Consider the following 144179-nt stretch of genomic DNA (forward strand, 5'->3'; position numbering starts at 1 on the left):
TTAATTGTTGCTTGTTATATATTATGGTGGCTCCAAAATCTCTGCACTGTTTATTTTAAACTAAATTAACTCTAGGTAGTAACAAATTTTGCCAAATAATCCTTACAGTAGAGAATGAATAATTTATTCATGCTCAAATTGATGACCTTGGCAGCCAGCCCCTTCAAAACTGTTTTTCAAAACATGTAATAATATCGCTTTGTTTTTGCACAGGGTCCTGTGTTCACTATGCATTGTACAGCAGTGCAGAATGACTTCCATCTACAGATCTAAATGACTCAGATGACTGGGTTTTCATTTAGGTCCATTCTCACTTCTATGGCCTGTAACAAGACAGATCTGATTTCATTTTAAGAAATCAAATGGCTTAAGTTGCACATTACTAAAAAAAGATACGTACGATGCTTTGGGGCAGCACAACTGAGACAGTCACATAGCATCAAGGCTAAGATTAGGCTTGGTCAGAGGATGGAATTTTGGAAATTGATGAACTTCCAGATGACAGCAAAACAGCCTGAGTCCCGGCTGTATGCTGTGCTGGCAGCCAGACCTCGAAATCCCCACTGACTCACACTGGTTTAGGAGATGCATGTTTGGGTAGTCAAGGGCTGGTGATGCAAAATACGGGTGCCTATCCTGTCCGGAGGCAATAAACCCTATATCTGGTGTTGTCCTGACAGCTGGCTGTCTGTTTTGCCTTGTCTTTTCCTCTCCCAGTGCAAGCCTGTGGCTTTCAAAGTGTCAGAGTACTAATTTCTTTAGATGCTGATGACCCTGCACCTATCCTGGGGGAATTTATATGTGATCTGTAAATCTGTTGGCATTATTAGTTACAGGCAGGTAAAGTCCTATCTCACAAAAGAATCTTTTGACAGAATTTACTCTTGTTCCCACCTTCCCTTCAATCTCTTTGTCAGGCATTCCTTAAGTGAGCTCCTGTCTCTGCATCTCTTTGCTTTTGCCTCCCTCTCTCAGTCTGAGATCAACTGTTACTCCCTTGAAGAGAGCAGTAAAATCCTGTGCTCTCCATTGACATTCATAACATTAAGCATGGCCAGATTTATAGTGTGTCCTTGTACAATTTTGGAAGAAAAAGTATTGTTCAGAAACCTTCATTTTCCACCATTCTTTAAAGAGGGCTGATAGCTACATTCACTCCCAGTCCACTCCCGGACATATTTGGAAGTGAGGGTGAATGAAGAGAGGCTGTAGTAGATCCAGCCAGATGTGGAGTGGGACGGGAGAATGTGCTGCACCCATATGAAATATGTTATGTGAGTTTCCAAGAGGCCTGGGAAGAGTTCATCATTGCCCCTCCTGGAAAAACTAGCTTTTGTACAGCCCTTTGAACCAGAGAGCCCACACAGACTGATTTTCACAAACAGGCATTCCCTGCTTAAACCATTTGATGTGCATGATGCTACTAGCCAATAAATGTTTTCATCATAGCTGAATTTCCAGGTAAATTGTGAGAAAGGAATTGACTGTCTGAAAGGATCCTGCCAATGGGAAATCTCAGCTGACGCTCACCTCCTCCATGCACCCAAATACGTTGAACACCCTCCCTTAAAATAATGATGTGCTCTTGTCTGCACAAAAGTAGCTCTGTCGAATTTACCTCTGTGACAATCCAATGAAGGCAGAATCAAGCCCATGTAATCTGGATGTTTGGGCCCAGGAATACCTCACCTGCAGCTACTTATAGCATGGGACATCAAAATGAGGAGCAAAGTTACCTAGGCTCCCTCAACAGCTGATGGGCAGAGAAGCACACAAGTCCAAAAGAAAATGTTTCCTCACTTATTATCAACTAGCTCTCCACTGACTCATACATTAAACCAGATAAGGTGAATCCAGGCATAACTGGGCTAATTTTCAAAGCAGGTAGCTGGCAACAGATAGATATGCCATAAGGTATCTGTCTAGGCAGCTGGTCATAAAGGATACAGGTCTGTGCACAGAATCATGATCAGTCATAAGCTCTTTGGGACAGGAACCTTTGTATACCATATCCACACAGGATATTTTAATAAAAGACACCAAACTTGTCTGGCTGTTTGAAAATGAGATCTTTAGGTTATGAAACATACTTAAGAAACCAAGAAAAAATAGTAAAGTGAGCTGCATGGAAAGGTAAACCTGAAACTTATATGCTCTCCGGGGATTACGGAACATGGGTCTTCTGAAGCTGGTTGCAAACCTACTTACGGTCTTAGCTACAGGACGTTTTTCTACCTTCGTATTTGTCTTGAATAAAGGAGAATATTTCTCTCTATGCCATTAGCTAACAAGCTCCTTGCTCTGGGAACAGGTATTCTTGCTTCTTCCCAGCATCTTTAACTGTAAGTTACCAAAGGATTTCCCCACTGCAATGTGATAAATAGATGCAGCAGGGCCCCAGGACTCGAGATGTGGGAGTCTGCTTTTGCCACTGATGTTGCCAGATGCATTTCCTTGTGAGGTGACTTCGCCTTGCTGTGCTCCATTACTTCCACCTGTAACAAGGCTCAATTTCCTGAGATTTTCAGGTGAATGGAAGTAGAAGTCCTGTGTCACAGCAGATTTGCATTTACTGCTCATTGGCAATAGAATTCCGCCTATTATGCAAATTCATTGCAGAGACATTTTCCTTCCAGGTTTGAAAAGTAATCCACATGACACTTCCAGTAAATGGTTCTGTGTCCTCTTTCCTTTTCGACAGAGGAAGACTAACATTACGTGTTTACCTGATAAAAAACAACACGCTCTTCCTAGCAACTAGGCAAGGACCTGCTCCTACAGCAGCAGCATCATTGTGAATGACCTCATTCATTTGCAATCATGATCCCATTCTGACAACAAATCCCATCTGCATGTGTTTGTTTTCTAAAGAAAAGCGTTAGCCCAATGTGAGGTGTTTCGATTGAAGCAGCTCACCGATATCCACTGGTGTTATATTTACGGGACTGAAATTGTAGTACTTGATGACTCCACTGTTTGTTAGCTGGAGAGTGAGTTCATTACCTTCAGAAACCCAAATGTTTACAGCTGGTTGCTACTAGAAACTGTTTTGATTCTGTATTGGAAACCACAATCACGTAGACAACCATTAAGTCAGCTGCCCAGGGAGACCTGGACTTTCTGCTTCTCTCTTATAATCCCCCTATTCACCCTGCTTCAGTCTGGGGGGGGAGACGGGACTGTTTACTACTTTAACACTTCAAACCCTCCTTATTTTTTGCCCTCACCATGTAGAGGAGGTTAAGAAGTGCTAATTGTTGCTGGAGCTGAGGGATTTTTTCTCATATTAGGAGCTACTTTACAGGGGACACGGTGGATTACCTCAGCCTGGTTCACTATTGTGTGGGAGAGAGGCTCTCATCCATATATTTCTTCTGCCTCTAGACAGCCTTCATCCCTGTCACTTACAGAGCACATAGGAATGCATGGAATCACTTGTGTGTTTTACTACCTATAATCTATTTATCTTGGAGGTACTAAAGCTGTTATAAATTGCTGTAAACCTGGTGGTCTGAAGCCATGAAAGAGGATGAGCTTACTCTTAATACCCGACATTGAAGCAGGAGAAAAGCAGCCCAGAAAGCTTGGAGAGGTATGGAGGCTCCTGCCAAGCTGGTGAATGTTCTGCCTACATCTGCTTTTGAAAAAAGGGAATTAACGGGATGGATCAGGCCTCTGCTGGATGTCAGTTATGTAACAGTTTATAAATTTTCTGTTTAAAAATAAGCTGTGAAGTTTTACTGTTGAAATGAACATAATGTTGGCATTCATGTTTGAAAGTGAGCAGGCAGACATGCCCTGGGTGGGGGAGTCCCCCCTGCCCACTGCCTATGGCTTCTGGGAAATGCCAGCAGAAAATGAAAAGAAGATAAAAACTTGGAATAAAATTACATTTTACTACGGAAGTTGTTTCTCTTGTAGGCAGAGGGCTTACTAAAGGCCTTTAATTCTACTCTGAACTACATCTCAAACCCTGAAGGGGTGGGTGGGAGATGTGTTCAGCAGTTCAGGGTCTGAGCAATGACCTACGGGTGAGAGCACCAGCCGTTCAGAGCAAAGCAGCTGCAGTGCAGCCACTGTACCAGTGTGTATCTTTGAATTTGGGTCATTTCAGCTGAAATCACCCATGGAGCCCACTAAAATTATCCGTACCATGGGGGATCCTACCAACGTGGGCAATGAATTAAGTGTGAGTACAATGGCAAGGGAAAGCTAGCAGTTAGCTACCTCGGCTGTGGGGAGCAGACTGGGACACCAGGGCAGAAAATGGTAATCCTGCACGTTGTCATTTGGTTCTTTCCCTGAGCTGCTGCGTTATTGTGTTTTCCTTTTGTTCCCAATATACTGTGTTAGTTTAAACCACATTGGTCTTAGTGTTTAAACACGAGGAAATGTCAGTTGCTGAATTACTGGTATAAACCAGGCAAGTTCCTAACTAGGCATTCACGAGAGCACTGCTTAAATGTTTGTAGAAACCCTTATAAATTGAACACACCACCATGGCGCAAAATTTGCACCAGCTTTTCCATTGAGAATGACTCAGTCCTTTATTTTATTTAGGAGAGTTTGGCACTGAGGACCAGAAGCTCACTCACTTTGAATGCTGTTTTTTTCACTGGCTTTCCGGACAAGTTTTGGGATGACAAAATTATTTAATAATAATAATTTAAAAAAACTAAACAACCAAAAAACCCCCAAAAACGAAATAAAGAAAGAAAGAAAGAAAGAAAGAAAGAAAGAAAGAAAGAAAGAAAGAAAGAAAGAAAGAAAGAAAGAAAGAAAGAAAGAAAAAGGTGAAAAAAAGAAAGTTAGCTAGAAGGTAGAAGTACCACAAGCCATTAACCATGTTTTAGATTGAATATTGATTTCCTGATGAAAAGTTCCTTTTGTTTCTGAGAAGCATCATCACCACAATTATCAAAGGAATTGCTATGCAACCACATTAGGGACAGCACCAGCACCACACGCACCCTCCCTTTGGTCATGCCAGTAAAGCCTGCCATGTCAGCTCTGATGTCTCATCTGAACAGCATTGGAACTTGTTCTGCAAAATAATGGTTTTACAGCCTGTTAGGGGAGGCCTGGCTGGCAGCTGCTTCTTCCACTAACTTATCTTCTTCTCCCTATACTGGGAAAGGTATAACAGATTTCATTTTGCCAATAAAGATTGCTTTAAGAAGGATACGTATACAGCCAAAAAAGAAGTTGGTTTTCAGACAATATTCTGGAAAAAAAAAATATTCTTTTCCTAGGCATATTTGCAACATAAACCAACTAGTAGGAAAATGGTTGTTATCTTTGCCCTGTAATTTTTTTGTTGTAGGCAATTCTAATATGAGTGGGAGCATATTCACTACTCTCCATCTATCTCGTGACCTGTATCAGTCATCTAATTTCCATACTGAACTGTACGTTGTATTTGAGCTTGCTATTGTTCCAGCTGGTGTTGAAACATAAATCTTCTAGCTAAAGGTTTCCAATGTTAAAAATGCTCCCTTGGGGCCCAAAACAGATGTAAGATGTAGCTCACACAAATCCCTATTTGAAACTTGAACAGGCCAGAGGAATTATACTTTGCTGTTGTAAGTGAAATAAACATATTTTCTCTCACATTCTGTCTTTGATCCTCGAAGTATGTGTATCCATAGGAAGAACCTGCAAGGTACACTGTGAAAAAATGTAGAGCTGAATTACTGTCTCTCACGGAAAACCATATTGCAGGAAAGAGACTTGTGTATCGACATAGATTCCCAATATTTTCACACAGAGTGGAGTTTCCATCTTTTCATGGGAAATGAGTTTGCACACTCCCCGCCCTGGAACAAACCTTGTGATCCAGCCCACGTGGAGCAGGTCTCCATCTGAAGGGAGCTGAGACCTGGCAGTCCTCACTGGGTTTCTCAGTACACTGGTTTAGTTGTAATCCCATTAATAAGGACTCCAGAATTACAGAAAGAAATAGTGGGAGGTGAACTTGGTCTGCCTGTGTGAATGCCTGTTTGCTTGTTTCTGGTTTTTTACTGCCTGTTTGTCTTTTTTGACGCTGTTAATTGCTGGTCCCCCATTTCTGTCTGACAGTTTATTACTTTGACCTGTTTGCTTGGATTTGACGTGATTTTCCTATTCCTTTTTCAACTTTTATCTGTCTAATCTCCTTCAAGTCTCACTTCTCAGCTGAGTCCTCCTTTCCCAATGAGACACAGTATAAGCAAAACATCTTGAACTTTAAAAAGGCTCTGTTGCCTAAATACTTGTTTACTTCTGAATCCTCCCTCTCCTTCCACGTGTGCCATTGGTTAACATGGAGGATCACTGACGCCAATGCCACACTGAGTCATCCTAGCAGAGGATGAGCGAAGTGAAGGTCTGCTCAGGTTATGTGAGGTCAGTACTGCCATTCCTGCTCTTGAAGTCCCCTGCCCATGCTGCTGCGTGTTCCCATTCAGTTGTGCCATTCGAGGCTTGCACCTGGCAGTGTGTAGATATTGTCCCAGGTGGGACATGGGCTCACTTGGGATGCCGTACAACAATTAGTAATGGTGTGAAAAATACAGAGATGGATGGAGTCCAACCTATCTGTACCTGCAAGGCATGTCTACATGCCAGCAGCTGTAGGCGATGAACCTCCTCTACCCATTAGAGGGGAAAGCTGTATGTTCTTTCCCAAGGTGATATACAACACAGAAACAGAGTACATGTGTCTGTGCTTCCTGTTCTTTAAACTTTCTGCTGCAGTTAAGCCCTTTGAGATAAATTGTTTTCCTCTTGTCATTCTTGGACAGTAGCTCTTGTAGAACAAGACCTTCTTGTGTTTGTGTAGGGCATAATGTGGTGGGATCCTCTAGCCCTGGCTAGAATACCATAGATGTCATTCAATGCTCCTCCTACTAGTATCTTCAAAAGATTACCGGTTCGGGGGGCCTAGGTAGGAAGCTGCTAAAGCTTGTGCTTCAAGGCATCTGGGAGACATTGATGTGGGAGAAGAAGGATGTGTATTGACTTGATAAGGTTTTCTAAGCAGGTTTTTCTGCCTCTTGATTCAGTGGCTGGAAGAATGCCCACTCCGGAAAGTAAGGATAAAACTGAAGCTTTTCCAAATGGTTTTTAGTAGCTGGCACACACTTTAGATATAGCTTTTAACTTAATTAAATCAACCATTTAACCCTCTTTCTTAATTCTGTGCTTTGGAGAATTTAGAAGAAAAATTACCCTAGGCAGAATGTTAAAATGAACATCAGACAAATACCGCCCCAAACAGGAAACTGTGTGAACACCCGGGTGTACACCTACTCTCTCCCATTTCAGAACAACATACTGAGACTGTGCACTGTCTGCCACAAAAACACCAAGGACATTTTGTTCAGCTGCCTGGGTTTTGAGCACAATGATACGTTCTGAAGTAGAAGTATTCATCTGGGACATCTTTGCACATAAGAACAGGCATTCATTTAGGCCACTGTAGTTACAGTTGCAAAACAGTTTCCACTATGACCTCCTGCTTTCTCGTGCTCATAGCTTTCCAAAGCAGGAGAAATTTGGACCAATTTTTGCTATGATGAATCCTTTCTGGGCCAGAGTTTTTCTTAGGAAAGGCAACGAAATGAGACAACTTAGTTTTGCAAAGCCAAAAACCCCCGTATTTATTTTCCGTGATGAAACAATCTAAATATAGTTCTTGCTTCTCTTGTCAATATGTTATTAAACCTGCGCAATTAAAAACATAGTGTGTCAGAAAACAATAATTTCAAAAATCACATTGGACATGCATCTTTTTCTTTTTGTATTCTGGTTATGAGTACCATTTTGCTGTTTATCTGGAAACGTTTTTCCTTTCTCTGTAAGTCTCCAGAACACTATATTTATTATACTTAGAAGTAATTCCTTTATCAACGAGGACCATTCCCAGAAGAAACTGTATGAGCACATGTCAGTGTCTCCCCAGTCCTGATTAGGCCAGTATATTTTATTGCTTAATATTCTTGTATGACATTACCATTCCCTGTGATTGAAATGGGTTAACCTTGACTGGTGGCCAGACACTCACCCAGACATTCTCTTACTCCCCCTCTGCAACAGGGTTAGAGGAGAAAATAAGAAGAAAAGCTATGGGTCAAGGTAAGGACAGGAAGAACAGATGCCAATTACCATCATGAGCAAAACAAACTCAACCTATGGAAAATTAATTTAATTTATTCCCTATTAAATAGGTTTGGATAGTCAGAAACAAAGTAAAATAACACCTTCCTCCCACCACCCACATTTTCCCAGGCTTAGCTTCATTCCTTTATTTTTGACTTCTCTTAGAGGAGGAGATGACAAATCTCTTCTTGTCTCATCTCCTGTAGACAATCCAAGGGAAAGAAAGATCTTAATTCACTATTATCTGTCTAGCGTAATGCTCTCTAATCTCAGGTTTCCATCAGCCATGTTTACCACATCAGATATCTTTTGCATTGTCTTTTCATTTGGTCAGTATGTTCCTTCCCATAAACCCAGATTATTATTTTTTTTAGTATAGAAACAGAGGAATATGTCAGCTTTAGCTAGAGATGACAGAAAATCAGATGCCGAGTTTTATCTACAAACAAGGCTAACAGTGAAGATAAGCATCTTCTTGGATGTAAGTAAATATTCCATACTCTAATGATTGAGATAGTCACTAAGAACAGTCATACTAATATTTTCTAATTGTGAATTATTTGTAAAAAACCGCTTTTTTCAATTGGTTTTAAAATTGTTCATAAAAATGTTGTATACATTTATCCTTAATTATTTTATTATTAATTTGAATTTTCTCATTCATTGATCTTTCTTAATTAAAAGGGATATTTTACTTTTTTACTAGATGTCTCAAGCTGTAAAACTTGTTTCCCATATCAGTCAAAATCTTTCTTGTTAACTAAAGAACTGATTTGAATATCAGTGTCCTCAGCATCTGCTTTTTCTGACAGTATGTTCAAAAAGCTTTCGGGTATACAACATTTTTGAGAGACAAGTATAATGTTAGATACGTAAATAAATGAAACTCTGATTGAGAATTTTCTCAGCTCTACTTAAATATTATGGTAACAATCATGGTATAAATAATCTAATAATTATTTGCTCAAATAAACAAAAACACCTTTTCTTATAATCAAAGGAAATCAAGCTATTTTTAGCAGTCACATTTATCTCTATTTTACTGCTGGACTGGGCCATTTCCTAGAATTTGAGCCCCACAATCATGTTCTATACTTGTTGTATTTTAAGGGTCGCCATTCATTCATGTTTAAGTTTCATGCAAACTCTGTCCAGGAATATTTTTTGTTGTTGCTTCAGGTGTCTTTTTCTAAAGAGATAATAAAGCCACGGAAAGGGAATAAAAAAAAAGGAAACTCCCCAAAACCCACCTGACAAACCCCAAACCCTCAGCTGTTATTTGGGAGAGTATTTATTTCTGCGTTGCATCTACTATGGTACCCACTATTTCACCATCTTTATTTACTTAAGTTAAGGTGACATCCACGACAGAAGTGGAAGTTGTAATGTGTAGCATATTTTGTGTGTCCTGACTCCCTATCTTGATAAGAAGTAGATTATTAAAAATGTCACTTTTGAAGAGAGTTTTTTCTCCAGGCTTTTTCTGTGATCGCTAACCAAGCTGCATAACTTCTACTTTCTAGTCTGAAGGACATTCTGCACTTCAACATTGCATTTTGTGAAAACAACCTGACAAAACAAAATAACAAGGAACCCTTTATCTTATAACACTCCGTATTTGCAGTGGATCTTTTTTGGAAGGTTTTAAGCTCCTCGTTGTCCCTGGTGCTGAAGCAGGGAGCTACCTGGCAGCACCGCTCTCGTCTGATAGAAGGGACATAAGCTGTGGAGCAAACCTGAGATATGCAACGTGAAACAACACTGTCCATATGGCCATGAAAGGATGTCATATTCACAGAAAAATGTAAGTTGGCAAGGACCTCCGGAGGTTGTCTGGTCTAACCTTGAAAGACAGAAGAAGGACTAACGTCAAAACTAGCCCAGATTGTGCGGAACATTGTCCCACCAGCTCCTTCACCTTGAACTTGTATGCCATGCTCTGCCCACATAACTGTCTTGGTAAACCTCTACTGCGCTCTTTTCAATTTGTCCACATCTCTCTTCTAATAATAAGATGCTCTTAAGAAGGTATCAAGTAAAAGGCCATACACAGCATACATAATTCCCTCTATTCCAAAAACATATGCACAGCTTTTTGCCTTTCAGCTAGTCTTTGTGCACTGCTCTTTCAGATGTAAGCAATTCTGACTGAAGGTAAACATTATGTAAAATTACCTTTCACATTTCATATGAGAAGACAGAAGTGTTTACTTTGTGCCCTGCATTTTGTGCCCTTTAGGTGTTGTATAATTTGACATTCACACAGATAGAAATGTTAGATTTTTCACAGACAAGCTCTTGGTGGGATGGTAGGTCAGGAAGGCAGAATATAACCCCCAATATGTGGAAAACAGGTTGGTTTCCACATGATGATGGAGCAGTAGCTGCTATCCTTGTACATGGATTAGTATTCACAGCACCTATGTACAATGTGCTTTGGTCTTTTGGTCTTAAAGTTTTGGTATTCCTGCTTCCATGAATCCTCTATAAATACTCTCTGCTCTTACTCTGTATAGCAAATGGCTTCGTTTCTTTGGAATACAAAGGAGAGCACTATTTCTCATCTCTAATTCTTCTGGGGGGTGAGGAAACACTCGTAGAGACCGATTTAGGTTTTTGCACTGAGCTGAATACTCTCTCTGCTACACATCCCCAAATCAGCTTTTAAGCAAATCAGCAATAGATGAGAAATATCCAGGAAAACTTACTAAACAACTTGAAAGTTATTAAATTCAAGCCAAAGCGTGGCAGTGACAATGCATTTCCACTCTGTTGTATTCAGGCTCATACTTCATGAACACGCATTGCTCAAACTTCGTCTGTCTTTTGAACAACAGTGTTTTAATCCACTGGGTTGTCAGAGGGTGGCAATGTAAGAACACAAAATAAGCACACTGCCAATTAGTGAGAGCTTCTCCAGGCTGGGAGCAGCTGGTTTTCCTGACACAGCCACAGCCTTTCCTTTGTTTACTAACATCACACTCAGGTTTCTGTGAACACTGTGCAAAACAAGACAGGGTGGTCCTGGAGAAACACCGTGCTTCATGTAGGACTGTCTCGTACATGGAAAACCTTCCAGACAGAGACAAACACGCTTCTCTTATTTACAGTTCAGCCATGCTCATCCCAGGCTGAATTTCTTCCAGATCTGCCAGAGGCAATAGAGCAGGCAGCCTCATGATGTGCTGTCAGAAGCTGCTCCTCTGCCATGCCTTTCTGCATCCCGCAGAGCCCGCCTTGTCTGCATTAGTAGCCTCTTGATGGGTCTACACAGAGTTGCAGGATTTGCAAGGTAGATGTCTATTGCAGCAAAACAAGACAGAAACCGTCCGAGAGTGCTGGTGATTCCTCTTGATGTCACCTTCTCTTCCTCTGCTCATATCTAAAATCCTCTCTCTCTCTTTTAATTAACTCTTCACTCATGCGTGATCATGATACTTCCAGGCTCCAGGTGTCCCCAGGCAGTGGCTTCCTCCTGACTCTCACCATGGCAGTGGTTAGGTACTTCACTGAAATACTTTGCTTTGTACTAATTTGGCTTGAAGGATTAAAGGATCTGACTTCACCAAGACAAGGAACACCTAGCAAAAAAAGTGCTTTCCATTGTCCATATATACAGGTTTACAAGGTATTAATAGTGTACAGGTAGGACAGCCAAAACTGCCATTTTTCCTAGCAAATAATTGTTAAGTTTGGCTTTGAAATTAAAAATTATCTTTTCTTGTCCTGACTTGTGCTGGCAGGGGCTTAGACAAGTAGAATGTGCAGAGGAACTCGCATGGCTGAGGGGAGCTTACACAGGGAGCACCTCCAGGGCTGGAAGAGGTTTTTTGTCAGATCCCTGTGCCCTGGTGCAGAGTGGAGGCAAGATGCTCTTCTGCAGACTGAAGCAAGAGAAAATTTTGCTTGTGTTTTTGAAGTACCTGTAATTTTGTAAAAATGTTTGCTTCACACATGGGAGTATTATGACTGTCATCCTTCTCCCACCAGGATTGGGATTAAGGCTGCAGTTCAGTGCCTACTGAGATGAGTCATTATTCATTTTAATATCTCTTTTTGTGGCTAAGAATAAATTCTGTTGTCAGAGTGCTACACTATCTTCTTCAGAACAAGTGCTGTCCTCTGCACTTATAGAAGAGCTGAGCTTGCAAGAGGAATGGGTCTAGCCCCATTTTGAGCATATTCCCTTATCTTTTGGGTTTGAATTGTATGTCTTGGACAAACAAGATATGAACATAAAGGGAATTTTCAATAATTTCATATATTAAAATGTGTTCTTTCCCCAGTCATTTTACTGTCATCATTCAATGTGCCACATCTAATTTATAGGGTGAGATCTGTTGGAACAGTGACTCATCTTTTCCTTATAAAGCACCATGCACACAAAACTGTATTAATAAAGGAATAATAATGGGATCTGCTTGTCTCTTAGAGACTGGGGCAGAGATAACTGATTCTGTTGCAGGTGCCAGTAAGGATATAGCATAGTTTATGTCTTACCTTGGGTAAAGCTGGGGACTGGTAATGCAAGGATTGTAAAGTACAGAGGCCCATGGATGAAAGCTGAAAGCAATCAGATCTTAAAATAGAAATCAAGGACCCCAAAGAAAACGCACCATCAATGCAAACAGTTTGCACTATCTCCAGCTGAGAGTCTCAATACCACTGGCAAGCAACCATGATCCAAACCACAGTAGATCTCATGAGATAATGCAATAGTGCTATTCCACTGAAAAAGGACAGCACAGAGAAACAATTATTTGCCAAATAAATCAATTTCACTTCTGAATATGGAAATAAATCTATTTGTTTGCTATGGAGTGATTATTCCACATGAATAGTTAAACCTGGATAAAATGTGGGAAGTCTGCAATCCTTATTTCCTGAACCTTCTGCTGATTATCTGAGGCTATAAATTATAAATTTCTTGACAATGGTTTGGGAAAGACACAGAATTTGGTGCTTCTCAACAATAAAACAGAATTTCTATACTGAACTGTAAGCTGCTTAAACCAGTGTCTCTGCCCCCTATAGCAGATACACTACTACAGTATGGCATAGTATGTCAGTACTTAATGTTTGAAACATTAAATATAGAGTGCTTTTAAATAATCACTATGAACGGATTCCAGAGAAATGTTTTCACACTTCTTAATTCTCAAACAATATAACCCTCAGAAGATGCCCATAATTAGGGATATAGATCTAAGAATGCAGTAGAACATGCATGGAGTTTTCTTAGAAATTTGCTCTCTGACCTACCGTATTAACGTAATTATATGCCTTAGTTTAGGGCAAGCTTGACAAACTTCTTCATTTCTTCGGTTAATATCAGAAATCTATAGCTTAAGAAACACAGAAAATGACAGGAGAGTGGACAAGCTGTTTATATGAGCTAAAGAAACAATTATCAGATTATTCGTGGCACTGTAAAGAGTAGGAATGGTAAGCAGCCCAGTTATTGTAACGTGATTAGTTAATGTTAGTCAAGCATTGTGAAGACAGAAAGAACTCCACAAAGGTTAAACACTATTATTGTCACCGTTAATCCAGAGTGATGGAAGGCACAGTGAAACCTCTTACTATGTGCTGTGTAAAGCTTGCAGAAACTGAAATTTAGAAGTGAGAGATTTACAGATGGGATAAAGAGCATTACCAGCTGGTGAGCTCTTTCTGCTTGTTCCTTGCTGAGGTCTGAGTAGCTGGTCATTTGACAAGACATCTCATAGATAGTGGCAGAGATATAGAATATATCACAGTAGGAGGGACAGATGTGGGTCAAACTGTGCGCCAGGATGCCTCTCTCCAGCTTCCCTGTGGGTCCTCTAGTCACGCACGAGGAGCCGCAACCCTGAGAGCTGCAGGTTGCCACCCACAGCACTTCGTGGGCCTGGCAGCTCTTTGAACATAATCCATATGGGCATAACCATCCTGGAAACGCTAACTTTCTTTGGCTGCAGCCTTCTATTTCTGGGTGTCTCAGTATTTATGTCATGGATTGTTGCCTTAGGCAAAATTTCTTGTATGTACTGCACGAAACAAAAGGTGCTTCCCTAGGATGGTTTGTTCCACCAATGTATTGTTATGTGGAACTAGACAAAAATAAGCATTTGTAATTCTCAAGGGAATTCTGGTGTTTTAAAAGCATTACTGTTCCAGCCTGGAAACCAAAAAAGCCACAACCTCTTGCTGTATTAAATACTAATACTATTATTATTACTACTAATGAATCACTTCACAATATTTTTTGTTGTTCAGTTGGAAAAATTTTATTGAAATCCATAAATTTATTTGAAATATATGACCACTGGAAAAAAGCGTATTTTTATAAAAATATATTCTGTCAAGTATTTAATCTAGCTCTTCCATGCTATGTGTCTCTTATGAACAACACTGGACAAACACCCAGTCTTCCAGAAAAAAACTTGTAAGAAACCAAGGCTGGTGAAGGAAGACACAGTGAAGAGCCAGAGCTGATCTTGAAACGTGGGTTTAAGCTCAGGTGGCAATGCTGCATGACCAGGGCCTCCGTTTCTTTTCAACTTCTGGTAAACTTGTGTATTTTAAAGTTTCAAGGAAGTATTTTCGAAGAACATGAAGATACCTGCTCCAGCCAGGGTGAGATGTTGTCTTCACCTTTCAGACTTAGAGAATCATGGAACCATTTAGGTTGGAAAAGACCTGTAACATCATTGAGTCCCACCGTTTCATCTCTTTCTGACTACAAGCCCAGTTTCTCCACTTTGATATGGAAAAGAGAGGCAAACTGCCAATATCTGTGTAGGCTGGACATTGTTAGTATTTTGCGGATTTACTAACCAGAGAAATCCCCCATCCCAAAGCCTTATGAATCTGGCATACCGGGCAGGCAGGAGAAGCAAAGGATGAGGTCAGAGAGGGAGGAGAAAACAACAGAAAGAGGAGCGCTGGAAAGGTGATTTGCCATGTGATATTTGAAGCTTTTTCCAGCTGCTGCTGAGTCTTACCACTGAGTTCAGACCTTTCGGTTCATTGAGAGCTGACATTCAGAATAACAGTGTTATGAAGGCTCTTAAAAGAGCTCTGAGAGAAAATCTGAAGTGATTCAGCAAATGATTCACTCGTATTGATAGCAAAGTATCAGCAGTAGCTAAACATGACAGATACAGTGTGTACAGAGGCAGCCAAGCCAAGTCTAAATTGGAGTTTTGAGCGTGCATTTGTTATTTATTCATCTGGATAATAGGCTATGGGCTGTGAGAAACCAATATTAACTGAAGAGCATTGCATTATCTCCAGTGTGAGTATTCCCAAAGGTACAAAACATTTGTCCCCTTAAAAATGACTGCTGTTGGTTTTAGGGTGTTATTCAATCAAACAATTTAAAATATGATCTCTGTCATTATTCTCCAGCTAATTTGTATTATAAGACCTGAATTTAATTTAACTCAAGATTCCTCTGTGTTACAGAATCTGGCACCCGTACTTCTGCTGATTCATCATCTGTGATGACAGAATTAAGTTGCAAGAGCACCAGAGGTCAAAGCGTCTGTACCAGCACGGCATGTCCTCACTATTTGCACTTTTATTGGTAAAGACCATACAGGTCTTTTGGCATGTTTTGTTGCAATACACTATGGGATGTGGAAGAAGATATATCACAAGAGAAGCAGCTCACACCACAGACACAGTGGGTAGTTTTCAACTTGTCCAGGTAGCACAAACGAGGATTTTAGAACATAAAACAAGGGGAAACTCATGGGAAACAGACAATCTCCTTCTCACTGTGTCATTCTGACTGTTCCCTTACCTCTGCCACACCTGGGTGTCTGAGTGACTCCAGTCTCCGGTGATACCCATGTCAATGTGCATGCTACTAGCTTGGATTTCAAAGGGCCACTCAGTAAAACAACATCTTTCCTGGTGGTGAACTGTGCCATCAGTTTTCAGTCATGCCCCAGGCCTGCAAGAATGAGAAGCTATGACGAAAACTATGGATGAGGAATGGCCTGGCAAGGAAAGAGAAAGGGTGCTGCAACAGAGGTCTAGGACTTGAAAGCATTTGTGAAGTTATTAATTTACTACCTGAACATTGTTAAATGATTTTGCACACCTGAGGAAGCTTGGATGTACTTGTGGGTCTAAGGCAAACAACAGAGGTTGCAAAACCTTCATATATGAAAGGCATCTTTACGGACAAAAACATAAGAGGAACACTGCCAGTGAGCCACCAGGTATATTCCCCTTGCAGACCCTATAACTTTGGATAGTGGTTGAAATGGTGGTGGTGAGAGGGAGGAGCTGGGAGCTTGGGAAGGGACTAAAGACCCACAAAAGATCTGTAGAAGTAAAGGCTACATGTCTACCAGTAAAATGATAAATTCTGCTGTTGTTCATAGGCTCCACAGCCAACATGGCTCACAGCTATAACAATAAACAGAATAGGGTGTCCCCATCCAAACTGCCTACTTGGAAAGGCTCATCTCATGCCAGGGGAACCTCCTTTTTGGCAGAGGTCCCATCCCAGAGACAATGCTGGCAGTCAGAAGAGGAAGTTCCAGTACTTGGGAATATTCTCTGATACTGTTTATTCTACTGGAGAGATACAACCAAAGAGTACAGAAACCTCTGTGGGCTGTTTTGGCTGCTATTCCCTTGGTGTAGCTGAGGCATGATGAGCATAGCTATGAGTTTGGGTCCAAACATCTGTCTTGCCTAGCTTCGTTGCTCTGTAAGGTTGGGTCAAGCTCCTCTTCTCACATCAAACTTTTTTCCCTGAATCCTTTTCTCTGCTACGGTCTTTCCCTCTCTTTGTTGTACTGTACCCTCAACAAAAAGAACCTCTTTGTTACTAAAGAGAGCTGCTCTGTTCTTTGGTTTGGGGATTTTCCTTTTGTGTGTGTGTGTGTGTGTGTGTGTACTTCCCCAGAGATAAACAGGTTTTCCATTGGGTGTTCTTTTTAGTTCAACCACTCTTCATCCACTTGTTAATGACATTTTTGTTTGTGCTGTAACTTTTTCCAAAAGGGTGGGGAGAGGTTGGAAAATCTTCTGATGGCTAGCTATGCATTGGAGTCTTTAACAACACAGCAATTTCATAAAAAGAATCCGGATTATTTAAATTACCTCGTAGCCAAATTCCCCAAAGCACCAGACTGGACTCTCAGGGCCTAATCTTGGCCTAGAGAGCAACTCTTCATTCTCTGTTCCCCAAAATGATGTTTCATTGTTTAATTTGACAATTTTAGCTATCTTGTTTTAAATAAACATGTTCAGGTGGCATTTCTTCTGGGAAATATTAAGCCAGTATGTAACCGGGTTTGCATGGCAAGGTTTTGGTAGTGGGGGGCTACAGGGGCAGCTGCTGTGAGAAAGTGTCAGAAGCTTCTCCCATGTCCAATGGAGCCAATGCCAGCTGGCTCCAAGATGGACTGGCTGCTGGCCAAGGCTGAGCCCATCAGTGACAGTGGTAGCCCCAGCGGGTTTAACCCCAGCTGGCAACCAAGTACCATGCAGCTGCTTGCTCACTCCCTACCCCCTCCCCAAGGGATGGACATGTATTTTAGAAGGGGGGAAAACTGACTAGGGAAAAGCAGACAGAGGAAAGGAGTGAAAATATGTGAGAGGAACAGCCCTGCAGACCCCCAGGTCAGTGCAGAAGGAGGCAGGAGGTGCTGCAGGTGCTGGAGCAGAGATTCCCCTGCAGCCCATGGTGAAGCCTATGGTGAGGCAGGCTGTGCTACTGCAGCCCATGGAGGTTAACGGTGGAGCAGATATCCACCTGCAGCCCATGGAGGACCCCATGCCAGAGCATGTGGATGCCCGAAGGAAGTTGTGACCTTGTGGGCAGCCCATGCTGAAGCAGGTTCCTAGCAGGATCTGCGGCCCCATGGAGAGAGGAGTCCAGGCTGGAGCAGGTTTGCTGGCAGGGCTTGTGACCCCATGGGGGACCCATGCTGGAGCAGCTTGTTCCTGAAGGATGGCACCCCATGGAAGGGACCCATGTTGGAGCAGTTCATGGAGGACTGTCTCCTGTGGGAAGGACCCCACGCTGGAGCAGGGCAGCGTGTGGAGGAGCCTTTCCCTGAGGTGGAAGGAGCAGCAGAGACAGCGTCTGATGGACTGACCACAGCCCCATTCCCCCTCCCCTCACGCTGCTGGAGGGGAGGAGGTAGAGAAATCAGCAGTGAAAGGTGAGTCTGGGAAGAAGGGAGGGGTGGGGGGAAGCTGTTTAAAGGTTTGGTTTGTCATTATCCTACTCTGATCTGATTGGTAATAAATTAAACTAATTTCCCCAAGCTGACTCTGTTTCGCCTGTGAGGGCAATTGCTGAGTGATCTCCCTGTCCTTATCTCGACCCACGAGCCTTTCGTTGTATTTTCTCTCTCCTGTCCAGTTGAGGAGGGGAATGATAGAGCGGCTGTAGTGGGCACCTGGCATCCAGCCAGGGTCAACCCACAACACAGTGCTACAAAGAACTGCAGCAGATTTTTTGCTTTTACCTATTAAAAGAGAGTTCCTAGGAGTGCCAAAGATTTGTCTTCTTTAATATGATACAAGAAATTTCTTGGTAAATTGGTTTCCCATAAATGAGGATATATGACTCCGATCAGTAATCAGATAAACAAACATTTTCATTTAGTACAGACATGGTGCTATATCATTTGAATAATAGTCTTAATGAACGGGCGTGTGTAGTTTTGCAAAAAAAAGTCGTGAAAAGTCTCAAATATCACATTAAGCTATCATAAATCTAAATGATATTGTTAAATCCTGGGTCTTTATCTTCTGTGAAAAAAATATGAGTATTCAGGTTAAAAATACAAGCAAAAATACGGAATTTGGATTCTTGGATGGAATTTAAATGAATGTGGAGACAGATCCTGTGTCCATTTCCATGCTGCTAACATTCAAAGATGTATCACTGGTGTCATGAGACATGATGCCCCTTTAAAAAGTCAAGTTTGCATACTTAGATTTTCTTTATGGCCTCATGACTACAATGAACTTTGAAAACATGAGAGAGGCTTATTAATTTAGTTCCAAATTCAGAAAACAAACTGAAAATGCCATGTAAAGAAATCACTGGTTTTTTCCTCCAATACTGAGTGAATGCCACACTGCCTTTCTGCTCTCTTTGCATTTCCTTTAGCTTGAGAGTGCTTTTGCAGCAGCAGGATACAACTCTGATCCTCTGTGAGGTTCTGTGAGCTGGAGACACTGCTGTGCAGCATTGCAAGTGCAGTGAACTACTAGCGTGGGGTCTACAGACTCCAAAGTGAAAGCATGTATGGAACTCCTTGTATTGCTTACATGTGTTACATGTTAGAATAACCTGTAATGTTGAATTAGTTTTCTTCAAACATAGCAGTTTGTTTAAGGCCTTGGGTGTTTTTACCCCCTCCTTGAATGCTTTATTTTTGAAATCACTGGTTTATATTCAGTTTAAAAAAACGCAACGGAAAACAAAAGTCACAATTTCTTTTCCCCACAGTATCTGAATGGGTTCTTTCCACTCTATGGAAGGAAAATAGTCTGACTGTTCGTTTCCAGGAAGAAGGTGGATAATCTTTTGTCTCTTTACTTCCAGTCCAATCTGCATTTCTTCTATGAAAAACGTGATATGTGATAAATAACAAAGGCTAGCAAGCTGAGACATGTTTTTGCCTTCTCCAGACAGAAGAGTCAATGATTAATGCAAAATATTTTTAAACGCTGCTGGGTGTCCTGCCATAACAGACCTAATACCTCACAATTTTCTGCTCACCTATTAAAAAAAAAGAAAAAAAAAAAAAGAAAAAACCTTACAAAACCTCAGGTCAAATCCTTATCATGCAGTTGATGGATCTATGCTCATGTAAGCTATCAAAGAATCTAGTTCGGTCATAAATTCACAAGGCACATTTTGATGTACGCTTTCAGTGTAAACATATGAGGGACAGGTAAAATAATTATGTATTACACATGGATGATAGGATTGAAGTTTAAATCAATGGAGGCAAGGTAACTGAAGTACCATACTAATAATGTAATGGACTATAATGTTCAACATCTACAATTTTTCATTAATAAGAAATTTTACATGGTCTTGTGCCTTTCTGCATCTTTAATTCCAAAATATCTCCCAAAGGATCCATATTTAAAACTTAAGAGCAATAATAGAAATACTAAAATTAAGATTAAGGCAACACAGGTAAAATATTGCAAAGGTGACAGTTATTAAGATGCTTCACAGATTTATGTCATTGTCAGATCATCTTCTCCAGCACTTCAGAGAAGTAAAACAGAAGCCAAATGCAGTGACAAATAACAAATAACTGTAAGAGGGCCTTTTTGTACTTGCAAATCTGTTCTGCAATAGATCATCTCCAGGCTTACCTTTACACCATAAAATGGAAAATAAGAATAATAAATAGCATGCAACTTGATAAGAAAAACTACAGCATCTGGTCACTGCCCTGCATGGGTTTACCGTTTTCCTTGAAAGCCTGATCACTCTGCTTCCTGCAACCTCTTCCCATGCTCAGGAAATATTCCTCCCCTCTTCCCCGTGCAGTATGGCCCACAGCTGAGAGTCTCTGCAGCTGTATCAATCAGGACTTGTGGGTAGCAGGTTGTGCAAGGTGCTCATTCTCTGATGGATATAAATAGGTTTTTAGAAAGATCGCTGTTGACTTGTGGGGACTGAAATATCCCAGAGAACAGATCTTATTTGTTATAAAGCTTTTAAAGGAACCAGAAAAAGTCTTGAAAAGCTTGATAAGGCTCTAGTGGCACAAATTCAAATAATTTTACTGAAATTCAAGTAGCAAAACCTCTGCTTTGCTTTGAAACTGTACTGGGAGTACAGATAAATTCCTATCTAAGATATATGTGAACCTATGTTAAATACTGCTTCACTTCCTGGTTTTTCACATATTATTTTTCTCATTGATATGATGGCAAATTAAGCAAGGAGTTTTCATATTCCGTATGTCAATTAGCCTGCAAATGCAACATAATTTGCATTGAGGTGCTAAGATGAAGCTGCACACCACAAGAAGCAGCATGGTCATGGTCGATTAGTCTGGTGTGCCCGTTCCCCATGTGAAAAGCCTGACTCCCAAGGCATTCTGCTGGGGGAAGCAACCGCTGCGCTCAGAAAAATGATCGAGACTTGTAAGAACTCTAAAAGCTGCTGAAAAAAATCTGGATTTGTAATCAGTTGCTTCTTAAACTGTGGGTGGCAGCAGTGTCCAGGCAGAGGGAATTTTTGGAAGCTTCCCCCAGGGCCCTGACCTCCACTGAATGTTTCTGGAGGAGGCAGCATTAATTGCTGCCCCAAGACTAGGAGGCTGAGCTCACAATAGGCAAACACATTAGTTTGTAAATGAAGGATTAAGTCAGGAAACCTTGCTAATAACCTAGTTCAGTAGCTCCATAATCACCACAGTGTGATGGTGAGTAATTCTCAGTGTTTGTAAGCATGAGTTCAGCAGCCCTCTAATTGACTCAGTTTCCTATTCTGGATAGCTGTGCTGATACTTGGAATGGTTCTGTAAGATGATCTTTAAATAATGCTCCATGTGTCACGGCACATGTGGCATTCCTGACTTCCACTTCTAGCTTTCCTCATTTAGACGATTTATGGGCTTGCATAAATCAGTCTCCAACATAAGTGGGTGCCTGTTCTTTTGCTGATTCATACTCCCTCCATTGTAAGCAAAGTTATGCCCTCGGACAGTCTCCATTATTCACAGGCTTTGCCTGCCTTGAATATGAATTTGGAGGAAAGAGTGCAGCTTTGCAGAGATTTCCAGCTCTAACTGATTCTTTTATATTTTGCCTGCCTGAAAAGTGGTCTGAATATTTTCTGAATAAGCAGGTGTACAAAGCACAGCTTCTGGGGCACAATCAGCATTCCATTCCCCCTGTCCTCCCAATAAATAATTGCAGGACAACTGGGGAAAGCTGAAATGAGCTGGAAGTGAAGATGTCCCTGATTCGCCCACTCCAAGACAACATATGCAAAAAGACTTTAGGGTCACCTTTAAAATTTCAAGTTCCGTGTAACTATGCTTTCACATCCTGGTTTCTAATAATGATTAAAACACATTGACAATGACATTTTTGCAAGGGCACTACGAAAGGACAAGGCAGTATATGAAACAAGTGCTTCACACTGAACACCAAATTCCTGCACTTGTAATGAACACGGCATGCAATGAACAATCCACAAAGTATGCTATGCTTTCCAGATATAAAATGTAAATAGATACTTAAAAAGTGTTTGAGGTTTTCAAACTCAGTGAGGGGATTTCCCTCATTAGCTTTGGAAACAAGCTTAAATTAGGCAGTCTAATCCAAACAGTCATGCTTTTTTTTTCTCCCCAGACTTACAGTAGAGCTGGCTGTGACAGGAGGATGAGATGGTTTAGTCATGGTTTTTCATTGAATCAATTCCTCTCCTTTACTGGAACTTTGACCTTCCATTTCTAAGACTTGCTGGAACCACCAGACCTCGCAACCTTCTCAGAAGAGCACGAGAATGAGTAACAGTGTAAAATCAGCTTAATGAACTTGAGCAACAGGGCTAGTTTGCAAAAGCACCATTACTTAAAAATGAGAAACCTAAAGTCAACTGTAAACTAGATTGTGAAAGTTTCTTTCCTGCTGTGCTGAAAGCAGTTAAAGTGATCAGAACAGGGAAAAGGAGCAGACTAAACTGGACTTACTACTCCTCGTGCATGGAGGGCTGGGATTTTTCAGAAGTGCACTATATGACTCACAGTCTTCTCACGCAGAGTTCAATGTAAAATGTCCATTGACAGCAGTGGGAACAGTGTGAAATTCTACCCTACAATTTATTGATATGATCTCCCTGTAAGGAACAGAACAAAGACCCAGCTCCCACGCCAGATAATTCAAAGCGCCAGCACATCAAATGGAGAATGAGAGTTGCAAAGGAGAATGATGAGAGACAATGCAAAGACTGCAGCAATAAAATATAATAGTGTCTCACTTGTGGCATATTCACACCTTCTGAGGTTTTCAAGTGTTTTGATTTTAGTTTCACTTTGCTTGTTTGCCCTGATCAATGGATGGGTACAGTTGTTCATTGTTACTTTGAGAAGAACTATAGTTTCTACACAGTGAAGTAATTTCAATTAAAGTTTGGTCAATGTTAAATTCAGCACTGGATTGACAGTGGGCCTCAAATCCCACGTCCCTTCTCTAAGTACATCATATGGAAGAGTGAATTTTGAACCCTTGTACCTACACTCCATAATTTATCCAGAAGTCCTGGCTAAAGACTTGCAAAACGAAAGTGAATCATGCAACATCTCTTACCAGAGAGAAAACAAGTAAAGGAAAGCTAATAAAAGGTTTAAAGCTATCAAAGAACACAAAAATATTTTAGATCCCTTCCTATTTATATTGAACATGAGAATTTTAAAGGAGGCACTGGGAAAGTGTCGATCAGGAGCATTATACGAAGGTATATGGTAAATGTCTTGCCACTTGGGAGTCAGGCAGTGAGCATAAAACACCTCTCAAAAGGAGATGCTGCAATTCAGGACATCCTGTGACAGCCTATGCTACCCTGGCCTATCCTATCCTATCTATGCCAGGCCATATGTCACTTTAAGGTAGGCTGTGGACTGCTCTTTGAACACACAGAACTCTCTGTGAACATCTGTTTTAGCTCATTTACAAGTGATTTAGTTCAGCTCTTTAGCTGTGTGCTTTAAGGGTCAAATGTTTAATTGTGTATGGAGTTAGCTTCATTCATTTTCATGAATGTAAGGTGACTTGCATTAACTTAGAACTGGGCCTGACCATGGTGCTCCAAACTAAATCTAACTCCTTGGGTTGGTAGGTGGTCGTAAAAGTCTTACAAGAAAAGTCTTAAGAGCAATGCTATTGTCCAATCTACTAATGACAGCAGGTTTAGGTTTGTCATGGAGAGGCAGCTCAAGTCTTGACAATGGAGACTCTGTAGTAAACAGACTCTGATGGTTTACAAAACTACTTTGTTCCTAACTTCCTTTGAGGACAGCTGTTTTCACCTATATGCAGAAAAATCTGATAAATAACAAGTTAAGCTGGCATTTTGTATCAGTTACGAAGACAGGTGGATTAGTCTTAACCAACCCAACTCAAAACTTGAAAATGCATGATGGAAAAACTATGCATTTTTTTTCACTTGCTTTAAGAGCTTTGTAATGGCGATGGTGATAGAAAATCAGAGAAGAAAAGGCTGTTTATTTGATAGTTTTGTCAATGGGATGGTTAACACACTAACCAGTGAGCCAGATGTGAGATAACTAGGAGGAAAATTCTGAAAAATATCCTGCCTTTTTTATTTATTTCTGAAATGTCAAATGAAGAACATAATTATTGTATTTCTCTCTCCATTTCTTCTTTCTCATCACATTTAATTTTGTTATGGATAATTCTTATGGGCAGCTTAAGCAAAACTGTATTTGTCTTTTTTCATGTGTGTAAATGAAGCGTGTAATGTGTAAAAATACATATTTATTATGTTGTGCCTCCGGTCTGTGAAGGGTTACATGTCTGGGAGTGGAGTGCTTAAAGGGTTTGCCAACATCTCATCATTCCCAATTAGTCAGAAAAATTGGCATAACTGTGGCTTAATTAAATTTAGGAACCAAAGAAACTTCCTCATGCCTTTGCTTATGTTCCTTGTGGAAAGAAAGTGCCCTTTTAAGAATACCACTTAAAACATATTGTAAAAATCTGTTTTCTGTTTTGTATTTGTTTCATCACCTTTAAGTTAGTATCTAATCATAAACATTGAGAGATGTGGAAGAAGCTGTGTGCAGCAGCCTGCAGTCTGGGCATACTTACCTCACATCACCTGATACTGGTCATGGGGGCATGCCCACTTGATGGAGCAGATGATGCCTGACTCAGTGCGCCCAAGGAAGACAGCAAAAATACTTAAATCTCTTCCAGCATGTTGGGGTAGGTGGGGAAGAATGCCTTCCTGACCATAGATTTGGCAATCAGTTCTCTTTGTACATGTGAGTAAAGAATTGCTATATTTACAAGCGACTCATTTATACCCTGAGGTACCATTTGTCTCCTGGTAATCTTCCATTCCCATTTTCCCCTTTTTAGTTAATTTTAGTGATCCAATCCATTTACTTCTATGGGCAGAGAATTTGAAGCTTTCACCTAGTCTCTAAGGACTTGATATCCTCAAGCACTCAGGCAATAATAGCTGCAGTGTGGGCGGGACCTGGGTCACCTAAACACAGCCAGAAAAGCAGATCTTTTCACAAATTCAGATTATTGTCACTGGAGAAAGTCTGAGAAAAATAAATGCAGATGAATCCAAAGGGAAACTCACCCTTTTCTAAGATTTTAAGCGAGGCGTAACAGCTTGCCCCCTCAAGATACCTGTCTCTTGCTTCTGGCTGTATTGCAATTACTTATTCAGACCAGATGCTTGATTTTCTGATGGCTAGTGTTGACTGGATGAGTCCCATCCTCTCTCCTGTCTCCTTAGTGCTGGCAGAGTCAATGTGCCTAATCAGAACAACTGATGATCCACCCTGACTGAACAGTGAGTTAGCATATTTACTCACTTCTCTCTCATGCTACACAGAAATCATTAAACATTCAAGTGCCAGTCTATGGAAAGTAGGGCCAAATATTCAGAATGGACAGAAGCTGACCCAAAGATAAAACTGATCTCTGAATGGAGCAAATTCTGCTCCTTGGTAACACTAGTGTAGAGCCAGAATAATTCCATTAACAGTAATGTAAACCAGAAAGGACTTTGGATCAATTTTACATCACCAGAAGTGACCATGTTTTGCTGTTCTTTTGTTTGTTTGTTTGTCTTACAATAAAATTAATTTTGCCTCCTAACTTTCTGTGTTTCCCAATTTAGCTAAGGGAATGAAAGAACTATGTTTATTTGGAAGGATTTTAAGAAAACAAAAATAGGAAAAAATTCATCATTAGGGCTACAAACCAAGAAATACAGTGTATTTCTCATTAATGATTTAAAATATCCTTTCAATAAGAAAGTGGGAGTATTTACTTCTATCTAGTAATATAGTTAATTGCGTATGCTAAAATGCTGCTTACATTAATGAAACAAAGTTTTGAGTTTTTGTCACTATGTAACCTTCATTTCTTGTGTGTATTACTTTTAATGGGACTCACTGTGTTCTCAGGAAATTATGTGCTAAGCTTTTTACCTTCCAGAAAAAAGATAATTGAAAGTACTATCGATGTAAGAAAATTCTTCCACCCTCATCTGAGCAGACTTAAATTATGTATTTACAAAATATCTGTGGCAAGTACAGTGTGTCTGTGCTAAAGTCAATGAAGCATACAATGAACAGGACACAGTCACATGAGGCTTGAGTTCATTCCAGTTTGTACTCTGGAATTTTTATTTTTTTTTTTAAGCTCAGATGATTGCAGTGACCAACATGTGATTCGGAGGGAGGATCACTCGGGTCAGGCCTGCAGAAGCTAGCGGCAGAAGGCCTGAAAGCAGTTCAGACCAGGAGTGTTTGTGTGTGGTAGTTCAGAGAGCGTCACATGCAGATGGACACAATTTTTGAGAGAATGCCAGTGCAGCTGGGGCTGTTTCATGCTGACATACTAACAGGGTGTTCTGTTGAATGGTAAGCGCTTCTGAGATAATGCCTGAGATCTGGATACCCCTTGGCACTGAAGGGGGGGGGTAGCTGTTCCTTTCCCTTAGTTGTTTCCAGAGGTATCTTCCCAGGTGTGGGTCTCCTGAGCACCTCTCAGGGCAGAGCTCGGTTTCACAGACACTGACCAATCAGCCTGCAGAGAATTTCCTTGTACCGCTTAAATACATTACCAAAGTACATACATTATACTAATAAATACATGTATATGTAATATTACTAATACATAATGTCCATAACAATTTACATAAGCAACAAATTTTAAAACAAAATCACAAAAAATAGCACCGCTGCTAATCCACTGCTCTCTTATTCCCTGCGTTGCACAGACCACTGTAGCCTTAATACAGCTTTCCAGGGAAGAGAGCTGAAACATTTATCATAAAGAAGCCACCACTCGTCCCCAGACACATAGCAAGTGCAGAAACTGATACGGTAATCTGGGAGCAGCTTTGGTGTTTGGATGCCCCCAGCTGAATTTGCAATAGAGATGTCTTAAACTGCTTCTGTCTTTCTGACTCATCTTATCCAAACTATTCTGGGTGTTTCCTGAAAATAGCAGTTGAAAGCTATTGAAACCATTTCTCTAGCAACAGTGGCTTTTTTTCTGTTCCGAGGCAAACTCTGCCGTCCCATCAAATGTCAAGGGTGAAAAATCCTCACCCACAGAAAAAGCACTCAAGACTAGCATTTAATGTAATTGTTTAATAGCTCCCCCACATTAGTCAAATCTCAGGCTTAGGAAGATTGTTAGTATTTAAAATAAAGTTGCAGCGTCCTTCTCATTAAGCTGTCCTTCTGAAGGAAGCCACACTGTAAGTACGGAACATATAAATAAACACAATTTACACTGGAATATTTAAGGAAGTGGAACTAAAGCACAGAGGTATTGATGCTTTCACCTTTCTGTCAAATACTTGTGAAAAAGTAGTAGTCATAGGCAAACCCCACGGTGATATGAAGGTAAAGACAGATCCTCAAACCGTGCAATGGTGCTACATACAGCCACACTGCATGCCAGATGGTAAGCAGGCAGATTCCCTGGGAGGTGGGTTGCCTGCTCCTGCTGAGGCATCTGAGGGGACAGAGCCATGGCACCAGCAAGTAGCAGTATAAGCAGATGAACACTGGCTCCTACTGCTCATATGGGACTAAATTTATAGAAAAATAAAATCATTAGGAAAGTAATTACAGAGGCTGGCAGCCTGCCTTTGTATGAGGCTGTGACAGACGTGTCTCACACAGCCCATTCTACTGAAGTTATTGCTTACAATGAACCTTACTTACGCTGCTATTCCTTCTTCACTTAACTAATTTAGGTAACTCATGTGCTGGGCTGATCTCGTGACTAAGAGCAAAGTACTCTCATTTAGTGGCTACTTCATCTCTGGAATTCTGGCAGCAGTTTTTTTCCTCAATGTTATGCTGCATCTTTTCTCTCCCAGCCTTCTCTTTCAACACATACAAAGGAAGGCGGATCAACTGCACGACGTGCCCCCACATTCCACAGAGATATCAAGGGCTTAGATGCCTCACCTTAAAGGACAAGACGGGAAAGGAATATTTCATTTTAGTGGGAATTCACTGTCACTATTTCATGTTGTTATCTACTTAACTATAATATTCTTGATGAAGAAACAAGAACAACCCTAATTTTTCATTAAATCCTGAGTCATGTAAAGCTAAACAATAAGCTAAAGAAAAAAAAAAAAGATCAAAAGAAAGAAGTGTGATACACAGGATCTGTTCAGCAGTGTGGCACAGCAGCTCTACAATGCTATTGCTGAGCTCTTCACATTTGGCAGGAGTGAAGAAGTTAATTGACAATATACTACTGTAAACATGTTTGTATTTCATTCACAAGGTTATGTTCACTCTAGTGGCTAATTTACTAGAACAGCTGTTTTTTATGAAGAATCTAGTGCGACTTGTCGGCCACAGTTATTGGAAAAAACTTTTCCACCACTTTGTGGTCACAAAAAAGTAAAACAGTGCAGAAATGGACATGAGAAAATACTGAGTGTTTGAATGTTGGTAACAAAAGTCTTATTGTCACCGATTTGCAAAACTGGTTTTCTAGACTGTAATAAACAGCTCTTATTGATAGGATTATTGTTGCAGCATTTTATTCAATACTATGGGTAGCTGATAACTAAAATATGCTTCCTTGAGTTAGTGTATTTTTGTAAAACATCCATGGAAAGCATCTGGCATGTAGAAAGTAAAGAAAATGTATTTTTAAAATCTCTTGGACTCATAGTCACTCTCCTTTGCTGTTATATTTACCTGTACATTTATAATAGTTTTTCAAAGAAGTTAGAGAACTCCATGTGGAAATGAGATGTTCACTGGATTGTACACATAGTTGTCTGGCTTCTACTGACAACTGCTGCTTTTGCACCTGCATTTTGATCGTAAGACCTTGTTTGAAAGGGGTGAGGAAAATAAGGTTGTTCCTAAAGCTTGTTTATTACTAATTCTGGGGTAGGTGTTGATACTGTCTATTTAACACCTCACACTGTCGTCTTCAATTAAACTACAATACCACCATTATGGATAATAATATCTGGTCCTTCACAGAGTATTATTTTCATTTTGACTTGTATGTTTAGATTTCTTTACAGCAATCCATGAATCTGCAAAAGGGTTTAACAGAATGCTGTGAAAAAATTGCTGTCTGTTCATGGCAAACAAGCACATACATCTGATTTAGCCAGTCACCTGGGGGCTTTTGCCAGGCCTTTGGCAGACACCACTGGAGGCACACGCGTACAGAGATCAGTCCCAGTGCCAGAGTGCTCCAAGGTAAAAGGAAATAACAGTATTTTAAGCCCAAAGTTTTCTGTGATGATGCTCTTATTTCGATAGATGTCTAGGCAGGTGTGAATGAGGTTATTATGTTACAACAAAAGCGGCTGGGAATAGAATTTTAGGCTGAATTCTGGCAAGTTGAAAACAAGAATTTATGATTATTTCATCTGACACCTTGGCTGTGATTAAATGTAAGGCTTTCAACACTTGCAATGTGGAGGGTGGTGTTTGAACTACACACCTGAACTCCCTTTAATAGCAATAAGTCTGCAGGTCCAGAATCCTATTAAGCTCATCCCAAATCAGGCATCTAAACCACATCAAATCAGTCATGTTGTAGAAATGCCACTTAGAGTCCATTTGGTACAAACAGGGTCTAGATCACCAGCTCAGATGCTAATATGAATACAGAAAACATGAAACTTTAGGTAAGATGAACCTAATTCCCCTTGATGTGTGAATGACCCCAGATGGACCACTTAGATGTCAAGAAGCTCTGCATCGATATTTTGAGGAAAGCTATTTTAAGAATTTATTCATGTTCTATACGTATGTACAAACTTCTGAAAGTCACAACATGAAATCCTGTGACACAGAAATAAATTAAGACTTGAGAAGAAATGTTTAAAGAGCACAAAAAAGAGAAATAGACTATTATGTTTTTAAAGTACAACTTCACTCTGAAGCAGCAACATTTATGAGGTGAAATCTCAGAGGAGAACAGGGAATCACTATTCTAATAATATACTGAGTCTGGGTAAGGACAAAAGCTTTTTTTCCTTGTAAGAACTACAGAGAAAAGATTTGCGTACATCAAGTTGCATACATTTTTCTCCATTATATCCATTGGTCTACTAGAATATGTTACCTCTTCCCAGGAGCCTGGTGCTGTCAGATGAAGTTATTTCTCCAGTTTCCAAGGCATGAACATTCACACTGGATATTCTATCTGGCTGAGCATTTTGCCAACTATCTGTTGGTGGAAATGAAACTACGGAGAGAATACACACCACCTAGCAGGATTTGGCCCTGAAATGTCATGAAGAGCCAACAACTGGGCGTGACACGGCCGATGCAGCTCTTTCCAACAAGACACGAAAGGTTTTCAAAGTGCTTTCTAAACATTCATTAACTGAGCCACTCGCCACTTAATGTGATTAGGTTAGACTGGAATAATTTCTTTAACACTGAAATATAACTGTCACGGTGATAGCGTGGGGGAAATGCATGAGGCCTGGATCCTGTCTCAGAGATGACGATGGGAATTTGAAGTTGTGTTCTCCTCGAAATGGCTCAGATATAAGGACTGCCTGGAACCTTCCCAAGGACCTCAGCTCTCAGAGTCCACTCTGAGCTGTAGGAAAAGAAGTTAAGGCTCACTGAGTTGGCACTTTTCCAGAAATGAAGGTAGTTTTCATTTCTTCTGGGGGCAGGAGGGGGAAGTGCTTAGACAGTGATTGCAACTGCTAACAGCTTCCACTTTATAGTCCCTTCAAGAATCAGCACTTCTGTGTCCCCTACAAACACAAAGCCTATAAAGTTGGTGCTGGAAACCACTACCAGTGAGTTCCTCCTTAAGATCTACCCAGAAAGCCTTGACCTAATCCGAACCTTATCTGCAAGAACTGATAGGATCAGAACAGAAGCTGCCGTATTTGCAAGCATACTAACTTACTATAAGTAAGATCTTGTTATCATGTCATCCTGATTATTTTTTTTCCTGAATAAGAGCGATGAACATATACAGAAAAACTGCTGTAGTTTTCTGAAGGTCAGGGGAGGTTTCCTAAAATACATGAATGGTTGGTTGCTTTTGCTCTGCAAGCTGATGAACACCAAAATTCTGGTCAAAATGGCTAAATGCCAGTTCTGATTCCAAAAGCAAAGCAGGGCTGGACAAAGTTTTCCTCCAGTAAGAGAGTTGTCTCATTTGGTTGATTTCAATTAACAACTTCCTTAAAACATCATTGACCTTTCTGGCACAGTACACTTTCAAGCAAAATGCAGGATGCCAGTCTAATCCACTCAGCTCCAGAACAGCTTAACCAATATCCGTAGGGCACACATCCTGTGACTTGTTTTAATCTTATGATCAGGGGAGTGTCCCTTGATGTGTTAGGTGCTGAAGACTTAGGAGGCCCTTGACCTTTTTCACAACTATAAGACTTCCTTGTTCTCAGAACAAAAAGAGTGATGATGAAAAGTGATATTTTTTTTTTTGCATTTCTGTCATCTGATGAACACAAAGCAGAGGAGAAAATGACAAGGATTACACTTGTAGAAAACCATTTTTAAATTAAGTATTTTAAGATGTCTCTTTCCAAAATGAACTTGATGATGTTCCAGAAGCACAGTTATTGATCACTGCTGCATTTCATTCAAGTGACTATAGTTGCATAGTCATCTGAGTGTTTCTGTCACTGGTGAGGAGAATTGGTGCTGTTTGTGACAGTTTCTGCTATTCAAAATGGCTAACTGCTCTCCAGAAATAATGTTTTCTTTGATGTTACTTCAAATTGTAATATTTATGGGGAAGTAATACTTGGTTTTTATTTCATTCAGCCAATGTAATTGGTGAATTCCTTGCAAATTTCTAAGCCTTTCATTTGAGACATCTGGTGACACAAAGATAAAGTGACGTTTGTAACGATTAAGTAAACAGCTCTCATCATCTATGTGATTCTGAAGAGTGTTGTGTTAAGTATAAATGTGCATATTTCTCTGCACAGGTACCTCTACATAAATGAAACGTTTCCACAGTTGTTCAGAAATTGAGCCTGATCTGGGATCTCTCCCTGCTGTTGGGTTCCCTCAATGTAACACTCACTCTGTCATCTGGAAATTTGAGATCTATTAGGAAAAACAAAAACCCTCCAAAATTAAAAATGCCGCCTTCTTGTGTGTCTTGGTTTCTTGCTCTAAAATTCAAAGCAGATGCCTGAATAAGCACTGTAGCATGGACCATCCCTGAAGTCAGTGAGCATCTGTCTCAGGCAATGCAGGCCTTCTCCTGGGCTCCAGAACGGCTGGGACACAAAGACCTTCTGAGTGTCAGAAACAGAGACTGAGGATTAGGGCCCTTCTCTCCCTCAAACCCTTGTAAAGACCAAGGATGTATGTGTATATATGCATCTTTAGCCTGTTTCAGTCTCAATAGTTGCTGTGAGTGGTGTATTTTTAGCCTAAGAAATTAGATTTATGGGATTAAACCATTAATGAATCTGTCAACCACTTTCAACTAATTTCAAGAGCCAGGTCATATCTCAAAATCCTTTACTGCTATTAGAGGTTTGAGCAACGTATGACGCACAACAAAGGCACAGACAGAACAGAGCCAAAGAAACCCATCAAGAAAGTTTGAGTTGCACAGTTCTGGTATGACACAGTAAGAAGTAAAATCTGAATTGTCTATTTTATTTAAGACAGAGACTTTCAACTACAAAGCTGACATCTTCAAATATCTTATCTGTCAGACTTTTAATTTTGATGAAATGATTTCGAATGCATTTTAAGGGTCATGGTTTTGGTGGTTTTTTTTTCTCACAGTTATTTGCAGACAGTATTTTGCTGCTGATAAGAACACCTAGTGACCTGACTCTGCTAATTTATCTTAAATATAATCTTGGAAAAAGCTTCCTGTAAAAGACTCTCTGTACAGCTTCTTTTTCATTTTAATGGTAATCAGGTACATAAGAAATCTCAGACCGCTTCCAGGCTTCGTTATAACACTGAGTCTGCTCATAATAGACTTTGTAATGATTTACTCATTCATTCATTCATTCATTCATCTATTCATTTACTGAGGCGACAGTAGTCATGTGGCTTAGACCGCACTTGTTCTAGTGGCAGCACATAATCTAACTGATTAAAGAAAGTTACTCAGCTGTCTTAAGCTCCTTTTGGGAAGTCTTTCAATTTCTATATTATTTTGAGATCTAGATCTGCAATCAGGACTCCTGTTGATGTTAGGAGACATGCAGCGTTCTGAAAGAGATTATGGACTGTGTTTTGATTTATATATCCTCAAAAGGTCCAATCCTATTTCTCCCAAAGGCCAATTCCAAATTTTGCATGGACTGACCTAGAAAATAATTATCTTTTCTGTGTACATAAGGAGGTTTTCTTATATTTGACAGACCAAAGTGTAGCTGTATCCTACATTGATATGTTTACCTTTGTCTGCTAATACCAGTCTCATACTTCAGTTTTGATGTTATTTTTGGCTATATCTAGCTATGTCTGGCCAGTTCTGTGTACAGACGACACAAGAATGAATCCCAGAAGAGCTGCATTGGCATAATTTTATGGCCAGCACAGCATTTGTGCTAGTACAGTAACGTGGCTTCCAATTTGAGACCTACTCTTCATGGCACTATCTGGGGTATCTTTTTATGTCCCAGCATAGCACAATGTTAGTATAACCCTTTCACTTCTGATATATCTGTACTTAGGCTCAGCACAAACACATCACCTAAGCAATCTTAATAATAATAAAATTGTTTAAAATGTCCCATTCAGAAAGCAGACATTAAGACACAATTACATGCCAGAATTTAACTCACTCATGCAATCCTTTGGCAATTGTGAATGACGTTCTGTATTTCATTAAGCAATCACCATCATTTCATAAGATCTTTCCCCACTCTTTTTCTTACAAACAGACACATGGAGAATTCAAGAGGACAGTGACTGTTCATTGCACACAAAATCTTCGGAGAGTTCTGCTGTTAGATTTCAAGACTCCATTGAATGGAGATTTTATAATTGCACAATACAGATTAGATAGGGTTGGCAGTTTATTGGACAGGGAAAAGCATGCTCTTGCAAACGTGATCATAGCATGCTTAGGGTTCTGCTCAAAGGTATGGCCTTTCAGTAAAGGCATTTAAATAAATTTCAAAGATAAGCAGATATTTTTGCATTTTTCTCTGGTTTTTGGGGGTTTGAAATAGCTGAACTGTATTAGTTGAAATAAAATAAAATAAAAAAAGAATTAAAGAATATTAGTCTGAGAAGAAACTTTTTCCTAATATTTTGGGAAAACTATAAAAAATAAAACCATGAAAGCTTAGGGTATAAACTTTTAGGCAATCTTATTACCTTAACCAAAAGTGTCATGAAATTGTGACTTTTTGATCACATACAGGTAGAATTCTTTTTTTCTAAAAATGCTATCGTATCTGGTTTAACTATGCTGTTCAAAAATATTCAAGTTATATGTAGGGTTGTGAGGAATTCTTCCCAGTTTGCTACATTTTGTGTAATAACACTTTTTGTTCCACTAATAGTTTTGCAGGAACAAGCTGGTTTATATGGCGGTTTCTTAGTGGTTTCCTCAATAGTTAAGCACATCACCCTTCTGACTCTCACCATTGAGTGTCTGCCTGCTGCTGTTGCAAGACTGCAACAAAACTGAGTTGCAACAAATGGAATTTGACCTTTAATACACAGCTGCCCATTTTCTTTTAGACACATGCATTTAATACATTTTTGGGTTGTTTTTTTTTTTTTCTCCCTTTTTTTTTTCTGGTCTGTGGGAGGTGTTTTTCTTCCGGGTGTAAACCTCGTCTCACCTTTGGAGTAGGAACTTATAAACCTGTGCTGGCCAGAGGCCAGAGCTCTTGGTCGAGCATGGAAGGCAGCTGCCAGGTTGCTAGTAGAAAGGAAATGACATGATCACGCTGCCACCTGTTTCCAAAGAGCTACGCTGGCTGCCCGGTTGCTCATTTGCCAGGTCACCTTGTTGTAGCAGGGCCAAATCATGCTGGGTGCTGATCTCACTGGCTTTCCAGCACCCTGGGTGCCTTGTGCAGAGCCTGCCTCGGGCTGGCCATATAATTGACACTGGCTGGAGGAACTATGATGCAATTTTTTAAGAATAGTAACTTGGAAATGTCAGGAAATCTTTTTTACTCCTTTTCTATGTAGATGTCAGCGATGACAAAGGGAAAGAGGCCAGTGATGCCAAGGAGAGCGTCAAGTAGTTGTCCTAAACCACCACAAATTGATTTCAACAAGCTGCGTGCAGTTTTTGTTCATACAGCAACAATTTTTAAGACTGGGATTTATGGCATGAATTCAAAGCAACTCTGCATCATGTGTGCACTGAAATCAGACTCCCAGCACAGGAGGTGTGCAGTTTCTACACGTGTGTCTGCATCTGACTGGCTGATCAGGAATGCAGTAGGTACATGAGGCTTAATTTGTGTCCTGGTTTTGGCTGGGACAGATTTAATTATTTATTTTTTTTTCTGTAGCAGGTGCAGTGCTGTGTTTTGGATTTAGTATGAGAATACTGTTGACAACACACTGATGTTTTTAGTTGTTGCTAAGGTATGTTTATACTAAGCCAAGGACTTTTCAGTTTCTCAGGCCCTGCCAGCGAGAGAGCTGGAGGGACACAAGGAACTGAGAGGGGACACAGCCAGGACAGCTGACCGGAATTTGCCAAAGAAGTATTTCATACTATACAGCATCATGATCAGTATATAAACCAGGGGGAGCTGGCCAGGTCCTGCGGATCACTGCTCAGGGACTGGCTGGGCATCGATCGGTGGGTGGTGGGCAATTGTATTGTGCATCACTTGTCTGTTTTTTTTTCTTTTGGATTTTATTCCTCTCTCCTTCTTTCTCCTTTTCGGTACAATTGTTGTTGTTATTATTATATTTTATTTTATTTAAATTATTAAATTGGTCTTATCAGCCGACCAGGTTCATCTTTTTCCCAGTTCTGCTCCCCAACCCACTGGGGGCAGGAGGGACTGGGGATTGAGCAAGTGGCTGAGTGGTACTTAGCTGCCGTCTGGGCTTAAACCTCGGCAATTTGCCAGACCAACAGCATTTCCTGTGAGCTCCTCTCCATGAGGCTGGGAGCAAGCTCGGGCTTTTGTGCCCATCTCTTGTGATAGCTTTATCAGAAAGCCAGCTGGCAAAGAAAGAATAGGCCCTGATTGGTGGTTTTAATATTAAAACTGTCCTGCTAATGTAAAGCAGCAAGAATTCTCTGAGTGGCTTTAAGAAAGTTGATATTCTGGAGTGATGCTTGCTCAGAAACAGATGCATCTAGAGCTGCATGGACCAAGGCAAAAGTAATGTAAGAAGAAGAAAAGATGGGCTGTGCAGTAGCTCTCCTACTTCATAATTTGGACCACTCATTGCACCACACAGTTCCAAAGTGAAAAAGTCTGAAGGTCTTGAGGTAAATCTGTACTGAGAACATGAAGAATTCCCCAAACCGCTGCACTAACACTGCACCGATGTGCAGTGCTTGTGGGATGCAGCTGGTGGAACTGAAGAGCTACAGCTGTGCTGCCAGCTGCCCTTTGCACCTTTGCTAACCCTGCACGAAGCTCAGCTATCCAGATTCTCCTTGCAATGCCAGTACCTGGTCTTGTTTGCAATACACAGTTAAGGAAACTTTCACTGTTACTGTTTGGCCAGAGCTTGTAGCCCTGCAAAGGCAGGAGAGCTCCCCAAAACTGTCAGAAATAAAGCCACATGACTTGAAGAGTTCTCCTCAAATGAAATGTTTCACATTAAGCCATAATGAAATAACATTGCTTGCACATTACTGGCTTCCCTCCCACACAACACACACACATACACACTTTCTGACACAGCAACCATGTGAAAAAGATCCGTTATCTGTGCAGCTCTAGAATTTAGACCGAGACCCACAAAGGACTCGGGGTACATCCATGCGTTCACTGCAGGCAGACACAAGCAACCTCTGTCCACACTCTAAGCTCACAAAAAGCCCACGTGACTACAGTTTAGTGAGTCACTGAACCTCAGCTAACATGCTCTGCTGAGACCAGCAAACATGTATTTTAACTGCAGGGCAAAACATTTAAAAATGTGTTTACCGCTGTCACATTTCTTGGTATCCAAACAAGTATTTATCAGTACCATTTTCCATAGCATCTACAGGCCCCTGGCTCCTGCTGTGTTAAGTAGAAAAAACAAATATGAGAAAGACATGGTCCCTACCCTTCACAGTTTGTGATTTAGCAAAAGGTAGAGACAGCCAGCAGGTGGAAGGACAAAATAAGCTGTTGTATTACACCAAGGTCACCTTCGGTTTGAGTAAAATGTTGCCTGCCTGTCCCATCATCTTCCTGTGTTTTCTTTGGGATGATGCAAAACAAGTCTTTTCAGGGTTTAAGGTCATATATAAAACACTGATGTGGCTAGGCAAAGCATTAAGAACAACACTCCTTTTGGCCTTGGTAATTAAAATGCATTCGTACTCATTTTTACGTAGCCTTAGTGGAACTGGAAAGTAAAATTTAATGTGTATGTGCACTTCTAAGGCAGTAGAGCAGACTGCAGAAACTGCATCATCAAGGCTTTTCTGAAGCAGAGCTAGCCTCTCCCCTTTATGCCCTAGTCTCGTTACACACATGTTATGTTACATATTAACTGGAGTTATGGGTGATTATGGAAAGCCGCTATCCTCTGGGTCAAAAGAGTGGCTGTTTGTGGGAGATGATGCCTGAAGCTACTCATAGAGGGCATTACTACCCAGTGAGAGTAAATTTCTTTCATATCAATGGATATACTTACGCTTACAAGCTAAATTCTCTCTGTAAATAAAATGAATAGTGTTTTTGTATGTATTAACTCTCAACAACTAGAAAGGGCTGTGTAATTCCAAACATCCAGTGCTCAATACTTTCTCGAAATGGGCCTGTCAGTGAGATCCTTGAAAAGCCCCAGACAATCAAACCACAAGTTCATTTAAAAAAACTCCACCTAATTGAACACACATTTTATTACATCCTTTAAAACAAAGGCAGCAGTAAATGATCATATGCTCCGAAGTTGCTTGGATGTTACAGGGGTAAGCTCCTGCATACTTATCACCGACACTTACTTCTCCAGTGCCCTCTAATCCTGAGCAGACATCTGCTTTATCGCTCTCTTTTTAGAGCTCGTGGCAGCATGGCACAACCGCTCCGCTTCTTTTCCAGGCAGCTTGATACTAGTCGTTTTGGGATGTTGTCACTGGGGGAAGCATTCCTGAGTAATGACTTCAGGACTGTGTCTGATGGAATTCCTTGCTGAGAAGTAAATCTGAGGCAGTCTTCAATCCTGTGTGTAATTCTAACACAAATGTTGTTATTTATCCCTTGATATCAAGTATTACATTCCTTTCAGCTGCTTCAGGTTTAAGCTGTGTAGATTTTCAGGAGTGGGAAATAGAGATGGTTTGAAATTAAAGTTTTGGTTTGCTTTGTAGAGGTAGCCAGTGAAAGAGCTTTTTTTTTTTTCATGTTTTATACTTTTAATTATTTTGAAATGGAAATACCACAATAAGTGTCATAATGTGCTGGAACACGTCCAGAGAGGCTGTACAATCTCCATCCTTGGGATGTTCTTGAAAAAATCCACTGGACATAGCTCTGAACAACCTGTTTAAAGCTTTGAAATTAGTTTTGCTTTGAGCTGGACTGGGATTAGATGACCTCCAGAGGTCTGTTCCAGACAAGAAATATTCAGTGATCCTATGGTACTAGCATTTGCCCCTTGAAATTTTTGCAAACCTTCAGGTGTGTTTGCACATTGCTGTGGATATGGAGCACAGATTTGAAACTAAAACTAAAACTGACCTTTGCAATAATTCTGCATGGCACAGAGCATCACCTCACAGACACACTGGCTCCAGTCCCAAAGCATTAGAGGCATTCCTTATGATCCAATCTGGTCGCTCCAGACTTCCTGAGAGTTTACTGTACAGCTTATTATTTAAGGTGTGATGCTTTAGAACAACTCCAGGTCTCCAAGAACCAGGGAAAAGCTGTTGCAGTAAATACAGTCTGGGTTATCTTTTTTCCTGCATCTACTGTCCAGTGGTGCAAATGCCACCAGTTCTGGTCAGTCTTCCCTCTGTTCAGGACATTTGCATGGTGAGATTTGACTTTAGCATTACCCAGCCTGCTCACAGGCTAAGGAAAGTCTCCAGTGTGAAAGCTGAAACTCTTGGAATAGCTGAGGAGCTTGAGGATAGTCACCTGGTATCAGTATTAACAGAGGACGCTAACAGAGTTACAAATGGCAATCAGAAGTGCAGGCTGTGGTTTTAATTTGCTGTGAATGGCGCTGTGTTGAAGACATTCTGTGCTAGTAGCCTTTAGTATCATAGCAGGAGTAATATAGGATGTTTTAAGCTACTAGCCAAAGCATGAAGTGGCATTCGGAAATATAAAAGCTTTGTTGCCACAGTTCTTCCCAATCTCTAAAGAAGCAAACACTCCCACAGTTTCCAGTCAATTCTCATGTGGAGGCATCCTGGGCGAGGGTGCTGGCCGGGTCTCCCAGGAGCTGAGCTCAGAGGACTCCGAGCCCCATCCGTATTCAGTCATGCTCTGCTTGAGCCCACAGGAACCAAAGGCACTCAGCACTTCACTTCTGATGCCTCATAGTGTTGGGCTCTGTGTTACACCACATATTACTCTACCTCACTGTCAGAAAGCGCTTAAATTCCTGCTGATTTCAAGGAGCATATATTCATAACCAGTAAACACTGATGCGCAAATGATTTGAATAAGCTGTTTAATTTTTCTGCAACCAAGAAAAGATCTCGTGATACAGATTTGTAAAGAAACCTGTCTACTCACCATATGTATTCACTACTGGTATTTGAAGACTATTATACACATAATTTACAAAGAGCTTTTGTTTACTGGATTTTTATAGGAATCAAGAAATGTCACTGGATGCTTCCTGTTGGCTCTAGCTAGGATCGCAGAGGCTATGTCTCTAGTAGTTAACTCACACAAGAAACAGAATTCATCCCGCCTCACTTCTGTCATCCAGAAGTTAAGCATCTCATCTGTGCTACTCACTGAGGCCTCCTTGATAGTCTGTGCAAAGAAGGCATCCGAACTAGGCAGAATAAATATTTGTCTGCAAGTACCTGATTCCCTCTATTGACTACAGGGAAAGAGTTGACTGTCTGAGACTAGCATCTGATGTTTAATTCAGTGGAAAATCACTTGAAGTTTGTATGTGCATTATCTGAATGTGCTCAGATGAAAAAAGGTACAAAATAAGCTAAGGAAGATTTGGATATGTAAAGGGATTTATTTTTCAGTTTATTAAAATATTGAATGCTTAACATTAATCTCAGTTGAATGGCTATACTTTTGTCAATACACAGTGGAAAATAGCACTGCAGTTTCTAGAGTTATTGCTATTTTAGGCGACAGCAAGAGCTGAGTGTCCTCAATAACTTTCAAGATAAAGCCTTTAAAGTAGTTATTGAAGACATAAGGTTCAGGAGGTTTCTATGGAGATGGCTCTTTTTGTGTAGGTGTATCAAAATAAGCATTTGCATCAAAGGAGACTTCTGGAAAATGGTTGTTACAAAGTCTGTGTTTTTCAATCCGTAGCTTGTCATATAGTATAATATAATATCCCTGATCTAAATATTGAAGCCAAAAGGAGTAGCAGGATTTCACCACCTATGCAAATCAGATCATGCAGATTAAATCCAATCCTATAAAATCCTGTTTTACAACAGGAATACCTTCACTCTACTTACATCCCAGATGGCAATCCACAGCACGGCCACTGCCGGCTCCTCTCTACACTGGTGTTAGGTCCTTCATTCCTGCTTTCTGCAGCTTCCCTCAGTGGGTACCATGTAGCACTCGAGATTGCTCAAAACCATGCCACTTGGTGAGACAGGCATTCATGTCCTGTCCAAACTCTGTGACAATTGCGGTAAATTCCCTAAATCCTGCCTAACATGGAAAACTTCCCAGTGTCACTGGGGCTTTGTACCCAAGCCAAGCTTCTGGTGGTGTCCCTCACTTCTGCACCTGCGTGGTGGGGTGAGAGCATGGAAACCCCTCGGCATCTCCCACAGCCCACAGTGCCTCAGACCTGCAGCATCCACTTCCCTGATTAAGCCCCAACTGTGAAAATGCAGGGTGGCCTGCCTAGGTGGATGCCTCATCTTGCTGACGAGCTGTCACAGAGGTGAGGATGACTGGCAAGGGGAGCCACCTGGCAGGGGCGCAGTGCCTGCTGAGTGCGGCTGTGGCTGTCCGCCCTCCAGCACCAGGCGCGAGTGGGAATGGACCTCTGACATCCGTCCTCCTCTCCCTTCAGCAGTGAGTTCAGACGCCAGTTTCTCCCTGTCAGTTGCAGAGATCCTCTGTGCTTTTTCTGACTGCATCTTTGGGTTTTTTGCCTTGCTTCTGAAAGATCCTCTGCTCCTTTTCCCACTTTGGAGCTCACATCTTTGTAAAAGTGTAACTCTAAAATTTCCTCTGCTTCTGAGTGCTTGTAAATGTCTGTCTTTGGGATGGTGTGACACAGACGGGAGCACACTTGGGATAGAGGCATCTACTGGTTAAGCTCTTTGACTCCACTTAGAAACTTAAATATTTGATCAACTATCTTAGTGAAGGGCAAGGGGTAACACTCCTCTGTTTTTCAAAAAGGAAAATGTTTTCAGGCTGCAATGTTTTCCTAAACCCTATTAACCATATTTCCTAGTGAAGTTAGATAGCCTGCAGATTGAAGTTCAAGAAAGTGTGTTTGCTGAGCCCATGAATATATGAACATACCCTAAGGTATTGATTTGCTGTCATGAGCTGCTGAAAACCAGAAAAGCATTTCACTTAAAAAAACCCAGGGGTTTAGTAACTTGCTATACCTTTAGACCTCCTTCCCATGTTAAAAATTAACCACTGTAGTTAACAAATGTTTATCAGCTAACAGCAAGTTCACTTTGCTGATTCTCCAAGTATTCAAATAGAATTGACATCTGATCCATAGCAATTTCAGCTCACGTGGTTACAGACACCTACCAGATCAGATAGGTTCAGCTTTCACTGTTCACTGCCTCTAGGCTGGGATTTGCCCTTGACCCACATTTTTCAGCTGCTCATATAGAAAAGAAATGGGTAGATTATAATAAAAATCCAAAACAGGGCTACGTATCTATGGTATGATACATACATAAGACTTCGAGGCACCGAAAAAAAAGTGAAAAATCTATATATCAAGACCAGCATATGAAGAATTCAAAGCAAAGCTCTACATATTTTACACACACACAGATGCCATAGTAAACATACTCCAAAGAGCACTAAGGGAACTAGTTAATGAAATGTTCAATAAGAACATCTTGTACATTTTACTGAAAGAACATTATGTTGTCTGGAAGAACAATTTGAAGGAATGATTAATACCATCACTGGCCCCTGTGAAGAATAATTGCAGGCGTCTGATTTTATTAACCTAAAATGGCATACGCTGTATCTAGACTGTATGAAAGAGAACATGAAGAAAAGAATGTTGTATATATGCAGTAAAAAGGAAGCATTAATTACCAGTCAAAACATATATTATAATGGAAAAGAAGCACTTGAAATGCATCAAAATTTTTTGATAGCAAAGGGTTTTCTGGATTTTACAGTAATGATTAAATGAAGTTACACAGTAATATATGGAATACCTATTTGTTTCATATACCAGATCAGAGCTGTAGAGATTATTGCAATAACTATAACATGTTTTCCAGTGTGAAATAAATAAGCCTTAAGAGTCCCATTATTTCATATCTCTGTGTGGGGATTTATGCACATCCCTCCCAGCACCATTAACAGAGATAAGACTTATGTATGCAAATCCTAAGATAGCATGTGTAGAATACACCGGTAAATTTTGCAGAATAGCTATTAGACTGAAATTATAGAGGAAACACAAAAACGAACTGTCTTGTAAGAAATTAAGTATTCTGGGCTTGATCTTTATGCCCAGAGCATGACAGATGGAAAAAAAGTATAAATTGCAAGATTAAGATGTAAAATAGTACAGTAGAGAATGTTTCTGCCTGTACTCCTGGTCATGGGCAGGCAGTGCCAGAGTACGTTGAGGTTATTAACTGGAAGATGTTAATATGAAGGTGTGCTGAGAGGGGGAACAAAGGGCTCTGTTGAAATTATGTGTCATAGGTACCTGATTTAGGAGCTGGAATTGCTCTGGGATTTGAGGTCAGGAGGGTGATGAGTGAACCAAGCTCAGGTGCCCAGGGCTGGCACACCCTAGTTTCCTGCAGAAGCGATGGGGAGGTATGCCGATATTAGGTAGCCTGGTTCCTCCTTATATGTTGTAGGACATAGTTTCAATCTATGGAAAGCAATGTTACAAAAAAATCTTGGAGGACAAAGACAAATGTGCTAAGCACTCCTGGCTCTGTGGAGCCTATTCCCCAGAGCAGTTCATGAAGCTCAGGACTCCCAGTAACATCCTGGGACTGGGGCACATGTTGCTTTCCTTGTGCAGTCTCTATCACTGGCTGGGCTTTGCCATTTCTGATTTGTGGGTAACCAGTTAGCAGAGCCCTTCTATACACGTCTTTTCTTTTTCCTCCCCCCTCTGGGGTTGAGCAATGGTTGAGTTCCTTTACCTTATTATGACTTTTAGGGTAGCTTTACGTTCAAGATCTCACCTTGCCCGTGACTCAAACTGTGCATGCTATGACTTTGATGTGTGCCTTAGATGTTTTCCAAGAAATGATGTGACACTATTTATTTACCTGCAACTGTACACAAAGCTGGGCAGATGTTGCATCTGTCTTTCTGGATGACAAGATAGTAGCTGATGACAGAAAGAATCTCTGCCGCCTTCTCGTCTATTAATTATGGTTTTATGTAATTAATGTAAATAATGCTCATTTTGTACATTATGTAATTACAGTACAGCGTTAATTATACCATTTGGAGATCTACTGAATATGAAAAACATATGGTGACTTTGTTTTCCTGATCAACCAAAAAATTTTAGACAATATATAATGTTTAGACAACTTGTGATTTAGGGAGAGTGGGAATGTTGTTGGGGTCTAGTTAATTTTGTTGAAGTTCCCATTCTGTCATGAAAAGTGGGAAAACACAATAGCTCTACTAGCTTTTCTGTCATTATATTGGTAAAAGAATCAGTCTTGTAATAGGCTATAGGGCCCATCGACAGGTACCAGAGCTCATTTGTGCTGAGAATTGTACAAAAATGTGACAAAAAGAAAGTCCTTGTTCCTGAAAGCCTAAATAAATTTTCTGATCTGCAACACAGCTAAGTGGAGCGGTTAATATTTTCAGCAACTCTTCATTCCTCTAGTATATAATATTAATTAATATTTATTTTTAAAGTAATAATTTTGTTTTGCAAGTGACAATGACCTTTCCAGGTTTCTTTTAGCAAGAATAATTTCCAAGTTCAGATAATATCTACTTCCCTACTGCTTGTGCTAATGGAGAATGCTCTTTCTGTCATTTTGAGCTATGAAATTTAATTGCCCAGAGTGGCTGATACTTATTTTCAACAGCTGCTGAAGAAACTCTTTAAAATGCTATAATTGCATATACAAGAATCCTTAATTTAATGTATGCCTTGTGGCATTAAAAATGTAAGTGTATGCAAAGGAGATAAAAAGCTCACAGGCCTTCTGAAGAATCTTCATTTGGGGAGGAGCACATCATGTGCTTTTTTGTGCTCTCACCTACATTTGTTATAGACGGAAGTAAAGTACTTCATTTATATAGACTTTTCCTCAATTTTACAGGTAGCAGTGAAGGGCGGTTTCAACTCTTCCTTTCATTAATTGCTTTTTCAACGAACCCGAACACCTGAATGCCACACCTCATCTTTGGTAGTCTTTGTGGTAGTGCGTCTTTGGGTGACAAGCGCAATATAATTTCTCCCTAGAAATATTTTCATGTCATAATTTGTAGTTCAGTATACAAATGAACCTTTTTACCTGAAAGGGAAAAGTCTTTGGGTGCAAGCTAGTATCTGCTATCACAGACCTATGCGACATCCTGACATACATTGTGCAGATGATGTATTTGAATATGTTTTTGACAAAAGCAAAAAAATACTATGAAAAAGTCTTCAAGAGAAAGCATTCAGAAATTATCTGCTGTAGTAGGTAATGCACTGATTTTTGGGTGGTGGCCAGGTATTGCAGCACTTACCCTCCTTCATGCTCCCTGGAGGGTTCCTAAGGTTGATGGCTCTCCCTGGTCTGGTTGAGGTTCACTAAAAGCTGAAGAAAAATCCAGCAAAGCCCAGCATGAAATAGCTGTGAGCAGAACAGTACAGTACAGTAGCAGATAGAGGTTTTAAACATTTGACTGTTAGGTAAATCAATCCAAATATTTATATTACAGTTAGCAGTCTGGGGTAGGAAACTCTTTGTACTAAATACCAGGAGCTGCCAACTGAGACATGCCTTGATGTACTCTATGTACCAAAGAATTGAGAACTTCTGCCCTGGAGGGGTAGGCATATGAAAGAAAAGTGGTTATCTGATATCAAAGAGTACTGTCTAGATTAGAGCAGCAAGATGTAGCTGCTGAAGTGCTGAAGCTCTCTGAATTTAAAAAAAAAAAAAGACATTTTACCTACTCTGTGGGGGCGTGCCTTTTCCATTATACAGGTCACAGAGTAATGGTTTAGCTACCTAGGCATGTCCTCTTTCCAGTGATAGAGTCACTGGCTTTGCCTAACCTAGGTCATATAAATGCTGCCAGGGGATCCATTAAGTGCACAGTGTAATTCCCACCGTTCCCATAGAGGAATGGTGTTTTTTCTTAGCTGTATGTTTGCTGTCGATGAACTCCAGCATTGAAGGACTTCCAGGATAACAGCTCTAAAATTAACTCACAGGTTCAACAGAGAGCCAAGTAGAGATTTCTTGCTTAGTGGAAGTTCTGAAAATAGAAGGGGGTGTCTTAAATAGGCTGGTTTTTGCTGATCAGCAACCACAGGTTTCTGTTCCCTTCTATTTTGAAGAATCCCAACAGAAAAGAAATCATTTCAATGAACTTGTGAAGCAAACAAAACACAACAAAACTCACTCAGCAATCAGAATTTACTTGGAAGTTTTTCTCCTCCACCCTTAATAAAAAGCCCTAGGTATTTGCATAATCCCCTCTCTGGCTCTTGGGACTCAGCAAGTCATCTGTTTTTAGGATGTGCTGGAGTGGGAAGAGAAGTGGTGCACATGGGCAGAAAGCACATTTATATGTTGTCACTTCTGAGCTGCTCTCTGGGGACTGACCTTGCAGAGCAAGCAGCATTTTCCCTGAAACAGTGTGGAAGCATTACCAGATTAATATGGAAATGTAGGTTAAAAATGTTCTCTGTCATTGGGAAGCTACAGGAATTACTTAGCTGCTACCAAGGGATTGTGAATGAGTTTCAGGGCAATTGAGCACTGAATTTCCTAGTGTATCACAATTACAGAAAGAAATGTGCTGTGAGTGGGAGAGCTTTTAAAATGTTATTAATTACTTCATCAAAGGTTTAATACCACTATTTGTGAGGATCATGCCTTTCGTCCCCCTTTTCCAGCAATCATCATCGCATTTCCTTTATTCTTTCAGCTCATGTATTTGGATGCTTATTGTACTTATTTTCCAAGCTTGAGGTTGTCAAATACACTCTGGGATGAGGAGGGAAATGAGTGGAGGTAGGAAAATACAGAATTAGAAAGATGGTATTTATTACAAAATGTTTCAGTTAAAGGAATTTTACTGAGCTGGAAACCAGACATTTCAATTCCCAGATCTTCCATTGTCACCTACAAATGAATTTGTGTCCATCCCGACCACATCTGCTTAATTGAGATCTCTTATCCCACATGAAGGAAATTATTATTATGCACCCATGCCACAAGTAAGACAACGGAGAATTTGCAAAAAGCACACTGTCAAAACTGGGAAGAGATCCATCAGCGCCAGTTTGCTTTGCGGTGGACTGAGGAGCATGTACACACACAGCTGGCTCCGCTCCACTTGAAAGTGGGAAAGGGATGGATCTCCTCAAAACATGGTGACAGGGTTGCTTGTGGTCGTGTAAGCATTCCTTCATAGAGGTCCTGGACTTTAATGGATTTGTTAGATTCGAGTGTTGTTTAAAAGAATTGGCCCAGAGTTAAATAACTAGGGTTGCTGAATTGTCTGAAGGAATACAGAAAGCATTCACGCCAGCATCTGGTGTCTCTGTTCCTCTAAGCATCTAGGATCTCAAGTCTTTCTACTTACACTAGGAGCAAACACATTTCCACTATAACTTGGCATCTTCTCAGAGCATCTTGTATTATTCTGTAGACATCCCTAGAAAGCTCTTTTCCTTAATTAGAAAAGGAAACAGCATTTCAGGGCTACTGAACACACTTAGCTTATACCTACTTGTGGTAGAGAAGGTATTACAGAATGCTTTTTATGGTTTAAACCTGGTATAATTTTCATGCAATTCTGCAGATTTTGAATGGGCCTCTAACACTTGTTGTTTTTTTCTTTATTTCTCCCTACTTTTTATTAACTGCTGTTTAATCATGGTTGTCCTAACCTCAACCTTTAAAGGTCTGGGTACATTTCAGATGGATATTATGGTAATCGAATTATTAAGGCTGGATAAGAACTGGAATACAGTTGAAGCAAAAAACTACATATGATATAAAACTTCAAAGACTTGGTCAGCTAAATTCAAATAGGGTTCCAGGTCATATTTAGTAAATCACCTCCAGCAACAAAAGGGGTCAAGTCAGCCATCACTTTTTTTCAGGAAATCTTGCAGGGAAAAGGGAATCTCCTTTCTTCTGTCCTGGAACCATCAATTCCATTCATCTCCACTGGTTGAGGCACATCACTGTAAAATGACAAATATTCCTGCAGAGTTACAAAAGCCAGTCCCTTTTGTTTTATTCACTGCCTGCGTGGTAGCGGAGGGAGTGACTGGGGGGAGAGGGCAAGTGCAACACAAGGTGCGTGTGGCTTTCAGGGGTCTGCGGGCAGCGGTGCCCAGGCGGCCAGGGTCGCTCAGCTGCTGTGACACTGAACTGCTGGTCGCCCTCACGCTTGAGAGCATGGGGTTGTGTGGTGGCACAGCTGCCCCCCCCGCACCACAGCTGCCCCCCCCCCCCGCACGGCTGGCAGCTGTTTCGCACGGGCTGTCCAGCAGCCGTCAGCTGGCAGCAGCCCTCAGCTGTCACTCCTGGCCTCATCCGTATTCCAAATGCTGGGCAAAAAGGGAGGTTAAAGACCGCATAGCCCTTCAGCTCCTCACCTAAATCCAGTTTTGCAATAAAACTAAGACCATAGCATAAAAGATAAACTGGTGTTATCTAAGTCGCAGGGTGTGAGCCCGAGGTGTCCTCCAGGGGCTCATTCCAGGCTCTGAGTTCCGGGCAGCCAGTTTTGTTGTATAACTATGTCATCATCAGCTGAGTTTTGGTATTTTGTTTTCCAGAACTGCTAGTGCAATAATAATAAGCCCAGTAGTAATCTTTGCAAAATCCCTTCTCATTGCCTACTATATTGAAGTAGAATGGAAACAAATTGGCAGCAGGCATCTAGAAAATTAGATATTAACTTTCAAAAGTGCATGCTAGTTTGCCCTGTAATAGCTGGGAAGCAAGAACATTATGTTTCAGCACTGAACTTTTTTGTGGAATCAAAATATTCTCTCACTATAGCCTGGTTCACATCTGCTGTGGGCTTTAACGTTTTTAACAATACTTGTGATTGCAGTAATAGAAATGTAGTCAGGGAAGAGAAAAGGAAAAGCCCTCTTATTTGTATTCAGACCTCTAACTCTAACAATGCAGTTAATCCTACTGCAATTACTGTGAAAAAAAAAAAAAAGAAAGGAACAAATCTGAGAAAAGAAAATTAATGTGAAAAAACCCCACTCCTCTGCATTTATTTAATGTTAAGGATGTGAAATAAACCCACACAATCAAAGAAGTGCACAACTGTGACAGGAAATTTGGATCAAAATCAGGATCTTGATAAAGACTGTTATTATAAAAATAGTGTAGTTGACCACGGAGGAAAAAAATACTCCCTTTGACTATTTAGGGCAAATCAGATAGCTGAGGCTGTTATTAAAGTGACCATGGGTTACAGGCTAGAGGTAGCAGCATTACTGGAAGGGAAGTTGCATAACGGCAGTCACTGCTCTGCCCTGGGCCTCTGAGCTCACCAGGCGCTGCCCGTGGGGCAGGGGCGCTGCGGCTGCTTGGCTTTCTCCTTCCCAATAGACCTGACCGAATAGCACAAATCATTTGCTGCAAGAAGTAAAAGAGAAGGTATGCCCACCCTTCCTGGTTTCAGCAAAGGGGCACCTGCCCATTTTATCCCGTTTTCCATTTACCATTTTTCTTTGAGCATTTTGGTAGGCTCCTTATTCCCTGTCTTTCACTGCTGCCTGACATGAAGCTTTTTTGGACATTTTCTGCTTTTGGCATCTGTGACTCGAGCCCCTGCCCATCAGCTTCTCAGGAACTTCAACATGAACTTTCCCAGATTTGCTCCTTCCTTCTTGTCACATGAAGATCTGTCTGTCCCACTCTCTATAGCTTCTTATTACTCATGATGTCCCTCGTGTTTTTTCTTCCCATCTACTAGTGTCACCATCCTTCCTGATTGGGTTTCATCTCCCTTAAGTTATGTACACATTAGATATCCACGCCTGAACTGCTCACCCAGGCTTCCTTTGGCAGCTGTTTACAGGAATAGACACTCGTATTGTGACTCATCTGACTTGTTTTAGATGTCCTCATTGGGATGAAATGCATTCTGGAAATGCCCATATATCTTACTGAAAATAACAGGGAGTTATCCAAATAGGCCAGATGGAGTTGTTGGCATTGTAGCTGTGTAAAATGAGGTATGATGACTGCCTCTGATATGTTTCTTCAGAAGGTAGCATAGAGAATAAATACATCAAGAACTTTTTCAAAACTTCTTATGCCTAAATCTTAAGTCAGTTTCTGAGAATGATTAAAGAACCCAGATAAACTTCACACAATACCTGACTTTTATTACAAACAAGAGCACTATTTTCAGACTATTAAATAATGCTAAAAATGATTCAGAAGCATCTGTTTTCCTTATATGTTGACTTGTTTCCTCCTGCCCATAAAGTACATACTTTTAATCTTAATGACTGATAAAAATTGTGGTTTAGCAGAAACTTTATGGTATACTGTTAAAAGAAAAGAAAAGAATTTGTAGATGTTGGAACTTAGTGCATATATATTCTGAAACTATCTTCAGTCCTGTGCAATAGGATATTGAAATTGTGAGCTGTCTAAAAACTACCTTAGGGCGGTTTTTTGGATATATATATATTTTAAGCACATCTTTTTGATTGTTAAATTATATTATTTTATAATAAAACAGTTTTGGTTTTTAAGTTAGTCTCCTAAATCAGATCTGTCAAACTATTGGGTTACATCATTGCTCATTACACATCAGGACATACAATAACAGATTTTACATGACATAGTAGCGTTTTACAATTTCTCAAATCACCTCGAATATAACCGTGTTTAATTCATAGTTATGTTGGTCGTCTGAGTATTGGCTGGTTCTGCAAACACGAAGCTGCGCAGTTAATACATTACAAATGCACCTTCCTGCCTCTTGCAGTGAACCACTGCCCTGTCGCGGTGCGCTCTGCAGCCCTCTTCACCGGTGAGGCCAGTGCTGAGATCTTTCTGCTTTACCCCAGATCATTGTGGTCTGTCTGGCCCAAGCATTTGACTCAACACCCTTTTATTTCTCTCAGTGGCTTATACTTCGCTGGTGCATCTAATCGGTGCCTTGCCCTGAGGTCTCCACAGAGTTTGTCCCTTCCCTATGTGACCATTTTTTGCTGCTTCTGGGTCATTCTTAACCCTGTTGCAGCACCAGTGATTCTGTATCCAGTTCTCTCTTCATTAATTTTTTTGTCTTCCGTTTGCGGTGTCTCCCAGGCAAATCATCACCTGGGATTCCTCTCCTGACTGGCCTGCAGCTCCCTCCTCCTGCAACTTGCTTCTCAATACAAACTTTTGCCAATATGGCTACAAAATTCAACCTATTCAAAATTGCTTTATAGAAGTACAGGTAAGGGTATGGCATAAGTTCACGATATGGAACAAAACAAAACAAAGTATGAAATACATCTCATATATATTTTAGCCTTTGTTCCCATTCTTAGCATGTTTGTTTTTCTATAACCGTAAGTATTCATATCATGCATTTATAAAGCCTAACACAACCTGCATGTTACTGAAACATTAAAGATTTTCAGAGATGCAGAGGTAGAACCTGTAAACATTAATGCTCATTATGGTTCAATATTTGGTACAGCACCATATACACAAACCAGATGTTTTTGAAAGTTTAATCTTTTTATCTTGAATGCTTCCATGAATTCTGTTATTGTTGCATTTCCTAATTATACCTCATAATTTATAGTATATTTGTCTTCCTAATACCAATGCAATGCAAATATGTGCTATTGTTCCCATTTAGCAGATGGAGAACTAACGAATAGAGAAACTATGATCCAATAAAGAGCACTGACATCCAAAGCAGAGCAAAATTGAGGTGTCTAGATTATTAAAAACAAACTTAAAGCCACATTCGATAAACTTCACTCTCTATGAACATCATTGTAACTGACTGCATACTGCAATTGTCAGTCAAAAAAACTCAAAATAAGGGTTATTTCTAGATTTATATCAGGATTTAATGCACAGTATCTGATTACTGATATCAGTTACCCATGAGGCACCATGCAACAGTGGACACAGAATATTCAAGTTTCACATCCTTGTATATGTGAGAAAACTCGCAATAACAGTAGTGAACAAACATAAAAAAAATTAATCACACCCATGTAATATTTACCATTAAAGAACAAAATTACTTTAAACTGAGAAAACTAGTTAAAAAGAATAATTAGCTAAAAGGGTAATTTTTCTTCCCTGAACTAGTAATTGAACAGCAGACAACAAGGGATTATTAGTAGAAAAGAAATCATCTATCAGAAATGAAATAAAGCTTTCCCTCCCACCCCTACCCCCACCCCCCTACCTCCCCCCCAAAAAAATGGGGGGAAGAAGTATTTCAAATGTTTGGAAGGAAAGTCATCTGTTAAAGGCAGATTCATTCGTGAATAGGATTGTAATAAACAAAGACTCTAGTGCAAGCCTATAGATGATTTTTTTTTTTTTTTTGCATTAGTGGTCATTGTAGGAAAGACTAAGGAGGTATCTATACTGCAGATTTTCTTTATGGGTAAAATACACGAGGACTGTATCTGTGTGAACTGGTAATAGAAGAGACTAATACCTAGCAATCTGATAGCAAAACAATAAAAACATCAAATGGGTCATCAGCTGTTAAAATGGGCTTTTATTGGCTCCAGCAGATCAGTAAGTCTAACATGCTTATCAGAAAATTTGCTAGAAATTATAATAAAAAATATTCAGTGGACAAAAGAGTAAAAATGATATATTGGGCAAGAATCAGAACAACTTCTGTGGAAGAAAGCCACACTTTGCAAAACTATGACAATTCTCTGAAGGAGGCAAGGATTATTTGCATAATGTTGATTCAAACTTATGAACTTGAATTTTCAAAAAGAGACCAACAGCACTAATTAAACCGAATTGTCATGGGGTAGAAGGGTAAACCCTTTCCTGGATTACTTGTTGAAAGATAGGAAACAAAGGATAGGGTGAATAATCATTTTTGACAGCAAGGAACCATCAGCAGTCCAAGGATCTGGATTCATAAATACTGTGGAAAAGTGAGCTGAGAGGTGATTTTTTGTGTAATGATACAGAATTAATCAGGGTAGTAAAAGCATAAGCTGCATGTGAAGAGTAACAGAACAGTCTCATGATATTAAGTAATGAAATGACAGATGAAATCAACGTCAATAAATGGAAAGTCATGCACTGAGAAAAAATAACCTTCACTGTTCATACACAGTGATGGACTCTAAATTGACTATTACTACTCTTGAAACCAACCTTAAAGTCCCTGAAAACATCAGTGAAATGTTCAGTTGATGTGCCTTCTACAAGAAAAACGTGACAATTAAAGTAGGAATTATTGGGAAAAGAATGAGGAAATAAAAATTTCAGATGGATATGTAAATCTATTGTACACCCACATCTGAACAATAAATGTGGTTCTGAGTAATCCATTTCTGAAATGGATCTAGAGAGCACAGAGAAGGGTGACAAGGAAGAACTGCGCTACAGAAAAATTTCTATACAAGCAGAGGTTAAATAGATAACACTGGAAAAATGATTGAGGGGAAATTATGAAGCCTGTAAAAATAATAATAAAAAAGTTTGGAACAATGAGTAAAAAAAATAAATATTCAGTGTTTCTTACAGAATAAGAATTAAGAACTAGTGCATCTATTAGGTGCCAGACTTGAAACAAATGAAAAGAAGCACATTTTCATGCAATAAAGCTGAAAAAGACATGGAGGAGAGTCCGTCTTCATATATTAAATTGTAGCTACAGCTTCTGGCTCAGGAAGTCCCAAGGGTGCTGAACTGCAGAGGCTGGGATGCTGTATCAGAGAAAGGATCATTTGACTTGATCTATTTCCTATATTCTTTCCTTAACAATCTATTAAGCTACATTTATTCTAGGAAACTAAATAGAGCCACAGCAGAGACCCAAGTTTAGAGAACTCAGCGGTTCTGACAGAAGTTGTGCTGTGCTGTTTGTCTGCAAGGCTGAAAACGTGCCCTGACTTCTTTTATTCACTGTCAGAGGCACAGCCTTGGTGGCCACAGTGAAAGTGGTGGGCAAGGGACGTCTTTGGCTCCACGCAGGGCAATTATTTGCTCTTAACATTAGCCTCCCTTTCTTTGCCTTGTACACATTTTTTAAACATCTTGGGGCTGGTTAAGTCCTTTACCTCTTTTAAATCCCTTACCTCTTTCCAACTGCATCGTGCAGAAGTGCTTTGTTCAAAGTGTGAAACTATTTTTCCTTTTGTAAATTTTCATTTAGCTGTAAAAGATGTGCTTAGTAAATTCTCTGCCTGCTTATTTTTCTGGAGCATGGTTAGACATCTCTGTCATGTATGTATGGGGGACTCATTCTGGTGTAAAGGAAGTGAGTTTTGTTCAGATATAGGTGATAATCTGGTTCAAATCCAAACCACGATAATTAAAACTCAGGTCAGCCCAGAGACAAAACCAAGTGCAGATCTCTCACATGGGCTTTGTTCCATTCCCACCCAAGCACTAGGGTAACTCTAGAAACAGAAAGAGAACAAATGTTTGTTCCCACACTATTGTTACAATAAAACAAAAGCTTCCAATTTTTGGAGGAATTTTGGAAAGCTGTAACATTTTTTGTTTTACATGCTTGCTACAGATGAAAAAGTTTTTCTGAAGAGGCTTTTTGTGCTCTTATGACAGTCATTTCCATTTGTTGGACCAACCCTCGCATTTTCTCATGGGCCACTGTGTGCATCTACTATCACACTTCTAGTCAACCCATTTGTAAATTTTGCTGCTTAACAGTGCTCCACAGGCTCTCTTGCAAACCATCATGGTTTCAGACCACAGCTTGAGAACTAATGATGTGTTGGATAACTGAATTTTCTTTTTCCTGCTGATGCCTTTAGTTCAAGCTAATCCCAGGGGCACTGAGTTAACCACCATTCAAGAGTCTCAACATGTACGCTGATTACAGAACTGTGTTTACTGTACACAGAGCTGGCAGATCCCTTGGAGAGGGTCTCTAGACAGCAGATCACTCCTTACTGCTTGGTTTAGGTGCAAAGTCAGTGTGGGCTGAGGAGCTGTGTCCTGCAGCATGCCTGGACTCATGTGCCCCTCTCAGGATGACACTCACTGGAGGCTATTGCCTCCCCAGCCTTCCTTATCATTGTCCAAATGTCACCTACCTATACTTGCTCTTTCCCCAGTAAAAATTATTTTTTATCACAAGCCCATTTCTCTAATAGTTGTGTTGATTATGACATTATTCTGCAGCATAAAAAAAAAATAATTTGCTTCCATACACGTGTCTCTGACTAAAACATCTGCAGGGCCTGACAAACATATATTTTAAAATACAGGTTAGTCATATTTCTAACTGAAATCAGGTGATTTCGCAGATGCTTGATAATTTTAAAAAATAGGACAAAAAGTTTTCACTTTTAACTATATGCTTACTTGAAGTGCATTTATTTTCTGAAAAAACAGCATTGTAACAGCTGTTGATGCAAGGGATTTTTTCAGGAACTGCTTGTATGCTCTCAGAGAATGATGGTGAAGATACAGCAATGATAAGAAATGAAACAGCTATCAGAAGTGAGACTATAATCGCAAATATTTGGATGATTGGGTAACAATGCATAAGTGAATTAATTCTAAGAGCAGTCATCTGAGTACATACTGAACTGAACAAGAACATTCCCTTTAAGAAATTATTAAGAGGCTTTAACTATAACATAAATAACAATGTGGCACAAAGTGTTTGGATATGCCTTTAATGGAGAGGAGATAAGCTGAGATAAGAAAGGAATTGGAAGAATTTTGTCTAAGGACAAGAAGTATTATTCTCAGACCCTAATGTTATACATGTGATCATGGCCACATTGTTAGAATAACATGAAGTTTTTTGGTAAATGTACATGGTGGTATTGCTGTTACATAAATTATACCCGTTGCTCCAGGTAAACCTGGGAATTTGACCTTGACACGTAACACAGTTCTGATCCATTGATCAGAATGAAGCAAATTCATTAGTACCTAGACACTGCAGCCACTTCCATGCTCACAGATTTATCTCCTAGGCAGCAAACCCGGTGTGATTCTCGCACGTACAAGTGTGGCTGTGACACACAAGTGGACATTTTCCTGAGACTTGCTCTAGCCCTGAGGGTATACGGCTCAGTCCAGGAAACATGTCTTCTTGGAGCAGGATGCAAGCGATATATCCTGAATGTGTACACTGGTCAAATAAAAAAAGAAGTTAAGAATTACCTTTTTTTTAAAAAAAAAAAAACAAACCTGAAACAAAAACCCAACACTTTTTGCTGTTCTTTTGAATTGAAAATTTACTGTGAATAGTCCATATCTGAGTTAGCATGCTTGGTCAGCTCAAGCTTGTAAATCACATAATACCACTTCTAATGTGATGTTGTGTGAGGTGTTTTCAGAAAAAAGAATCATGTTAGCTGTTTCTTTTCCATGAAGGTATGGAAACAGGATCATTTCCAGTGATTACAAGGTAGCATCAGAATAGTTGTGAAGATGGCTGAAGAAAATTCTTTTTTAAAAAAAAAATCTAATATCTCTTCACAAAAAGACAGTCTGCATGGCTGTGCACCTGTTCAGTACCACTGAATGGACCTAGTGCAGACAGGACAGATACTTGTATGCTCATGGCCAATTGATCTCTAAAACTGGTGGTCTGGGGGGATGGCAGGTGTGATAGTGTGGGCTATTTGCTATGAAACCTTCCTGAGAATGTGTGTAAGTGCTCAGGTGGCTAGCCTCAGCTATGTCCCTTATGGCAGCTATCACCCACCTCCACAGGCCATTTAAATTGCTTTAGTTGACAAAACTACAGACACCTCAGTGACAGCGCATCGTAAGTGTTATAAAGTCCAGTTGGAAACTTTTGACAAGTGCTCGCTAGCTCCCCTTTGCTTATCTTACTGAAAACCAGAGAAAATATATCCATGGCATGTTCTCTAAGAGAACCCTTAAGGGCATGTCTACACCAAGCTCTGTCTGAAAACAGAAACAGCATGAGAAAAATGGGAGAAAGTCAAGAGGGAGGTGGCTATGATGACCAGGTTATTGTCTAAGAGACTGGCACAGAAGGAAAAGTTGAGGCACCTGGTGATGCTTATTCAGAAAATTGGTGGGGCATAGTCATCTTCATGTATATAAAAAACCTGTAGAAAATCAAGGAATAAACTGGAAAACATATATTGCCAAGTCTGCTATGTCTAGGATGAGAAATAATAGGCCTAAAATGAAGCAGTATTTAGCATACTAGGAATAAAATGGTGTAATAGATTGCTCAGGGAGGTTATGAGATGTTCATCATTGGAGACTTCAGGAACAGACTAGAAAAATATATGTCAGGAATTATGTGGACAGAGCTGATCCTGCTTCCGGGCAGGGAGTTGAGCTGGATGACCTCTTGAGGTCCTTTCTGGTCTTATTTTCAATGATTTTATGACTGTGGCAGTCTACCCAGCTTGATGTGTTTGGGTGCAAGATCTTACCAACATGACCATGCTGCATTTCAAGGCAGAAATGTTCCCTTCACTGAATTAATGAACCCACTTAGTGGTAGCTTGGGGGTCCCTGTAGCAGACTGTGATATGGCCTGCAGATCTGCTATTTAGCATCAAATAACCACCTTAGACATTTTAAAGATACACTCTGAAGAACAGGCTGGGTACAACATCTATTGAGAACACCGTTGTGCTCAGGGGTCAGCTAGGGAGACAGTTCTGTTAACCACTGTCAAACACCATCTGAGGGAGTCACACAAAGTGACACTTCTCCATCCCAGGCATCACACATTCTTTCCACGGTCCAGCGCATGTGACCACTTGGTTCAGTCTGCGACAGCCAGCCTTGCAGGGGGGTGCAAGCAGCTGCAATAGGCTGTACTCAGGCTCTCTTTTTAGCTGCTTCTGTTAGGGCTTGTGCTTTAGGGGATGTACACCTATGTGTTGAGTGCTGATGACACATGGCGCTCTGCTTTGCAGACCATAATCTGCTGTTCTCTATTATAGGGGTCGGCTTTCCAACCTCGCCACTTTTCCTTTGATAAGCAGCTCACATTGCTGTGCTATTTCTGGTCTACAGGGAATTCCTAGGGAATACTGCAAATACTGTGGCGATACTGTCTGGTGTCAGCTGAAGTGTGTGAGAGGGTGCAATGTACTGCTTTGCCAGGGAGAGAAAATTGGGTCATGTTAAATCTAGTACGTATGTCAGCCATTCTTCATTTGGCATAAGTGAAGAAAGCCATTGATCTTTATTACAGAAGAGATGGCCAAAACACAGGCTACATGCACAGCTAGTGTGCGAGCAAAGCCGTGGGTCCAGGGGCTGCCTGAGGTCCTCAGACTAGAAAGCTGGGGAATAGACAGGGCTGCGGGGCTCTCACTTTCTCAAGTTCCCACTATAAAAGCATCCTTTTGCTTCATACTGCATACAGGCTCTGGCTAGCTCATTTAATCTCATCTGTGAGACGCAGTGGCTGGATCCTAAGTGTCCCACTGGCTCTCAAGCTACATATCTGTAGGCACTTCAGTTGCACTTTCTATGTCCAGGATGGGCAGAGCAGCCAGCAGGGAAGATGTCCTTGCCCAAGGACACTCAGATTATTTTAATCCCCAGTTGTTATATGGAAGAAGTCAGCAAAGATTTCTGCTGCAGCAAAGATCATAGGTTTTCTTGAGATCTGGCAGAAGAGCTAGTGGTGCTCAGCCTTGCTCTGCAGTGTACAGGCCTTGACAAGAATTTAGAAGAAATATGCTTGATTTACATTATTGTGGTAATTTGTCCAATTTATCCCAAGAGGGACTGTGGGCAAGACAGAAATTCAGCATGGGGATTTTAAAACACTACACAATGCAGAACCTGTGTTGTCCTAGAGGACTGTTCCTGCAAGGAGATGTAGTAAGAGTAGTGCTGGTGTTCATCTGATAAGACAAGGGACCTTGAATCATGAGATATCTTGAATCTCTTAGGAGAAACAATAAACCCAAATATGAATCTCTTAAACCTTTCAACAGAGACCTAAAAGTATGCTAGTGAACCAACATTCAGATGTTATGATGAATTTCACAAGACAAAGCTTTTGTCTTTCTGTAGTTCATTTAAAGCTACTGAATTGTGATTTATACAGGACTGGCTATTTTTACTGCCAAAGGGACTAAACGTCACAGATGAGTTTCTTCCCACTGGAATTCAATCAACTTGAGTGCAGGATTTTAAAATCTTATGTACTCATTCTAGTTCTGAAGTTTGTTGATATTTTTTTTTCAGATCAGCTCCCTAAATAATATTGGCAAATGCTGATTCAGGTTTTCATAGCATAACATATGCTGCTGCTTTCTCTAATTAACAGAGTTTCCAAAGTTTCTTATCCACATGCATGTGTGCACACAAACACAAGCCTGCACATGTGTCTATGCGAAGCACTTGAAAGAAATCAGATGACAAATGCAAAATGGCATGAAATCTGAAAAGTGAAAACAGATTAAGATGTTCTTAAAATGTGATTTTACTCTAAAATGTACTGACAGAAATTTTCACTTTGTCAGGGCGCTATGGTAAAAAGCACATTTTTTCATTAGAATAATCAGGAGTATTGTTTTGTCACTGTATAATAACTTTAACCCTGGAACTCTTCAAAGACAAATAAAATGATTATCATAATGCAAATGTCTCTCAGCTCACAGTGCTGAGGACCGAAGGACACAGGGGCTGCATTCTCCTCAGAACGGGGGATGGACCCACTGCAGTCTCCCTGCTTCTTTCCTTGGTTATTCTGGTGTAAAATGAAGCTGTAACACTTTGTCACCCTGTTTCTCTGAGATGATAGAAACTTTTTCATCGTTCTGTGAGCAGCGACTGTTGCTGCACAGTCCCAAGGTCATCAACGCCATTCACAGGCACAAGGAGGAGGATTTCAAACTGCTGCTACTCCTTGGCCAGGGCACAGTCAGGTGCTTGTTGTAACGGCCTTGTCAAAGTTGGTAGATGAGTTAAATATGATTTAAGCTAATTCTGCCCTCAGTTACTAAACCACTTTGCTCCAAAATGTGTTACTAGCTTCTGGTTGTTGTTTTTCCAGGCTTGTCAGTTGGCCGATCTTACTGATGATGAGAGGGATTGGCAGTAATCTCTTGCTGGTATCAGCCAGATAGCAAGTCTGCATATCAGTGAGCTTTCGTAAACGTTTGCAGTGATCTCTAGAGGGACTTTGTATATTTGATGCTGGCTTTTTCTGAGTAATGGTCACAATGAAATGTCCTCCCTCTCCAAGTAATTTTTTTTCTTTGAGGTTTTCATAAGACATTTACATTCTTTTCTATTAACAAATAATCTTAATAAAATAACTTCATTTGCATAATATCATTTGCAAAACTGATAATCTTTTGATCTTTAGTGAAAATGGGCATGATTTCTTTACCCTTAGTCTTTTAAAGCTCATCTACTGCATCAGAGGATCACATGTCATGTTGGCTTCCCTTTTATTTCCCTGTGTGAGCTTTATTGCAAGATACACATTGTTTTGTCTATAGACAAACACGCTGAGTAGCCTTGTATCTGTGCAGCTACACTGCTGAAAAGTACAGTCAATAAACACAGAGGCATTTTGCTCTGTCTCATATTTAGACAATATAGTGGTCACGACAGACAACACCTACACAGAATGTCAACAAGCTCCAAGTCCTTGTGATCAGGCTCTGGGTTTGTCTTCGGCCAAACTTTGATTTAAGAGAAAACAAAAGCTCAGGTTAAATCCCTACCTGGTACAAACTGATGTAGTTCCACTGAATTCAGTTAACACCAGCTGAGAATGTAGTCTTGTGTTTGTTGACTGGAAGCTTGTTCAAGTACCTTATCCAGGCTAATTGTAGTTAAAATGATTGCATCTATTCTGACCCGAACAGCTGAAGGTGTCACATTTGGCTGCAGAAGGTTTTGTCTAAATAGAATATGAGGCAATGTGTCTCCCAGAGGTCTCAGTTCACACCTTGGGGTGCTGCAGCATGGCTGCAACTTGTTCACCACTGTATTAGCAACTGGGATTATATATAAACCTTGGGATGAGTGCAATATCATTTGGGAAGCTCTGTTTCTGTTGTTTGAAAGTAAGTTGGACAAACCTGGTGTAACTTTTTCATTTGATTGCCCTGCTATGAAATTTGAATTTACTCTAACTGAAAACCAGTTTCTGTAGCAAAATTAAGGAGCACATGTTAAAAAGAGCAAACATTGCCTGATTTAATGGCTGCCTGCCTATATTCATAGGGTCTGAATACTGGAAAATAGAAAAATTCACTAAAACCTGCAATATTAGAGAGCTTCATATGGAGATAAAGGAGAGAATTAGTCTAAAACAGGTTTAAATTTTTTTTAAAAAATCTATTTGTTTTTATTGTATTTTCAGTTTTATCAGTCATGGCTTAATGTGATTGCTCTAAGTTACACATATCAACTGTAACCGACTTGGAAGTGAGCTTGAATGTAGTAGTAATGAGAGGAGTCCCTGGATAACCCCATCTGGCTGGTGACTGGAATCAGCATTTTCCCTGAACGTCATAATTTTCTTACAGACATACAAGAACTTTTTTCTGCTGCTTTACAGCCAGATGTTGCCCTTTCTGCTGGACACAGGATTATTCCAAAGTAGATCTATCTTTTGTTGGAACACCTGGGTGGAGAACAAGGTAGAGGAAAGTTGACGGTATGGTTAAAGTGTGGCAATCCTAGTTTCACAGAGGGCAGCCAGAGGCTCTCATGAGGCTCTGGACTCTACAGGAAAACTTGCAATGGATGGATGTCCACACCACACAGGCTAGAATATCTCTGAATAGTTTTAATTGGTTACATTTAGATAATCAGCTCACAATCCCTTCTGGACAATCAAGAAATAAAGATCTTGCCACATACATTACCAGCACTTGCCATACTGAAAATCACTTTGAACATAAAAGAGCTGGCATTAGATATTGTTTCTTGTTCTGTTATTTTACTAAAGGCTTCTTGCACATGGAGGCAGCATTTAAAAGTTTCGTTGGATACTCATGTGGTCTTCATACAATGTGAAAATCAGATTCATGATAATTTGTCAGCTGGAACCTATGAATGATTTGGAAAATGGATTGTTGCTAGGCCATGCATTTATTCCTGCTTTTTACTATTAAGAAAAATAAAAAGTTAAGATTGTAAAGGAGAGGCAAAACATTGCATTTTTAAAGATTGGTTATGTTAGATCAGATTAAGAGCTTCTTAATAAGCCAAATACATGACAGCATAGTCATGTAAGAGACCAAAATGAAAACTTTTATGCTAAAATTGCAGGAAAATAAACACGTCTGACACCCCAGGTTGCACAAACCTCATAATACTACTGGTTGTTTTGTGAGAGCACTGCATTTAGCATAGGACAGTAAATTGCAGTTTACAAACCATTTTCCAATTTGCTTTCATAATGTAACATTTTTCCAAGCAGCTCTACTCCACCGGGCATCCCGGCTTTGGATTATTCGTCCGTTAGGTAACACAGACTCCTGCCAGACCACTGGCTTCCCTGGACCCAGTCGTGTTCGCTAACCCTGGGCCTTTGGTTGTTTACAACCCCTTTAACTTTATATTGCTTGGAAATTCAGCATGAACTGACCTCCTATTCTAAATCAGCTGGGCAAACAAGAACAAATTTGACACTTCCCTTAAGACAAAAAACTAACAACAAAACCAAAAGCCAACTACTGGATAGTATGTTGTTATGCAATATGTAGCAATTATACATATATGAATCTCCAAATTTGTTATTTCCATTAGGTATTACTTTATAGTGCATATAGTTCTATTCATCACACTAGGAGCATGCTGGGGCACAGCACGTTCAGTGGTATAGAAGCTCAGAAATATCGCTAGCTGCCAAACCATATAGAACTAGGTTTGCATACTTTTTTTTTGAAAATGTCAAGAACCTGGCATTCTACTTGCTTTGTTTGATAGTCACACACAAAGGAAAAACAACTCAAATTCTCAGTGGGTATGTTGTTATTCTGCAACAGAGCAAAATGCAGAGAGACCTGGCCTGACAGAGGTGTGCCTGAACGAGGAACTGCTAGGGTTGCTTCAGCTCTTTACTGAGCCAGAACTAGAAAATTGCCCTTACAGAAGGCCCTTTAGCAAAGGTACTTTGTTTAATCAATACGTGCTACATATTTCCAAGCTATACCATGTTACATTGCAAAGCATCAGCAAGTATGTTTTATTAAATTTTGTATAAATGTCATAAACCACAGACCTTCCCCAGATAATTTTCAGTCCATAATAATAATAAATGCAGTAGAAAACATTTCATTCTCCTGTCTCAGTAATACATCAGTTCTTTTGGACTCTAGGATGTCTGTTCCACCCAAATTGCCCGTTCCTCTTCTCTCTTTCCTTTTATCTGCAAATCATTATCCTTGCCTTTCCTCACACCATGCACTGCACACAAGATTGATCTCGCCTCTCTCTGCCACAGCTCCTACTGCCTACATTGTTCATTCCTAATTGTTCTTAATATCAGCACGCTCACTTTTTGCCTTGCTTCTGCCTGGTAACAGACCCCACCTTTACCACTGTTGATCAAATTACTTCTTCCAGATTGTCGGTCAGCAGAAATATTCATGTCTTTAGCAGGATCAATTAACAGCACACCTCAGAGAGCACTGTTACTGCTTAAGGGGAGAACAATTAGTAGCTTATATAAATGGACAACTTCTGAATTGATTAAAGTGATCTGTAAAACTGTCACACTAAATGAACATTCTAAAAGGCCTTTGTTCCTCCCCCCCAAAAAAAAGTCACAAAAGAAAGTACTGTAGTTAGCAAAACTGATATTGAAATTCAAGAACCGGGCAGATTTCCTATGCTGTAGTGAGTATGCATTGCTTAATTCTTCTCTTTTGGCTTGATTCTTACTTACAATATCAAAGAAGTAGAATGTTTTTTTCATGATGTCTTGGAGTGGGACAATTCAGAGGAAATCCCCAAGTGAAACAATGATTCATCGGTGATGACTCAGTCAGTATTTATCCTCTGAAGTCAGCACTAGCCCAGTGCTGGGCAGATGGCAAGGCTGCTGGTTTGTGTGGTAAAAAGCCAAGCTGCAGACCCCAAAATTTCAAGCAATTAAAGAAGCCAAAGCAATTTTTGTAAGAACAAGGATTTTAGTATGCTCCAGCCATGTTTTGTCATTGTCATGTTTTAATGTTTTTCCAGGATTTTTAATTCAATAAACCATAGTTTTTGGTAAAGTACAAAATTCCTAACAAGATTTTAAATGGTGATTTGGTCTAAACTGGAGGCAAGCAGCCAAAAAGCATGGTGAAAGTGAGTGGCTGAGCTACATATCTAGGGTTCTCATTTGGGCTCTGGTTCCACAGACTATAGGAGACATCCATGCATGAAACTGCAGCAATATGGTACATTAGAGAGACTATAACAACAAAATTTGTCAGTCCCTGTGACAAGGATCACATTAAAGAAATGAGGCATTTTTATGGAGAAAATAGCTCACATCAGTGTACTTGATCAAAAATCTCATCATTCGTAGGAGAAAGTCTACACATAGCTTCCAGTGGGTTCAGTAGAAATGGAAGACCTTCTTCCTCCATTAACATAGAAAACCCCAGTTTGGTATTCACAGCATGGGGCTGCCTCTGAGAAGCAGAGTTCAGAGGCAAAATATCTGATTATTTCTTGTGTGCCAATTCATCACAAAAAATCTCAGGCCTGCTTCAAGAATGCAAGAGACAAAATTTTCTAGTATCTTGTGCCTAAAAGATGAATTTATTTATTTTTTTATCTGGTGCTCTTGTATTATGTGTGATGAAGTCACGCTCAGACCAGTCAGCATATAATTAAACAGCATCAATAATCTTTATCTTTTCTTTTACCTCCTTCTGATTGCAAAAATATTTTGAATGCACATGTGTATAGCCAAGAAGAAATTTAAGACAGAAAATTGTAGGTGAATTGTTCAGTTATGCTCTACCCCTAGTTAAAATAGCAAAAGTTATGTATGAAATCTTGGCCAGATCTTGCAAAACCTTTGCCACACTGTTAAACCATGGGACTTCCACACACCAGCTTGTATTTTCTGCAGTTGCTACTAGCTTGGACAAAGCTGGAGTGAGGCAGCAGAAGTTATGAGATACCAGTAAATGTCAATGTTACTGTTATCTGGTAAACCAGCTACATCTAGCCTGAGCCAGTGCTTATTCAAGTACAGTCAGATGATCTATATAACTGTTTCCAGGTACTCATGGTAGGAACAGCGAGACCTTTTGAGGAAGAGATAGCTGGAATAGGCAATCATTGTATGAACATGGTTGGGTAAACATTTAGACTGGGGAACAGTGAACCTTACTTTCAAATCCCTTTGTACAACTGCAACAACTTTGCACAACAATTTCAGAGAAAAAACCCTCTTAATAGTATGAAGAAAAGCATCCCTCAGAAGAACAGTAAATTCCTACCACTCTTGGCAAGTTATGCCAAATTGGTTAAGAATCTTTTTTCCATGGACATAAGGGTCCAGATTCTGAATCCAAATGCCCTACTAGAGATTGCTTCCAAAGGATTTTTAAAGGTCCTTTGTCATTCCCCACTTTTTATGCTGCTCCCAGTTCCACCCTCTGGGCAGAACAGCCTGGTGCCACCCCGATTTATTCTGTAGGACTTGAAGTGGAGGCCAAGGTGAATGTGCCATGGGAGCATGAAAATCACTTGGAACTACTGATGATCACTTGTCTGGCTCCATAGGCGCCCTAATATGTGTGCAGTTATCCACAGGCTAATTGCCGTCTCCTTGGGGCTGGCAAATGCTGGCCTAACTTCTCTTGTATACACCAGTTTAAACGTATGTTGGACTGAGGCACTTACCCACAACACAGAGGGATTTTATTGCATTATTATCTTGTCTTGTTTGTCCCTCCATGTGTTTAGTGCATCTGGTTGTAAATCAAGATGTTAAACTTTATGGAATAAGAATTTTATTTCTGTTTTGTGGTCATAAGAAAACTAGTGTGGAAAATCTGTTCCTTATATGGCTTTATGTAATAGTATGACACATGCTCTTAAATATTTGGAGTAATTTAATTCCTTTTCAGGTAGCCAGGTCAAGCCTTTGGCATTACAGTTTCTATTTTCACAATTTCATATAATAGTGCTTTATTTCCTTCAGTGCTAGAATGCAGTTTGTAAAAATATAAAGGATTTTCTAAGTTAGTTACAAGTAAGATAGGTGGAAAGAAAACAAAATTCATGGAGTGTTCTTTACCTTTCTACTCTAGTGCTTGATGTTTTTCCATGAGTATTTTATGGAAAACCATGAAGAAAATAGTTATATGACAGTTTAAAGTGAAATATGCAACAGTTTTTAATTTCAATATTGAAGACCAGGGAAAGGCTTACTATAAAAAGGAAACAGCAGTCCCAAGTCTGATATATTTCCAAGTTCCAAATCCAACTATTTCTGCACACAACGTTTTGCTGTTGATTACAGTATATTGCGGTAGCGTTGTTACCTACCACAGCATATAGCCAGAGCCTGAGAAGCTCTCTGTAGCTGGTTGTTTATATTCTTTAGCCTATGTCTGCAATGGAGATCAAAGGGGTGTTGTCGATTCATGTGGTCATACTTAAGTCGATTTAAATGGTATAGGTCAACCTTAGAGAGTAGTATAAATGACCTGGGTAAATGACAAGGTTAGATACTGTCTTCTGAGCTGCTGTTGGGAAGCTACTGTCAGCATCTGATTTGCATAGTGTAATGCAGAGGTCGAGAAATTTTCCTTGCAAAGGACTGAAATGGCTTTCTAAACAACTTTTATGCACCATAAAATAGTATGTATCTTAAAATCATGAGGCCGCGGATTATATGAAGTGAAGTCACAGGCTTTATTCAGTTCCCACCCTGAAAGTCCCCTCTAGCTTGGAAGTTTCCTCCTTGAAAAATCCCTTCTTGCTAAAAGCTAGGCTCAATTTATATGTAAATACAACAGACCAGTATCAGCAGCACCTCAAAAGACAAACTGTAGAAGAAGAAAAACCCACACCTAGACGTTACATACAATATCACTGATTTCAACTCGTCAACAAAGTCAAGCACTAAATTCAGGCATTCTGAATCTTACACCTGCAGTCTGTGCATGCAGGAAGGGAGTTTAATGATGCCCAGGACTGATTTCTCAAGAATGTTTTATGAATGGAATTTGAGATAAGTTCCCCAAGGTATAGCTTTCGTTCTTGTGCACTGAAAAGAAACACAAGTTACCCAGCTACTGAACAGACAGCACGACTGGAGGAAGTTTGTAATTAAAGATCAGGAGACAAAGTTATATCTTGGCCTTATTGGTTTATCTTGACAAGCTGCAATTGTCTGATTCCGCTAGTACAGATGCGTGACTGCCCGTGAGCACGCACACGGAGCATTTCCGAAATGCATCATAGTGTCTGTGGAATGTGGCTGTTATCCCAGCAGTCTCCGCAGACTTTCCCAGAGCAGATGTATATCTGCACCTGTCTGCCTTCCCTGCTCGTTCCCACCACTGCTTCAAAGGATCCTGCACTTCACAAGTGCTGTGTTTGCTGTGCGGCTCGTGCTCTCGTGCAGCTTCCCGTGAGTGCCATAGCAGAGGGCTACTGGCTGTGGGCTTGCATGTGGCCAGATGGGCTTGGGGTGCAAAGGCAGGGTGTCCTTACAGAGACATGGCCACTTCCATGTGAGGATGGGCTTCACTGCAACAAAGAGTTTAATTCTCATGGTAACTCATCACTCTTAGCAGCAGACTTTGTGGTATTATCATCTTCTCTCTTGTTTTGCTGACTTCTTTCACAGGTGAGCTATCTTCTTGTGTGTTTTAACTTAGTTCTTGCAAACAGGACTTGTCCAGGTTGAGCACATACAACCTATGCAGCACAAATCCCAGAAGGGTCCTTGCTTGACAGGTAGCCTGATACTTCAGCAGGGAGAGAGCAAGAAAATGTGTAGGCAGAGAAAGAGCCCCAAAGAAATGAAAATACAAGTTGTTAGTACATGTGATATGAGATAAAGTTGATCAAATGAACTGACTTGACATACTGACTGGTTCCTGGCAAAGTGGTACTACGTCACCCAAAATCCAGCATACAGCTTCCAGGCAGGAACCTCAGCATCAACTTGTAAGTATAGGGGTAATTTATAATCTTCAGTATAGACACGGCTTTTAGTCCCTAAATTTAGCAATTTGGCTTTCATAAGAAATGCCTTTTTAAGAGAACTAACATGTTTTTGCTAAAAGACGTCAATGTTGATGAAATTTGATTTTGGAAAAAAAAAATCAGAGAAAAGCATTTTCTTATAGCCCATGTCCCTTTTACTCTTTTTCGTTTAGAAACCGACTGCTATTTAAAACTTAAAAGGTATAAAACTGTTACCTACAGAACAGTTGAGTTAAGCAAAGCGCTTTCGATTTATGCTTAGGTCAAATGCCCTATAATGAAGTATTTTCAAAATTTCATTTTTGTGAAATAGTTTTAAATGATGGCTTTCCAGTCCCCGTTTTGACTTTTTAGCTGCCAATATTTCTTTTTAAGGAAACCCATTTCTATGATGAAGTTTACTATTCATTAATTACCTTTTCTTCATTTGGGGTCCAAGGAGTAGACATATGTGGCTGAGGCAACACCCACAGAATCTACTTCTTTACCTTTGAGTAAAAAGTGATTTTTCTACTACTCTTGCACTGCATGACAAAGTAAAATGAGCCACATAAACTAAAGGAAGTTCTTATGCTTTAACTTTTCATCAACATACTTTACATTAATAGTTTGTGTCATTTGTTGCTGCTTTAGCAGGACAAAGCAGGCAAGGAACTGCCAGCCAGTCACCTCTTTTGTTCATGATCTGTCCCAAGCCAACAACTCTCAAACGTTTTCCTTTGTGTTCCTTCCCATAATGCCTCCCCAGCAAAATCCTGGCCTCCGCTCCCATAACGTGCTATGAGCTGGGACTGAAAAGGGTGAACCAGGAGTTGTGCTGAGGAGGAGGATGGCACTTCAAGAAAAAAACATAAAGCATTCCCCTGTTTGAATTTATGATGGTGGTCAGAGGAAGCCTATGTGTCCTAGGGCCTCCTAGCTACCTCCTGCCAGCCATAACCCCATCTCCGCTCCCAGCAGTTTTGTGGCCATGCACTTCCACTCAAAAATCCCTTAATTTTCTTTAAGGCTTGTTCCAAAGGTCACAGACTGCTGCCCTGAGCTGAGGTCATGAGAAAAGGGGTTTTCACAACTGGTTAACATGTAGGTGACTGAGCAGTGGGGGAGAATGGAAATTTTACAAGATGTGTGCTGCTGAAATTGAAAACAACTGTTCATAAAGACATATTCTGTCTAAAAGAAAAGTATGCCATGAAAGAGTACAGGAGTAGGCATAAATGCTGTATCATAGCCTATATTCAAGGTATACTTGCTAGCGTACACACACATATGCAGAGTGTGTATATCTGCATATATGTGCATATCATCAGAAGCTACTTCTCAGTTGTGCCTATCAAAATGGTGCCTGTGGTGGAAGCGAGCCATCTGCTTCACAGTATTTCTATTTTTAAGATTTGCAGTAAGGCAGTTTAACACATCCAATGTCACTTCAAGCCCTCCTCCCCCAGATGAACTCCAATATGTCACTGGGTTGTCCCATCAGCTCTACGTTGTCTCTGTAAACAGAAACCCTACCTCCCTGCAGACTGAGTCAGCAGCTGTACCGCAGGACCTATCTTTAAGAGTTACAGAATGTGTAATCTGATGTCGAAAAAACCAAAGGAGGGTATTTGCCACCTGACTCTGGAATGAACAGCGACCCTTTAATAGGAGTTTCTGCTAGTCTGTCTTCACATACATGGATGAAACTTCTGTGGCATTTGCTTGACTTTTGCAAGGCTGGAGGAAACCCCTCTGCTTCAAACTATTTTTCTGGGAGTTCTGACTCTGAACTTCTTACCTGCCTACATGCCATTTTAGAACTGTTGTGCAATGTGCTTATCAGCTTTGCATATCAAATGTGTTATGTGCATATCATATTCACTTTCAATTTGGGGACTTAGACCAAAATCCCCTTCAGGTATCAAGAAATTAAATATGACAATTCAAATCTGACTGAAAAGCCTCTGTGGTGTACAAAAACCCGATAGGAGCATGAGCAGACCTAAAGAAGTATTATGAAACAGTGTGTTGACATACAGCGGCTTGCATTCTACACGCCATTAGAACTTCTGCACACATTTTAGTGCCCTCCTGCCAGCACAGCTTATATGAGTTCCTCCTAGCATTATCATGAAATGTACTCAAGAAATAGGCCACAGATAATGGTTCTAGTTAACACTATGGGAGGGCAAAGATGCTTGTGCTAGAAACCACTACAAGAGTTTTCCTGTTGTAGGACACATATGAGAGTACCTGGGTGGACAGGTTCCTTTTCCCTGTTGCATTTTGATGGAAAAGTTACATGACTGCTTTCACCACAAACCTCAATGGAATGGAAATACAGTTGAGATCACACCAATTTCCTGTGGCTGATGATATGACATGCTTTATTCATAAGAAAGTGGCACAGGTATATCAGTACTTTTTGTCTTTTATTGCTTGAAGGGTTAAAGTCACTCATACCAAGAAGTGACTTCTCCAGAAAGAAACCAACACAATTCTTTGTCACAAGTTATGTTGTGTGGGAGACTAGACGAAATGGAATTAGCAGTGTTCTCCACATCAACAGTGCACAGCATGATCTTGTTAAAGAATTATACAGCCTCATAATCCTCAAACAAATAACATTATGCTATAATGGATTGGTTTTTACTTCCTAAGCAGAAGTTGGTAGGTTTGTTTTTCCTATTAAACCTAATTTTCATTTCAGACAAAAGATAAATGATACATTGATGTATTTACTTATCCTTTTCTTGAAGTTTACAGCTGGGAAGAGGAACTTTATTTTGTGAATCTGTTGTTGTAAACAAAGCTTACTCTTCTGATTCATAATTTATCATTTTTTTCTTTTCTGCTGCTTTGCATCTGAGTATTGATGGAAGAAACTGTTGGTTAATCAAATGCACTTGCCATTCTTGATAGCAAACAACAATGAATTGTTAAATAGACCATTTATTTAATCTTGCTTTCACAAGTGGGAAAAAAAATTATTCCTAAGTCAAAATAATCACTGACTAAAAACTCCCCTCTTCTTGATTTTCTGTGCTGCAGCCCACTGGGAACAAGATTCACTGGGAAAGGGCATCCCCATCGAAGTTCAGTCCCTTACCCTGCAGAACCTCTTCTTAATGTATAAATGATAATAGCGATGCAAGCATGGTGTCAGGTCAATTAAAATTTTTATATAATTTTATTTTTTTCTTACTCTTCTTGTTCAGTGCCTCAATCTTTAAATGAAACATTTCCAAATAAAAAATATAAATGTATCTTTCAAAAAATATTGAAATAAAGCATTCTAGCTTTAAAAGAAAAGGAACATTTTTAAAGCCAAAATTATTTAACAGTTGTTAACACATACTTCTAAATAATGTTCATGTACTTGAGAACATATTACTCAGATGTAAAATTAAAGGTCTGAAAAACATTATGCCATGTAATTAAAAATCTTTAGACACTTTTGGCCCCTGGCTATTAGCCATTAATAACTGCTTTTCTGCATTGGATTGAGAAGGGAATAATCTCCCTGCAAATTAAAAAACCTTAAAGGCAAATATATAAGAGCTCTTTCTATTCCTGAATTTCCTGGGCTTATCTCATCATGTTGCCACACTCTACAGTTTCTTTTCGCCATGACACTGTTTTCTGCCAAAATGGAGGAAAAAAAATTAAATTGTGCAGTAGCAAGGATCTGGTCATGCTCATTTTTCTTTTTGTGGTCATGTTTTCTTTATGGTAGCTAAGTAAAAATACGACCTCCCCAAACACTGTCATCAGCAGCTAGTTTGGAGCAAAGCTCGGTCTGAAAAAACATTAAACATAACAAAAAAACCCAGTATGTCCACAAAATTTGAACGATGGTTATATCTTCCATGATGGATCCCACTTTGACATTTTTAGTGAATTACAATATGTGTACCAAGGGCATGTCACATGGTTTCCTGTTGCTTTTATCTTTCCACCCAGTGCCAAGGTAGTATAGTCCATTACAATATGTGTACTATTATTCTTTCCTGGAAGTGATGAAGACAGTGACCTACTGTTGGCAAATATAGCCCTTCCTCTTAAAGTCCTCATTAATCCACTAGTTTGCAGCTCAACTCTGTCCTTGAGTAAGCAGTGTGTAGAACCTCTTCCTCACTCCCCTATCTCCAGCATATATGTTTGGTGGCTGAGCAGGCCTGGCAGCGTGGTGGAGGGACAACCGCCCCATATGACACTGCCATAATCCAGTACTAAGATATCAAGCAGAGATGGGATGTTATAAACATAGCAGACACATGCTTCATGGAAATTCTGCAATATATTTACCTAAGCACCGTAAACATTTCCCAAACACTGGGATGGTATAAATAGATTAGTAACAATCAGGAGGAACAATATTTTTGCAACAAAATTAGTGGCAGTAAAGGAGACAAGGGACAGACAGCTAAAAAAAGAACCCAACAAAAGCCCCAGTTAAAATGAAAGGGATGTTTGTAGAGGAGAATTAATTAACCCTCACTATAACAGAAAAAAAAAATAAATCACTTTGGCTGCTCACAGGAGCTGGAAAAATGCATTCATTGTGAAGTTGTAGATTTCCCTACTGACAGGGAAACTACAGTTAGAAGAGATATAGTTTACCAGTCCACATCTTCCCTCTCCTACCCAGTGGGGTTTTGGCTTGCGGGTGGGGGGAACCCACCCATTATCTCCTGCCAGGCTGCCACCTGCACACTAGCCCCTGCGCTGCTGCTAGATGTCAGCAGTGCTTAGAGCAGCATGAAGGCTGGTGAAACCAAAGCCAGCATGGAGCTGCATTAGCATCCTAGTGTTTCTTCCTACTGTTCCTACTGACCATTTCCTAGTGTTCTCTGCAAGGTTAGATCCAATGAAAGACCTGATTGCATTGACCCTGGATGCTAAGGCAACTGGTATTTCAGCAGTCAGGCCGAGAAGATGACCCAGACCATTAAGGGCACCAAGGTTCTGGACTGAACACATAAGTCAAGGCAGGCACTGCAGAATAAAGTTCACTCGAAGTTGGAATTCACTTATAGCTAGTGAACAGAGAAAGCTGATCCCTCCTCAGAAACCGAGCTCCTCCTCTGGAGACACAGGAAGTCATGACCAGCTCTTCCCATCACATCTTTTCTAGAGAGCAGGCGCAAGGACAGCTGCTCTTTCAAAGAACTGGGCCAGGAATTGCTCTTATAAAAAGATACAGCTGATGGACACAGTGCTCTTTTTCAAGTGATAGTTTCAGGATGGGAGCACTCATTCAGGACTGGTAGGCATCAGCCGGATCTAGACTGCAAAGCAAAGCAGAGCATGGGACTTTTATCTGTCTCTGAGACCAGCTTGCACTGACTGATCATGTTCATGGAACATGCCACTTGGCTCTGCATCTCTTTTTGGTCAACAGTGGTATTTCTAAAGCCCTCTATGGAATCTTTTCTTTTGAAGTTTATTTTTTCCCACTGGAAGTGCCTGAATAAATGTAGGGGTAGTGATGCAACCCATCAGAGTGGTGTCTTTATAGCATGAGAGTGAGGATGTGGGCAAATGTGGCCTTGCCTAAGCTGTGTAGAAGCTGAGTCAGGCTCTACTAATAGGTAAGTCGCGAGGGTGACTAGTAGTGCCATGCTTGAGTTTGTTTTTCGTGACAGTATGAGCCCAGCTTGGTACTCTAGGTCTTCCTACATTTCCTTTCTCCCAGGACAATCTCAACCATGAGCTGAGGGAGAAAAGTCTCTAGCCCTCAGGTGGGAGTGCAGGCCTTGGCGAGAGTTAAGAGTACAAGGCTGGCTGGATCCAAGTGTCTACCCTGAGGTAGATCCCTCCCCACAGGCTCATGTTGAATGCAGTGAACTTCCCTGGGTAAAATGCAAAACTGCACAGCGAGCTCCCTGCCTGCATGAGGAAAGATTTGGGCTTACATCTTCTGACAAACCTCTGATTGCTTGGCAGACTTTTGGAAAAGAGAAACAGGGCCTATGTGTGCGAGCATGCATGTGTTGGGGGAGTTGTCCCAACATCCACTTTTGAAGAGGTGCTGCTTGCAGATGCATTTTCTGAGGAGCTTAGTTCTGCCAGTACGGCTATGTTTGAAGCCCATTTACTTGGTTTGCAACCCCTCACCCCCACAAAGACAGTTAGTCAAAGTAATGACTAGTAGTTGTATTTCTACAATGCTTCACGGAGCATTAATGGCTGAGTGGCTTTGGCTGGGGCAGTCTGCACATGCACAGAGAAGAGTCCTGGGCACCAAAGGACCTTAAAAGTTAAACATGGAGGGCTGTAGAGAGCAAAAGTCTTCTAGGGTGAGAAAGTGAATCATTTTTTTATTATTACTGTTGTCCTCAGTTTTATCTCTGATCTGTTCCATGTCCCTTATTAGATGCACTTCTGACTTGCACTGATTTCTGCGTGTTGGTGCTGAAATGGGGTGGCCTTGGGTCTAAAAGCCATGAAAGAGTAAAATTATTTTCCCCACTGATCATGTATAGAACCTGGAACTGATTTTTCAGTTCTCTGTTCTAATTAATACCTACCACGCCCTCTCTGGGGGTGGGGTGGTTTAGGGTTATTAGAAGGCTGATTGTTGAATATGGACCCCTCTGACTCCTTTCCTCGCTGATTAATTCTGTTATGTCCATATTTATGTTATAATCTCAGGAATCTCTGTATTTGTGTTTGGGAACCTATCCAGAGTTTGACTGTCTGGGAGAAAGTAGTCTGTTTTGTGTATGTAAAAGCTTTTCCAGGTCAGGCAGAAAAGAAGTAGGTCAAATTTTATATCCTCAAATTTTGATCTGAGGGATGGGAAAACAAAAATAAAAAAACATCACATGACTTAATGCTTATGCTTTGAGATTCTTTTTCTGCTAGAGTTACTCTGAGGGCACTCACACAGATCTGTATACACAGATACTAGGCCAGTGACTTATAAACAAGCTCAGTTACATGAAATGACGCACATCAATTTCATTAACAGTTGTATGATCCAGGTACTCATTTATACTCACTTCCCTTTGTTTGCCTTGGAACTGCAGTACAAGCGGGGACAGTAAAAGGCAGAAGAATAAGTCTGTCATGTATTTAGCTGATATTGTGTGGAGTTGCTATCTGCACACAAAAGAAGGTGCTCTATTCATCTCATTACTATGTCTTATCAGTCCTAGATCAAGCAGTGTATCTGCTGTCATTTTTTAAAATTGTCAATTAGGGTTTAATTAAATTGACTTAAAGCTTTAATGACAAATTGTATAGCTGAAACCATTTAGATCCTTCTTCCTTTATGAGTTACAGCTTCTGAAATAGAATTGTGCATTGACACCTTTTTTAGGTAAGTTTTTTAACAGCAACAACAGACGCAGTAACGTCCTGGACCTTTAGCAGCCAGGTGTCTGTAAAATAGCTCTTCTCTGGGGAGGTGAAAGGAATGCAAAGGGAAGCATTAACTGGTTTGGCTGGAAGCCTAACCTGCAGTGGCTTCGCCTGCACTGTGGGAAAACTTACTGCAGTGTCACAGCCCTGCTACTATCAATTAGTGTCAATATGCACAAAGAACACCAGATATAAGGGCAATGTTCTGGAAATACAACAAGCAAAATTATGTTTTGCAGCAATGCTGAACTTCCACTTTGTATGTGAAAGAGGATCCAGGAAAGGGAAAACAAAAGCAGATTAGTCATATATCTAAATTTAGGGTTTTTTCCATATATGCTACTGTTTCAAATAGGTCATGGAAACTAATGAAGTCAGTGTTATGAGATGAAAGGAATCCCACAGTGACCTGATATGAACTCGTGGAAGCCTGATAGGAGGATTTGGCAGAGAATGTGGAGGAACTTTTTTTATCATCCAATGACTCCTTTTAACAGCAACTCCTATCATGCTGTCAGCTGAGCAAATAAAATTGCCCCACTTCTCAGGCCTTCCCTCCAGTATGTTCTAATATCCGAGAGCTGACTTGATTTTCATAGAACCATAGAATGGTTTGGGTTAGAAAGAACCTTAAAAATCATTTAGTTCCAAGCCCCCTGCCACAGGCAGGGACACTTTCCACTAGGCCAGGCTGCTCAAAGATCCATCCAACCTGGTCTGAACACTTCCAGGGAGGGGGCATCCACAGCTTCTCTGGGCAGCTGTTCCAGTGTCTCATCACCCACATAAGGAAAAATTTCTTCCTTATATTTAATCTAAATCTACCCTTTTTTCAGTTTAAAGCCATTACCTCTCATCCTATTGCTTACAAGCCCTTGTAAAAAGTCTCTCTCCAGCTTTCCTGTAGGTCTCTTTAGGTACTGGAAGGCTGCTATAAGGTCTCCCTGGAGCCTTCTCTTCCCTGGCTGAACAACCCAACTCTCTCAACCTGTCTTCACAGGAGAGGTGCTCCAGCCCTCTGATCATCTTCATGGACCTCCTCTGGACTTGCTCCAGCAGGTCCCTGTCCTTCTTGTGCTGGGGGACCCAGAGCTGAACACAGTACTCCAGGTGGGGTCTCATGAGAGCAGACCAGAGGGAGAGAATCATCTCCCTTGACCTGCTGATCACACTTTTCTGCAGCCCAGGCTATGGTTGGCTTTCTGGCCTGCAACACACATTGCCAAATTGTGTTGAGCTTCTCATCCACCAACACCTCCAAATCTTACTCCTTAGGGCTTTTCTCAACCCATCCTCTGCCCAGCCTGTATTTGTGCTTGGGATTGCCCTGACCCAGGAGCAGGACCTTGCGCTTGGCATTGTTGAATTTCGTGAGGTTCACACAGGCCCACCTTTCGAGCCTGTCAAGGTCCCTCTGGGTGGCATCCTTTTGCTCCAGCATGTTGACTGTACCACAGAGCTAGTGTCATTGGCAAAGTTGCTGAAGGTGCACTCAATCCCACTGTCCATGTCACCAACAAAGATGTTAAACAGTGCTGGTCTCAATACTGAACTCCCAAGGAGCGCCACTCTCCACAGGTCTCCACTTGAACATTGAGCCATTGACCACAACTCTTTGAGTGCGACCATACAGCTAATTCCTTATCTGCTGAGTGGTCCATCCATCAGATCCATGTGTCTCCGGTTTAGAGGCAAGGATGTTGTGTGGGACAGTGTCAAAAGCTTTGCACAAATCCAGGTAGATTACATCAGTTGTTCTTCCACTATCCACCAATGCTGTATCCCTGTCATAGAAGGCCACCAAATTTGTCAGGCATGATTTGTCCTTGGTGAAGCCATAGTGGCTGTCAGCAACCACCTACTTATTTTCTGTGTGCCTTAGCATAGTTTCCAGGAGGATCTGTTCCATGATCTTGCCAGGCACAGAGATGAGACTGACCAGCCTGTAGTTCCCCAGGTCTTCCTTTTTTCCCTTGTTAAAAATGGGCATTATGTTTTCCCTTTTCCAGCCACTGGGAACTTCACCACACTGCCACAACTGCTCAAATACGATGGATAGTGGCTTAGCCACTTCATCTGTTAGTACCCTCAGGACCCATGAATGCATTGCATCAGGTCCCATGGACTTGTGAACCTTCAGGTTCCTTAGATGTTCTCAAACCTGATCTCCTACATCAGGCAGTTCTTCATTCTCCTGGTCGCTGCCTTTTTTTTTTCTGTGACTTGGATGGTGTGGCTAGTGCACTTGCCGGTGAAGGCTGAAGCAAAAAAGTCGTTGAGTACCTCAGACTTCTCCATATCCCAGGTAACGAGGTCTCCCATTTCCTTCTGGAGAGGGCCCACATTTTCCCTAGTGATCCTTTTCTGACTCTGCTTGAGGGCTGCACATGATTCTCCCCAGACGAAAAGGGGATATGTTGACCAGGAGAAGTGTTGCCCCACAGACAGCATACAGACCTCCTTCTCAAAGAAGGATAGGACATGGCACACAAGACACCTGCCTGCAGTACAGGCATCCTACTCTTTTCTGGTCACTGTGGACACAGTTTAGAAATAAAGACGGTTAACCAGTGGTTGTTCAATTATCTGTAACCTCTCTGCATTTCTCTGTGCTCTGCAGCTCTGCACTGGTACAGTAAAAGAAGTGAATGTAACAGCCTATAGAAACTGAACCTAATTACATGCAACTGTTCTAATTTATGTTTGACACTGCTAACTGCCTCCCATGGGTAACAGGGGCAACACTGACATATCCTTAATGTCAGTGTGTACTCGCCAAGACCTGAATAGAGCTTGTAAATTGGAGCACAGTTTGCTTAATATTGTTAATAGTAATTGTGATCAATTTTCTAGCATCTAAATTCATCAACATGACTGTAACGGCTGAAGCCTGGCTTAAAATCCTTTCCAGGCTATCAGTATTTGTGGGTCTTTTGCCCTGGTATACTGCTACATTTATTTGCTTACATTTATTCAGTTCATTTATGTATGTGGAAATGACCTTGCTATGTGATTTTAATGTTTTTTGGAAATGAATTTTTGCCCTATCTAAGGACATATTGCTCAGGTGTTCAGTCTGTGCAAATCAGAATCAGCCTGTTATTAATCACAATTTTGTAGACCTGCTTGGAAAATAATAGTGTTGATAGGGAATTTTATTATTGTTTTCCTGCACATTATTCTAGATTATACACAGTTCAGAGAACGCATGCTGTGCTCTGCCTTTCTTAGAAAGGGGTAATGGGTGTGACTCCTTGCTAGTGGTAGAAATAATGCAGTATTGTGCACAACTACGTGAGCCAACTCTAAGCAAACCATCTTGGATACTGGGAGCAACCCAAGTTCTGCCTGGGTTAAAATTAGGGCTCATAAAATGCTGGCACCTGAGCGAGTTCATTTAGAGCCAACATCAGCGTGCCCGTATGACACTGCACTGTACCATCCAGAGAAACTTTGAGGCCCAGGGACTTGGGGCATTTCTGGGCAGCAAACACGGGAGTTTTGAGAACCTAGGACTTGAGGTTATCTCTTTGGCTAAGTGTCCAAAACCAGTGCAGTAGTACCTGATCAATAGCTTGGCTGCATGATAATGCTGATGGTGTAAACTGGTGAAGACCCTTTCCAAGCTGTTGAAGCTATTGGTTTTGGAACACCTACCCTGGAAAGCAATAAAAGCAGCCCTGGATGACTCAGCCAGAATTCCTTCTGATGATACTAGTTGCAATACAATTCCCTTTGCAACCGTCAGTCTCTTCAGTTTACTTGTATCTTTGGCAGAAATCTTGCCCTTGAACAGTCATTATGCAAGAGAAAGACTACAAAAGCAGTTCAGAAAAGTCACCCTCTGGTAAGACCTAAATGTCTTTTATAGAAGTATTCTCCTAACCTGAGTATACACATAGTAATTGCCTATAAACCAACAGCTCTTTTTCTTTCAGGTATTCTGCAATATAAAGAAAATAGATACAACGGAGTGAGAGTTATTTTTGACTCAAGATGGCCACACCAACTTGAGTAAAAGTAATGTACTTCAAGGAATAAGAAAAGAGGCACTGACCTACTCAAACTTGTGTCTTCATGATTCTACTACATGGTAAATCACTTTCACACCTTCACATCTTCACAGTATTTTTGAAGTAGTGTTTGGTCTTTGATTCCCAGCTTTTAAAAACCTGAGATGCGGACCAAAATTCTTGCTTGTCTGTCTGCTTACCTAGTCTTCAATGTATTTTTTTTCGATAAAAAGAGGACCTGAGCTTCTCTAGATTTTATCAGCTTTCCTGATATGCCATTATGTTTCACAAAAAAACAATACAAAGCTACCACCTCAAATTGTCAAATAGTATCAGGTGTACTCAAAGGATCATGCATGTCCATGACTGGCCTATCTTGTGGATTAAACTCCGTCCATGCTTCTGGACAAAGAGCTGGGTTTGTTTAAAATAAGATTATTTTAATCTTGTAAGACAGCACAAATTTGAACCCCAATGTGTATGTCTTTTGGACATATTATTTTATTTCAAGGAATTGACAGAATTCCAGGACCCTTATTTCCCTTAACATGGAGATGGGGAAGAAAGAGTAACTCTCTTTCCCAGGGATAATAAATAAGATGCATTTCCTTAGTAATGTAAGTTCCAGCCTATGTGGGACTTTGGACTTGCCAGCACAAAGGGTCCTCATACACGGTCTTGTGTCCGTGCGTGTCCATTGTGTTAGAGCTCAGCAGTCTGGGTTGGCTTTTATCTTTGCTTTTAGAAATGTAAGCACAAGGGGCTTACAGTAGGAAAAACAGTATTTCACAAATATAACATTTAAACAGGCTATTATATATCATATATTTTTCCTTGCTGCAGTGGGTTTGCATCAGGCAAACATATTCCGCCCTTATGTGTTCTGTTGTTAAATATTTACGTAAAATACCAATAACTATTTTTAAGAGTGCTATTTAAACTTGTTTACTGATTAAGGCTCCCTCCCGCCCAAACTGGAGGTCTGAATATCCTGTTTTGCATAGCACTTTTGCTATCTCACACTAGTACATGGATCATGAATGAACAGGAAGAAGATGTAGATGAAGTCTTGGAATCAGCAGCACAGAAACCTACATAACCAGGCCAGAACAGTCCAAGACAACTGTCACAACTAAGCTAGAAAACACCTCAAAAGATCACTCAGTCTGTCTTCCTGCTGAAGAAAGCTTTACCTATTGTACTCCTGACAGTTCATCTAATTTATTCTGAAAGACCTTCAGACCTGGAGATTTCATGACCATCCCATACAATCATTTCAGTGCTTCACTATTTGTATTGTTAGGAAGCTCTTCTTAACATCTTAAATGAAGTTCCCTTGTTGAAATTCAAACCCATTGCATTTGGTCAACAGCGTGCACGTGGACCATGTTGTCTGGGCTGGCAGACTTCAAAGTATTTGAAGACTACTAATAAGATTTTCCTCTCTCTTCCCTTATCTAGGCTAAATAGCCCTACTTCTTTCATTTTTCCCTCCTAAGCCATGTTTTCTAATCAATTGCTCATTCTTGTTGCCCTCTTCCTGATGGCCTTCCATTGCTCCCACCTTCTTTTGAAGTTCCTTATCTAGTCCTGGGCAGAAAACTCCAAGAAAGACCTTGCCAGGGCGAACCATTGCTCATCTTAGAGATCACGCTCCTGTTTGTCTGATTTTGTTTTCCTACAGTATGACTGCTGATTCAAGTTCAGGCGGTGATTCAATGCAATTTCTACAACTTCTTATAAGGAACATTTTTTTAACCCCTTTCTGACTTACCTAGATCATTCCTTCCAACAGTACAACTTTGGTCTTGTTCTTATAGGCATGCTGGGTTTTTTTCTCCAGATCATTTCTTCAAATAATCAAAATTATTTTGAATTCTGGTCCTATCTTCAAAAGTGCTTTCAGGCCCTTCCAATGTGATTTTATCTGAAGATCTAATTAACGTATTCTTTTTTCTATTAGTTGGGATTTTTCATTGAAAATATTAATTATCAGGTCCAAGACACACATCTGACAACTTCACTAAATACATCCTTACATTTAAACAGTGAACAAGGAGGGGAGAGAACAATCTGTGGTTGAGCCAATTTACTTCTCTCCAACCCGAAACAAGAGGACAACCAGTGATCAGACTATGACTCAGGTGCAACTTGGCTTTTCATGTTCTTCTGAGGCCTGTGTGATCAGTCACTACACTAGATATGTAATGGAGTCTACTGTAAGTCTTTTCCTGCAAGGAGCAAATCCTGTGCACTGGGATATTAAGTAGAGCTTGTGATACAGTGACAAGGAAGATGAAGAAATCAACATTAGAAAATGAGATGAAAGAACAGGAAGGGTATTGCAAGGTTCCTTGAGTGTGTGCAAGGGGAAATTTTCTAAATGAAATTTGGAGCAGCTCTGACTGCAGGCTGGAGTTAAAGGAGGAATGTATATTGAATATTAGACAGACGTCCAACCGTGAGTGTTGGACAGATGTCAGAAACATCAGAGAAATCAGAAGGACCAGAAAGTGAGCTGTGAAAGGGATCATCATGTTCTCTTCCACAAGGCAGGAGAAAAGAAGGATTCAGGGTTTTTTTAGCCCAAGGAAGAGAAGGTTTTACAGTGAGGATATGACTTCGCAATGGAACTTTAGAGAAAACTGGGCAGAAAGAAGTTTCAGTTCAGTAGGGAGACTGGAGAGATGTCTTTACAGAGGTTGGAAAAGACAGCAATGACAGATACCAAGGTTCAAGGACTGATTACCCAGGAAGTGGTTTACCTGCATAAAATTATTTACTCTATGAATAAAAAAGAAAAGAAGAAGCAATAAGTAGTTTAATCCTTCTGAAACTTGATCCAGACCCACAGAAATCAATGGAAAAGCTACACTGACTTCATGTGGTTTGGAATAAATCCCTTAGAGTGTGCCATTGAAACATTACAGGATAAATTAATCCCTGGTGTAATTTTATTAAAGCAAATTGAATTTATCCTAAGGATCTGTTATTTCAAATATACATTCATTCTTTCATTTACACATTCTCCCTTTTCATTGATACAAGTGGGATCTCAGTGTGCTGTAAACCGTGTGCGTACTGGAAAAAAGACAGGAAATGTACACTGTGAAGAACATTAGCTAAGAAAAAATAAGGTTTCAAAAAATATTTGTTCCAGCATATATTTTTAAATACCTTTCATAATTATGAAACTTCCAAAAAAAAAAAAAAAAGGAAAAAAAAAAGCCACAGAAAAATCCCCCATACACCATCAGGGGGCCACTCCTCATATTCCATTAGATTTGTGGTTCCTATCTGATGAAAACGGCACTGAGCTGGAACAAACAATGCGTCAGGGATGATTATGTAACATGAGATGAAGAAATATTACTCAGCCCAGTGCCAGGAAAGCTACAGGCAATTCTGGAAGTCACATGCTTTCTGGTGGGTTTTTTTTGCATTTCTGTTTTTGTGTCTTGTACAAAAGGGTAGCCCTATTTCGGAAGTCAAGTTGCAGGAGGAAACAGCCAGTAGAGAGGATCTTTTCTGTGTTTGTGAATTCTGGTTGAACCACAATGAGCACATTCTTCCTTCCCTCTTTTGTGTGTGTTTGGAGTTTTGTTCTTCTAGTAGTGAAAGTTAAATGGATAGAAAGGCGTCAATGGGGACATTGTTGAACTGACCTCTGGTGACCATCTGAAAACAAACGAGGGCCACAAACAAGATGGACACTGCCCTAGCTAGCCATATCTGCATCTATTTTCAGATTAATTATTGTATAGTGGATTCTGTATTATCGTGTTTTGCTCACAGTGTCATTAAAGACTAAATGTCGGGGGGGGGGGGGGGGGGACGGGGACAGACACGGACAGGACCAAACCAAACCAAACCAAACAAGGGATTTTACATAGTAGCATACAATATGTCTGAAAAGCAGTGATAAAAGGATAATTAGAGCTATGAAAAATTTAAATGCCATTCAAAACAGATCGTTGTGAGCACAACTGTCAGTTTCAGCTGTCCCAAACTGGCAATACCACCTCTGTGTGAGGAAGGCAGGGGCTGAACAGGTCCTAAACCTCAGTGCAAAATTCAGTCAGTCCATGGACAGGTTGGTTACACAAGGCTGGCAGAATGACTATCACACTAAGCAGATCTGCCTAACCCCATAGTCTGAAGTTAGTCCCAAGCTTCAGTTGTGTAAGATACTGGATCAGAACCTATGAAAATTGCATTTAGAACTAGGATCCTTCTATACTAGCATGCATCCACTAATTTTTATCTTGATAATTTCCAAATTTTGCACAAGTGTCACTAATTCAGTCTGTGAAAGACTTAATAAAGTTACCTCAAAACACTGTCACGTGCCATTTGACACTTCAGCATTTAGATGGTCAGTGACAGCTGCATGTGATGTGGGACCTGTAAGAGACAATCTTCTTCCAAAAAGGACAGCCTGATGTAAGAGGAACAGCACTGTACATTCCTGCTCTGGTAGCTAAATCCCACCCTAATCACCAAATTCAGATCACAAAGGAAAACACCTGTATTCAGGTATGTAGATATGCAAGATACCACCTGGACACCTAAGTATCACTCTTAAATTTCCATTGACAGTAGTGATCAAATCTCAGTTAATTTACAAGGACAGTTTAGCCACATGTTTAATGTCTGCACAATTTGGTTTTGGTGTCTTGATTTGAGGGCTAAACAGGGTTCATATCCTGCTAGTATTTCTCATGTTAGGTTATAGCTTAGCCACCAACACATCAAATTCTTGTAGAAGCAGCTAACTATTGTGTTGAAACCAGAGTTATAGTGAGTCAAAACTTTGGGACAGTACATGAAACAAGCCTATTCTTATTTATTTCTCTCTTGGGAACTACTTAGATGCTACAAAATAGACACTAAATACTAAGTTTCAGAGAGCTATTTCAAACTTGCACCTTAACCCAGATTCATTTGCGAAGTAGGTAAATAAGATTAATTAGTTGGAGGATTACGTTTTGTGTTGTGGAAGTAAAAAAAATAATTGTCTGATCATGTGAATCACTGGTAATATCTAGCAAAAGACTTTACTCATGCCTGTGGGTAAATCAGGCGATCAGGAAAAAACAAAGATCGCTAAGGGACAGGTGCAGGAGGAGCTTCCCATCTACTGAATCAGGAATCTCCCATGGGCGCTGTAGTGTTTTGTCTCCCTGTTTTCCATAAAGTCACTTTCCTCAGAAAAAGAGAAGCAACCTCCCCTTCCCCCACCCCCAGAAGAAAAAAAAGGAAAAGAAAGGAAAAAAAGTGGGGTTAATTTTTTTAGAGAACATCTCTCCTTTCATTGTTCTGTATTCTTTTCTATGGAATGACCCTGGATAGCAAAAACAAAACACAAGACAAAAATGATCCTTTCATTCTCTTCTATTGCACTCTAAAACAGATGGTGTTTTTGACTCACGTTATAAGTGGTATATAAGGAATGGTAAGATTTTTATAGAAAATCCCAGGTAGTTTCCTCCCAGCTTTGTTTCTTTTTGTTCATTGTCCTTTACTTACCATTAATGAGGAAACTGATATCAAGAGAGATATGCATTGTCTTTTATCACTTTTAATTTAAATATAGACAGCCACAGCCTGGCCTCAATCCCACAAACTATCCAAAAGGTATGATTCAAGTATATTATGTATCCTTATATTTTGAAAACCCTTTAAACAGTTTTTATATTTAATGTTTTTCTTCCACAGCTGATGATCCAGTGGCTCAGGGAAGGGTGGCCACCACACAGAGAGACTTTCCTAACTTCACAGACATCTTGCGAACACCTGACAATGCCAACAAAAAGAATAATTGAAAAAAATGCCAGAAGGATGTATTAAACATTCTTGATTGAGGAATGGATTAAGCTACTTTTTTTAAACCTAAATCTGAGCATATTTGTGTTCTGAGGACTTCAAGGCTACAAACACTGTCCCAAAATCAGACAAAACAGGGCAGATTATTCTCTCAGTTATATTGTTATACAGGACATCTGTATTGAATTCAGTAGATTTATGAGCAGATGTAAACCCAGATAGTCTCCACCAAAGAATATTTAAACCCTAGATTAAATGTTCTTAGCAAATTTTGAGTCTATGCATATTAACAATTATAATATTTATTTAATGTTTTCTTTTAATATCCATTTCAAATGCACTGTTTGGTACTTGGAATGTACTTCAGCAATGAAAAGTACTCATGCCTCCCTAACAGGAATAACGCCTCTAGAAAATTTTCAAAAATAATGTCACATTTTCTTGAGCCCTGGGGTGGTTTGGCCACCAATGAACTGCTTTTCTGGGAAGAAAAAAGAATGGAGAGGAAGTATAGCCTGAATTTGTGCTGTGTATTTGCTACTCTTTGAACTGCACACAAAAGGTGATTCAGATCAGTAGCATCCCTAAAAGGCATCACAGTTGAGTACTGAGAGTCCAACCACACTGTACTGTGAGCATAGAATCTATTACTATGGCTTCTGTGGCTCAAAGTTAAAGGTGATTTTTAAGAACAAGTTAATGACTATTAGTTTTCCTCCTGCTTCACACCATAATCAGATCATTTGAAACACCCTAAGCAGATATTAGGGTGTATTACCGTGTGTCTTCAGGAAAATCTAATGAGAGGAACCAGCAGATAGTAAGCAAAAACATTGTTGTTATTTATGTGCTGACACGGAGTGCAGTTCAGCTCTGTTCTAGGGATTTTATGTACACTTGGGGGAGAAGACTTGTTTTCTGTTTGCAATAGTTCAGGCTGACTGAAGTGAGGAATCCTCATTTCACAGAGAGGAAACAAAGCATTTGCTGAAAAAACTTCACTGAAGCAGCTATTAAGCCCAGACCATGGTCCATATATGAAGTAAAAGACCTCAACAACGGTCATCTTCCAACCAGAAAAAATCAGAGTGCTGCCACAGAACACTTCATGGGTAGTAACATTGAGCGTGAACTGGTAACTCCACTGAAGATAAATATGTGTGCTTGTTGCTTATTTTCTTAATGATGGCAATAGAGACTCCCTCTGTAGAAATTGCAGGATGTGTCAGCTAGAATGTATATATGATTTAGTCTACTGTACCTTTGCCTATGTAGTTGCTTTCTGCATACCAATTTATCTCTCTGAGAGAGAATTTCAGACTTGCAACAGATTAACACAGTTCTCCTGTACTGCTTTTATTTAATGTGCAATATAAACAAGTGGTTCCTCTTCTGGGCCCAAACATGGAATTCCCCCAGAGCTACCCTGGACAAAATGAGCACACCCAAGATGAACAAAATTAAAATGAAAATCAATAAGCATAATGATTCCATCACTGTCATTTCCTGAGTCCTCGGGATAGCCTCCGTTTTGAAAAAGGTCACTTAGATTTGAGGTTTCAGGGTCGAGTACTCTTCAGTGCTTACTGCCTAGCAGAATTTCCAATCTAGTCTGAGGTTACCAGGTAAGTGAAGGGAATTCAACACCTGAAAACTAGTGGTCCAAAAAGGGGGTTGGTTTTAACCATTATTTGAATACCGTGCTTGCCTCACACTCACAGTGGGGAAAACTATTCATCACAACTTTTCATCATCTCTTCCATATGTAGATGAATGAGAAATGTAAAAGCATGTGCAGTAGCAAAAGTTACATTGTACGCCTGGAGTTCTACTCTAATGCCTATTTTTATTTGCTCATGATTCTATATACATCAGTGGAAAATATTATTTTCTATATTGTAAGTGAGCATACATCTCTGACTTCTTGTAAATTTTAATTTTAGGTATCATCCTCAAGTGATTCATATTTTATGTGAAAAAAATAAAGTTCCACTATGATTTAGATATATTTTTCTTAAACATGCCAATATATCAAAACCAGAGAGATACTGAAAGCCTTCTTTTCCAACTCCTCTATTGATCACCCAGAAGCAGATAAAATGGAATTCAGGCTACTCCCTAAGGAAGTACAGATGCATTCAAAATCTCTCACTCCAGCTAATAGTTTGTTATGTCAGAATGAAATCAGAAAACTGACTGAATTTATTTGCCCTTTCAAGGACATGTTCCTGCACACAGCATGATCTGTGACCTGTAGTAAATCAAGCATGCATAACGATGAATGAACTTACTACTTTTGTATGCTGCCTCCCTTCAGTTAAACAGATGTATGGTTTATCTCAGCAAATATTGTCCATCAACCAGAAGCTGATATACTTCTTTTTCTTTTAACTAGAACACCACCACCACCACCCCGACAGTAAATTATGTTACTGTATCTTCCTAGGTAAAATATATTTTTGCATTATTTTCTCCTTAGCTATTTCTTTCCTGGTTAATCTTCCTATATTACTATATTTCTTATGAAACATACTGGCCGTTGAATGAATCTAGTCTGGAGGCTGGACTGGACACAATGATTAAGGAATAATTAGGATAAAACAGGTCCCGATATGCTTCTGTCTTGATTTTGCACCAGCAAGAACTAACACTAAAAGGAGGAGGAAGGAATCCAGAAGGGGAGGCAGGGAGGGAATGTGTTATTGAAGATTGGTTTGATGCTTACATTAATGGAGTAAGATGGTATTTGAGCAGGCACATGCATGTTTTATCATTTTCTGCTTTTTAAGTAGATTAATATTTGTTTAATTTTGCTTCAATCTCTATAGACTTGAACAATGATACACTGCAGTTCAAATCTCCAAAGCATGTCGCAAACACTATTCTGCAACTTCAGAAGGGGGGGAGCAGCAAGAGATAACTGCATCTAATAGTTGATGAGGAACAGAATTTGGGAAAAGAAAATAAAGGGAAGCTTTATCCAGGAATTGCAACAGATTTAAGTCAGTCAGGCACATACTTGCATGTTTGAAGGCCACTACAGTCAAAACAGGACGTTCAAATCTTGTTGTTATTTATATAATACTGGAATGTATGAGCCCTGAACATATTAGTTCAAGGCCAACAAAGCTCTCAGTGGTTTATGTCTGAATTTGATTTATGTATATAAGAAAAAGTTTATTTCTTCTGTGAAAACACAAGAGGTTTCTCAGAGGGTTTCCTATGACCAGGGCACTCTAGGTCATCATGGCATCATCTGGAAATGCCTGTAACTGCACATGCCTGCTTTGGTGACACTCCACAATGTGGAATGTACTTTTGCAAAAATGAAACATTTCCTTAGATCCAAAGGCAGCTATAAAAAATTACCTGAAAAAAGTGAAAATGACAGTGCAATTTGATGGGTGGATGTGGACACACACATTGATAATATAAAGAACAATAATGAACAAGATGGGATGGATTTCGCTTGGTCGAATTTTCTTCTCAACATCTATGAAAAAAAGAGACAACATTTTCAACACCTTTTAGTAGTCCTGTTAGGTGAGACAAGGAGGTCTGACTTTGTCGATGCTGCAGCTTGAGTTAAAGGGCTCCCTTTTTTCCTCCATCCCCCCCTCCAACTGTTACAGTGGCACGAGCAATTCAGAGCTTTGCCAGGCTGCTTCTGTTTTCTGCTCTCCATCATGCAAGCAGTTATTAGCTTCTAAGGACTGGGCACGAGAAAGAAATGTGCCCACTTCTCACACTGGTCCAGGGCTCCGAGCTGCCCGTGCACATTACTTGGGCTGTGCTTGGTGCTTGAGTAGCTCTTCCCTTGATCCCCCAGGAAAAGCAGAGGCATCAGATGCAGCTGCAGATTGCTGGCTGGGTTATGCTGAATAGGGTAAAATTCATCTTAGCGCAGGGAAACATTGCACACCTAAACAGGGCTGCAAGACTGAAGAAGTGAAAAGCAGACACGAGGTGAGGTATTATGGCAAGTGCTGGAAAATTTTGGTGTGTGCCCAGAGAAATGAACCTTAGAAAGATTTGGCAATGTAGAGAAAAGGGGAGAAATGTCTGGTCCTTTTCGCTCTCTCCAGCAGTAGAGGGTGAGAGAGAAGGAAGGTCAGCAGATGAGCTGGTGAAAGGGGAAAAGTTAATCCTTCAACCTCAGCTCTACAACTAGCATCAGGCCCAAAACCTGTGAGAGTCCTTGTTTTTCTAGGTCTTGTCATCTTGCTGGCAGGTGAAGGGCAGTCAGAGCTGCCACGTGTCACAACTAGCACATGGCACCTGAGCATCTATCATGCTTTCTCACATCCCAGGTAGAAGGTTACTCGCTGTACTCCCAGAGAGCACTATTTGTCTCACAGGAACGTGCCGCAGGCCAAAAGTCAAGCAATCACAGGCTCCAGACTCAGTTGACTGTTGTTAATAATTCCTTGTAGTTCACAACCTTTGTAACCAGCCTGGGCTTCATTTCCCTAAGCAACTTAGCAGGCAGGTATCGGGAGATGTGCAAAAACAGAGATAAAGCAAATGTATTATTAAACAAATTGACACAGACTTAGGAAAAGTAGACCTTTCAAGCTTTAAATCATACCTGTTTAGGTTCATATTGTGATTCAGGACCTCGTGCAATACTGACTGGTGTGATGGGTGTGCAGAGCCCAACATGCTGGAACCCCTCCAGACTCATCCAGAGCTCAGCAGCAACCAACTGAGCTCAGAAAAAGCAGCATAACCAGCATGGCTTCTTAAAATAACCAGATCCATACAAGTGAAACAATCCTGAGAAGACACCCTCAGCCATCAGTAAAACTGAAAACCATAAAAAACCAGGAAAATCCTTATTGTACTAATCTGTGACCCACTGGGTGAGTGAAAGAAGAAAAATATTTTGGGATTCATCCTAAAGCATACTATGAGGCTCTTCTCTATTCTTAAGAGACTAGCATCTGCTGGGGGGAAAAAAGCTATAAACAATAAACCCTAAGTTGCTCCCATTGGGTCAGCTTGATTGTTATCTCTGCTCATTCCATTTTCAGTGAAGTGTGCTGTAGCTCTAACCACTGAGCAATAGAAAAGAATGAACGTATTAATTGCTAAGCTGTATTAAGGGTTTAAGTAAACGATAAGTTTGGAATTTCCTTTAATGGCTTATTTACTATACTTACAGTAATGTTTTGAACTATGTACTGAACTTTTAGATCTGTCATAAGACTTTTCTTACTTTGCCTGGAGACACATAACATGTCAGCCTACTGCCGTGAGCTGTTTGTGCAGTGTTGGGGATTTGTTCACTCTCACGCAAATCGGCACAGACGAGATTGCACTTACAGGACAATTTTGTTTTCAGTAAGCAAGAATGAAAATTTCAATTAGGAAACAAATTCAGGTTTCCTAGGATGAGAAGAATTTTACTCTGTGAAACCTTCTTAAAGTCAACGGAAGGCTTAATTTTCCCATGCCTTAAAAAGAACAAAGAGTAACTGTGAGATTTGCAGTAGGAGTTGCAATAGTACTTGTGAAGTAGCCCCAGCGAAGACATAAGGGCAACGTGTACAGAAAGCTGATATATTTAGAAAGTACGGACAAGCTTTTAGACATTAAACCACCTTTTCAGTCAGAACTTTCTGGAGTTTTTTTATATACTGAGGTGTATTTGCTGAACTCTGACACAGGAGATACCATACAGAACAACTTCTGTGAGAACGGTTGTGGACTGACAAGAATTACACCGGAGATGCCATGGCCTCAGTGGCCTATCCAGTGGGACTTTGACTATGGCAAAGATGGGGCAATGTGTGTGCAACAGCATTTTTGAGCTCTGAATGTTAGCTTTGCCCCAGCGTAACTTGTATTTTTGCATGTTGGTCTATAGCTTTGGGGCTTCGGGAGAGGTTACGGAAGGGCTTTAGTCAAATAGTAATGCAACGGTGGCACAGCAACTTAAACAATAACAGTTCATTAACTAGCTGGAGTCACCCTGCTACTTCGACCTCTTTGGTAACCAAACAACTCTGGAGAGTCTGAAAGCCTCCCTGTACAGCTACACTTACACAAAATAAGTTGCCCCAAATGGTATAATGCAAATGTGCTAAATTGAGCTAACTCTTTAGCTCAGTGAGTGGGTATCATATGTGATACTGAGCAACCTCAGTTTATTAGTGACAGACATATTAATTCATTCCAAAACACTACCTAATCTGACTGTAAAATTAAAGTAACTATGTCAAAGACAAGTCTCAAAAGAAAAAAACATCAGCAGAAATAACTGTGTCGTTCCCTTATAAACCGTTATTGCTTACACAAACTCCAAGCTGTTCCATTAAAATATGCTCTGCTTCATTAAAAAGGACCTGTTGGTTAGCTAGGCTAAGAGTCATGTAACCTGACTAAAATATCTAAAAGATGAACATTTCAGTCTGAACTAGTAATTTTAACTTTTCCTTATAGTCAGAAGCTAGCAACAAGGTGATTCACGTGACCTGTCTCTCAATTGCTATCTGAATGAGAAGAATCCGTCTCTGCCTGTTTCTCCTCATTGACTCTAAAGAGTTTGAGGTGAATGGTTCAGGCTTAGATCTTTAAGTTTCTGATGTTTAAGTTATGGTACACTAAATTTTATCCTTTCTATATCTTCATTCAAATATTATTTCTTTCATTACATTTTCTTATGTATTCACTCTGCCTCAGCAGTAAAACTTCCTCAAACTATCTTGACTCCACAGTGCGGCAGATCAGACGTTATGTAGCTTACCCTGATACTCAGTAATATCAAATTGCTTCCATAGATTATCTGAGAAGCAAATGTCTTAAAACATTCAGCTGTCACTGACTTTCCCTGGTGCTCTCCTTGTCTTTTTTTCCTTTGTTAGCCTCCTTTTCTATATAATTATTATGTAATAGGAACTCTAAAAGTTTAAGTTATCAAGCCATGCATGTGATGATCAAAAGAATATGTAATGGTAACAAAGATATCAGTAGTGTAATAAGTGCAGTAGTTTGTTAATTTTCTCACCTCGCTCCTTGGGTCTTGGCTTTAGTATGTGGGAGCTTGTTCTAGAGATGAGAGAGGAGCTCAGTTCTCCTGCTTGTTGAATCTTTGAGGTTTATATTTTATTTGAACAAAAAGCCAAGGCAGTGGCTACTTTGGAGGCATCCAAATAGCAGAAAACATGAGCAAGAGAGCATGCATAGCAAGTAAAATTATTTTTTTTCTCACAATCCATGATGATCTAGAAAATCATTACTAGTGACATTTGTTGAAACAACACTTACCAGGCTGCCTGACTTCTGGCCTTATTTTACAAGTCCACGCAACACAAAATGGTACAGAGCAAGCAACTTCATCAAGCATATTTTTCCCTCTGTTGCTGCTGCTACCTTAATGCAAAATTCAAAATACGTAGTCAGAAATGTAAATAGCATTCTTCAGTTTTACCACATTTCCTTTTTGGCAATTATGTTAATTTATTATATGTGAAACATATTGTATTTATTATATGTGCATACTGTATAACTTGCCACATTTCTGTACAGCATGTGTTACTCTAGGATTTGTTAATGACACAGTAATTGTGGTGTTTTTCCGAGTTGGACTGTCACAACCTGTCTGAGCTCTACAAGAAAGACTGGTTAATGTGAGTTCCCATTAGGAAAACAAACAGAAAGGGAGACAAAAAAGAAAACCAAACTGTGCCAATATAAAATTATTACTATCATCCCAAAATTACTTATAAAACATCAGAAAAAATAGAATTCCATGTGAAAATATTGCATTATCTACAGGGAAACATTGCTGGATTTTTTTGTTCAGCTTCCACTCTGCTTATACCAATTCTGAACAAGAACTACTGCAAACCTTAAACAGGATACTACAAAGTTTCCTCTTGGATGCATTAACCTAGAAAGTAAATAAAATGCAGGCTCATCTGAAGTCTATAGAAAAACTGCTGGGAAAACTGCAGGTAGCTGAGGAATGTGACACAGACTGCAGAGCTCTGTGGTATATTCCCACACTTTTCTGTGCTGGACAGAAGATGGTGGCTCTGCTTCACAGCAAATTTTGGGGTTTGGAATTTTCAGGGTTGAAAGAAAATATTTGGAACACATTTTCAAAATGTAGTTCTACCAAAACATAGGTTAAAGGCCTTTTATTCAGAAATCTCACTGAAAGCGTCTTCAAAATCTGTTCAGCTCCATTAACGTTTCAGCTTAAATAAAACAACACCTTTCAAGAAAAATACATTTTGTCAAAAACTGCCTGACCAATACTGCCCTGTGTTTAGAGAGGCCATTTAAAAATAGGTTTAAAGGCATTTTTAGAATTGCAAATTAGGGGAAATCTATTTACTTGAGAAGTGTAGATCCATAAATAATGCTGAACTTCTATCTTCATCTAGAAACAACTGGTATTTCTGACAAGTTGCAATTACTTTTCAAGGACAAAAGCTGCATGTGACTTTTCAGGACAAACCCTTCAGTTCCTGCTCAGAACTCAGCAACCTTTCTGTTACTGACCTCTGCTACAGAGCTATCTGCCTTTTTTTTTTTCTTCCCCAGCTACCTGACCTTTTGCAGAAAAAATAATAAACCTAACAAACAAGAAATGCACTACAAACAGAACAGCTTATAGATCTGCCTGTAAAGCAGCTCTCCGCTATCAGTTTGTCTCTCTGCTGTTTACTCGTAGTCTCCCCTGTCTCCCATCATCCATGATAATTACATTGTTGTGTTACGTTTTCTAAAAAAATCTTCTTTGGACAAGATCCTTGTATTTTTACATCTCTGAAGACCATCTTGCTCACGGTTGGAACATAAGTAATAACAGATACTCACCAGGATTTCAAAATGACCTTGCAGAGAAGTAAGGCTTATCTTTGGGGCAAATTTAAAAGGAGTAAAAAATTCCGAGCTGATTACATTCTTTTCTGAGACCCCTGTTCTCAAAAAATGTCTTGCAGGGTGAATAAAGAGAGATAGACTTTACTGCCTGACAGCACTAACCATGGAGCTCTAGTTTATATATCTGGTATTTATTAGGTCACTTGAAAAAGACATGACCATAAAACCCTCTAATCACATTGTAAATTTTTCATACTAAGCCATTCTCTCACAGTTTGTGCTAGTTCATATCAACAAAATTATAGGTGGCTTTGCTGAATGTAAGCAATCAGGATACGAAGCCACAGTGCTAAGAAACTCTCTCTAATGTCTTTGGGTTAAAAATGAGAAGGTCATGGAAGACGAAAGCCAACTTGTCCACTCTATAACCTTCCATCAGGGTTTCAAGCCTTGTTTCTTAGCCACAATTAAATAAGATTGCAATCTTCTTTAAGTAAGAAAGTGAGTAAGCAAGCACAGTAAGTGCTTGTGAGAGATTGTGGGAAAGGCTGATTTTAAGAAATTAACTTTCATGGATAAAATATCTCCATCTGAAAATAATCCAAATTTCAGACTAACAGGAGTTGAGGAAACTGTCTTTTCAGCCAGCGTATGTTTGCATTTCAGAAGCCTAAAGCACTTTTTGCCATGCTATTATCAGACCTTAAAGGCATTAAAAGTACAAAAATCCTTCAGGTGACTTTTCATTGCTCAATGTATTCTTGTTCTGAGGTACCTGGAAACAGGTCTGGTTTTCAGCTCATTATCTATTCAGCCCTCTGAACAGAAAAATCAGGCTGGAGTGGTGTTTTATGTGTTACAGTCTCCCTAGGAGAAATGCAGGCCATGAGGAAAGCATGGCTGGCAGATATTTAAAATTCACTTTAGCTCTGCCCTCACAAGCAAATCCCAGGGGACAGGATCTTCCAAACACACAACATAGCAACCATCAGGCTGCCATGGGATTGCTGGCGCTTCACAGCACCTGAGCACAAGAAGGGTGATCAATAATCCAGGCAGTGACAATCTGGAATTGTTGAAAAATCTCAAATATAAGGTATTTTGAAAGTTTTGGACCTGACAAAGTAGAAATCCCCTAAACATTGTTTTCTGCTAAATTTTCAATATATTCTAATTAGAGAAGCTATATTGTTAGGTAATAAGAAATAGTTGGGGAAGGAGCATAGTGTTTGAACTGGATTGATTAGTTCAACTGACAACACAGAAGTAACTTAAAAAAAAAATCTGCTTTCTCTGACAGACAATTTCCTACCCTTAAGCCAATTTTATCATTGCAGAAGGGAGGTTTTTGTGGGCTACCATAGGATCTAATTCTCTAAAAGAAAGAGAGGTATGCAAATGCAAAAAAGAAAAATCTATATTACAGATAAGCATACATATAATATTTTTCTTTATTCCAGTCTGAGAATCTTTAAAAGCACTTTAGGGTGGTTAAGATTTTGTCTCCACTGACCTGTGTTGAGCTTGCTGAAGATTTATGATCAAATATAGCATTTTTCAGAATCAATATTTTGCTGGTCAGAAAAGATTTCCTCAAGCATGTACAGCTAAGAGGCTGCCCAAAGATGCTGAACACTCTCCTGCTCTGCAGCAAAAGGCCATGGGGGGGGGGGGGGGGGGGGGCGTTTATCATAAGGTCAATTACATACAGGTGGATGGAGTTTTCAGGTCTTTTGCACAATTACTTTGGTCATCTTTTTTGTAACCAGGAAGGAATAAGATACCAAAATGTCTCAGTAATTTTATTCAACATTGGGGTCAAATTCCTGTTATAAATTGTTGTAACTGTTTGCTTCAAGAAAGCAGTGTTGATTTCCCTCAGCTGAGCGTATACATGTAGCTGAGTTTTCTGCCTCCTTGCTCTTGCTTCTCAGATACCATGTTGTAGAAAAACAGCATTTTGTATTATTTTTGGAATTTGTTGAGGGATTTACAGTTTCTATTGAAATCTTTACTGTTAGACTGTAGCTCTATTTGCTTATTGCTATTCATATACCAAATATGATTTCACCAGTAGCTGGAACCACAGGGATGTGGTGCCCAGACGGTCTTCAGGAGCCAAAAGGGAGCAAGACAGAAGCAGTGCAACAGGGTGAGACCTTCCTTGTTGTTCAAATGCCAGTGCTGACCTGAAAGAAGCATGGCTGTAGTTGCCTCCTCCCAGCAATGGACTCAAAGGGGAACCATGGTGAGCAATCTCTTCTGCCCTCACTCAAATGAAATGCTTTTTCATTGAGAAAACATTGAGTGAGACGTTGGCTTGGGCCACTAAAAGAGCGTTAGCACCAGCTGCCTACCAGCTATCTAATATATGCTTTCTGAGATGAGTTTTAAAAGCTGTCAGACACCTAATTGCTGTTGAAATTATGTTGCATGTTAGTGCTTTTTATAACATCTCATTTGTTCATGTTAGTAGATACCTCACTGTTAAAAGGAAACTTCCTCTGAAGAATCCAAAGAGATTGTTTTGGGGATCCAGTATGGCTCTCCATACTACGTTTACTAACACAGCTGAACTGAAGGGATGGTGAAATAGCTACCAGAAGGAAAAAAGCCATTAGGAAAAGCAATAAAAGGGTATAAGCAATGCGTAAATCCAGAGAAAGAGAAGGTAAACTGAAATGCAGGCAATAAGAAAAAAATATCATTTAATCATTTGATTAAGTGAGAATTCAATGGACAAATGAACTTTTTATTGTTTCCTGAGATGGTATAACATATGTGTTGAGTAGACATCCTCAGAAGGTAACAAAATGCAGGCTTTGCAATTAGGGAGCTAAACTTGCTAATAACTGCCTGCTTTCCCACACATAGATTCTAATACAATCACAGAGAAGCATTTCTCTGGGTCAGACGTTTTCAAAGTGTGCATCTAGATAAAAGCAATACAATGTTAATGTCCACCAAAGGCATAAACAGAAAAATCAGATATGGGGCAGTGATTTTAGGATTCTCTGAATGAACATCCTACTGCAGTCAAAAACTAGTGAATGTTAGATATTCTTCCTCCTGTATCAGAAGCATCAGAAACAGGAGGAAGAAAGAAAACCGTTCCTTCAACTAGTAACTCTCTGTGTTTGCCCTCATCTTCTCCTATATTTGTACTCTGGTCCTTATTTTCTCAGAATTCCTGACTTAATCACAACTCTTAACTGATCTGTTCTAGAGCTCAACTTTATTTGTTCATGGGAGACAGTATTGTAGGACTGTCCGTCCAAATATAGCAGACAAATGTTCTTCCTTCACTATACTAGATTAGGCGCTGGACTGTCTTCTACTCATTGCTACTTACTACTTAGTTTTGAACGCATAGTCAACCTTCACATATTTTTTAGTAACCGGCACTGATTTATTACTCTCTTAAATTCCTTTCCCACTTGCTATTTTTTCAGTACTCAGCTGGTCATATACATTCTCCATGAGCTGTTTTGTTATGTATGAATGTACACTATGGTATCTGCCTTAAACAAAAGAAGGATTTTATTTTTCTGTGTTTTAATTATCTCATTTTTTTGGTTTTGTTTGTCTTGCACACCCTGAATTCCTGCTGCAATCAAATCTGGGGTAAAATGAAAGAAAGATTGGCCCTTACTAATTATCTCTCGAATTGGCTGTTGTACAATATACCACTGAATATTATTGAAATTAACAGTTCTACTCAGGATTAAAATTTACCAGATAATAAATACTTTCCAGTCTTCTTGAGTTTGCCTATTTCTCTAATTGATGCTTCTATAGATAGGTCTGTGATGCTGCGTTATTTCATGGTTCTTGTATTTCTTGTTCATCTGTGTTTTCATTTGTTGTTTAGTATGCTAATAAACCTTCCCTAGTACTTGCTTTCAGGGAAAGTCTTAGTGTTTACAAAAAGAAAAAGGGATAAAGAGACTCCTTTCTAGGCCTGGGCATTGTTTTCCCCTCGGTGCTCTATTCTGTTTGCTTTGGGGAAGGTCAGATTTTCCCCTCACCAGATGGTCTTCCACACCACATGACATCTGCATCACATTTACAGGTGCAGGCTATATGTGCACCAAGGACCCAGGTAGCTGCCAGTTATACATAAAAGCTTTGAGTGTTATTAGCAACTTTAATTAACAGCATGTGAATCATGCACTCACATGTCTTCTAATTATGACCAGTTAGCTGAAACCCTTAGCTGCGCTACAAACTAACAGCACCTGAGAGAACACACTATGCCAAAGCATTTTTGATTTGTGAAAGAAGCAACCTTTACAGACCTATAATTAAGTATTTGTGAGATATGTTTCCACCAACAACAAACAACTAGAGAGCTGTCTGTTCAACCAAAAAGGTACCCATTTAAATAAAAGACAGTCATACAGTTTATTTACATGGACACTGATTTAGTTCAAATGGGTGTTGAACTGAGCTCTTTTAAACTGTTTCATCTGAACAAGCATGAACATCTTTCCAGTAATATGCCAGCTGAGGCACAGTGAGGTTATTTTCCTTAAAGGAAAAGCAATTAATTACATCACTAAAGCAAATATTTTCTGGAATTTCTGACTGGAAATGTCTTTTATATCCTATTGTATTCTCGTATAAAGGGACTTTCCCCCCCCCCCAACTTTTACTGAGATTAATAAAATAGATCTGACATTTGTGTGTTATAGATTCCCATAAATCTCCGAATACCTTTCCTCCACTAAATTATTGGGACTGTGTTAAAAGCAAATAATAGGGTAATTAAAGAAAATACAGATGATAAGGTATTAGAAATCCCCTTGTTACTTAAAATATCTGATGGGGGAACTGAAATATTCTAGAAAACTTTGGGTGTTGTCTCTGCTGATATACATGATTAAGCGCCTTTCCGTGGTGCATGCAACTGAGCAGCCGATGATGTAAAGTGCTACAGGCGTCTCATTGCCTTGTCCTGGGAAGCTCTTTGAGGAGGGCTGAGGGACCCTGGGGATTTAAGGCTCTCTCCAGTTTCTCATGTTGGCTTTTGCTGATGGGAAGAGGGGGGTCTGTGAGCCATCTCGTGGAGAATGGCTTCCCCAGGCCCTGCTGACCCGGCTGCTCTGGGGAAGGTTAAGCCCGAGTTGTGCAACAGCTTTTCCCTGTTTGTCCTGAGACTTCTCCTCTGCCCCAATTCCATAAGCTTTAACTTCTCTCCAGAGAGCCATTCCTTTACTCTTTCTGAGCCTGATCCCAGAAGCACTGGGATGACAAGAAATCACGGAAGGGAGTTGCACTAATTTTAGTAGGCTTGGGAATAGCTTCTGTGGAAATCAGAGAGAATAAGCCCCAAAAATACCTAAAGGAAAAAATGCAAAAGCTACAGATAAAGTCCTGTTTCACATTGAAGTGAAAAGGAATACTTATTATTACTGTAATTTACTTCAATAGTTTTATGGCTTAACTTTATGTATTCTTGAGTATTCCTAGCAAGAAAATAGATGTTTTAGTAAACAGAAAGCATTTTGATTACTTCACCATAAGATCTTTTCAAATCTTCTGTGGAATTTTTGTCTTCATGGTCATACAAGGAATCCAGTAGAGAAAACATCTCTTTAGCAGTAGGATGCACTAGGATTCAAGCACTATATGGTGTTTGGTTAATACTTTACCTCCCTAGTCTTTGGGTTTTCACTTTTCCTGGAGGAAAAGAATCATTCTATTCCCTGCATAAATGTCATGCAGTTACCAATAACTCAAAAAGGAAAAATGTGTCAAAGCAATCTCTTTGATAAGATGGCTTGTGTTGCGGTACATGTAAAGGGATTTTTGGCAACTAAAAAGTAAAAATCACAACAATGATCTCCCAATCTGTTCTCTCAAATACACACATTAACACACATATACACACAGTTATTTATGTATGGGTTTTTTTCAAATTTGTACCAAAAATTTCATAGATCACTTAAAATGACTTTTCTATGTATGACAATCTCACTGGTATTAAACTGGCCTGTAGAACTGATTTTTTCTTTTTGTGGTTCTTCCTCTCACCCAGAGAAGGTGTAGCCAAACTTCTGCAGCCAACAAACCATGTACTTAAGTCTTCACCTAGCAGAGAGCTGTACCTCATCTTTTGATGAGACAGAAGATGGCAATGGCTACCTATTAGTCCACTCCGTTGTGGAGGGCAGGGGAATGGTTTGCCAGTGCCCACCAAAGCCAATATTCCGAGACGTGGTTGTGCCTGTACTGCAACAAAGCTGCTTTTATCTTTCCACACGTGCCATCCAGGGGACTCATAGGTAAGATGTCCTGAAGCCCCCAGTGCCTGCACAGTAGTGACTTCTCATATTCCCTGAGGCTCAGAGTTCCTTATGGTGGTGATCATGTGGTGAACTTGGATCTGGTTCACGAGTAAGAAGACTTTGAAATGAGTCTTTATTCAGTAAGCTTTGGTGTAGAGGGCAGAGATAAAGGGTGATGCCTTCACAGTGACATCTGTTGCTGAGCAGATGGACTGTTGTGTTCTGCACTAGTTGGAGCTGTTTCTGGGTGTGGAGTATTCATTTCTATGCTTCAAAGCACTCCCATTATTTTATTTGTCCATTAACGAAAACTGGAAGAAAAGAAATTACATGTAAATGTTCAGCAAACATCAGGGAGTCTCTCTGTGCCAAACTAATCCATTCTGGTGGAGTACCTGCCTACCAAGGTTTTATTCACCAGCAGTGGCAGATCTCACCTGGCTTTGCTGATGCTATTTATCCCTCTGAAATGGAGTACCTGCCACCATAAACACCAATATTATCTTCCCCCCGCTGCAACATCACACACCACCACGACCCAGAAATAGGGCCCCAGAAACAAAGAGAAAGGTCTTTAGCATTTGTATTTATGATTATCTCTCCTTCTGACAGAAATGTTTGATCTTATAGTCACAAAGGCAGCTTCTGTGGCATTTATCATTTCATGCCCATTAACAAATTTATGCTCACAATACCCCCACAGATTAGGAAGTACTCGTCTGTATGTGTGAGAAACAAGGAGAAAAAAAGTAAAAAAAAAGAGGCAGATTTTTCTTAGGGAAACTCCAAAGGACCAGATGTTTGTTGTTACTTAAGCTGTGTCATTTCATATTCACCCACCTCATCAGAGACAGGTGTCTCTTCCTTACAATGTAGCAGAACTCTACATTCACTGACACTGACCCTGACTGCAAACTCACAAAGCTATACCTTGTCTATAAATCATTACTTCAAACCAAAAGTGATATAAGTTTTAGTATTTATTGCTAAGGAGTAATGGAACTTAACAGGGAAGGAAATGCTATTTAAGCTTGAGCATAAAGGGACCAAACATTGAAACTGTGAGCTGCTCCACTGCTTCATAAGGCAAAGATCTGTAACTGAAGTAGCAAACGTTATCTCTGTGTTCAGAGCCATTTATTATTGAATAGTTGTTGCTTCTAGGTTAGGCTTTATCAAGAAAGCAGCAGTCAATTAGATGAAGACCGAGAACTAAAGGCCTTTGAGTGGGAAAAAAACCCCAAACTATTCTGGTCCTGTGGTTGCTCTAAGCTCTGCTTCAGTGGCTGAACCCTACTGTGAAGTTAACCACATTTAAAAGTGGTGTGAAGACCTGCTTATCTGAAAGCACAGGGCTGTCACAGAAACAGGATTTGGTCAGAATATGCAGATTTCCCCAAATCCAGCCACATCACAGGAAAATACAGTTTTGGATAAAAAGTGGAGAGGGGGAGAGGGGGAAACTGAAGGCAGAGTTTTTGGTTGGACTGAGAAGACTCGCTACAGAATTATGCTAGTTGGTACCTGTCTGGTCAGCAGGAGAGTGAGAAAACGTGGGCTTGAACGTTCATGTCTTGCATCCTGGATAAATGCCTTTACCACAGACATACTCCCGCCACCCCAGAATGCTTTGAAATGTCATTTCATAATGACATGGAAATTGAACATTTTTGCAATCTCAAAATTTTTCACAGCTCAGACATTTCATCCCCAGCTTTGCTCTGTTGTGCCTGTGTCTTAACCAAACCCTGTGCATTAATATAATTCAACCAGAAATAATGCATGTAGAAAGAGCCAGCAAGCACAATCAGTAAAAAGGTAAACAAGCTAACTGCCCTGCCAAGCGATCATTTTATTCTTACACTGAACAGCATATAAATAAAACCTGATTTATCTATATAACGTTTATATACCATCTTGTCTTTTTAGATATGAAGCATTTTGTAAGCAGTAAGCTTTAATTCAGGATGCCCTTTAAGCACGTATTTAAACTGTTCTTCTGAAAAGGGCTGAACTGAAACACTTGTTTAAGTGTTTTCCTAATTAGAGGCTAATTAATGAAACCTCCTGGCTTTCCTGGGGAGGGATCTTTTTAGATGGAAAAATGGAAGCTAGACTAGTTATCTTGCTAAAGGCTGCGCAGAGAGCTACAAACTGAGGAAAGACGTGAGCACCTCTCCCCTCTCTCCAGAGAGTGCCGTTTTCCTAAGATCCACGCAGTCTTATTTCAAGTATTTATGCTGCGTTCACAGGCCAACTGGTAGAGTTTCATCGCAGACTTTGAAGTCAGGAAGGGTGGTAGACTACCAGGATACAAGCTGACAACTTTTGAAACATTCTCTAATGTCTGTTTATGGGTCAGGACGCAGCAGAATAAATGAGAATCAGGACACTGTTTTATTGACACCTTTTCTGTGCAGTTCTCAGACGTTGTAAATCACTCAAAAAAATCCTCATTTCTGTGCATCAGACAAAGAGAAAGGGAGAAGCATTTTCTGTGACAGAGAAGGTCAAGGATGTTTCTCACTTTCATCTACAGTTCTGGCAGCTGAGGGAAATCCAGATTCATGAACAAGGAAAATGATTCTTACGGTCGATTAATCTATTGCTTTAATTCCCTTCAGAGTGATTGCTGTGATCCCCAGGTGTTTTTTACCCTGAGCAGGGATTGCCTGTCTTAGTCTTTGATGACAGTCTGACAAATTCCTTATGGACAAGTGCTCACTGACACACATGTTAATGCGTCAGCCACATGGCAAAATATTTGTTAGGTTAACTAAAAGCCTACGTATTATCGGTGTGTAAGGGCTAATGCCATAGTTCTGTAAACAGAGCTGGGTAGTTGTTGTAGCTGTGTATGAAGAAAAATACACCTTAACAAAGTATTTTCTTAAAAATATTTAATTTCAAGCTATACTTCTGTCCTTGACAGCAGCAGCCTTTCTGAATAAATCAGGGACTTCTGCAATAAATTTATAGGCACATTTATCAAAACCTAGCAGCACCACAGTACTAATTTGGGATTCAGCACTTTACCAAATGTGCTAGAAAGTAGCAGCAGGAGATGTTCCTAATTTGTGAATGAATTCAGTGCTCAGGGAAGTGAATGAACCAGGAATAGCCCGGCCAGAAGATGTGTGGTTCCTCACCCAGCTTTCCCTCTTCTCCACAAGACAACTCTTTTTGGACCCATGAATTTTGAGGGCTGGTTTCAGAAATGAATCATTTTCTGAACCAAAATATCTTACATGGAAAGTAGAGTCTAAAATGTTTAGCCTCAAAGGAATACTTGCTTTGATTAAACATATTTAATTAAAGACTACCCAGCAGAATATCTATGGCTTAAAAATTCCTGAATCCGCCTTCTTACAAGGTTTAGTCATCTACCTTTTGATTTTGTCCTTTTCTCAGCATCAGAGACAGTAAACTAATCCTTTCCACTCATTGGCACAGTTTCTGGCTCTGTTCTCAGCAGCTCACCAAGCCTCCTACTTCACCTTTGTACTGCTGTACCATTTGTGTTCAGCTTTTTCTTACATTCCCACGTCTTATCCCAAGTCCCGTTCTTTCAAAGGACATCTCTCTCTCTTCCACTAGTTTTATATTTGATCTTAAATCCCCTTTTTAATCTTTCCCTGACTGTTTTCCTTATATAGATACACTGAATGGTTACAAATAGTAACAACATTAAACAAAAATTTAGCTTTTTAAAAGGATATCTCATTTGAGATTAGCACGAGAGCTGTTTGAACAGCCTTCAGCAGGCCCAGCTAAGGCTTTCTGCTTTTCATTTTTGTCTTGTTCTCTTTTTTCTTTCTTGTTTCTCTTTTTCTTTCTTTCTACTCATTCTCACTTCAGCTCCAAAACAGATGAAAACACACAGATTTAATCCATACACATAAATTTTAAAAAACCCGAGGAAATATTTTCCCCTTGAATACATCTCTACTTATGCAGACATTTAGCTGATACTGAACCACAGATAGTAACCACAAAGTGACCATGTGCTTTCCTTCCTTCCCAGGAGCCCTGTTAATCAGACCCTCAGCTTGCATTAGCTGGTACAGTCTGTTGACTCAAAGGCAATATGCCAATTTACCACAGCTGAAATATTACCTTTTTTAATTGTGTTCCTTGCATTCTCTAGTAGGCATATCACATCAACAAATACTTGCCACACAATAAAGCAGCATGGCAATAGATCTGTTGCACACCTGTGCACTGAAATGCAGTTCTTCTGCTGTGTAGATGAAGCCAACATGTTTGTCACTGACATGTAAAGAAAAGCTCTTGTGCTGACAGTTACACAAGAGTAATTCAGGGTTTAGAAATCTATCAAGAAAGAGGCACTATGAAGAAGTTCTTAGCAGCAACGGATATAAATACACATGTATTTGTGCTGCTGGATCACCACTTCATTTACCTTCTGGAAACTGTACATAAAATATGTTTTAAATACTTATGCAGGAATCCAGATTTGTAATTTTAATTTTTCCCACTCTCTTAGCTCTGCTTCCCCGTCTCTTATAAGCAAATACATCAGGGCTTTTACCTTGCTTAGCTTTAGCCTTCTAAAAGTTAACCACCTCTTCTAAGCTAGTTGATCACATCCCCTCCAAGGCTGATTTTCACCCAAAGGTACTTAGCTCTCCATATAAACTTCCAGAGTTTACATACAGAAGCTAGATAAGCTTACACACTGAAATTATAAATAGCTGAAACTTTGTGAGAACAAAGTCATCATTTGTGATTGGATCTTATACAGCACAGCCAGGCTGTAGTTGTAGTACAGTCGAGTATTTTAAGTAAAAAAAAGAAACCTCACAAAGTAGATTAAAGACTTTTATGGACTTTAAAGATACAGACGTTACTATATACATACCTAAAAATCACAGCAGTTGTTGTTACAATCCATCTATTAACCATTTCATTGAATTATTCTTTTTATGATCTGACCTCAGTTTAATGCTTCCACTTTCCCAGTGAATGAAGGACAGCCTCATTCCAGATACTTCATGACCCCACTCAAATCCCATCTAAAAATTGAATTTATTTGTAGATCCATGGGTAGTACAAAATACAGTCTGAGATCGGTGAGTTGAAACTGCTTGACACCGCTTGATTTTTGTTCTTTTCCTGAATCCAAACTTTTTCTACTTTTAATGTAATGAACTAGATACGATTTGTTCATTTGGTTCATTTCATACAGTATTTTCAGTACTTTATAAATACACCAGTCATAGTGATGGACATGCATAATTGCAAAGAAAAAGTGTTAAGTCAGGTTTAAATACTCAATGGTTTATATGTACATAGGATTTATTTCCATTATAGTCTGAAGATGTTTTTCAACACTCAGCTGCAGAAAGGCACATAATTTCTTATCGCTGTAGATCCTACCAGGTAGATGCAACACTGGCAGTTCCAGCACTGACAGACCTGATGCATCCCATCTGTTGGGAGCGCTAAATGTGTCCAATGGAGCTGGGTAAGCACAGCAAGAATAAGACAACATAGGAGCACCAGCCTTGTATCCAAATCACCTTCACCTCCCAATACAAAGAACATTCTTCTCTATTTCTGAACGTCTAGAAACCTGAACTGCTGGATAGCTGTAAATCTAGGGAGTTCCTAGACAAAATTGTAAATTACTTTACTATGGAAATACATAAAGTGCCACACATAGGGATGGAAAAGAAATGTCTAAATGAATAAGGGAAGAGGTATCAGTTCATAGAAAAAGATTTTGGAGATATAGGTGGTCAGATGTGATCTTTAATCTATATTGCCCTACTTTTGCAAAAAGGTAAACCTTATTCTAGGTTAGACAATCAGCAAGTCATATAAAGTAATGCTTCTGCTCCACTGAACATTTGTAAGGTCTCAGTTGGATTATTGTACATGGGTTTGGATGCAACAGCTCTGAAACAATGGAAACTAACTGAGGAAAAGCTACCAAAGTTCTGAAACCCACAATAAATGGAGGATGAGTTAGCACTGTTTGTTGCACTTCTGCCCTTATTTTGGCATCTACTGTGCAGTACTGCAGGAAAAGTCTTGCTAAACCCCACTTCCACCTAAATCCCTCTTTGTTTCTGTATGGAGATATGAGCAGCAGGCTGTCTTGCTCTAGGTGCCGGCAGCAGTGCCAAGGATAGCAGGGCATATGCAATGAAGTGACCAGTTTTTGTTTATAACAAAAACCAGTGTGCTTCTGTGGAATGATTATTATACAAGCTAAGCTACTCTTACAATTTTTCAGAAGCTATACCTAAAAAACCACAACAAAATCTATATCTGGTCTCAGTATATACTTTTTCTTTTAAAGGCTACAGCTGACAATATGGCATATATCTCTAATTAGGGAGTACAAGAAAAAAAAATATGAAAAGGCCTGCTCTTCTCAGTTTGACTTTTTTCCTCTTCTGGATGTTTGTGACGCATTTAGTCATTCCAGAGATATGAATAAAGCAATAGCATTTAGGCTGTTCAGAACTTGCTTTTGACATGCAGACAAAAAAGAATTGATTCCCAGCTCCTTTAAATGAAACATAATAAAACAAGAGAAATCTGGAAAAAACATAGCTTTACCCAATAAAGTTAACAATCTGACAAATATAACTGCCTACAGAGCAACACAAAATATCTTTGAAGCATTTTGAGTAATAGCAAGCCCAAATTTATTCCTCATGAGCTAGTACTTTTATCCAGAATCAGTAGTAATTGAAACAGTGTTCACATCTTTTAAGTGATACAAAATCAGTACAGACGAGGGATTTGGGGTGTATAGATGGGCATACACTTCCAGGGAAGCTTTCTTACAGACAATAGTTTCATTCATACAAACAATATCGTCACACAGAGATATCATTTATTACCAGAGTCTCTGGGCCCAACCTTATCCCTCCTGAAACTACTGTTGGCTTCATAGCAGACAAGATGTGGCTCTTCATTTTTTTAAAACTCAAAGCAGACCTTCTGTCATGTAGACATGTAGAGTAACACGGGAAAAAATTTGCCCTACTTACTCTTCATGTGGGTCTGCGTACCAAGCTAAACACAGCCCTGGCTGAACACGTGTGATGCATTTGATGTTAGGGATGTTGGATGGATAAAGAACGTGACTGACAAGTTATTAAAAAATAAGATTTGTCACATTGTGTTTTAAGCTTAAAACCCCCTCTTTTCAGAAATACAACTGCTCCTCATTTTTAAGGCTGATAATATTTTCCCAACAGCAAATGGAAATAAGGAATGATATAAAACAGATGATCACAGAATAAGAACATTTGTTGCTGATTAACTTGACTGGACCTGATGTGATGAACTTGTGAGTATCGGAGCAGTTTCTATAAGTGTTTTGAGAAATGTCTCAGATGTGGTTCAGTCATAATAGACTCATTTCTTCAGGCACAAGATAGACATGTTTTCTCTGAATGGATGAAACTGGCATCTTGTTTGCATGTGACACTTAAGTCCTTAATTCAAGAAGTTCTTCATTTTCCTTCTCTTTCTTTTCTTAGAAAAATGGAAAATGTTACCTTGAAGCTAGTGAACTGAAGGACCTAACTGCAAAGAATCAGGAATAAACACATATAAAGTGCATGTCTCATCACTGGCTCGATGTGCAATACTTAAAGAAGATAGCTGGTCTGTGTTTCTTAGTAAAATGTCCTGCCACGCAGGATCCTTAGCATCGCCAGTGTGTGCTGCACTGCAGAGAAAGGAGAACAGCTGAAGTTATCCAGAAGAAAGGATTCAGCTAAAGAAGCTGAACTGACTTCTGCATGCTTCTTCAGGAGAATCAGGCAGTGAATATGTGTTAGGAAGGTATAATATCAGGCAGCTTGGGGCAGTTTTAGCTTTTGCTATTTGCAAAGTGTGCCAGGGAGCAGCTGGGACTTCTCACAAACACTAGCCCAATAGTATCTTTTGCATTGGCCCTCCTGCCAGTATCTTGTATCCCTAAGGCATGTCTGTGCCTAAAAAAGATAGGCATACTGCTAGAGCTATGCAATCCGTCCTCCCTCTGTTCCTATGGGAACAGCTTATACAAGAGCAGGAGTTCCTTTGCCAGTACCACTTCTCAGGATAAGCTGCACAGGCAAAGGAACTGTTTGCTTGTTTCATGGAATCTGTTAGGTGTTCAGGAGTTTTTTAGCATATTTATGTTGGTTAAAGCCATGAGATTTCTCTAGTCCTCACAGACTTAGTTATGCCTGCAAAGATTCAAAACGTAGGTCTGCCTTGGCTACATAATTCGGTGGCTAATTCAGCAATAGCAAGAAAAGTTCTGTGTGCCTCTTTTATTTTGCTTAATGCTTAACATTATTCAATGGAAATACCATATTGTATTAACAAGGACTCCCACAAAAATTTCCAGATGAGTTGTTCCTTAACCTTATGCAGCCTGCAGCCACACTTCTCTTTTTTTCATGTTATTATTGAATAATGATGTGGATCAGCAAAGGTATATGAAAGGCTTCCTTGGCCCTCAGGACTGAAATGGCTCCTTTTACCTACTCTAGACAGCATAATTATCTGCGCTATTAGAAATGCTTTACATGACCTTTGAAAAGTCAGATCTGTTCAGAGCATTGATTTTGGGGGAAGTCAGATGCAGAATTACTTTTAAGGATAACCCTCTGCTGTAGTTCCACAAACACCATGAGCTGGCATAAAGCTACTCTGGTGCATCCTGTGCTTCCCCAGCACAGTGATCTACTCCTTCCCCTTCATGCCCGCAAGCCCTCCTTCCCTTACTTCCCAAAGTAAGACTTTGTGCAACTATATAGTGAACTGAAGCAGGAAAGTCATCAGGGTAAAAATAACTTTTCAGAAAAATAGTTAATTTTAATCTGAATTAACTCCTTGACAGAGCTGACCGTGTGGCCACGCAGCAGAAGTGGGGAATATGGCTCATGTGAGGTGTCTTCTTCTGGCAGAGGTCCTCACTTGTGCCTGCCTGGGGGTCTGGGAGCTGCAGTGTGGATGTATGCATGTGCCTCAGTACCTCCTCCATAGTACGGGGAAAACAGTTCTTTCTCACTTCTCACAGATGCTGTGAAGATAAAAATTTACAGACTTGGTGATCTTCAGTTCTAACAGCTATTAAGACATATGTGTTCCATAGGTAAAGTGGCAACTCCGACAGTAGAACAAAAAGAAATCTTCAGAAATACAACAGGAATAGATCTATTGAATTTCCATCCTTCCATTCACTTTAGGATTGGAGAGTCACCCCAAGACTGTGTGCCTGATCCTGTGCTGTGCATAAGCATCTCAGGATCCTCAGCATGTGCAAAGCCCTTGGACCTAAAGAGGAGACTTAGTGTTTTCATGCATTCATTGAACCAGTTTGTATAACTCCACTGGCAAAAATACTGATTGTGGGTGCTACTTCTGAGGATAATTCACAATTATGCTGCAACATCCTGACACTCTCTTTTCAGACCTGAATCTTTGTGGGGTCTAATGTGAAATACCCTTTGGGCAATTGGACAGTCACTGGTTATACACACCAGTAAAAGGCTTCTGTAGCTACATTCTGTAAAGTAGGTTCTCTAAAACTGATATAGTAAAAAATGCTACCTTTTAAATATTTTAATTGATTGTGGAATTGTTCTCAAGAGACACTGTAAATATGCATTTCAGTTAAATATTGATCAGGCTAATATTGAGTTACTAGTAACTTAAATGTGTGATTATCAGAAAATATACTATTTTTGTTAGGCGCAGAGAGAGCACAAGCTTAAAACCAAAGGACTTGGTGGACCCCTAAATTCTCTGGGGCTATCCCATCAGTAATGAACACCAGCTGTTCCACCCTGCTGGCCAAGATCCCAGAGGGTAGGGCATGATTTGCTTCATGCATTAGGCGTTTGAAAGAGCATTTAACAGCAGTTACCAAGCCATCCAGCTTTTCAGACATAACAGAATTATTCTTAAAAGCTGCTTCATCACACTTCTTTCACAAGCAGTCAGTCAGTCAGATAGCCAAAGTTTTCTCAAATGCATATACCCATGCAATGCAGATTTTAGTGATATATTTTACCTGAAGATGAAGTACGTGAGACTGGCTTTGTTCTTAAGAGCAGTGAAGGTCATTTACAGTTTTGGAGAAAGCAGAAGCCACGATATCTGGCTTTTGATGGGGAAATTATAAAGAACTCGGAATATTTCAGCATCTGTTGAAAACTTTAAGTTCAGCACTGCATCACAATTATGCCTCCTTTGTTTTGGGGAAAAAAATGGCATTTTTTTCCTAAACTTACATCATATCTTGAGTAAGTAACTAGATAGATGGGGTTAAACCTCTGTTCCTCAGCACTAAGAAAAGGACTGGAAAAAAATGACGAAAGGAAGGAAATAAGGACTACTTTTTATGTAGGTCTAAGTTCATTGTCTATGATGATACTGTTTCCTGCCTGATTTAAGTCTATGGTGAGTCAGATTCACAGAAGCATCAGGCCCTCATTTTTTGTAAAATCAAGCCAAGTGCACTCATACCAATAGGAATTATTAAAAAATCTTCCTGTTAAAAACACTGTCAGACACCTGTATGCTGATTAATTAATTGCATTTATAATGCAGACTGCATATTTTATGAATAAACTCAGAATCTACTAAGGCACTGGCATGATAACAGAAAGGATGTTCACTGATGCCTTTTCTGTCTCTTTCTTCATTAAAATAATGAAGAAATGCAGCCGTAGGTACATGTGAAGCAATCTTCTGTTTTGTGTTGTTAGTTGGTAAGGCTTGATTACATGCTAACCAAAAACATTGGAAAGACTGCCACTCACCTGAAAAAGCTTTGGATAAGCCATTTGTGGTAGAATTTCACTCCTGATGAAGACTGCCTTCATGTGTAGTGCCTGGAGCTGCATTTTCAGAAAGTCTTGAGACAGCTGGAGGAAGGAGTAGTGTTAAATGATGAAACCCAGAAAGAGAAACAGGGAGTGGATTCATCATCCAGCACCAGAAGAAGTTGAACTAAACCAGGTAATAGCTTTCCTTTCTGCAGGAAACAACCATTTGGGCAAGTTTAGAAGGCAGAGAAGTATCTAATGAGCATGAATTTTGTGTCCATGAAGGAACACCTAACAAAATGTGTTTGGCTGATGATTTAGTGTTGCAGACATATAAAACAGATAATCATTATGCACCTGCCCATGCTTTTATTGTCAAACATTCCCTTTTATACTGTTTCTGCTCTTTTTGTTAAGCCACCTGCAAAGCTGTCAGAAGGAAGGTCACCTTCCGAAGGAACTGTGGATAATCCAGAAACCTCCAGTAGTTACAGTGATATCTTTGAGTTACTACTTCCTTGATACATTGGTTTGATTACATCAAGACTGATTTTCACATGATTAGTAGTGGTCTTTGGAGGTGAAAACATAATATTTAAATGATTGATTATTTCTTGAAGATTAAACTAAACAAATGTTGAATACATTTTCACATGTTGCTTCTTTTGAAATGTTCTATAAAAAATTTATTCTGTGAGATCATTTAATAATCTGCGAAGGAACAGATTCTATTTCTATACTACCTTCATTGCTAGTTCCATGGAAATTAAGAATGTGGATATTGTGAGCCTGGAAATCAAGATCTAATCTTCTAGTCTTATGTTGCCATTATCAGATGTTTAATTCAGAAATTAAAAGATAGTTGTTGCTTTGGTTTCATTTTGTGTGTTTATTTTTGTTTGTTGTGGGGGGGGGGTTTGTCAAGTAGCAGTTTCATTATTTGTGTAACAAATAGAACTCCAAAACTCAGTCAAAAGAAAAATAAAGCTTCCTAAAAAAAAATCTTTTACTTTTCTACTCACTGCTTCATGACACCTAATGTGTCTTTAGTTTATCACCCAAAATTCATTTCAGAATTCAAACCTAACATTGAAGTCACCAGCTGGTATATTAAGCATATCATGTCATGTCATATCAGTCTCTAAGTTTGTCCTACCAAAACTCAGTGTTACATATTATTGAAGATCTTTGATACACATGGATTAGCAAGCTCTGTGCTCATTATTGAAATGGATTCTAGAGTGTTAAATGATGATGCATATTTTATGATACATATTACAGCTCATCTTTCCAGAGACCAGCATCTGGCTATTTGTTTGCATTTTGATATTGCTATAGTGTTAGTAAATGTTTACTTTAATAAATGTTCATTTCAAATTATTGGTTTTAACAGATTTTTTTTTAATAGCTTATATATCCTTACAAGCAACCTGAATTTGATACGTCTATTTCATTCCAACTGATAAAATAAAATGGTCATTAGGAAGTCTATGAGAAAATGACATGACTACTAAAAGCTGAAAATCCTAACTCCTGATCATTTGATTAGGAAACACTAGTACATTCTCTCCCTGACTAAAACACATATTTGTTCATAATGGACAATGAGGCTAATTATACAGTATCTCCTTGCATGCTGACTGAAGCTGGTTTGCATGTTAATGTGGAGAAGAAACAGCATTAAGACTGTCAGTGCTGGACATGCTTCAATGTTGCCTTTTAATTAAAAGTTCAAATTTCTGAAAGAATAGCTGGAAAAGAATGTACCGGAATCTTACACAAGAGCTCGACTTACAAAACACAGCAGTCACATGGGTTTGTTTCCTGTCACACACTGTTAGCATCAATGACATTGCTGCTGCCAAGTTCACTTGATCTATGCATAAAAGAGATGCTTACTTTTCAAGAGTTATTTGCCCAGCAATAATGAAAACATCCAAAATTCCTTCATAGTTAACATGCCCCCATCCCCAGCCATTATTAATATGTGGCTATACAATTCAAGGAAAACAAAGTACTGAATCGCTGACCTCACAACTTTTTCTGTGGGGTGGGGGTTGCTTTGATTTGGCGTGTTTTGCTTTTTCTCAGGAGTGGAGTTTTCTTTTTATGGGTGTTGCATGAATGCACATTTTCTGTACTTACTGGCTTATCTGCAATATTTTGCGTGGATTTCTAGACTGAAGCTCCTCTATCATTAATGGAAATTGAGATAGCTGGTAGTTCTTTCAAAGCTAGATTTATGTCCTGAAAGTGTAACAGCCCAAGGAAACTAATGCCCCAAGTTTGTGATTTAAATCATTCATTCCTAGCAGTAAGTGAATATCGTATTTTCAAAGATAACATGTCAAAGTTTCCCAGAGATATTAATTACAATGGGTCACATCTGATTATCTGTTGCTCTGGGATGAATACAAAGTAATTTTCCTTTCTCAAGTAGGTCTGCTCTGTCATCACACAGCTATAAACTGAAGTACAATTGGCCCACCCTTTTTTGATCTTTAGAGTATAATGGCTCAGCTCAGAACAGCAGTAGAATAATATTTGCATATTTGGTCCATTTTAGAATCAAATACCATTATTTAAATGATAATTGGAATCCTTCCTTTAGAAAATGCAGCATAAACAATGCAGATATGAATTAATCATCTTCCTTTATGAACTTTACAGTTCAATGAAGATCGTTTAGCCAATGCAGAACAACTACATTAATCAGTATAATACAGCTAAACTTGCGTTAAATAAATCAAGAAGAGCTTTTTATGAGAAGGGATTTGGCCTTGGTGCAATCTTGTAATATTTTTTTCAACTCAAGCTTGATCAGATTGTTTTTAAAGAAAAAAAACATCAGGTCAGCTGAAAGGGCAGTCTAACCCAATGTCCTGTCTCTGACCATGGCTGAAAGAGGATGCCTAGATAAGAATAAGAGAGGGTAGACACCAACAACTTTCACTGAACCTGCATATTCTAAGAAGTTCCTACACTGCTTGTGTCCTGTGACTCTGCTTTTCCAATGGATATTGAAGGAACATGAGGCACTTACAGCACCATGTTTCTGTTAGCCATTCAGAAGTTCATTTCCTCTTAGGTTTCTTACTTTGAACATAGCTCTGTCAGCTCCTTCTTTTTTTTGTTTTTCAAAAAAATTCGATAATCTTTACCTTTTCCATCTTTCTGAACTTTAGAACTAGTGTACAGGGATTTGTTGCATTATGAATACATGGCAGTATTGCGCAACCACATGAAAAAGAAGCATAAGCCAAAGTCACCTTTGGCCTGGTGACCTTCCTAAGATATTTTGGATCTAGACTCCTCTCCAAGAATATTTCTTCCAGAGCACTAGATCTGCTTATAGGCTAGCTGCTCATAAAAAAAGTCTCCAAATGCTAACATTTTTGAGGTTTTTTTGCTAGGTACCAAGAAACTGCACTGGTTAGCCCAGGAACAACGTAGAAAAAAACTGTCTTCACAGCTGTTCAGGCATCGCTTTAAAACTGGGACAGTGCACTTTATGCATCTGTCTGAACCATCTCATCTTGAGGCCTAATTGCCCCTGGCTCTCAATTCAGTTCCCAGTTGAGTTCGTGAGGAGAGGCAGCCCGTGACTGCAGCTCAGACCTGAGGTGACCCAAATCGCTTTTCCAAGGGGCAAAGCTGTCTGTATCGATTGGTCACATCAGCTGTTCCAATTGTGGACACATCTTGTTCAGGTGTCTGATGCTAGGAGATATAAATCCAGGCTGTATAGTGGAAAGACAAGTAACATTAAACATTTTAACAAATATTTGATCATGATTTTTATCAAGCCTTTTTGGTGGGTGATACTAACTTTTTGCAAATTAATTTCCTGCAGAAGTTTCAATAAGCTTTAGTTACTGAAACAGGTGTTTATAAAAAACAAATTTCAAAACTTCATGCCCACAGATCACTGGAATGTATTTCATACACGCACATGAAAGAGTCCTTGCCAGACATGTTCCCATGCCCAGTCAAACACCAGAGAGAAATTATCCTACTTGAGTGATCTGAGTAACCATAACTACATAACACAGCTTGATTTTCAAGTGTCCATGAGTGATTATGGAGTCAAATGATTCAAAAAGCAATTACTGGAAAAGTTGGATAATTATTCTTTTGAAACTGGGTTTTCTATATAGATATTGTACAAACAATAAAGATGCTAAATTTATCAAATAAATCTTTTGTTGTGAATTAGTCACTCCATGACAGCTACAAGCACCAAAATACATAAACATACATCAAGAATTGACAGCCTTCTGTTAAGGTCTTTGACAGAATGGAAATGGGGTCTGTACTATTTGAATAATGTAAGAAAGAGGAATATGTCAAGACTGTTGAATTTATTCAGACTTTATCACTCTAGGGCCTTCAGTTATACTAAAACAGCCAAGTGCTTCCTACAAACATTTTGCCAGAGACAATATTTTACCATTAGTTAGCAAACAACAGTTTAAAAAATTCAAAAATCTTTAAGATCTTTTAAACTTTTTTCCATTCTATTTGTCTTTAACCCCCAAAATAGATATAAAATATACACTTAAACTGTATTCAGAACATAGGAAAGAAAAACTAGCCAAAAAATCCTCTTCACCCAGCAACAGAAAAATACTTGGCTTTATTTGTTTATTTATGTATATATTTATTCATATTCTCACATGTAAAAAATGCCAGTGAATTAGTAATATATCTTGCAAATAAGTTATGATCTTAGATATCAGTCTGAAAAAGCACACATGCACACACCTGATCGGGAAAGTACCTAACCATATGCCCAGCTTCAGTAGGACTTAAGCATATCGGATGGAATCTTTCCAAAATTAGGACCTCGGGCAGTAAGAGAGCTAGCTCAGGCATTGGAGGAGAACACTAGCACAAAAAGTCACCCGAACTAACTTATCCTGCAGACTCAAGCTGACCAGTAAATCTACTGAGGTAACACAAAAATGTACTATGGGAACACTTCTACAATCTCATTTACAGCACAGGCCCCAAGGAGCCGTAGTGGCACGACCGAGCTGGTTGTGCTGTGGGAAAAGGGTGAGTGGTGAAGGAAGACTGGGACCTCAGGGGTGGGGCTGAGGGATGAAGAGGAGACCACCGCCACCACCACCACTGCTACCACTTGGCTGGAACCTTGGACAATGCCTCCAAAAGGTGGTTGTGGTGGACTGCTCTCCAGAAGCTTCAGGTCCAGCTGTTGTTTGCCTTGACCTGCTGAGTAACATTTTCCATGTCCACTATCATTCTTCAGTTTACTGGGATGTAGTTTTAGGTTGTTAGGGGTGACTCATTCCTACACTTAAAATCTTAATTTTTGTTGATTTAAGGAATTTTATACACTCATGCTACTGTTACATTTAGAAGCAACAAACCTTGTCTTTATTAGACAGATGTTTGATTGCTCTAAATTAAACTTTTGACTGATAAATCATATAAAAGTTTGCCTGAAATCAACTCATCTCTTTAATGCAATAGCATTTATGTGGATTCACCTTTCCTCCCCCTTTTCCTTGTCACCAAGGATTTTTTTGTGAGAACTACTTGTTACGATGGTTGACTCTAAAGCCCGTTTTTGCAGCTACTAAGCAAATTGGCTCTGTCACTGATTTTTATTGAAAATAAGCCCAGAAAGCAATAAAATCAGTTGTAGAAAGAAAACTGCAAGATGTTTGAAGTCTGAGGGCAAGTTCAGCATCATCCTTACAACAGAATGTGTTGCATGGAGAAACAGTGTTTCGAATTCTTGGCTCATGCTTTCCCTCCTTGACTTGGCATATGCTGAAAACTGAAGCAGCACATTAACAACCAGGCACTCATTGTCCTCAAGGGTCTTGTTCCTCAAGCGTACTTAGTACACTTAGGTACCAAATGGAGACTTTTTTTGGTGCTCAGAGGAAAATTCTGTGATTTAGGCATTCAAAATGTGGTGCTGACAAGTTTGAAAGCAAAACAGGGAAGGTGAGGATACAAAATCCTTGATTCTTTTTAAAATCTATCTGCAAATTCTTGTGAACAAGGCAAACCTACCAATTTCTTTGAATTCCCTAACATTTTTCCAGTGTGAGATGTTCCTTTGTGAAAGTATAAAAGAGAAAGCTACTAAGCCTGTCATTTGACCCATACTTATTTCGGCTATAATATTGCACTAGCAACTCCTGCTACTTCATACCTCAGGTTACTCATTCCCACTTTTCTATCACTCCCTTACTTTGTCAGTACAAGCATTGGCAGGACTTTGCAGAGAACTTGATTAGATAAGTGACCTGGTTTAAACATAAATCTTTCTTATTTATACATTTACAGAGCTACTTTTTAGCCAGATCAAATCCTGACCCAGATGACCACACGAGCCCTAGCCTAGTGGATTGGAGGTGGCAGGGGAAACAACTCAGGTGCCTGTCAATGCAGCTGGCACTGTGACTGTTTTAAGCAAAATGACAAAATTGCACCAACCCATCCGCTCTCCCCATGGTTGTCAAACATGGACCGTTTGCTTGCTATCCTCCAAAATACCTATTTCTTTAATTTGGTCAGTTCCTCATCCTGCTTCATGATCTAGCAGCTGAAGAGGCTGAGATGGGACAGCATGTGGGCCTGTGTTTGGGGAAGGAGTGGCCAGGCACTACCACATATGATGGGTCCCAGTGGCCCAAGCAGGGTGAGGAAACACCTGGATGAGCAGCACTGCGTGAGTGCTGCTACAGGTGAAGAAACACCTGGAGGTCTTCCACCTCTGTGACGGCATGGGTATTGGCAGTAAGGATGGAAAAGAGAAGTGGGTGGTGATAGCCCAGACTGGCACAGCTGGCAAAGAAATACGCATCATCCCATTCTTGTCTAACCTACTCTCAGTTTTTCAGCTGACCACACTTTGTACAACAGCTCGAAATCAGGTTAAGGCACATAATTCTGCGTGGAATGTCCATACTGCAGCTTACTGCAGTTTAGCTCTCCTACTCAAATTTCATGGGGGTTAGTTAATTTAGTCTGCTTGTCTTGAGAAAGACCATTAAAGAAAACCCCAGGAGAAATGGTGCGTGAGTCTTGTGTGCTCCATGTGACTTCAATACCAGGTTGCTGCTAGCAGCCTTAGTTTATACACTGCTCTTCTCCCTTTTGCCAGGCCACTGGCAGCCCTGCTCTACCACCTGTGAATTAGCTGCCCACAAAAATGAGCTGAGGGGCAGGAGAGAGACTATGGTCTGCAGAAAGCCCTGGCTGTATGTTGCCTGCTGGGGGACGTTATCCAGAGCAGAGTCACTAGAAGGCATGATACCCTGCTGCAGCCCTGAGACATGGGGCTCACAGCCTGTTCTCCAGGATGTGATCAAGGTAATTCATCCTGAGACCCATCATCACTCAGGTGTACCCCTCTCTGACCCTCCATCTCGGGTTTCATAGTGCAGAGCAAAAACACACTATCAAAAAATATAGTGCTGTGAGGGGTGCTAGTGGGTGAAGGAATCCAAACAATTAACAATTGCCCAGAACAATATGTTGATCACATTGGAAGGGAATTCAGCCATAAACTCTCAAATTTCTATGGGAAATTCTTTTCAGATATAACAATCATGGTTTGAATTTACACTAGTTTCATCAAGGATATTTGCTTATCATCCACTGAAGGTTTTTTTCTCCCTCAATAGCATTTACCAGCTAAGATTTCTTGGGCTTTCTTCACATTTTAAGAATTGTTTTCATTATTTTTGGTTTAATTCAGTTAAGACTAATTTAATTCAATGAAATTATTAATTCAATTCAATTCAGGCTCAAGAATTTTGAGCAGTTTTTAAATGATCAGCCTATGAATTTGCTTACTATAGGGGATTTTCAAAACTCTTAGGGTTCTAATTAGATCACACAGCCTGTTTGGACATGATCATCACGAGTCTTAAATTAACTTCTTGAGAGCCATTAACTAGAATTGATAATGTCAAGTTTTTTACTTTTAAGTGACAGAAGAAATTCAGCTGCTCTGAGCTTGAGCTTAAAAAAAAACATTAAAGTGAAATAAATTGCTGTTAAGGGTTCGTTTCTTTAACCTTTTGCTTGATAAAAACTCAGAACTGGTTAACTCAGCAGCTGAGAACACATTTAATCTTGATTGCTTCATTCTAGCATTACTTAATTTAATTTCTTTTATCTTTATCCCTGGCTTTGAAATCTTACTAGCTCTTTCCAAGCCACTGTGATTGATAGTCATATTACTCTCATGTGAATTTGTGGTGAAGGTGATGTTTCTCTGCTTTGAAAGCAATGCCACAAATGAAATTGAAAACCATAGTTTTAAAAGGAGAAAGAGTATTTATGATTTGGATAAAAATATCAACCTTGAGACCAATACAAAAATTGAATTATAAGAGTAGCCTCATTTACTCATATCTTACATTTAATTTACATTTTATATCAACCCTTAAGTGCCAATTTTAATGCTAAATGAGCTGTTACTTTGGAAATAGATTATCTGGTTTGATGGAGTGGCAGAAGCTTTGACATCTAGCTCAGCACAAGGATAGCTGAAGAAAACCATCTTAAATGCAACAGTGTTCAAGGACAATGGGAATATATAGCTCTATTCACAAAACTGCACGCTAGACACATGCTGTTTATGGCTTATATGGACTGAGAAGTGGTAAAGTACTCTGCAAGCATTTTTCCAGTGTCTCTGTTACTCAGGCATCTCTGAGCATTAACTTGCTCTAGCATGCTGATCTTTTAAGTTTTTCCAGCTCAACTGATTCTGAGATCTAGTTTTACTACAATATATTGACAGCAAGAAAAGCAAAAATTAGGGGTCCACACTGAGGTTCAGGTTACCATGTGTCGAGGCTGGAAACAGGACAGCATTCTGGAGACAAAGTCTCAGAGAGCAGTCTGGGTTGCTTCTCCAGGAGCACCTGAAATCAGTCCACAGTGGAGCTCCAAGTCCTCCCTCTGCCAGTCCAGACACATCCCACTTCATTCATCTAAGCACCTACCTTCTGGCTAAGCAGTTCATAGCCAGCTAGGGAAGTACCTAAATGTCTCCTAACTCCCCTAGGTGATCCATCAGGCATGTTCAGAGCATGTCTGACACACTGGCCTAGCAAAACCTAAAGGTTATTACTATTTCATCTAAGAACAATCATTCACCATCCTTCTGGGAGCCAACCAGTTTGATCACCATCCTAGAAACTCTCCATCTTGAAGGTTATGAGTCTATAGCTCCTACTGCCAATGAAACTGGTGTAATCACTACAGTGGACACCAGCCATGGGGCTGCTTTCCACAGTGGCTGGGCTACTTCACAGAGGGTGAAGGGTTCATATTGCCATGGGGGAAACAAATGAGAAGGGTGCATCTCTGTCCGTCAGCACAAAGGGTGATTACCCACAAAGGAAGTCTTGGACTGTACTTTGCTTCCACAATTGCCTGTAGATTTATTCAGTGATTAACTTTTTGATGCAACATTCCTAGATTAAGGACTGCAAAGAAAATCATAGTTATTTGCATAATTTGTATTATATTAACATCTACAGTCCATTACAAGGTTGATCTCTAATGTTCTAGTCAGGACATTCATTTGTTCAGGAACCATCTCTAACAGTTTACAATCTAACTAAAAAACCACAGCAGAGTCAGGAAATGGTGGAGGATTTATGATTTATGTGAGTTTAGGCCATTATGGGTCCTTTTCCCCTTGTGTGAACTTCACTTGAATTTCTATGGTTTTATCTGTCCTGTTTAAATTGTAAACTGAAGGGCTCTGTACAGACTGAAGCATCCAAAGTGTTTTTAATATCTACCATCTTACAGGTATTATTTCTGAAATATCATTAGAATGACACTTATGACATAATGAAGCTATTCTTTATATCAATAAAAACAGACTTGAACAGAGGTGTATAAACCAAGCATTTTGCATCTGAAAGATTTACAAGCTACTAAGCACCCAAACTATCCTAAATCTACAAAGAGCAGTAAAATACCTGATTCCAAACTGAAAGCGCTAACACTTGTGGGAGCTTAAATATGATTAATGATATCAATTGCTGTAGACATTTGATACTCAGATTTTGACCTTAAACAAAGCATGAGCTGCTGAAGAACCAGCAGTCATCAGCTGTAATTTACAGCTATGTCTTCTTCTGCCGTCTTTTTAATAGTCCTCCAAGCTTCACCGGTATTAAGCCCAGTCCCTTTTTTCTATGAGGCTTTGTAACAAAAAGAGTTGATTTTGATAGTTTTCATCAAAATTAAATCAGTGTTGAAGCAACGACCCGCTGACCTTGGAAGTGAGGGTCACAGTAGGAAGGATGTGAAGTGAAGCCACCTCTGTTCTGCATCTGGAGGCACAGGGGCACGTTTTCACATCAGTAGATGTGATAGCTATGCCATGCAAGCTATGCTTGTTTGAATTCACTCAAACTACATGAACCCAAGTTAGCGTGCTGCATTCACCGCCCCTGAGTTTCACTTGGAATAAAAAATCTGGGTCAATCTATGCACCAGAGCCCTTCCTCATTCTCCTTCTTCATTCTATGTGCACGCTTCAAACCCTGTGGAAAAATCTTAAGACAAATAAACGATCTGCCCCTTTGGTTGCCCCTCTTTGGACCCACTTACAAGCATCAGTAGAACCAGGTTAAACTTTGCTATCAGTGATGCAAAGATTCTTTGTATTATTAGGTTGTCTGAAATATTTTCTCTCTAAGAAAAGCAAAAAGAAACTCATTAGTTCAAGTAAGAACCGCCCACAGTACTCAAGGTAGGGCTGCACCAACACTGAATACAGTGGGATAATCACCTCTTTTGACTGGATGGTTGCACTGTGTGTGATGCATCCCAGGATATGATTTGCTCTCTAGGCTGTCAGGGAAAATATCACATTTTTATGTTGAATATTGCATTATGTTTTACTCAAAACTTCTAGTTCTTCACCTATCCAAGAAAACTGCTATACAGAAGACTGCTGAGTAACAACTAGACTGGCTGTGAATCTTGCTGGGAAAAAGGAATATGTGGTGGGAAGTATTAAAGTCAGCTTTTGCAGCTGTTGCCTGGAAGTCACTGTAAGCATTGCAAGCTTCCTGCTTTGTTTCAGAAGTTTTGTATATCGCTACCACTAAGCCCAGTTCCATGGCTACATTGTTGCAGAGCTTGGGATGAGCTAAGATTTAAAAAATAAAATGTGAAGGTGGGAATGAGTTGTGGAGCGTTTGCCAAGAGTAATAACAAGAGAAAGATCCTGATGGGAGAGGAAGAGGGTCCTGGGCCAGATCCCTGCTTCTCAGCCCCTGCGCTCACTCCTGCTGCCTGTGCAGGGGGCTGCGGGGACCCACGGCCACTCCTCTGCGCCTGCTCTGCCCACACCTCCACGCCCCGCTACAGCGAAGAAGCCCTCCTTGTGCTGCTCTGTTCCCCTTCTCTCTGCCTACACAAATAGCTTTCAAACTAGAAGTAAGCAGAAATGTGCCACAGTTGTGAGAGGAAAGGCCAGGAGAATCGGTAAAAAATTATTTCGGTTGAGAAAATGAGGACTTATCCCATCTTTATAGTTTGTAGACTGCTTTAATTCTTGACTGAGTAACTCCCACAGAGCAAGTGAAATTACAGTGAACTGTGACATAATTGGGGAAAAAAAACCCCAGCATCTTGTATGATGATGACCATATACTCCTGTCTGCCAATAAAATTAGGCAGTCACAGTTATTTCTGTTTTCACTGTAACTATTCATCCCACTTTTCTGCTGTTTTGTTTCTGAAGAGTCAGAAATAGCACATTACTCTTCTTTTTCCTTATCTGGACAGATTTTCATATAGGCTTCAACACTGAATGCACAAAAGGACTGTTTTCACAATTATTTGCTGAAAAAATCAGTTTCTAGCTGTGAAACCGAACTTACATTACCTCAACTGACCGGACCCATAGCAGACTTTCAGCTGGAATGTATGCATTGCTCTTTGCCAGTTCAGAGGTTATTTAATATGGTATGTCTGGAACCAGCCTTTTTGTGGAAATTTTTTTGGCTAAGAAACTATCCAGATGAGTCTACTGCAAAACTATGTGCTTTGACTGGGATTTTCAAAGTTGGTCTGGAACTGCTCCACTCAAAAATGGGCAGTGTTAGAGATTACTTCTTATGGAGAATATCTCTTAAACCAAAGGTTTGGTTTAGTTTTGTTCATTTTTATTTTATTTATTTTTTATCTAGGATCAGTACAACTCATATATGCATGTGTTATTATATGCAAAACAACTTTACCTTTCCTTCTCAGTTTTTTTCATTGTCTGTGTTCAAATTATTCAGTAAAACATCAGCAGAGATAGGGTGATAAAGACAGGGAAGAACTGTAATTTAGTCATGTGGATGGGAGCTATCATTTTGCAGTATTCTGTTTAGCCATGCATCATACTATCCAGAAATGGTTAGTTACTATGTTAATGGGAATAGCTGATGTATTGCAGTAAGTGCTGGCATTTTTCTGCTGTCATGGTTTTTTATTCACACTAATGAGCATTTTTCTTTTAAATTGGTTGCACTGTTTAATTCATTGTTATACTTATTTGACACCCCAGAACAAATTCTGCTCTCAATTATACTAGTGTAAATCTACGATAAGCTGTCTGTTCTCATCAGTGTTAGACCTTGATTTGTCCAGTGATTTAGACAAGCCTTTAACCTTAAGTACATTTCCATCAGATGCTGATAGTAGGGAGACTCCTAAGTGTTGGGTTTTTTCTTCCTCATGTTGGTGAAAGGAAGCAAATTTGAGCTTGTGTAATTAATTCTACCATTTAATAGCTAAGTGTATAGCTACGTATAGCCCAGGCGGTAAAAGAGATACTGAACCATCTTCAAAAACAGCAATCATGGTGAGTGAAATATTAAGCCCAAGTCAGTAGGCATTGCTGAGAAAGCAGAGCTTGTTAACCTGGGCATGACAGCCCCACTGCTGCTGCTGCTTTTTGAAAGGTGCCTGAAAAGCTGCGTACTCTGGCAGGAAGGTTTGGGTGAATTTAGCAGTGGTAAACTCAGGTGCAACCTCACCCAGATACCTGCCCCACAGCTGGGACTTAGTGAAACCTGGCACCTGTGGAAGGGGCAGAAGAAATGAGTGTGCCAGCTCCTCCTTCAGCTACTGGAGTTCACAGTCTGGCATATTAATTCAAGCTGCTTTCCTCGGCTGAGAGTTGTCTGGATGGTTTTTCAAGTCCTGCGAGGTAGATTGGATTCAATTTTTCATCTTACTCATCATTAAGTGGGTAATGGGCAGTTTCAGGCTTGTAATGAAACTAGGTCAAACAGTAGCCTGCTTGTATAAGCTCCAAATGTCTGGTTCACTAGAGTTAGGTATATCTTAAATGGCAATAGATGGTATTTTGATGTACCTTACAGAGCAGAAAAGGCTAGACATATATTAGCCGTGAATAGATTTTTCTTCTTAAATATGCTGGAAATTAATTATGTCCCAAATCCAGCATTTTACATTTCAGGCCTTTGGGATGTGGTCAGAAATGCAATTTCAATGTCCAAAATTCAATTTATGTAGTTTAAATCCTGGCAGCTGTCACTACACTAACTCTAATCACCATCTCAGAAAAGATACTTTGAAGTCCAGAATTTAAGTCTATGTGGGAATATAATGCAAAGTAGCATAAAATCTTTATATAGTCCCCCCTCTTCACTCATTCAGTGTTGTGAGTACTTTGTCCAGCTTGTGACACAATAGATAATATACCATGCAACTCTCTTTAGCAAAGCTAATGCTAAAAAACTCCAAACCAAAACAGTTTATCACTCCCATTTTTGAAATGTACGCAGGTTTCCCATGACCACAAATGAAGATAAACTCAGAACTTATGATTTTTAAAATTTGCTAATGCACATCTTTGTACAAGCCTCATAACAAAAGAAACAGAGAAAGGAAGAAATGAATGGTAGACACTGAAATATCAGATTGCAAGGCACAGTCTCGGGGGTTCTCATGTGGTCATTCCTGCTGAGCCTGCAGCAAGCCACTGAGCCAGGCTCTACCGTTTCTCTTCATGCCTTTTGTTTCTTCTGAGCTTCTCTGGGGCAAAACTGCTTTTGACTCTGTGCTTGTAAGAGTAGATGGTTTAGTCAGAAACCAGATTATGAATTATGATAATGGCACCTGGTTATGAAAGATAACAGCATACTCAGTCAATAGACGAAGTGTCAAAACCCTGTAAGGCTTTACAGAGTGAAAATGAAGCGCGGGAAAAGTAGCGGCAACAGAGGCCAGTTTATTTACAAGTTTGGAGGGAATTTGGAGGAATAAACTTTTCAGAAAGTGCTGACTGCTCATCTTCAGGGACCTTTTATATAACCCACACTGTGAACCCCAAGCTACACTTCCAAAAATGAAGACATTTTAACTTTCCTGGACTATATCCCCATCAGGCTCAGTCTTGCTCCAGCACCGTAAGTCTCACATCCCCTTCTGCCCAGCCTCACACCTTCAGTATCTTCAGGGGTAGGGCACTAGCCTTCAGCTCAGGCTATTCCACCACCCTGCAGTAAGAACACCTTCTTAAAAGTGGGAACTGTGGATTCAAAACTACTATGGGCCAAAACGAGTCAAGAAGCATAGGTTTCCCATATTGTAAATGTTAGTCTATTCTGTCAGGCTGTTGTGTGGAGGTCAGTGTATGACCTGAGCATGTCTAAGGGATCAGGCTTCTCTAAGGAGTTAGGGTAGATTTAGCTGCCTCGTGCCTTTTATCAGCCTGCATTGGAGGGTAGATGCTTTATCCCCTCAGCCAACACATCTCTGAGTAAGTGATATACTAGTCCTGAGGAACTTTGTGCACTGAAATGGGGGAACAAATTGATTTTAAGCACCTCCAAGGCTTAGACAGGACTGGAGTGTCAGCAGTCTGAGAACTGTGGACCTGGTATCAGGGTCTTGGGGAGTGAGAATGAAACCTAATTTGAGGGGCAGGCAGCTGGTCCCTCGACTTGGTGTAACAGTTCAAATGAATACCTGCACTAACCATTCATATTCTTGTTTTTTTGAAAGGAAAAATCAATGGATTATTTTATTCTACCCTGACCCCACTTATTACTTGAGCTGAGTGAATAATTTACAGTATATCTTCCCTGACAAACAGAGCTGCTTTTTCTGCTCTTGGACATGAATCTATGAAGCCATCTGCCTGTAGCTATGAATAAATTGCAGTTTCCTCATGTTTATCTGTCTGCAAAAATGCAGTGGGTTTCCCCCCCACCCCCAATCTTATAATTTCTATGAATTGGTCATGACCTGATCTCTGAACTTGTTTTCTGGTCACAGAAATCACCAGGGTGGTATATTTCAGCCACAGGTACAGTGAGCTCACATGTTGTTATTTGCTATTGTTTAACCATTTTTTTGTTTTGTTTTGATAGATGGTCTCAAGATTTATGATGAACAAATGTATACCTTTGTGATCTATTCAATATGATAAGAGCTGCGGGAAGATACAAAAAACAGGTGCAGCATAAAATAAAACTGGAAAAGAGGGGTTAATAGAATAAGCAGTTTTCCAAGTCATTTCTGGACCCAAAGCTGACATGGAAATTTGAAGTCACATGCGTTTGAAACCTTGCAAATGTTACTTTGAAATTAAATTTCTGCTATCCTTTATTGTAGTAACATTTTGTGATAAGCGAGGTATAGCTGTGGCAGGGTGCAGGCTGAAGGAACTGTAACAGATGCGAATATATTAAAAACCTCACATGTATTTTTGGAAGGACTTAGGTTTCATTTGGGATGTATTTTGCTATAGTCATTCCAGCCTTTTTTATGCTTGATTAATCATTGTTAATTTGTGAACTGGCTAAAACAAGGGTTACTTTTCACTACAAGAATGTGAGTCATCTTGGTAGATCCAAGGCATGTCACTCTCTGTCTGCTGTAAAATTATATTTTCCTGTCTTTCTAGAAGTCTGTTGTTTAATTCAGCCCTACAGCTGGATCAACAAAACAGCACTGAGAGAATCATTCACTGTCATCCCTGTAAGCAAGGTTCCTGCAGTAACTCTGAGTCAGGTCTAGAACTAGTGCCAAATTCAAAGTATGGTCCCATCTATGCTATTTTTTTACAAATTAATATGAGAGGTCTGTAATTATCTTAAAGGTATACTCTTATCCTCTGAAAACAAATCTGGGAAAAGAGATAGGAGGAAACTGATACTGCACCAAAACCATGTGAGCTTCAAACAGAAAGGCTGATAGTAAGAAATACACGTTACAGGCTTTTACATCCTTATCATGCTGGACACCTCATGATATATTGACTGCCTTTAGTTCCCTAACCCCAATGGCAGTTTAAAGCATTTGGTATAGCAGAAGATAATAATAATAATTTTACAGGATGGAACTTACCAGTGTGGCAGTTTATGTGAAAAACTGTCATGTTAACCATGGCATCTTGGGTTTCACATTGAATCCTACTGCATATTCATGTTACTTAAGTGTACCAATCCCCATCTATCAAGAGGTGGATCAAGGTGTTTGGAAGTGGCTATTTAATTTCTCAGATTTACATTTGGCACTTAAGTATGCGATCTGAGTCCTGATTTTGTATTTACTTCGGCTGGATATACAGCTATCTTCTGTAAAATTATTGCTCCCTTTTTTATGAAACCTCTGAAAAATGAAAATTATTTAGTGATTTTTTTTTCCACTCCTGAGATGCTTGAAAACTTTTCCATTCTTTTCTGTATGTATTTTAATTTGGAGCTTTGTTAATTATAAATAACCACAAGTTATAAGATGTTTTCTAATTAACTAACCTAGCAAAATATGGTCAGGAAGTTTAGCAGAAATTATTTTGGTTTATACTACTTTGGGATTATGCCAGCGCACTGTGACCACCTCTGAATTGATGCAGGTAATATACCTGCATCCCTGTGGACTATGACAAAACTAGCGAGAGCAGCTTGTCATCTTCTATCTACTAGCTGTCCGAATATATTCCTGATCCATTCTTGTGACAATTACCACCCCATACTCTAGTTCTACACCTCTCTTCCTGTATAGGAAAAATGGCATGGTGTCCAAATAATGATATAGTCTAGACAGATTTACTGCATGACTTATTTTGAACAGTTGAGTTGTCTATAATTTTTGCTAATATTAAGCAATTTTGATAGTTGGTTGGCTGGTTTCAGTACTTGTTTTTTTCCTGTGTCTGCCTGTGAGGAATCTGGTTTGCAATACGCTCTCACTTCTCTTTTGTCTATGACAGTGTTAAGATTGACATAGCCCTTTCTTTTATGCTTCTAGTTTTTTTACTGCCTTATACTAGTGCCATGTCAGTTAAGACTCCTCTGTCCTCATATCAACATAATGTTGGCCCAGTGCAGTGGAAAGTCTGACCCAAAGCACACAGATTCTAAGAATCAGTCATTTTTCAGTATTTGAGTCATTCTTGAATCAGGATCATAGCACCTTCATCTTAAGTGAGGTGCCTTGACTCTACAGAGATGACTCTGAGAACAATAACTCATGTAACAGCAGTCCTCATCCCCTTTAGTAGGGTTTAACAAAGATTGCATACACCAAGATCACAGGACTATGTGTGTGTATGACAAGCTCGTTGTATTTTATTGTAAAGTAGATACTCAATTCTTACTTGATCTCAAGTCAAGGAGAACCTTTACTTTCAAGGAGACCTTGAAACTTGAAGTGACAAGATTCAATACTGTAGCAGCTCAGAAGTGGTTAAAAAAAGCCCAGCTACCCTAGAAGATGTAATTAAGGAGTCAGTCACCAAACAGCAGTGTAAGACTGAAGCCAAGACAGACCACTTCTGGAAAAGCAGACTTAGCAGTAGAGTGGGAAAAACTTCATAGCGAGATGAAAACTTTATAGCTAAAAAAGGTATTCTAAGTAGAGAGCAGCCCAAAGATGCAGGTAGGATTTCTGCAGCTGCTTAATTCAGGGTCTCTGGGGTAGGAGCAGAAATAATTTTGGGCCTGAATAGTTTTCATTTTGTTTGAAATCTTTGTGAAACAGCCAAATGGGCCATAAAGTATGAACATGAGGGGACACAGACAATTTCTAAACTGCCTTGATAGCTGAACTTGAGTTTGACTAATTTTCTGAGCTGTGATGCTTGATTGCCTGTTCATAAGACATTTTAGCACCTAAGCTTCCCTGCTTGGAGATTTAATGGCTAGTACCTGTCAGCAGAGGAAGCCTCCTTTCTTTTTTTCACCTAAAAGTCTACTGTGAATGTGGTGACTTCAAATTGTGAAGGAACCAGCGTTTCTTTGGGAGAATAGTATGGGGAAGATCTTTTCCATGGGAGGATCTAGTAATTTTTCAGACTTTTACAAACATAGCAATTTATGTGTACCTTTTTTTCACAGAATGTTGAAAGCCAATCACAGAATGGTTGGGGTTGGAAGGGACCTCTGAAAGGTCATCTAGTCCAATCAACTTGCTAAAGCAAATTCACCTACAGCAGGTTGCACAGAGACATGTCCATATGGGTTTTGAATGTCTCCAGAGAAGGAGACTCCACAGCCTCTCTGGGCAGCCTGTCCCAGTGCTCTGTCACCCTCAAAGTGAAGACGTCCTTCCTCATATTCAGATGGACCTTCCTGTGTTGCAGTTTGTGCCCATTGCCCCTTGTGCTGTCACTGGGCACCACTGAGAAGGACCTGGCCCCATTTTCTTGCCACTCACTCTTAGGATATTTGTATGCACTGATAAGATCCCCTCTCAGTCATCTTCCAGGCCCAGCTCTCTCAGCCTTCCCTCAGAAGGTAGATGCTCCAGTCCCCGCATCATCCCTGTAGCCTCCGCTGGGCCCTCTCCAGTAGTTCCCTGTCTCCCTTGAGCTGGGGAGCCCAGCACTGGACACAGCGCTCCAGATGTGGCCTCACCAGGGCAGGGCAGAGGGGCAGGATCACCTCCCTCCACCTGCTGGCCACGATCCTCCTAATGCCCCCAGGATCCCACTGGCCTTCCTGGCCACCAGGGCACACCGCTGGCCCATGGGCAACGGAATTCATTTGAATTCAGTGGGAAATATTTATTCATTTATTTATTAAGAGTAAGATTAACTACATCTGGCATAACAGCTCATTATCCTGTGAGGCTTTTCCAGTGACTGACATTCAGTACAAACATTTCAGAGTGTAAAACCAAAAAGTTACTCTGACTCTGCAGGAAATTCTTGGGGGAAATACATTCAGAAGGAGAACTTTGTGCTGTGCTGGGGAAGGCCCCACAGTAACACAGGAGTGGGAAGCCCTGAGGTGCCAGATGAACAGTAGCTGTTTGATACAGGACTTGCCAACATAGGGGACAGGAATCCAAGTATCTCCCCCTGTAACGCTTCAACAACCCAAGTATGTAAATGTAAGAAAATTACATTAAATTATTCTAACTGAAAGGTAAAGAGTAGAAAGGAGAACTCCATGTAATTAGCATATGAAGGTGTCCCATTAAGTACCGTACTAGACTTAGACCACAATAATCTCTGAGTGAAAAACCAATGGGGACACAAACATACCAGGTACGCTCATAAATGGATTAACCACTAACATTGTGTCAGATTTCCCAGTTACAGTGGGTTGCATGCTAATTTATTCTAATTTTGCAAAACCAGTGCCTTAAAGAATGGACTTTACATTTCTTTGAGGAGGTACATAAAAATATTAGCAGGTAAAAGAACCATTGTACATGCTGCTAGGGTGTGGAAAAATGCTCCCTTTTTAAGCAAAGAAAGTGATAAACCAAATTAAATAGATGCATCAAAGAGCTTTCCTTTGGGCTTCTAGTAGAGCTAAAAAGGAAGGCTTTAAAGAGCTTACAAGAGGCTCCCTCACAATAATCACTTCTATATGAATAGCAACTCTAAGTGAAATATGTTTAATTAGGTTAAAAAAAAAAGAAATATAATCAATAGTGTGAACAAGGTTAGGTCAATGGTAGGAATTCCTAAGGAATGATCTTTTAAGCTTCCTAATCTCTTCTTCTTGAAAAGTTGTCAATATGAGCATCACAGTAAAGAAATTTTGGCAATATAATCTTCAGCTGACACTAAGAAAGATATCCTTACCAGGTTTAATGGCATCATCTCTTTAAAAGTTTAAGAAGTGACAAAAAGTTTGAGTTACTTGAACAGCATTTTTACAAAGTCTCAATTGTAGTAGAAAATATCTGAGAAAACAAGGTAAGGTTGGAGTTGTTTTGTATGTCTAGATGAGACAATTATTTCCTACTTATTTTAACACTGAAATCACAAACAACTATGCTAAGGTTGACATTTTTAAACTTTCTTTTGAGTTTTAGTTATTTTTTTATTCATCCTATATTTTTATACCTGTTAGCTTAGCCAACCTTTTAATACTTGTTTAATTAAACTTTCATGCCATTTAATTTTTCTGCTTTCCAGAAATCTCATGGTCTCTGTCTGGATGACATATTTAAATAAGAACATCAAAGAAAAAAATGAAAATGGTATATCCCTGTGACATAGGAATAAACTTTGAGGTTTAGCATAGTACCCAATGTTTGAATAACAGAGAAGATGGGCAATTATTTAGCCCATAGTTCTAATGGACTTTAATTAGTTCATGTGTAATTTCTGTGCTTACATAACTTCCTTGAAAGAGATACTTCCTGAATTGGCAACCAAGGGACAACTGAATGAAACAGGAAACAAATAAATAGATATTAAGGAATAAACTCTTATATGCCTGTGACAGAAATAAACTACCAAAATACTGTATTAGTCATGAAGAAGAATAGTAAGGTAAGATGGAAAATATATCTTATCTTTTTGTGGCAGTTTTTTTTCTCCCACATATTCTGGTGACAATTCAAAGCCAGCAACAGATGCAATTCTGATTTGTCTCATGTTGTGGGTGAAAAGACTCAAATATCTCACTTCTAAAACCTATAGTCTCAGTCTCTTGAGGGATTATGAACAAGAGGAATGAGGAAAGTTTTGGGAAGGATGCTTAAGGTTTAAGGGCTATGAGGATATTTCAAAGATGTTAATAGCTATCTTCTACATCATTGAGAGGATGCTAACTTATGGAGTTGCATTACAGAAGTTAAAATATTTTCTTCACATAAAAATGAAACTTAAAAGCATTGTGAAATACAGTAATAAAGTAAAAATATCTTTTCATATTTTACTTAGGTTTAGATCTGTTACAAGCTTGCATTTTTAAGGGGTTCTCTCATAAAAGGTCATATCCTGATTGAAATCCAAGAAGGGAAAGAAAAAGCCCAGTTAGACTGTGAGGAGGTCCAAATTATTCTCTAAAAAAGCAAGTGGTTCACCAAAGTCCAATCTGTACATTGGTTCATTTTCAACTTAGAGTTCAAAAGAAATAGCAGCTCTGTGGTCAAGCAATGATTGGAGAATTTAGTAATAGGTCAAAGGATAAAGCAAAGGATAGGAAAGAGATGGGTGAGCATGTGTGGTGGGGGAAATGAATAACATTTTCCTTGATCTGGTCTGAGAAAAAACAAGAATGTGGGGGAGAGAAGGGGCAGGAACAATAAGATCATACTTCTCAGGAGAAACACGTTTTTGCTCAGAATGAACAACGAAAATCTCCAGAGAAAAACTTGAAAGATACTACCACTGTGCTTTAATCCTTCAAAATGCTTTCTGTAACTAATTCCTCATTTGAAATCTGTTACTTTCTTTCAAAAAACATTACACTATTAAAATACCCCAAAACTCCAAAACTGCAAGCCAGATTTATTCTTTCTTCTTAGTGCTCTGCTGTGTTGCAGTATACTGAAAAGAGATATTTTTTTGTTCCTTTTTTCCCCCGCCCTGAGATTTTTCCTCTGGGAATGAAAGCTTCTTCTGTATTAGCCTTATAACATCTATTTGCATAGCATTCCTGTGACTTAGGGATATATATCTCCCTTTTTTGTTAACAGTTGAAAATATTTTTGCTCCCGTTTTTAACATTTTGAAGTCAGAAGGCAAAATATTCCTTGTAGTTTACCATATAAATGGATCTACAACCTTATAGCATTATTCATTATTAAACAACTTGTGCAAAGTAAATTTCTTAAAATAGTGAAGTTTAATTTCAACAAGCAACAAACTGCTGTATGTATCCCAAGTCTTTGTAAAACATCTTTGGTTTTGGAATTAGGGAATATATGTATTTTCTGTACTACATTAAACATCTCTGAAATACTAATCTCGGCCTAATTCGATCCTTCTGTTTTTTGTAGTGGACTTTTATTTACATCCCTAGCTCCTTCTGTTGATGGTGCTTCTGACCTGCACATGGTAATCATGCAACTTTGGAAGAAATTTGTCACATCTGTTGTGTCTGTCTGTATGACTGTGATTTCACAGGTGGAAAATATTAAGTGTCTCAAACTATTTAGCTATACAGTATAGATAAGAATCAGACTTAAAGGCAATATTACATGTATTCCCAAAACATGAAGTATTGTATGTATAGCAGGATACAGGCTTTTTATAAAGGCAGATTCTGTGGGTGGAAGGGGGAATATTCTATAGATACAAAATTAATGAGAAGTAAGCATGTTCTTCCGTATGGTCCAGAGGAATTTCTCAGGCCATTTGACAGGGGTGATGGACAAGATGTCCACCAATTTTGCAGCAATGTTGTACTTCAGCATTTTTAGGTAATTAGGTACTTTTTTTATAGGATGAGAGCTCTAATCCCTGAGCCACTAAATAAACTAAAGCTTCTTCTTTGTATCAGTTTAAAAAAAACCAAACCCAAATATCTTCTATTGCATTTTGTACAGAGGCCAGTTCCATGGTTATGACTTAGGTTTTGGGAGATAATTGCTCAGTCTGAGCATATGCCCCCAAGGTTGGCAGCAGTTGAGCAGTGGGTTTTGAAGGTCACAATTTTGGACTTAAGCAGATTTAAAGTACTAATTTGTGGGATTTGGAAGCATTCCCAAGATCAGAAGCTGTGGTGTAGCAGAGAATGGAATCCAGTTGTCTTGTGTTGCAACCCATAAACACCGGGGTCTAGAAAAGTCTATGAAATAATTTTGATGTTAAATCACTGCCATAATGGAAAAAAAAAAAAAAAAAAAAAAAAAAAAAAAAAAAAAAGAGTTTAAGGGGTGGAGTTTTGAGGTATTTAAGGATATACTGCTTTTAGGTATTTAAGGATCTACTCACCAAGCTTTTCTTTTTATGTACTGATAAGATAGATAATACTCTGGCTGTAAATATTTTAAGCTACTGAGGAAACTACCGTGAGGGGGAAGGTTACTGCAGTCCCTGTGACAGGCCTATCAATGGTCTTTCATGGTTATAATTTAAAATTACATTTCACAACTAAACAGATGAGGGAAAGGAATTCAGAAGAACAATTTCTTAAAGCCAGCTTTGTAGTAAGAAGTGACGAGAGTAATTATGTTTTTAGAATTCTACTCTCTGTCACTTTGCTCAGATGACAAAATGCAGGTATTTATTGGGTTTGGGAAGGTGGAAAAAATTATCCTAAATGGATATTTGCAAAAAATTCTGCTCAGCGAAAAGAAAGAGCTAGAGCAGGAGGTCTCTCTGACTCTAAGTCCTCATTCAAGTGCATTGTTGTTCTTACATTGTTATTGCAGAACAAACACAAATCCTGCTGTGCCTTGCTATTTAGCCATGACATTCATAATGGCTAAAAATGTGTATATTGGACATTACCTAAAAAATATTTGTTGGGAAGAAAACCATAGCTTAAAAATATATGTAAATATAAATGGACATCTGGAGGGCTACAGTGACTGCCTTTCTTTTAATTTCAGGCTCAGATTCACTTTTCTTGGTAAATCAGCCTACATGTAATTTAAGTAAAAGACCTTTACATTGACTTCAGTAAGGGGAAAGATAGATTTTTAATAACAGGCAGTTATTCAGCAAGGCAGTTATACATGTGTGGATTGGAGCCATACTACTGTAAACTCTTTCCTAGAACACCTTTTATTATCTGTAAGGCTGTATAATCAGGCAGCTTGTCAGTCTTTCTAAAGGAGAGAATAATTACATCTTCAGAAGTCACATAGTGGAAACATTACAGTTTGATTAAGAACAAACCCATGCTTTTCCCCCGGAGAAGAATCTTCTCATGTGAAAATGCCTAACTAATCAAAAAACATATTCCACAATTAAAACAGATTTGAAGATCCTAAATAATCAAGCAATGACAAATTTAAAGTGTGCCTGACACTGAATGAGGGAGCAAGACTACAGGTGTATTTAACAAAGTCTAGTTAAATGAAAGCTAGGGGAAGAACAGGTTATTATACCTCCTTTTTCCTGTTGCTTCTGTGTAACAATTGGCCCTGAGGTGATTTGGTATTTCTAAAACAAATTCCTCATTCTGATAAGCACTGGAAAAGATATTTCTGATGCTGTCAGGAGTTTCAGCTTCTCTAGAAGAACAAAGGGTTAACAAAATCTTCTCTTCTTTTCAAGTGCTAAAAGCCAAGAGTTGTCCCTGCTTTCATTTGTAAGAAGAGCCTGATTGAATTTACTTCTGTTTCACTTTTAAAACTTCCTGGCTTTTCATTCACAAATCACACGTTTGTCTTCTCCCGGAAAAGCTTTGCCTTTGTTTTTGTGACCTACATTTGTAGGGCCCCTAATTAGCAGGCAGCACTAGGATCTGCTGTCCTTCAGTAGCTCTGCTGCTTTGGGGTCCTAAGCTAAACAGAAAACATGCTGCCGAAATCTCAGTGAAAGTAACTACCTACTACTGGCTGGCACCTTTACGTGAACGGTGTAAAACAAAAATCCAGCATAACTGCAGATGTTCCCATGTATTGCATTCGTGTCCTAGTCTAGCAGCTATTGAAGTTAATATGAGAAGGAAGAAGGTGAGGTGAGGTAAGTTTTCATTGTCCTTAAAACAAGAATGTGCCAGCATTACATGTGTCAAAACATTCTTCCCTGCATTAGTGTTTGCAATAACTTCCTCAATTTTCTCTCTTTTTTTTTTTTTTTCTCTCAAATCTTTCTTTAGCCTCTGTAGATAAGCTGCTCATTATTTTTACCTTTGTGTTCAAATGATCATTCTGGCTTATGAGAAAGTGGCACAACATCCTACTTAAATAGCATTAGACCACACAAGGACTAAGTCTTCTCTGTTCCAGTTGTCAAAGTAAATAGGAGTTTGGCTGGAGCTGGAATGCAGCATTTGACTCTGCTTTTTGTATTAAAAAACACTTTACGTACTGTGGTGAATTGATACGAACTGCTGCATTCAAGCACATTAACCAACCAACTCCTCCCACCACAGGATCTTGTTACTTTCTTAATGACATTTTTAGACTCCTGCTATGCCTATCCTCAGCAGTGCCATGTTAGTAGCTGGTCAGTCCGGCGCTTTGTCCCATAGAATAGGTTAGATAATGTCATTACCATTAGAACAAACGAAGTTTCATTTTCTTGGGATTTGCCTTCTGCTTGGTTGCATACTTTGGGCGTGCTGTGCTTAAAGGCATACTTTCTTAGAAATTTGTTTGTGATGAAGCCTTTTCCTAAACCTCACCACTTGCAGCACTTCTCAAAATTTATAGGAACTTCAGCTCTGTAGCCATTCTTCCTCACAATCAAGCTGAGCTGATATGCTCGAAAGTTCTTGGAGGACACAGATGGTGACTGACTGCTTTTGCCCTAGAAATTTAGGCTAGAAAGACTTGTATCTGGAAATATATACAATATATACAGTAATGTCTGTCAATGTAAACCAGATACCTCAGGTTAGAACCCCAAAGGCAGGAAACAGGTATGAACACACCTAACTTCTAATTAACATCCCACCTAGAATATAAGATGTTCAGTCTTTCCCTGTTCCAAGATCTAGCTAACAGTACAGCAGAAAATTCCTAGTCCTAGTGGCAAGACTAGCTTGTTTCCAGAAACTTTTTTCCTCAGTGTTTTTCTACTCTGCCCGTACTCCATTGTCTGGCACAAGAGTGGAAGGAATGTGCTGTATGTCAGGTTGCCACTCTGCAGATATGCTGCTATACTTGCATTTTCTGGAAAGCTATAGGTTTCATTGCATGCATGCTTTAAATACATAACTATTTCCAACTACCAGATCCACTGTACGTATACAAAACTTATCTTCTGTATCTATCTGGTAACTCCTGATTCTCTTGCAACAGAAATAATTCTGTATCTGAACAGTAAATCTGGCATACCTACAGGCTGTGTGACATTGCACGGGGTCAGAAACAGAAAGGCTGCTGCATACAGCCCTCTCCCAAGACTGTGCGAAGAGGGCTGTTTGTAGCCTGGATCCATGTACGTAGGCAGTGACTCATCCAGTCAAAAAGGTTGAACAGTGGAGACTGAGGGGAATTGATGCTCGTGCTGAGGAGCTTCTACAGTGCCAAGAGAGACTTGGCCTAGATATCACTCCCAGGGGCAAGAGGAGGAAATGTTCCGTTTATTCAGTAGTCAGATGGTTTCAAGAAAGGGAGATGAAGTTCCATCTTTATTTAAATAGGTATTTAAATGTCTTCGACAACACAGTATAATTTCACTAGCAGAAAATTGTGTTCTTTTAAGAAGCAGTTTTCTTATTCAGATAGACAGATTAGTATGTGAATACAAGACTCCCATTCTGTCCTGATTTCTAATGCTGGGGCTGTTGGCTATAATAGGATGATTAGACAAATATTGGCTTCTCCTGCCTTGCATTCTTCAGCACATTGGATGTGTTCCTCTTCACATAGGAAAAGCATCTCCTAGCTTGGCTGAGGTTGAATTGGCTGCTCACACCTTTCAGACTTCAGACTTTTTGGTGTCCACTTTCTGGCAGAAACACAGGGCATGCTTATAAATCACAGTGGAGTTAAAGGTCTCCAAACTGATGTGTCTGTATAGTGCAGTGCAGTGCCAGGCAGAAACATGAAACTGAAGTTGAGAGCAACAGCACAGTGTTAGGGTGGCACTGCCGTCACACTAGTACAGCCTTCTAGAAGGAAAGGCTGACTGGCTCAGACCCAGCGATGCTAAAGCCAGTAACTCCTTTGGTTTCTTTAAGAGACTCAGTCACCACCAGCTTGGGGCTTTTGTGCCGTATTTCATTTACGTAGCGTGTACTTGCAGTTTTACAGTCGCCTAGGGCCCTTGGACTTTACTGATATTCATCACAAGGCACTTCGCCAGTGCCAGTGCCAGAAAGATTTTTAGCAAATGCTGGTTGCTGAGAGCTCTACCTCTCAAACCTTGCTTGTTCTGTCAGCTCCTGCGGAGCATCTGTACAACGCACATCTTGGGTGCAATTTTGTCTCTGTGTCTGCAAAGCATCTAAGCTCTCACTGTAGGCAATGGAGATCTAGTCAGTGGAGTATGGGGGGACCAGCTATAGGTTTTTGGGTTAGGTGAACTGATTTTGCTCTCCTCTTAGGATTTTTAATATGCCAACCTGCCAGTTGTCTCCTTGTGCCAATCTGTTCTCTCAGAGGTGAAGTGACACAGGAGTAATCCAGATCTGTGGTTACAAGAATTTCCACTGCACTGGAATGATGCCTTGATGTTAGCCATTTACCCTGAAGCTGTCCTTTACCCTGAAATCACTTTTCATTCAACCTGCATTACAGCAACAACAAGCAATACTTATATGTGAAATCTGAAATAGTACTTGCAAAGGTTTAGAAAACCTGATGTGTGACAGAAATAAAATAACCCTCATTGAACTCCTTCCTTCCATGTATCCAGCAGATGGATTATGGATGCTCTGATTACTAGACACCACTTTAGGGTTTTTTGCACATGAGTGTTAGTTTGTATTTTCACCTATAGATTTAACTCAAATCCCCTCTTTTCCTTTCCTGGGAAATGTTATTTCTCCTTTCTTGTAGGAGAAAAATATAAGCTTTTTTCTTGTCTTCTGTTTATCGACAGTTACCACCTCTTTAGAAACCATAATGTCTCAGTGGAAAACCTAAAATCCCAGTACCCCCTTCCATATAAGCCAGTGGTGTTGAAGCTCTTGACTTCCTTCTTCACTTCCCTCCTCCAAGAACATCAAGCAATTCTCATGTGGCTTTTACAAACCCTAAATGTTTTTTTGACAACCACACAAAATCTAAGGCATAAATGGAGCTCTTGGCATGAAGTCTGTTAGTGATTCTTGAGAGTGATTCTGAGATTAGAGAGAACAGGAAACAGGCACTCTGGAGCAATAACAGAGTTGGCATGGCTCAGCCCCCCACCTTATGCTCCTGCTCTGTAGATGCCATGGCAGCTTCTTAGATGCTCACTGCAGACTTTAAGCCCTGGAGGCCTCTAAGTGCCTCCCGGAGGAGGGAGGAGGCAGCTGTGCAGCTGCACTTGCTGCCTGCCATGTCAGCACTGGGACTGGGTGCCCAGGCACATTCAACATGTTCAGCTCTTTTGCGTTAGAGTGAATTATGGTGGGTGAGAGCAACTGTGGATGCTGCTGAAGTGAATGTATCACCTGCTTTAGTTCATAGGAAAGCTAATGTTTCTTTCCTCCCACCTTTTTTATGCCATAGTGGACACAAATGATTACCATGCAGTAAAAGAATGCACCCTTTTAAAGTCTGAAAAGAAAGTTAATCTCTTCCTGTCTTCAAGATACTAGTAGACACATATATTTGCATGCTTGAACGCAATGTTAACTGCAATAACAAGTGGGCAAATGAAGCCAAATTATTTAAAAGACACCCAAACTCAGCAATTTTCAGCCGAGTTGGAAGCTGAAGCTTGATTTCTCCTGTTCCACATAAGCTCCTGAGTTAGGAGCTCATCTTAGTATGCAATTGGACTCAGACAGTCCCTTTCCTAAATCACCTTCTGGGAACAATCAAATTCAATAAACGTTCCTGTTCCCTTCTGTCCCCTGGTTCAGCTCACAGCATCTCCTTGGCATTAAATGGCAACTCTCCTACAGCGCTGACTGAAAAATCAGAGAAAAACATTTCTATTTTCTTTGTTCTTGTTTAAATAAAAAACACTTTTCATGCATTTGGAGGCAATTCTATCTCTCGCTTGCTAACAGAAAACTCGTTGATAGCCTTTACTCAAGAGGTTTTCCATAAACCTAGCTAAACATGGAGAGCTTAACTACAGGATGAGAGGCAACTTATGTAAAACTGATATCAGTACTGAGAAACCTAAAATAGTCACTGATATATATCCAGGGTTTTCTCTTGGTTTTGTTTGGGGTTTTTTGAAGCAAAAGAATTCTGAGTTGTTCAGAAAACCTAGAATTAAAAGCTGCAATTCCTTCATACATATAGCAGTGATAAAGTGCACAGTAAAACTATTCTGACAGCAGTAGCAGGTATATTGTTTTTTAAATAGGTACCTAGTAAAGAACCTGAGTACAGCTTGGGTTAGCAAAAGAACTCTTTAAGTGCTCTACTTAAGAGTTTCATTTTACTGTTATGTGACTCAAAATACACAGAAATGTATCTCTGACTTGAAAGCTCTAATTTGGTTTTGTATTTATTATATCTATGTTTATTGATCATTTTATCATCAAGATTCTCCATCAGCCTTTAAAACATAAAGCACATACAGATTTCTTATGCTGAAGTTTCATGTTGAAAGAATACTAATTTCTTCTTGCACCATGATGAATTAAAGTTGTTTTTTGTAAGAGGGATATATCTGCACTGTTGCTAAGTCTCTAATTTTCATCATGGATCTCACATTCGATTAGCTAAAAATATAATTTCGGGACCCATTTTACTGCACAAAGAGCCCTGCTTTCTTTGTAGTTTTAGATTTATTTTCTAGCCCTCCCAGTTTTGGCAAAGAATTTCTCTAAATATTTTTAATGAGAAGTTCTAAGTTGAGTGAACTGTCTGGGAGACAGAAGGATTAGGGAGTTATGGGTTGTGTACGAAAAACAAGGCAGTGATTAGTGACAGCCAGTATGACTTCACCAAGGACAAATCATGCCTGACAAATTTGGTGGCCTTCTATGACAGGGATACAGCATTGGTGGATAGTGGAAGAACAACTGATGTAATCTACCTGGATTTGTGCAAAGCTTTTGACACTGTCCCACACAACATCCTTGCCTCTAAACCGGAGACACATGGATCTGATGGATGGACCACTCAGCAGATAAGGAATTAGCTGTATGGTCGCACTCAAAGAGTTGTGGTCAATGGCTCAATGTTCAAGTGGAGACCTGTGGAGAGTGGCGCTCCTTGGGAGTTCAGTATTGAGACCAGCACTGTTTAACATCTTTGTTGGTGACATGGACAGTGGGATTGAGTGCACCTTCAGCAACTTTGCCAATGACACTAGCTCTGTGGTACAGTCAACATGCTGGAGCAAAAGGATGCCACCCAGAGGGACCCTGACAGGCTCGAAAGGTGGGCCTGTGTGAACCTCACGAAATTCAACAATGCCAAGCGCAAGGTCCTGCTCCTGGGTCAGGGCAATCCCAAGCACAAATACAGGCTGGGCAGAGGATGGGTTGAGAAAAGCCCTAAGGAGTAAGATTTGGAGGTGTTGGTGGATGAGAAGCTCAACACAATTTGGCAATGTGTGTTGCAGGCCAGAAAGCCAACCATATCCTGGGCTGCAGAAAAGTGTGATCAGCAGGTCAAGGGAGATGATTCTCTCCCTCTGGTCTGCTCTCATGAGACCCCACCTGGAGTACTGTGTTCAGCTCTGGGTCCCCCAGCACAAGAAGGACAGGGACCTGCTGGAGCAAGTCCAGAGGAGGTCCATGAAGATGATCAGAGGGCTGGAGCACCTCTCCTGTGAAGACAGGTTGAGAGAGTTGGGTTGTTCAGCCAGGGAAGAGAAGGCTCCAGGGAGACCTTATAGCAGCCTTCCAGTACCTAAAGAGACCTACAGGAAAGCTGGAGAGAGACTTTTTACAAGGGCTTGTAAGCAATAGGATGAGAAGTAATGGCTTTAAACTGCAAGAGGGCAGATTTAAATTAGATATTAGGAAGAAATTCTTTACTGTGAGGGTAGTGAGACACTGGAACTGTTGCTTAGAAAAGCGGTGGATGCCCCCTTCCTAGAAGTGTTCCAGGCCAGGCTAGATGAATCTTTGAGCAGCCTGGTCTAGTGGAAGGTGTCCCTATCCATGGCAGGAGAGTTGGAACTATATGATTTTTAAGGTTCATTTCAACCCAAACCATTCTATATGACATGATCCTCTGGCAAAAGGAGTGGGAAAGAAGAAACAAGCAGCGAGTTGTAAGGTTTGCTGACTTAAGTTTTTAGGTCCAGCTAGTATGGTCTCCATGCCTGTAAGCTCCATTCTTGACAGCTAATGGAGATGTGTATGTTTGTGTTCTGCTTTGCTTAATGTGGAGGACTGAGGGCGGTGGGTTGATCAGCATTGATAACATGCAGCTGTGGCCTCGCCTCAGAGGCAGTGGGTTGATTGACATGGATGATGTGCAGCTGTAGCTCGTTCCAGCTAAGTGGTTAAATAGCCCTGAGGATGGTGGGAGAGAGGGTTGGGTAGTGGGGGAGTGGTGTGTTTTTTTCTTGGGAGGTAGGGGAAACAGCATGGATAGTAGAACCTGACTAATGGTAAAAGCCTTGTTGCAGTCTACTAGTTTGTGTTCTGCTCTGCTTAATTCACATTAAATTATAAAAACTTCCATGCATTTAATAGTGTACTCTCATAAGCCTGGGTGGTTTACTTTAAAGTCAGTTTGTCTTTTATCCAAAATGGGCATTTTTACACAATTAGATTTTCACGATTGAATTAAAGAAAAACATTTAAGTGGTTCTGGTTTATTCAGCCTCTTATAATACTTTGTGGTATTTATTTTTGAAATGTAAGTGGAATTGTCCTGTGTGGCTTATCTTATCATGTAAGGAGGCTTGCCTATGGGTTTTTTTAATAGTTTAGTAGTGTTAATAATATAAATGTGCTATTTAGACTGTGTAAGTAGTCTGGCTGGAAAGAAAACAACAAAAAAAACCCAACCCAACAAACAAAAACCCCACCAGATTTGGCCTCTGCCTCCTCTTGAATACTTGTTTTCTTACCAGAAGCCTGACACTGATAGTAATGCTCTTCTGTGTATGAATCTGAGGGGGCTAACACCCTGCCGTTCATCAGCAGACCTGAGCTGCCAATGCAATGAAATGCATCTATAAACTACAGTCAGACCACTGGAGGGTATCTGTTGTGTGACCTGGAGTGCCTGCATCCCGCTAGCGGGGTGTGTGTCACGCCAATCTCTCGACACATCTCTGCTGTGTGACTGGAATACCCCATGTGGTCTCTGCTGCAGAAGCCAGACTGAAACAGATTTATGGTGACACCAATTTTGATAATGTGTAATGTCTTCTAAGCATGGCGAGGCAGCGGCTCAGGTGTCAAGCCCTGGAATACCTATATGAAAGGGTTATGTAACCTACCATGGCCAAAAGACTAGGGTCTAATGTATAAGGCCTTCCAGGGTTAAGGTTATGATGAAATGTATACCCTATAAAGAAGTTTTGCCAGAATGTGTGAAGCTCTGTGTTTTCAAGCTGTCATATTCTTCTTCTATAAACAGGTTTTATTGTTTAAATTTGTGTATGGAACCAGATGCTCATCTGATGGTTAGATGATCTGGTCTGATTGACACCATCTGTGAATCTGATCTGTAGTTTGTTCTGGAGCTGCACTGAGAAA

The 144179-nt window shown here is 39.9% G+C and overlaps 1 long non-coding RNA gene across 1 annotated transcript; it reads left to right on the forward strand.

Moving 5' to 3' along the window:
• Positions 1–49606: 49606 nt before the first annotated feature.
• Positions 49607–85646, forward strand: LOC119149297. Its single transcript, XR_005104644.1, has 2 exons — positions 49607–49719; positions 85500–85646. It is a non-coding gene; the product is annotated as an uncharacterized LOC119149297 (long non-coding RNA).
• The last annotated feature ends 58533 nt before the right edge of the window (positions 85647–144179 follow it).

Source organism: Falco rusticolus, chromosome 5, assembly GCF_015220075.1.
Source record: "Falco rusticolus isolate bFalRus1 chromosome 5, bFalRus1.pri, whole genome shotgun sequence".
NCBI lineage: Eukaryota > Metazoa > Chordata > Aves > Falconiformes > Falconidae > Falco > Falco rusticolus.